Raw genomic sequence first — 107,627 nt, 5'->3', positions numbered from 1 at the left:
GTCACCCGCAACTCCCTGCGCCCCCAAAGCGGAGGCGGAGAGCATGGGGGAAGGGAGGGCCCCATGCGGCTGCACGCTGCATTTCCCACCTCCTGGCGCCCCTTTCCCCCTCCCCCACGCCATCTTTCCTCAAAAGCGCCAAGAGCGAGCGCTTTCGCAGGCTCCGCTTTCGAGCCTCGGGATTCCTGCGCGCTGTAGGCTCTCCTTGGACTTAAGGGGAACGCGGTGCGTTCACTTCCCCTCGCGGGGTTGCGTGCACTCCCCAGGCAGCACTGCAAGTTTCCTTCGGGGCCTTTCCCACGTCTGCAGGCTGAACGCTACAAACTTCATTTTGGAAAAGTTACAGCTGTTCTCCCCTTTGTTTAAAGAGAAGGGCAAAGAAAAAAAGGAAAAGAACAAATACCTTTCCCTCCCCCACTTTATTGTCTTCGGGAAAGAGAGGTAACTGGGAAAATCTCTTGACATGGCCATCCATCCAAAATCCTTTACCTTGCTGTTTAAATAGCTTCCTGAACCAGAAGGAAAAAAAAAAACCCAACCAAAAACTAACATTGGAATCCTGGGTTGTGATATGAACCGTGGGGCCAAGTATTACTGCAGGACAGTCTGTCCACTCTCTCTTTCCACTGGAGATCTGTTTACTGAACAAAGGGGAAAGGGGCTGTTTTGAAATTTTTGCTTTGGGGCCCGGGACTTAAACTGATGTCAGTAATTGGAATCTTTCGGTGTTGAGAGGCAGCCTGGCGGATCAGTGAGAGTGCTGCATTGAAAGGGAAACCTGTCTTCCGATCTAGACTCTGACCCCATCCACCAGAGTAACCTTGGCCTTATGGGCTCACGGGAGGGGGCTGAAAGGTCATTCGGTCCAACTCCATCATTTTAGAGATAAGGAACCTAAGAGCCAGGAGAGATTCATGATCTTTCCACACTGCACCATGTGGTTACTTGTTTATCCTCCTGCTCTTGGTTTCCCCATCTGGGAAACCAGGATAACAGCACCAGTAGTAATTACTTCTCAGGGCTATTAGGAGACTAAAAAGAGAAAACACCTGGAATGCATTCTCTTCCTCACCACCTCTTGGAGGCTCTGGCGCCATTCAGAGCTCATCAGTTGAGTGCCACTTCCTACTGGAGACTCCTGATCCTCCCCTGCCCCCCCAAACCCAGGAAAATGACTTTATATTTTTTGTTTTCACTTATCTTGGTACATGTTCCCCTCACCCTCCAACTCCCAGCAAAACATAAACTCCGTAAGTGCAGAAAGCAGTTTTGGTCTGGCACATTTGTTCAGTTGTTTTGACATCCCCAACTCTTCGTGACTCCATTTGGGGTTTTCTTGGCAAAGATACTAGAATGGTTTGCTATTTCCTTCTCCACCTCATTTTACAGATGAGGAAACTGAGGCAAACAGTGAAATGACTTGCCCAGGGTCACACAGGTACTAAGTGTCTTGAGTCCACATTTGAACTCAGGTCTGCCTTGCTCCAGGCCTGGAGCTCTATGCACTGCCACACTTCCTTACCAATCTGGCACATGGTAGGGCTTAATGCCAACATTTATATGATGCAAATCACCTTCTAGAAACTCCTTTGATCTTGGCAAAACTTAAAGTACTATATAAATAACAGTTATTGTTACCTTAGGAGTAGTAATGCCATGTTAGAAGGAACATAGGATTTGCAGTCAGAGGGCCTAGACTTGAATCCAAACTCTGGAGTTACTCTCTCATCCCCCCAGCCCCAGATCCAATCTGCTGCCAAGGCCTGTCCATATCACTATCTTTCTAATATTTCTAATAGTCCCCTTTCTCTCCTCTGATATGCCACCATTCTGGTACAGGCCCTCATCACCTCACTCCAGGACTATTTCAACCAGTGGGTCTTCCTGCCTCAGATCTCCACTCCAATCCATTCTTCATCCAGACACCCAAGTAATTTTCCTAAAGCACAGGTCTGATAATGTCACCTTCTATCCCCTTCAATAAACTCCAGTGGCTCCCTGTCACCTCCAGGATCAAATATAAAATTCTCTGTTTGGTGTTCAAAACCCTTTATGACCCCTTCTACTTCTACCTTCCAGTCTTCTTACACTTTACTCCCCAAACATGTACTCCTTGATCCACTGACACTGGCCTCCTGGCTGTTCCATGAACAAGATGCTGTATTTTTAGGCTCTCCCCCATACCTGGAACACTCTCCCTCATCTCCACTTACTGACTTTTCTGGCTTCCTTCAAGTCCTAACCAAAATCCCACCATCTACATTAACTAATTAATTCTAGTGCCTTTGCTCTGATAATTATTTCCAATTTACCCTACATGTGACTTTTTTATACATTGGTTGGTTGGTTGGTTGTTGTCCTTCATTCTCGAAGACGACCAAAATGACATCACTATGCTAGAATTTTCAATGTGTCCAGCTGTGGCTGATTAGATCAATATGATCTCAGAATGCTCTACCACAGGTCAGGCACAAATAGTCCATGTGAACATTTTGGGTGGATTCTCTAAATTTGTGCATCCTGCATTTCCTTTGAGTTGTTTCAATCCTGCTTTGCTCATGGAGGACAGCATCTTCTCTGATGTGGGCATGCCATGCTCAGCAGTCCTGTGCCAGTGTCTCCCATGCTATTCCAAAGTTAAGAGAGGTCTTGAGAGTGTCCTTGTATTGCTTCTTCTGACCACTACGTGAACGCTTGCCCTGTGTGAGTACTCCATAAAACAGTCTTTTTGGCAAGTATACGTTTTGCATTCGAACAACATGGCCAGCCCATCAGAGTTACAGAGTTCTGCTTCAGAGCAGAGTTTGAATGCTTGGCAGTTTAATTCGAGTAAGGACCTCATCCTGCCAGGTGATCTTCAGAATCTTCCTAAGACAATTCAAATGGAAGTGATTCAGTTTCCTGGCATGGTGCTGGTAGACTGTCCAGGTTTCACAGACATACAACAATGATGTCAGCACAATGGCTGGTAGACCTTCAGTTTTGGTAGTCAGTCAATACCTCTTCTCTCCTACACTTTCCTTCAGAGCCCCCCAAATACTGAGCTAGCTCTGGCAATGCATGTGTCAACCTCATTATCAGTATGTACATCCCTGGAAAGTACACTAGCAAGGTAAGTGAACTTATCCACAGCATTCAAAACTTTCCCTCTAAGTTAGCAACAAACCGTTCCCGCTCAGAGAAGAGCTCTAATTTGTTGATGTTAATTCTGGTATCATTTTGCCTTGGAGACGATGCTTTTGCTGAATGCGAATGTTTAGCTTAGAAAGGATGTCTGTGATCAGTCCAGCACTCTGTGCCACACATTGCCTTCATCTCTCTCACGTCCTGTCTGTCTCTTCTCCTTACAATCACCTAGTCTATTAAATGCCAATGTTTGGTGCGAGGGTGCCTCCATGAGGTTTTATTGCATTTTAGGTAAATGGAAGATAGTGTTGGTGATGAGAAGGTCATGAGCTGCACAAGTCACAAGTGAACATGTGACTTACATATATACATATATATGTGTGTGTATGTATATGTATACATACATACATATAATTTTTTTTTGCATGTTGTCTTCTCCATTAGATTGTAAGCTCCTTGAGGTCAGGAACTGTCTTTTGCCTCTTTTTCTATCCCCAGGGCTTAGCACAATTCCAGGCATGTTTGTAGTTGTTGCTGTTTATTGAATGTGTAACCTTGGAAAGTCATTTTTGAGCCTCAGTTTCCTCATCTGTAAAATAAGACTGTTGGATTAGACAATCTCTAGGCAGCTAAATGGCTCAGTCACTAGAGTGCTGGGCCTGGAGTCACCTCTTGGAATCCCTAGCTCCCTCCAACTTTACATCATGGACCACCCAGAGCCCTCCAGTTGTTAGGTCTTCTCCCCCTTGCCCCTAGGGCATATTAGTTTATATTTACTTATGCATATGCTGAACAGCTCCTATAGGATGTAAATTCTTCAAGCATAGGAACTGCTTTGATTTGTGACTTAATATCCCCAATATGAAACTCAGTGCCTTGAATATCAGTGAATGCTTACAAAACTCTTGTTGGTGATTGCCCATAGATAACCTACATCAAGCTGCTTACGGTCTTAGGAAGGGGGAGGGGAGGGAGGAAAGGAGAAAATTTGGAACTCGAAATTATAAAAAAAAAAAGAGTGTTAAAAATTGTCTTTACTATGCGATTGGGAAAAAAAAATTTGTTACTTAAGAAAAGCCCACTTGTTGGATTGAGGGTGTTTGAATTTGACAGTGCTACATGTAGGGACTGGAGAACGAGAATGTGAGCAGTGAAAATAAAATGGTTAATTAAAACCTTTCGGTGCTGAAAATCCCTGGAAAACTTGGAAAGATGAGCAGGTGCTGACTCAGGTTCTTAGAATTCATGGAGCTGAAATTTGCCATGGATTTCGAACTTTGGTGAGTGGCACATGAATGAGATCTATTCATACCCACCAGCTTCAAGCCGAGCAAGATGGCAATGAAACATCTGGCCTTTTGGGGGATCTTTGGAACCCTGTGCAGTCTCACATAAAGACAAAAGCCTTCTAAACCCTCTTTTGACATAATAGGATGAAGGGGAGAATGAGGCTTCAAACAGCCGAACCAAAATTAACCCCTCTTACTCTGGCTGATTTCCCACTTGAAAAATATTCCTAGACAGTTTGCCTCACAGCGCCCTAGCAAAGAGATGTTCATTATACCAAAAGAAGCCTCAGAGTTTACACCAGGGGATAAATAAAACACGAACACTGAATAGCGTTCCTAATAAAACAGGAACACTGAAGAGCAGCTGCAGAAGTATACTATTCCCTTCTTCTAAGGAGAAGGCAATAGTGAGGGGCTGGGCTGGTGCTCTCCTTAGCTACCACTACCGCCTCCCTTTTGACCCTATGTACATCCAAAAAAGATTAGGAAAGACAAGGATGTCAAAGTGGGGAGGAAAGCCGGGACTGGAAGAGGTTCCTTGGAGACACTGGTGGCCAAGAGCCATTATCCTTTCATCAGAAAGGTGAAGGACAAAAGAAGGCACAGGTGTTCAGATGTTACGTTGGCCAACTCCCAACGGGAATGATGACAACCACTATTGTGTTACTGCATCCCAGCTACCAAATCCTCAGAGTGGAAGGAACCTCAGAGGTGCCCTTAAGGCTTGGGGGTCTCACCTTAGAGCTTGAGTTTCCTGGGGGATAGATGAAAATTAAAGACCTTCAAGGATGGGGAATTTACTACCTCCCAGAGCAGCCCCATTCCACTTTTCTACTTCAATATTTCAGAGCATGTATGATCTCTTGGGAATGATACTCCCTTCAATGAGGCAGATCATTAACTCATCCATACCTTCTTGTCCTGAGACACTCCAGTCCTCCTGTCCTGATCTTCCTGAAAATCCTACACGTGGAGTTCACTCAAAATGTGGGGGACCTTTCTCTAGATCTTATAGCATTGCATGTCTAGCAATGATAACTAAATTTACCAGCTGCTAACATTGGTAGACATGCAATGCAATCCTTTTGTGTTTGCAAAAGGCCTTATGGGTAACATTTCACTTAATTTTCACAATAACCTTATGAGGGAGGTACAACAGGATCCTGAGAGGGTGAGAGCTTTGCTGAGCTTCAAATGACAAGCAAGTGACTGAGTCAGGAATTTAAATTCAAGTTGTCCCTGTCTCTGAATCTAGCATTCTTTCTATTATATCACACATTGCTTTATTTCAGGAAAGCCCCAGACATGCTTTCTTCATTCAGCTCCTCTGCTGAATGGGCAGGATTTTGCTTCCCTACCTGCTCTAACCCTAGTCTACCGAGCTTCCAGTTCTGGAACCATAAACCTTGATAAAATAAATGCTGCCACTGTTCATGTATGGGTTGTATCAAACTACTCTATGTCCCCACTCACCATCCTTGTAAATTTTCTGTAATAAAGTGCCCCTCCCTGGTGACTATTCCTTTATGAGAATGGTTCCCCTATTAACCGATAAACTCCTTGAGGGAAAGGACTGTGGAATTCATGACTCTCATTCATACAGTGTCACTGAAATACTATAGGTGTTGAAAAGATGGGCCCTTGTTTCAGGGAGAAGTTTAGGGTAATTAAAAGCACTGAGCAATTCCCCACTCCACCCTTCCTACTCAGTTTTGGGCTTGGTTCACTCTCTAGCCACAGTATTTAACAAAGATATACGTACAGATGGACCAGCTCTATGAGATTATTCATCCCAGCTGTATAACATAATATGGACAAAAGGCCTTCTTCACCCACTTGATTATTTCTCCTGTGAGGAGTTAGGCCAAAGAGTTTGGAGTAAATGTAGGCCTCATTGAAGAGATTCTGCATTGTTCCAGGGATGCAATCAGCATGGGTTTCATCTGCAAAGAAGTACATCTGGAAGACTTGCCATCTGGAGGGAATCTGTCTTCCATTCAGACTCATCTTTTATGGGAGCAGCAGAAGCATCTTTGGTGAGTGTATCAATATGAGTGAGATCTAGCATGGAATAATGGATGAGGATCTTGGGTTCGAGTCCTACCTCTGATATATACTGACTATATGACCCTGGCTAACACACTGGACTTCTCAGTGCTCTAGGCCAGTCCTATCAAACTTGGACAGAAACAAGTCCCCACTAAACCATATCAAAGGATCCTCGCAGACTGCATGTTAGCTTGGTTTTCAAATTTAATGTTATCTCTATGACTTATATCAAATTGTATTATCGTCTTAGGGAGTGAGAAAATTTGGAACTCAAAATTTTATTTAAAAAAGAATATTAAAATTGTCTTTATATGTAATTGGAAAAAATACCACTTAAAAGAAAAAAAGTAATGTTATCTATTTTATTGTATTTTCATTTAATTTGTTAAATATAACATCAATTAAATAATTATTTTGCTTATATAGCTATAAATATAACATGTAACACTTTATATCTGCAGCTTTGCTTGGTCTCAATGCCATGGCACAAGCTAACTCCTGCCTCCCCTCCCATGAGCTTGCCGCCTTCCTCTTCTGTATTTTCTTCCCCCATTAGATTGTAAGCTCCTTGAGGGCAGGGACTGTCTTTCACTTATTCATGTCCTCAGTGCTTAACTGAATTAAATATTTTCCAATGGCATTTTTTTGGAGGCAATTGAGGTTAAGTGACTTGCCCAGGGTCATACAGCTAATAAGTGTCTGAGGCCAAATTGGAACTCAGGTCTCACTTCAGGGCTGGTGACATTTCAATCCCATAGGGCATGTTGAGGGGATCCCATGCAGGCAGTGGCTGCCTATTTAATATATCTGGTCTAAGTGACTTTCTAAGACTATACATTGCAGGAATTCCAGCCCCTACTCCCTGATATTCATAATTAAAAGATAATGGAACAAAGATACAGGCAGTTAAGTGATGTAGTAGAGCAAGCACAGGGCCTGGAATCAGAAAGACTCATCTTTGTCAGTTCAAGTGTGGCTTCAGACACTTCCTAGCTGTGTGGCCTTGGACAAGTCACTTCACCCTGCTTGTCTCAGTTTCCTCATCTGTAAAATGAGCTGGTGAAGGAAAAGGCAAACCACTCCAGTACCTTTGGCAAGAAAACCCCAAATGGGGTCACGAAGAGTTGAATACAACTGAAATGACCAAACAATTATTATTAGAATATGACAAAATTTTTGTAGCCTTATTTGGTGCTTCTTGTCTGTGTCTAGCTCCTCCTAAAATTCTTCTTGAAGAATCATGGGATCGATTTAATTATTTAAAAGAAAATGAGGGGCAACTAGGTAGTGCAGTGAGTAAAGCGCCAGCCCTGGAGTCAGGAGGACCTGAGTTCAAATTCGGCCTCAGACACTTGACACACTAGCTGCGTGACCTTGGGCAAGTGACTTAACCCCAATTGCCCTGCCTTCCCCGCTTCAAAAAAAAAAACCAAACAAACAAGAAAATGAACAGAATAGAGGCAAGTCAAAAAGGAAATAGAGACAAGCAGGTCAGCTTTGAAAGTAATGTGTTGAAATTATTATATGCTTAAAAACATCAAGCTATATGTAACAGTCACAGTTTCATATACTATTTTCTACTCTGCTTTGTATATGTAAATGGTCAGGGGTTTTTCTGTGTTTGTTAAGCACAGAATAAAAAAATATTTTAAAGAGTCATAGGATCATAGACTTAAGAGCTGGAAGGGACCTTTAAAGGTTATGTAATCTAATGCCTTCATTTCAGAGATGAAGAAACTCTGGGGTTTAGGGAGTTTAAATGAATTGCCCAAAGGCACTCAGGTAGGAAGTGGCAGAGCTGGGATATTAATCCAGGTCCTCTGACCCCAAACGTAGTGCATCATACTGCTGCACCATACCTGTAACATATTTTTTGATGTGTTGCTATAGTTTCTTTGCTAAAATTTTATTCATATTAATTAATTCATATTAATTAGTGACATTATTCTATATTATCTTTCTTAGCTTTATCCCTTCCTGGTTTGCTTATCAGGAACATATATGTTTCATAAAGGGGTTGGTTGAGGGCTTCTTTTGCTGAGAAGAGTTTTTAGATCATATAAATTAATTGATCTTTAAAAAGTTGATAAAATTTACTTGTAAATCTACCTAGACAAGGTTTTTTTCCCCCTTTTGTTCTTCATTTATGGTTTGATCACTAGAGGAAGTACCCAAGACTAGATTGTTAATGATTTTAATACAGATCTTAGTTTTTGGTCAGGCCTATTATTTCATGGGTGAAGACATTTCCCACCGTGAAACTCCCTCCAGTGATGCAGATTAGCAACCTGTCTCCAAGTTATAGGCCTAGAATACTGACCAGAGCACTGAGAGGTTATATGACTTAACCGGTCATACAACTAGTATGTATCAAGGCAGAACTCAACTCGTGTCTTCTGGATTCCCCTCTGTCAATCAGGCCATGCTGCCTCTCATTAATTTGGTTTTTTAAAAATATTTTTGTAGATAATCATCTATTTCCCTTAAATTCTGAGTTCTGCTAGAATACAGTTGTGCATGGTAGTTTCTAACAATTTTCTTTATTTCTTATTTGTTGTGAAGTGACATGTTTATTTTTTATTCTTTACAATTTGATTTTCATCTTTTTCTTTAAAATTAACCTAGCTAACGGTTATCGATCTCTTAGTCTTTTTTTTAAACCAACTCTTGGTTTTATAAGTTCAATAGCCTTTCTGTTTTTAATTTTATCTATTTTTCTCCTGATTTTAAAAATGTATTCTTTTGTGATTGTTAATTTAATGCTTGTCTAGGGTTTTTGTATTGAATAGCATGGTTTTCAGTTTTCTTGTCTTCCTGGTCATCCTTCTATATGCTCTAACTTGTCAATGTTCTTCCTAAATAAAATATGGCACACCCAGAACTGACCATCATACTCTAAATGAGAGGCTAGCTGGTTTATCTCCTTCATTTTAGACATTATACCACTAAGATCATTTTTGGATTTTTTGGTGTTCACATCACTGTTGATGGCTATGGAACTTAGATTCCAGACACAAGCCTCTTTCTCTCCCAATCTGTGGTAGACTGGTTTTAAAAATATTTCTTCAAGCTTATCTTATAGGGAGTAAGCCAGAGCCCAGCAATTTGCTGTTTATGCCCGTGTCCTATATCTACTTCAGCTGTCTTTGAAGCAGCTGCCTTTGGGAAATGGCTCGCCAGATCCCTTATGAATACAACCAGCCAGGAAATACCAAATGTTCTATCTAGCCCAGCCCTCGCATGAAGGGACAGATCTTTTAAAAGACCTGTCTGCTTCCCCTCCATCACTCTCGGAACACAGCAGATGGTAGCTGCTGTCTTTATGCTCGATGCATAGGGCAGGAAATGAAGGTCCGGCAAAGCTTGTATTGATTGGCTTTTGACAGTTTTAACTCATGCTAGCCCTAAGAACTGCTTAACGGAGGAACATCCCTGAAAGCTCATAGGGCCTATATATCACGAAATGATTCAGGTAGCAAGTAGGTCATGGAATTAATAGAGCTTTCATTCTCTTTTCAAAAAGTCTGTTGGGATAGGTAACCCCAGTCTAGACAGCTGGCAGATACCAAGAAGGCATGACGTTTATTCATCAGCAGAGTCATTCTGAAAAACTGCATCGGCTCGGCAAAGCAAGGTACCACCTCTGTGTTGGGAAGTTTTCGTTAGAGCTCTGGCGCTTGGATAGGGCAGTGTCAATACTCATCAATTTCTGATCGTCACATCTCGGCCCCAGTTTTTAGTAACAGGACAGGCCAACAATCACGGTCTATTTAGAGAAGTGCACCAACATCCAGAAGTAGGGTGGGGTAGGCCTGGGTTCCTTCTGGAACAGCTGCTGTGCAGCATGCCCAAGATGGCTTGAGGCTCCAACTAATAATCCAGTTCCTTGTGATGCGTTGCATCCCCAAAATGACTATTTTTGAACCACTTTTATTTAATTAAAAAAATAGAATGTGATTTTTGATGGCCAGTGGTCCATCTCTAAGTTCTGAAGAGCAAATTAAATTATACATTTTGTGACTTTTTTCCCTCCTTCTCTGCAATAATAAGCCCAACTAACCTTCAGGCAGCACTTAATGCCTATTATCTCATTTATTCTTTATAGGATCACGGCTCTAAAGCTGGATGGAAGGGTCTTCAGAGGCTCCTCCTTTTAGGCATGAAGAAATTAATGCCCGGAGCAAGTTAACATCACCCAGGCAAGTAAACATCCAAAGTAGGATTCGAACCCAGGTCTTCAGATTCCAGAAGCAGGGCTTTCTCTGTTTTCCGTGTTTGCATTATGATGCCCCTCATTTTTAGAAAGGAGGAAGCTGGGAGTCACACAGGTGAAATGATTCGAACTGAAAGGTGGCTTCCTATCTGATAAATGAAGATAGTGAGGCCCTAATGGAGGAAGGTCACACAGATGTTAAGGAAGGGATGCGGCTGGGATTCGAACTCCAGCCTTCTGCATGCAGATACAGTGCTTTAGCCATTAGAGACTTGCTGTGGCCAGTAAGTGGTGAAGCAAGGACTCGGTTCCCTGCCCAGTGCTCTTTGTACCACCGGACACTATGGCTCCATACAGTTCAACCATCTCTGAGCTTTAGGTCACCAAGGGAGAACGCAGCTTCCCTGCAGGGTCGAGGAGGAGAGGCATCCACACGGTCCCCTGAACCTCTCCACTGAGGATCAGCGGTAATGCTAGCGATGTCTCCCCCAGCTGGCAGGCATGTTTCCTTGGTATGAGAGCAGGAAGAAGAGAGCAGCCGGTGGGAAGGTCTTACCAAAGGTCTGAGCTGCCCAATCTTGAACAAGTCAAAGAAATGGAGAGCAGCAGCCAGCTCCCCCAGGGACACCAGCACTTACCACTCCCTTTGCTGGCTTCGGCATTATCCCGATGGCTCTTCTGCCCTCGAATACGCAGCCAACGAGTTGAGAGGCCTTCTGCTGAAGCACCCCACTTACCCGGCATCAGAGAGCTCTGAGAGACCTCTGCAGAAACCATTCTCTGTGCCTGCCTGAAATGCCTCCTCCCTGACCCCCTGCTACTTCTGATGCCAGTGTCTCCTCCCCCTCCTGGAGCCTGGCCACCCTTGGTTCTCCTCCTGCCTGTCTGCCCATTCCTTCTCAGTCTCCTCTACACAATCATTCCTGTCCAGCCCCCTCAGAGAATGGGGCTCTGTTCCAGGACCTCTTCAAGGGGCTCTCCTTGGGATCTCATCACTTCCCAAGGCTCAGTGATCATGTCTATCCAGCTGACTCCCAAGAAGATGGATTTCACAGGAACATCTCTCAGGCCCCAAGTCATTCCACCTCCACATCCTGTCTCAGACTCAACGTGTCCAAACCTAAACTCACTGCCCTTCTGTCACACCCTGAGCATGATCCTTCCCCCTTCCTTCTCCTTCACCCCTCCTCCCACCCCCTCATATCCTTACAGTGGCCAAGCCACATTGAGTCTATCCTCTTCTCTCCAATCACAATGGCCACCATTCCCATCCAGGCCCTCCTCACCTCTCAGGCCTCAGTTCCCCCCTCTTAGATGGCCTTTGTGGTTCCTTTCAGGTCTAGATCTGGGATCCTATGATTCCATACAGATCATATAAAATGAGTAAAATACACTATGCAAACGGTTCTTATCACAGCTATAATAGAAAAGGGAGGAAAAAATTCTTATCATGTACAATTTGGTCTGCAATTCAAAATAGAGGGAAAGACCACTGGCCATTGAAACACACTGACTATTCTTTAAAAACCAAAATCAATATTTTGGGGTGGGATGCTGCTTCGATTAATTTTATTTACTTGTAACCCTACTGTTTCATCCCAATAGAAAGTGAGCTCTTTGTGGGCAGGGACATGTTTCATTTTTGTATTTAGTATTTTGTATCTAGCACAGTGCCTGGTATGTAGTAGGTGCTTAATAAATGTTTACTGAATTGAATTCTCGCAAAAGCCTCTATAACCCTTCCTCTCTTTATATCTCATGGGTAAAAGAGGGGAACATGGCTGCTGCTCTAAACAAAGGGGGATTCCTTTGCCCCGCTGTGTCATGTAAGAGAATCTTGACTCTAACCTTGTAGTATATTTGGAGCATGAGCTAATGTCAGTCCTGATTGTCCTGTTGCTTTTCATCACACAGAGGAGGCATATATTTGCAGATAAAAAAACAACCATGAATGAAAGGAACCACTGAATTGGAGAGGACCTCGGAGGTCTTCCTACTCGGACGTAAATCCCTGTTGGAACACCCCTGCCAAGAAGTCAGTCATCCAGCCTATGCTAAAGTACCAAATACCTCTAAAACATTAGTGTCCAGATTACAGCCAGTGTTGAAGACTGTTTGTTGGAAAGAATTGGTCATCTCCGTATATTCTCTCCAAAGTGCCTCTGAGAACATTCTGCTGATTTGGTAATATCCCCATTAGGCCCTGGGCAGAGGCATAATTGATTCATGGTGTTTTGTGGGTTTTATAAAAGGACATAATCCAGCAAGTGTTTCAGGAATCTTGGCTCCCACCATCTCAGGTCACCGTGACACAGGCTGGTTCGGGGCAGATGGTTCCGTCTGATGTTCCAATGGATTACAAAGGCTCTCGGGGCACCATTTTTCCAATAGGAGCCCAGTGTAGGTGGGAGTGCTTTGTACATAATTGAGGGCTTTGCTATTTCATCTTGCACTCATAACGCCCACCCATGTAGAAGGAAGTTGTTTAATTGGATCAAGAACTCCATCTCCATTGTTGGCCTCTCTAGCAAAGAATAGGACTTCAGCGATCGTGGATGAATGGGCATATGTACAGAGTAAAACTTAGCACATTTCCCCAAGCGAGATATCATTAGTAGACACAGGAGGGAGTAAATGTGTAATTGGCCTGGAAAGAGAAGCCAGAGCCAGATTGGGAGAAAGTTTTAAATGCCAAAAAAAAAGAGGGATTTGTATCTTATTCTAGAGGGAACAGAAAGCTGCTTGAACAGGGGAGTGACGTGATCAGACCTGATGTTTAGAAATATCAATTTGGCATCTGTGCGAAGGCTGGACTGGAGAGAAAAGACCCTAGAGGCAGGGAGACCAATCAGGTGTATTGTCTGAGGGGCTAGTAAGCACTGTTGTAATCAGAGCACTTTGGATCTCTCCTCTGCACTTATCACATTTAGTCAGTGTGGAGCACAATCATTTGGGCGTATCTTATCATCATCACCATCACCACCACCATCATCACCACCACCATCATCACCACCATCATCATCATCATCGCCGCCATCATCATCATCGCTAGCATTTATGCTATCCTACTACGTGCCAGGCACTGGGGTAAGCCCATTAAAATATCTCATTTGATTCTTACAACAATGGCGGGGGGAGTAGGCACAATTATTATTCCTATTTTCCAGATGGAGAACCAAGGCACACAAGGGTTAAGTGATCTGCCCAGGGTCATACGGCTAGTAAGTGTCTGAGGCTGGATTTGAAATCTGGTTTTTCTGACTACGGACCCAGCACTCTATCCATTATGCCACCTAGTTGCCTCATTTCACACCCTGCCATTTGACTGTAAACTCCTTGAAGGCAGGTTGGAATTGTGTCTTCTTGCATCTGTATCCCAAGAGTCCAGTATAGGGAAGGTGTAAAAGCATCAGTTTGGGAGTCAGATGCCGAATCACAGAATTTCAGATCTGGAACCTCAGAGGCCATCAAGTCCGGTCCTACCTGTTTGGGAATGAGAACCCCCACCTGCCACATACCCAACAGCCTTTGCTTGAAGTCCTTCCTTGGGGGAAGGCAGTCTCCTCCCTCTGAGGATGGCCCTCTTTGTTAGGAAGTATTTACTGACACGAAGCTTAAGCCTGCCCCTCTGTGACTTCCCCCAGGACTCCCTAGTGATGCCCAGGGAGCCAACAAGGACAAGCCCAATCCTTCTTCCACACAACGGCCCTTCAAATTCTCCCCCCTCGCGCTCTTCCCCTCCCCCCACCTCAAGCCTTCCTTTCTCCTTGTGGACCATTCCCTAGTTCTTTCAACCAGGTCTTATACATCGTGCTCTCTAGGCCCTTCTTTGTCTAGTTTTTGGGGTCCTCTCTAAAATGGGGTGCCCAGAGTTTAAGCTCTAGTGTTCCTAAGTTGTGTGGCCCTGGGCAAGTCCCTTTACTTCTCTGGTTCTCCATTTCTCCATCTATAAAATTGGAATAATACTTGTACTGCCTACCGGCCAGGTGGCACAGGGGACAGAGTGCTAGACTTGGAATCAGGAAGACCTGGGTTCAAATCCAGCCTTACACACTTCCTAGCTGTGTGACTCTGGGCAAGTCACTTCATCAGTTTCTGCCTCAGTGTCCCCATCTATAAAATGGGGTAATAGCACTTACATTGTTCTAAGGATCAAATGAGAAAATATACATACAGCACTTGGCAAATACCAAGTGCCAACTAATACGTCAGAGGGCTATCTTGATGAGTGTGTTTTGCATACCTTAAGTGCCATGGACACGTGAATTATGGCTTCCCAGAATAAGCCTGCTGAAGTTGTTGAATAGTGGTACAAAACTCCTCCCTGTATCACCAGGTCCAGGGTCATTCATGCAGGGAGACACCAATGAGAGCAAACAAAATGTGCCTCAGGGAGATACAGGCGAAGACCAACCCAGATTCTGTTGGGATGCGTTGGCCCTGACAGGGTGGTTTGTGGTTCTACTTCAGCACATGTGGGCAGTCTGGGTGTGTGTGCCAGTTGCCTTGTTTTTTTAGATTCTCTGTTGAGGTTCCTGTTTGGATTAAGCATGGCCGTTGATGCTCTTGTTAACGGCCATCCCCATCCGCTGTTGCTGGCTTCTGATGAGATAAGCCAATTCTGGAAGGTGCCCAACCCTGAAAGCAAAGAGGACTGAACCATCCCCACCCTGCCTGAATTGCCTAAATCGATGCTGATGACTTACTTGAGCAGTCATGAATGACTCAGAATTAACATTGGGCCACATGTACTCCTCTGGGAATGAAGCTTGTTTTATGTCTTGTGTCTTACAGAGGAAGTCAGTGACATAAGGTGCTTCCTGTGTGCCAACCTTCCACTCCCCGACTCCCACCCTACCCATAGATGAGTTCTCAGAGGCCTCTCTCTCTCTTCTGGAAAAATCACCTCTAGAGAACAAGGACAGACCCAAATAACTATGTGCAATTGTCTTCCTTTAATTTTCATGTTTCATATTTAACCCAGTTCCCCAGTTCATTTGTTTTGTCAACTAGCAGGATACTGGTCTTTCCAACACCTTGAATTTTAAAATCCCTAAAAGAGTCAGTGGGGGTGAGGGATTGTGGGGGGAGTGTGTTAAGTGGAGGGAGAATCTATTGGGAAAGCAGCGTCTCTTGGGCAAAGACCAAGTTCTGCGTTTCCTGCCGTCCTTCCCACATCAGTGGTCTTTTCAGATGTCTTCAGGAATGGGCAAGCCAAGAATGTCAGCAGTGAATATCTCAGCAGTGATTTCTTCCGGGAGCTCTTCTTCCAGGCAAATGCCAGACCCTGGATGAACAAGATGAAACCAAATGGCCCCCAAATGATCAAGTCTCCAGCCTAGGAGGGCTCAGTAAAAGAACCAAAAGGAAGTATCATCCAAACAACCACCACCACCACCACATTGAGAGGGACCTGTTCTAGGTCTTGGCCTTGGTTCCTTGCATGTCATTGTGTGGAAGTTGGTTAATTTCCACTATAGTGATGACCATTAACCAGCCTTCTGCCAACTTCATTGGAGAGTCTTACATGGAGAGGAAGAGTGATTCTGGCTCAAGACGCTTTGGAAGAAAAGCCCAAATGAAGAACAAATGGAACATGGTAACAATAATAACTCCCACTTTTAGAGCACTTTACCAGCTTGCAAAGCACTTTCCTCGCACAAGAAGGGAGACAGCACAAGTATTATTCCCATTTTACAGCTAGGATAAATGAGGCTCAGAGAGGTCACACTGCTAGTATGTTTCTGATCTAGGCCTCGATGAATATGAATTTCTGCACTGGAAGGAACCTCAGAGGCAACTAGCCCAACGACCTTGACCTGAAAAGGAGTTCCCTCTCAAACACTCTAGACAAGGGGTCCTCTGGGTACCACGTGGAGACCTCCAGGTGAAGGGGAAGGCACAGCTTCCCAGGACACCTCTCATTGTTAGGAAGTTTCTTTTAACAAACACCAAACCTAATCCTCCTCCCCACCTTCTTTGTTGTTCCCCATTCTGCCCTCCCAGGCCAAACCAAACAAACCTGATCCCTCTAACCCTAAATGCGCTCCTTCCCTTGATGGCCTTTCAGTGACCTAAAGCCATGGACAACTTCCCTTCAAGCCTCCTCTGCGGGCCAAATACCCCTCCTTCTTGCAGCCACATTCTCTTCCCACCTGCCCAGCTCTCCTTTTTCTACTGTGTTTGAGTCTTTCCAAAAATGTTCCACATGCTGGTTGTCAGCTCCCATTACTACCGACCTGTAAGGTTTTCAAAGCCCTTTCTATCCCTTATCTCACCTAAGACCTGGGAAGGAGGAGCTGCACTTTTTGTGGTGGCTAAGAACTGGGAATCACAGGGATGCCCATCAATTGGGGGAATGGCTAAGCAAGCTGCGACAGATGATTGTTATGGAATATTACTGTGCTATGAGAAATGACAAGAGGATGCTTTCAGAAAAACTGATGCAGAGTGAAATGAGCAGAACCAGGAGAATGTTGTACACAGTAACAGCAACACTGTTTGGTGAAGAATTGGGAATGACTAAGCTATTCTCAGCAATATGATGGTCCAAGAGAATCCCAAAGGACCCATGATGAAAAATGCTATCTGCCTCCAGAGAAAGAACTGATGGCATTTGAATACAGACCAAAGCATACTATCTTTCTTTCTCTTTCTTTCTATTCAAGTCTTCTTGTACAAAATGACTAATGTGGAAATACCTAACATGACTGCACATGTCATGTTATCAATATAAGCAATATCAGATTGCTTACCATTTCAGGGAGTGGGGAAGGGAGGGAGGGATACAATCTAAAACTCAAAACTAAAAAAATGTTTTAAAATTGTTTTAACATGTAATTGGGGAAACTTTTTTTAAAAGGAGGAGCTTGAGATGTTCAGATGTTGCTTCCATCATATGAAGGAGGAAATCAAAGCTCCTCCAGGTTAAGTGGATCAGACGCAGGATTCAAATCCGAGCCTTCATGGGTCCAAGGCCAGCCCTCTGTCCCCATTCCATTCACCAGCCCTTCCCACTGTCCAAGGTTGGAATGCCTCAAATTTAGAGCTGGAAATGACTGACCAGTCTAGACTACTGTGGATTGGTCTGGATTTAGAAACTGTTAATATTGTTGATGTCCTTCTCTCTAATACCTGAACAGGGAGGGGCAGCATCAATGGAGACCAGAGATCTTGGTTACCTTGGGTGATTCCAGGGAGATCCTGACAAAAAGGGCAAGCTGTCCACAAGCTTTCCAGGCACTCTGTGTCCTTACTATCCCTACTTGCCTGGGTCAGAAGAAGGGCAACCAGGAAATTCTACGGTCGCCTCCCTACAAGCTTCAGATTCCTCACTCTCTCCAGCCCCTGATATCCAGTCAATTGCCAAGTCCTGTCCCCGCTTCTCTCCTCCGACACTGAGACCCCAACTCTGGTGCAGGCCCTCATCACCTTGCACCTGGATTATTGCAATGGGTCAGCCTGCCGCAAGTCCCTCCCCACCCATCCATCCTCCACTTGGCTGTCACATGGATTTACCCAGAGTCCAAGTCTGACTATGACATCACTTAGTCAGTGAATGCCAGCAGTTCCCTATCAACTCCAATACCAGACAGAAAATCTTCTGTCTTGCTTCTAAAGCCCTTCACGACCTGGCCTCTTCCTATCTTTCCGGGCTTTCTTATACCTCATTTCTCTTCACATACTCTATAGTCCAATGACATCAGCTGCCTGGCTGTTCCTTGAACAAGATGTATTATCTCCAAATCCTCTCCTTTCTACTCCCTTTTCCTTCTTTCCCTTCCCTTCCCTCTGTCCTTCCTTTCCTTTCGCTCCCCTTCTTCCCTTCCTTTCTTTTCCTTTCTGACTAGGTCTCCTCCCTACCTCAACCAAGTTAAAAGGGCAGTGACTCTCACAGCCAGGTCACAATACTATCAGCACAGAAGCTTTAACCTACTCCATTTTTCTGACCCAGCCAGTTCACCTATCCTGAGGTAGCCTGGCAGCCCTCTGCTCCCAGGGGCACATCATATTGGTGTCACACTTAGCCTGGCCACCTGATCCATTCTCATCCAACTGCAGCTCAAAACTCCTGAACTCAAACTATCCACCATTATCAGTCTCCCTAGCAGCAAGGACTCCAGGTATGCCCCACACTGTCCTATAACTCTGGACATTTTCAATGTATTGCTTGGAATTCTGTTCTACCTCCCGGCTTCCTTCAAATGTCAATGAAGATCTCACCTTCTGTAAGAAGCTCTTCTTTGTCCCCCTTAATGCTCATGCTTTCCCTCTGAGATGATCCCCAGTCTATCCTGTCTATAGCTTATCTATACAGTTATTTGTATGTTTTCTTCCTTATTAGAGAATGAGCTCCTTGACCTTTCTTTGTATCCCTAGGACTTATCATGGTGCCTTGCACATAGTAGGTGATTAATAAATATTTGTTGACTTGACAATCTCAGCCCTCAAGGAGCTTACTTACATTCTTTTTTCCTTAAATTTTTTGTTCCAAATTCTCTCCTTCCTGCTCTCCTCTCCTCACTCATTGAGAGGGCAAGCAATTTGTTAATAGGTTATACATGGGCAATCATGTAAAACACATTTCCATATTAGTCATGTTATGAAAGAAAACACAGACCAAAAAAACCTCATTAAAACACAAAGAAAGAAAAAATAGTCTACTTTGATCTACACTGAGACTCCATCAACTTCTTTCTCTGGAGTAGGATAGCATTTTTCATAAGTTCTTCAGGACTGTCTTGGATCTTTGTATTGCTAAGAATAACTAAGTCATTCACAGCTATTCATTATACAATACTGCCATTACTATGTACAGTGTTCTCCTGGTTCTGCTCACTTCACTCTGAATCAGTTCATGTAAGTGTTTTCAGGTTTTTCTCAAAGCATCCTGTTAATCATTTATTATAACAAAGTAGTACTCCATTACATTCATATGCTACAACTCGTTCAGTCATTCTGCAATTGATGGTCATCCCTTCAATTTCCAATTCTTTGACACCACAAAAAGAGCTGCTATAAATATTTTTGTACATATAGGTCCTTTTCCTTTTTTAAAAAATCTCTTTGGAACACAGACCTAGTAGTGATTATGCTGGATCAAAGGGTGTGTACAGTTTTATAGCCCTCTGGGCACAGTTCCAAATTGCTCTCCCAAATGGTTAGACCAGTTTACAACTCCACCAGCAATGCATTAGTGTTCCAATTTTCCCATATCCCCTTCAACGTCTGTCATTTCCTTTTCTGTCATATTAGCCAATCTGATGGGTGTGAAGGTGGCACCTTGGAATGGTTTTAATTTGCATTTCTGTAATCAATAGTGATTTAGAGCTTATTTTATATGATTATAGACAGCTTTGATTTCTTCATCTGAAAACTGCTTTTCATATTCTTTGGTTTTTATCAACTGACCTCTATCAATTAGACTCATATTCTAATAAATTTGATTCAGTTCTCTATATATTTGAGAAATGAGGCTTTTATCAGAGAAATTTGCTGTAATTTTTCCCCCAGTTTTTACTTTCCTTCTAATCTTGGCTGCATTAGTTTTGTTTGTGCAAAAACTTCAATTTAATGTAATAAAAATTATCTATGCTTACTTACATTCTTCCAAGACAGTGATATGACATGTCCATAGATATGCAATATAAAGCAGGGAATAATGAAGGAAAAACAACTCTGATGAGCAGAATGGTTTCAGAACAAACCTGGGAAGATATGCGTGAACTGGTGCAAAGTGAAGTGAGCAGAACCAGGAGAACAATCTTCATAGTAATAGCAAAATTGTAATGATAATTAACTGTGAATTCTAATCAACACAATGACCAGCCATGAAACCAAAGGACTCATGATGAAACATACTGCTACCTCCAGACAGAGAGTTGATGGGCTCAGAGTGCAGACTGAAGCATTTTTTTTTTCTATTTCTTTCCCTTTTTTGGAACATAGTTAAGGTAGAAACTTGTTTTGCATATCTGTACATATTTGTAATAGGTTTTGTTTTTCTTGACTTCTCAACAGGTAGGAGAGGGGGTAGAAGGATGGAGAGAATTTGGAACTGGAAGAAAAAAAAGATTAAGTCTCTGAGAATAAATTTTTAAAAAGGGAAAAAGAAAAATTTGAAGAGGGAGAGAGCACGTTCAGCTGTGTGCATGTGTGTGTGTATGCATGCGTGTGCGTGTGTGTGTGTGTGTGTGTGTGTGTGTGTGTGGAGGAGGAGGTACCTTAGCTGAGCCTTGAAGGAAGAGATGGATTTTACATCTATTCCTTATCTTTGAAGTAAGAGCTGAGGAGTACATACTTCATACACACACATATTACGTGTGCAAGAATACTGGGACCCAATTCATTAAAAAACAATATACGTATGTATTTAAAAGTTCTGGGAAATGCTAAAGTTTTTCAGTAAACTGAGAGAAGTCCTGTCACTCCCTTCCTAATGGTCTCTTTTTCTGTAAAAACCCTTCATTGTGTCCTCATATCCAGCCATCTGCGCAATGGGAATAGGGTGGTTTGGTATAGGGGGAAGAGCACTAGTCCCAGAGTCCAGGAGCCTGCTGTTGTTCACTCCAGAGTCTCTCTAGATCGTGCCCATTCTCTCCTCCTTTGTCCCAATCTGTTGGGAAGGTGTGATCCTTTTCCTTGTCAAAGCCAAGCCCTCTGTTTATGCCTTGGTGCTCCCTCCTGCTATCTCCTCTGGGTCCTCTCCCCTGCCCCTCTCACCTGCATTTCCTCATCATCCACTGGCTCCTTCCTCACTGCTGACAAACATGTCTATATCTCTCCCATCCTTGAAAAGGCAGTGGGGTATCGCAGTGGTTAGAGCACTGGACCTAGAGTCAGGAAGACTTACTTCAATTCTAGCTTTAGACGCTTACTAGGCATGTGTGACCCTGAATAAGTCATTTAACCTTTGTCTACCTCAGTTTCTTCATCTGTAAAAAGAGGATAATAACAACACCTATCTCCTAAGGCCACTGAGAGGATAAACGGAGACAATATTTGTAAAGTGCTTTGCAAACCTTTGTAAAATTCTACAGTTATTATTATTAATAAAAAAGTTTCATTAGAAGCCACCATCCCCTCAAGCTATTATTCCATTTCTCTCTTCCCTTCCACAACCAAACTTTTAGAAAAATAACCTTTATCTGATCCTCCCCTTCCATTTCTGGCCTACGGTCTCACCATTTATGGGGTCATAGGTTTACAGACAGAGGGTACCTTAAAGACAACTTATTTTTACAAGAGAGGAGACTGAGGTTCAGAGTCTCTGATCCCCTCCCCCAAGCAGAACATATTCTCTCCCCACTTCCACCAATGTCTTTTGAAGCTCTAAGTCACCCTAGTAAGTAGCAGAACCAAGATTTAACCCAGTTATCTCTGATTCTCCTCTCTACTATGGGGCCTTGTATTTCCTGTCAAAGCTCCCGACATTTTCTGGACTCCTTTCCTCATTCCTCACCCTTCTTGACCCCTCTGCAGTTTTTGACCCTAGTGATCCCAAACTCCTCTTAGACACTCCCTTCCCCTTTGGCATCTGTGACACTGCCCTCTCTTCGGGTCCTCCCTTCCTGCTCATCCGACCTCTCTGTGATCTTCTCTACTGGATCACCATCCTTCCACCTCTTGCTCCTCAATGTGGGCATTCTTCAGTGGTCCTCTCTCCCCTACATCTGGGTGATCCCATCAGTTCCCATGGCTCAATTATTACCTCTATGAAGAAGACTCCCCAATGTGTGCATTCAGCTTCATCCAAACTTTAGACTCTTTTCACCAAAGGCCTAATGGACGTCTCTACCTCAACGTCCCCAGAGCATTTCAAATTTACAAAAATCCTCCCTTAGCCTTCCCCTCCTTCCAAAAGTTCCTATTTCTGTGGAAAGTACCACAGTCTAGAGTTGTGAACTGATCCAGCCATTCTGGAGAGCAATTTGGAACTATGCCCAAAGGGTTAAAAAAATGTGCAGACGCTTTGATCCAGCAATACCACTTCTAGGGTTGTATCCCAGAGAGATCATACGAATGGGAAAAGGACCTGTATGTACAAAAATGTTTATAGCAGCTCTTTGTGTGGTGGCAAAGAACTGGAAATCAAGGGGATGCCCATCAATTGGGGAATGGCTGAACAAGTTGTGGTATATGAATATAATGGAATACTATTGTGCTATAAGAAATGATGAACAGGCAGACTTTATAAGAACCTGGAAAGAATTATATGAACTGATGCTGAGTGAGGGGAGCAGAACCAGGAGAACATTATACACGTTTACAGACACACGGTATCTGTGATGACTAACTTGGCTCTTCTCAGCAATGCAAGGTTCAAAGACAGCTCCAAAAGACTCATGATGGAAAATGTGATTCACATCCAGAGAAAGAATTACAGAGTCTGAATGCAGATTGAGGCAAACCATTCGCTCTCTTTTTTTTCTCTTCTTTTTTGGTTTTTTTTCTTCTTTCTCATGATTCACTCCATTGGTTATAATTCTTCTTTACAACTTGACTATGGTGCAAATAAGTTTAATGTGAAGGTATATGTAGAACCTATATCAGATTACATGAGGTCTTGGGGGTGGGGGAGCAGGGAGGAGAGAGAGGGGGAGAAAATTTGGAACCCAAAAACTTGTGGAACTGAGTGTTGTCAACTAAAAATAAAAAATAAAAAAAAAGAAAGTGCCACCATCTTTCCTGTCATCCAGATTCAGAATCTTGGAATCATTCTTGGCTTCTCTCTCTCTCATCCACTTTGATCTATCAGTTGCCAAGTCCTGTTGATTCTGCCTCCATAATATCTTTTTCCTCAGTCCTCATTCTCCATTCATATAGTGCTACCCTAGCTCAGGCTCCTATCAAGCTGCCTCGATTATTGCCAAAGCCTCCTAATTGGTCTCCCCACTTTTGTTTGGAGGTAAGCAGGGTTAAGTGATCTGCCCAGGATCACACAGCTAGTAAGTGTCTGAGGCCAGATTTGAACTCAGGTCTTCCTGACTCCTGGGCTGGTGTTCTATCCACTGAGCCACCCAGCTGCCCCCTCCCCATTTTTTTTTACTCTCCCTTCTCTAATCCATCCTCTGCACAGTTTCCACAACAATCTTCCTAAAGCAGGGGTCTGATTATGTCCTTCCTGCACTCAAAAATCTTTAGTGGCTTGTTCCTTATTGCTTCCATAATAAAATAAAGGGTGTCCCAAAAACTCCAGGGCCGGTGCTCTACTGACTGCGCCACCTAGCTGCCCCTGTCCCAAAAATCTTAGTGCCATTGTACTGCACTAAGACTTTTGGGACACTTTTTTACAACTGACCCTGGCTGACATTCAATTAAAACTCTTTGCCACCAGACTCCAGCCCAGCTCTCTAGCCTGTTTCACATTCCATACACTTGATGTTCCAAACTCCTTGCTATTCTGTCTCCCCTACCCCCTTTATAATTTGCTTTGGGCATGGTCTGAGCCTGGAATTCACCTCTTTTAGGACCTGAGCTTCCTTCAAAGCTCAGCTGAGGTCCCACCTCCCCATGAGGCCTTTCCTGATCCCCCCAATTGTTAATACTCTCTCTTCCAATGACCATTTATTTACTTATTTATGTGCATGTTTTACCCTTCCTTCTCCCAAAGAATGTAACTTCTTTGAAGACAAGGACTTCTTCATTTTTGTCTTTGTAGCCCCAGCACCAGGCATGGTACCAGGTACTGCGCTATATACAGAAAACATTTAATAAATGTTTGTTGAGTTACGCTGACCTGAGCTTGAATTCTGGCTCCAAATCCTAACTAGCTGTGTGACCATAGCCAGATTATTTAACCTCTCTGATCTTCAGTTTCATCTGTAAAATGGGGGTGATAATGCCGGCATTACCTACCCGCCCAGGGCTGTGTTTGAGGAAACTTTTGTTTACCTGGAAGCACTAGGTACAAATGAGTCTGTCAATACTATTTTTTTTGGAGGGGGGAAGGCAAGGCAATTGGGGTTAAGTGACTTGCCCAAGGTCACACAGTATTAACATTATTAAGAGGGAAAAAGAGAGGGAAAAGCAAGGAAGGTAACAATGAAGTCAAAAAGAATCACCACAAACTATTAAAATGCTCTCCTCGAGGATCCGCATTGCTTCCTAACAGGTTGTCTGGTGATTTCCTTGTGCCGAACTTGGTTAAAACTCAACTAGTCAAGAAAATGAATATCTGGTCCTTGCTCAGAGCCCCTTGTGCTCCTCGTGCATGGAGACGGCTGGAGAAAGTTAATCATCACGGCATACCTTTGTAATCTAAGGTTGCAGGTTCTGACTTCCAGCCCTCTGGGTTCAGGCCAAACAGCGTGCTGAAGCAGTCTGACAGCTCTTCCTCGGTCATATGCTCCCCTGTGCCCGGCCAGTAAAGAGACCACTGGTTAGCGCTTGGGGTTGTGGATACGAAGGCACTTTGCTAAGGCGCAGACACTGAACAAATGAGCCCAATACTCTGTGGAGCCATTATTTCATCACTAAATCTGCTAACACAGCTCTTGACCTGCCTGTACCTTGGTAGAGGTGGCTTCACGACTGGCTGTGGCCCAAAAGACAAGGTCATCCCCACTGGTGGCCAACTCCTTTGGTGACATGCTCCTTCCAACTCAGCTGAGCTGATCTTTGGACAGCAAGCTAGATTCATGTTCCAACTTTCCTCCTTTGATGGGGCCTGCCAGAGCTTGTGGACGGTAGGGTCCTTGTGCACTGGCAGGAAGGACTCAGACTCACCTCCATTCCAAGGTAACAATGGCTGGAAAATGAGGGGAGCCAGTTCCTATATTTAAGGTGAGGGGCAAATAAATGAGTGGCCTGAGGGTTATACTTGTATCCAAAAACATTAAAAGACCTCAGGAAAGGCCTCTGGTGTGGGGGCAATCCTCTATGGAGTATTTACAGGAGAATGTGGACAAAAATTGTACAGGAGAGAAGGTGTAGGTGACTTTTGAGCCTTCACTAGTGGGGGGAGGGCCCACATTATTGGGAAGCAGGCTCATCAGCTATTTTAAGATTTCCTTCCTTAACTGGAAAAACAAGCAATTTAAATGGCATATAGCTCAGTTCATCCATGAGCGCCAGCCGACAGGCTTCCTTCTGTGCTTTTAATGACACCTCTTCAATCCTAAAGTTTAAGTTTTGACTTATGTGTAAGGGAGGAAAAAGAGGTTATAATGGGTTAACTAACTAGAATAGCCTATGATCCCTTTATGAGGCACAAACACTTCTCTGATTGAGTTAAGAAGGGAACAAAGCAATTGGCTGAGCAAACAAATTAGCCAGTGCCTCTGGGAGCTTTCAATCGCTAAGCCCTGGACAAATTTCAGCAGTTCAAGAGGGAAAGATCGCAAGCCTTCTGCTGACTGCGAAGACCACCGGGAGGGGGAGGGGAAGGCGGAGGTGGCTGTTTCAAGGCCATGTAGCTTTGGTGGGGAGCTATGGGACCAGTGGAAGACGGTGCGTCCACTGGGGAACAGAGCTATTTACTCTAGACAGACACGAACACTAAGAGATAGTGAGTGAAGGGAGGAAGCATTTTCAAGAACCATGATCCCTGGCAACAGAGAAGGCAATTGGGCTATGGAGATCCGACCCTGGGGACCCAGCTGGGCAACCCAACCTGAAGAGCATTCTCTACAAAAAAAGGTCTTCCAGGGTCTGCAGTACCAGGAGTTGTGAATTGCCTTAGCCACATGTGTACATGACACTGTACAACAGGGGTGGGAAACCTGCGTCCTCAAGGCCACATGTAGCCCTCTAGGTCCTCAAGTGTGGCCAAGCCCTAGAGAGCTACATATGGCCTCCAGGACGCAGATTCCCCACCCCTCTTGTACATAATGCATGATATCCTTAAGTTTGTGCTCACTCTTCTCACAGACATTATGTATTTGTGGGAGAATATGCTCCAAGTTTAGGAGAGGAATATTTCACAACTACTTGCTATGCCATTTGAGTAAATGACTTTGCCAAGAGTTCATTTTATCTCCTGGTTTATTGTTCATAGGAAGCACACCACTAGGGGCTTGTCAGTTGTAGTGTTAGGAGTACAGACTCATAGGGTCACCCCTAGAATCCAAGGAAGCAGCCACTTTCTGAGAACCAGCCTATGAGTATTAGTGCACTCCCCCACCCTCCATCCCCCACCCTCCATCCCCTACCAAGGGTGCTACATGAGTGATGAGAATGACGCACTCATCATACACTGTGCCAGGCTATGCTTCAGCACCCCTCTTCAAAAACATATGGCTTTTCAAAAAGGGAGAGACAGATGACATACTCTGCATGCTCACATAAAGTAACCAGTTACAAGGGGCTTCCCATAGAGCAAAAGCACATTGCCAAACCATTGTCCCAGGGATCTCGTCTTCTTCCCATTTCCATCCCACCTCATTTCCAATGGGAATGCCCATCTTTACCCTGCAAGCCATAAGCTGAGCTTCATATAAAGGTGTGCTGTGGTTTACCGTTCGTGCCTCAGAGAGGTAGCCTGGCACAGTAAACCAAGTGCTAGATACGGAATTGGAAAGATGTGGGTCTAAATTCTCCCTCTGACATTCACTAACTGTGTGATTGTGGGCAAGCTGCTTGACTTCTCTCAGTTTCCTCATCTGTAAAATGAGGATAACATGACCAATAATCGTAATACCTAGCTCGCTGTTGTGATAAAAATATGGAAAGCACCTGGCAAACCTGTCCATGCTGTAGCAATGCCAGCTGTAATTGTGATTCCATGATGGGGGTACACTTTCTACTACTTCTACTGCTACTAAATAAATGCTCACTGGCTGACTGATCACAACCCATGATCTCATTTTGGGAGACTGAGGCCTGGGTTCTTATGTAAGTTCTCCACTGCCCATCAACCCAGTGACCACGTTAAGAATGCCAGTGCCCATGCTGAGGCTGTCCATCTGTTATCGCTCATTCTCCACACCTGACCAGCCCGCCCCATGTTCTGATCGTACATATCTTGGACAATGCCTTTTGTGTTACTCCTTGCTCGAGTAAACGGCGGTTGGTAGGTTAACATAGTCCACCAAAGCTATTTTAGGCATATATACTGACCTTTGGTTAGAAGCAACTCTAGGAAATCTTCTCTCCTAACAGCCATTTCTCCATCCTTATTGAGATAGCCAAGAACTTTGAAAGAATTTCTTATGTCACTCATGGTTTGACCAAAGGGTGGCCTGTGGTTGATGTAAACCTTCACAAAATCTGGCAAGGTGATGGAATCAACAAGCTTCCCTGTATCGACATACTCACTGAATTTAATTTCATTTAGCATATCATCAATCTAAAAAAGATGCAGAAACTTTTAAAAAAATGGATTCTTGGTAAACACTTTTTTAAAAAAAGTTTTTATTAATACATTATTTCTTTGGTTTTTTTTTTTGAAGGGGGAAGGCAGGGCATTGGGGTTAAGTGACTTGCCCAAAGTCACACAGCTAGGGTATCAAGTATCTGAGGTGGGATTTGAACTCGGGTCCTCCTGACTCCAGGGCCAGTGCTCTACTCACTGCACCACCTAGCTGCCCCAATACATTATTTCTTATATCACCATGATTATCCCAGGCATCCCTCTTCCATGCCCTCCCAGAGAGTCATTCCATACGACAATGTATTTTTTAAGAGAGGAAAGAAAAAGCTAGTGCAACTGATTGATAAATAGAAAAAGTCTGAAGATATGTGCACTATGTAACACCTGTGAACCCCTGCCTCCACGAAGGAATGGTCTGGGGGCCTGTCATCATCTCTCTTCATTTGAGTCCTGATGGCTCTTTATAATTTTGTTACATTTACTTTCTATTTGTTGGTGTGTTGTTCACGTACTTTTAAAAAACAAAAAGGAACAGGTACAATGTTGGGCCACTTTTCAGCATGATCATTCAACTCAGGAATATTTATCCATAACAGTAACAATGATGAACATTTCTATAGTGCTTCAAAGATTATGAAATGCTTTACATAGATCATCTCATTGTAACCCCACAATAATGCTGGTAGACAGGGGCTATTATCAGCCCTATTCTACAGAGGAAGAAACAGACTAGGAGAAATTAAGTGACTAGCTTAGCATTACTCACTTAGCGACTGAAGGCAAGATTGAAACAAAGGTCTTCCTAACTCCAGGTCCTGCACTCTGTCAACTACATACCTTGCTGTGTGATTTGTTTCGGTTGTATTCGACTCTCCCTGATCCCATTTGGGGTCTTCTTGGTGAAGATACTGGAATGGTTTGCAATTTCTTTCTCCAGCTCATTTTACAGATGAGAAAACTGAAGCAAACAGGGTTAAGTGACTTGCCCAGGGTCACAATATGGTAAGTGTATGAGGCCATATTTGAACTGAACCTGATGCTCTATCCACTGTGACTCCTAGCTGCCCCTCATTCTCACTACTCCACTGCACAGACCTTATGCTTCAACCAAAAAAGACTCTTAATCATTCAAAAAGACAGAATTTGAAGAGAACTCATAAGGCATCTAGTCTGATCTCTTGATGCTTGTCCAACTTGTTGTTTCTGAATTGAATTGTTCAATTCAAACACGATTACAGTCTTAGAGTTTGTAGCTTAGGGTCGGGTTTTTTTTCTTTTTTCTGGAGGTGATCTGTGAATCCTTTCCACTGAAAATTTCATTTTCTATGTTTAGAAGTTCTGGGCAGTTCTCTTTTATTATTTCCTGCATTGTGGTGTTAAGATTTTTTTTTGTCCTTTCATGTTCTTTTGGCTTCCTATGATCATCAGATTTTCTCTCTACACACTGTCTTCCAAGTTCAGTATGTTTTGCTTGCATAGTTAGCATATTTTCATTTAATATTCTTGTTTCTTGCTTCTCTTCTTCTAGGTTGTCCTTTGCTTTTGTGTATTTGCATTCCTAATCTATTGTTCTCTCTTCTGTTTCTTTGGTAAGGCTTGCCACTGCAGATTTTTCTGTTTTGCTCATTATTTTTTGCTATGCAGGACAGAAACTCTGCTCTCATAATCCTCATTTCTCTTTTAAATCACTCAAGAACAATGTGTTGTGGTTCCATGACCTCCTCAATTTCCACAGGGTCCTTTGTCTCATCAAGTGTTAGATCATTTTCCCTTTTTTGGCAGTATTTATTCATAGACGCCTGAACTCATTTACTAGATCTGAAGGCCATATTGCCTTCTATTGTTAGTTTTTTCCTATTTATCTGTTTATGTTCAAGGTCTTTAGATTTCTTCCTAAAAATTTTGGTATTTTCAGCCTTTTTCCCTCTTATTTTCCTTATCACTCACTTCCTGACTCCCTCCCCTCTAACTGTGGTTTCCTTGGGGGCTGGATTTCAAAGTGTCTCAGCCTTCTCTCTTACTAATTCATGGTTCATCAGCCTAGGTCTCTGCCCCAAGTGACTTTTGGGTGGTCAGAACTGGCCCCAGCTGGATGCTGTGCCCTTCCTTCCAACTTAGTGAGGTGCTATACAACTCCCCACATGCACAGTGGGCTGACCCTTCCCACTGCCTCTGCTCCTCACTTCTCTGGCCAGGTACCAATAGTTGAGAGCCTGCTTTGCCTCATTCCAGTAGAAGTACTTCTGGGTTGCCTGCCAGGGGAGTATTGGCTGTTGATGCCTGAGCAAACTTTCACAGCTTGGTGCCAGGGTCTCTAAGGCACTGGAAAAAGGGAGTGGAGAATGGGATGTAGGGGTGGGTTTTGATGTAAGCCTGTGTTGTGTCCTTGGGTCTGCTAGTATATGGCCTTGCTGCTGATAGTGTCAGAGGTGGGAGAGGGGTGCTGAGTGAGCTTAGGGTCAGGGAATATCATTTCCTGTTTTGGGGGGGAGATTTTTAAACCTTATTTTGGTTTCTGGGTGTTCTAGATCATGGAAATAGCTGAAGTTGCTTTATCTTTGGCAAATAATTTCTGTGTTAGAGAGGGCCGAGAGGTCGTGGGCATTAATGAAAATGTCTTGTCCACCATCTTGTTGCTCACGTGACCTGAAATCCCCATTTAGTCTGATCTGTAGCTGAATGAGTCATTCCTTGAGGGCTGGAATGACTGTTTTTCTGTCTAGTGTCTAGCATAGGTGTTGGCACATATCAGGTGCTTAATGAATATTTGTTGACTTAGACTGACCAAGAAGACCCTCTACCATATGTCCAATCACTGGTTGTTTAGAAAGTTTCTAGTTGCATATTTCTTGAAGATAGTGATAGGGGGCCAAGTGGGGAGGTATGATAGTGATATCACAGAAAAAGAAAAAAGAGAAGTGATATTCCAGAAAAAGAAAAAGACACTAGTGAAACATTAAGAAAAATATACCGAAGGCCAAAAGTAGTTTAGAAGAGGGCACAGATAAACAGGTCAATTTTAGAACTATCATGTTAAATTTATTAGTTTAAAAAAAACTGCATATAATAAGAGATTTCCAATTTTATATGCAATTCTCTTTTTCTGTTTTTTTAAAATAAGGAAAGTTTGTCAATGTTCAAATAATGATGTTTGTCAAGTTCATAATAAAGAAAACAATTTTTTAATGCCCTATTGAAAGCAACTTACTTGGAGCTGTCAATTGGTTCAACCAATCTGGAAAGAAATTTGGAACTATGCACCAAAAGTTACCAAACTGCACATATTCTTTGATCCAGCTATGCTACTAGTATCCCCAAACCCTTCAAAAAATCAAAGAAAGGGGAAATGAACCTTTATGTAGAAAAATATTTGCAGCAGCTCTTTTTGTGGTAGCCAGGAGTTGAGGAATAGCTAAACAAACTGTGGTATGTGAATGTAATGGAATTTTATTGGCTCATAAGCAATGACAAAACAGACAGTTTTGTAGGAAACTGGAAAGACCTCTTAAGAAATGATGGGGACCAAAGTGAGCAGAAACAGGAGAATGATGACAACTCTGGAAGACTTTAGACCTTTCATCTCTGCAGCTACAAACCATGAGTCCAATTCACCTCTGGACAGGGACATGGAAGGAAAGTGCAGAGCCAGGCATTTTCAGATATGTACAGCCAAAGAGGGAATTTGTTTTGCCTGTGAACTATGGAGCAATGTGCCGAGGGCTTTATTTGGGGGGGGGGTATCTCTTTCTTTATTTGCTCAGCTGGAGTAAGGGACAGTGGAAGAGACATTTTTTAAAGAGTGACTCACTCCAAGTCAGGCAGTGCAGGCAGATACTAGACTGACTACAAACCCACCTGCTTCCTACCACTCCATCCATCTCTCCTCTAGCGGTTCAGTTTCATTGGTGATCTTTGAGCTGGAATCACAAGAAAGGAATAGGAGTGTGCATGTCCAAATGGCTACTTAATGTGATGCAGGTCAATAAATACTGATTAATTCTAAAAAAGAAAAAAAACCCTGCTCCCCATCTCCTGCTTTCCTGAAACCTACCCTCTGCTCCACCTTGGTTGGGCACAAAAATTAGTGTAGGAAGCTTGGGAAAGCCTGAGAAAACAGCTGTGTTCAAGTTCCCGGATGCTCTGGTCATTTTCGAGTTGCTGTTAAATCACACAACTGCATCATTGCAAGGCCCTTCCGAGGCCATTAGGTCCAGCCTGAACCGAAGCAACAATCTCCTCTACAACCCACCCTTTAGGTGTCCTTCAGACTCTGCCTGAGAGTCTCCAGTGAGGGACAGACAGCTAACTCACTACCTAACAGTAGTGGGTGGTGTCACTTTGGGATGACTCTGATGGGAAGTATTCCCTGTATCAAACCTTTTTGAGCTTCTGCTCAATGATACTAATTCCACTCTTGGGGTGAGAACAAGCCCAATCACATGCATGGGATCACCCTTAACATAGCTGAATGTACTTTCATGTCCATCCTCCTTTTCTCTAATCTCAACATCCCCAATTCCTCCAACTAATCTTCCTATGGTGTGATCTCAAGGTCCTTCCACATCCTCATTGGCCTTTTCTGGGTGTTCTCCAGCCTAACAATGCCCTCCCTTTAAAGACACACCCAGAACTGAACCTCTGCACTTGGAATATTCTGTCTCTATTTGCTCCATTCCTGTCCTTCTTTCAAAGCCCAGTTCAAATGTCACCTCCTCCAGGTAGCCTTCCCTGATCTCTCTGGCTACAAACAATTTCTCCTTCCTCTGATCTAGCACAGACCTTGTGTGACTCTTGCTACACCTTCCCACTTTATTATCACAGTCTGTGCTCCTGCTTTATCTCCTTCACGATGCCACAAACCTCACTCAGGCCAGGAATCATCTGTGACTCTTTCTTCCTCCCCACAGCAATACAGAGCAGATGACAGAATGCCAGATTTTGAGTCAGAGAACATGGGCCTAAGCCTAGTTTCACCATTCATTACCTGACACTGGGGGGCCTCTTCTTCTGTAAAATGAGGGGAAAGTAGACCAGACAATCTCGAAGGTCCCTTCTGGCTTTAAACCCACAATCTCAGCAGGAACTCAATAAATATTTGTTGAATAAATCTTTCCACTGCTTATTCCTCTACCAAAGTCTTAATCTTAGCTCAGTGATTTTATTTACTGTAGAACTGGGTGGCCCATGGTCAGAGTCAGGAAAGAGTTTTTAGCTGAAGACAGAGCAACCGTAAACAGCCAAATCCAGTTTCAGATCTAAGAACACAGACATTGTTTCTTTAAAGTATTGAAAACAGAGGCAATATCCTCCGTTTCATTGTGCAGCAACCCACTGCTTGTTGGCATGAAATGGCCTTGCCTGAGGGGATAGCTCAGGAGGCTGTACATATCAATTCGGAAATGAAGACCACACTCTTTCCAGCACCAGGCAGAAGAAACCAGTCAGCTCTCTTCCCTTTTGGACTGAAATGTGCTTTGTATTTTTTTTCCGGATGAGGCCTATGATGCTGAGGCCCTCTCTTCTGGGTAGAGCCCTCCAGCTTCCCATGGGATTCTTCCATGAGCAAAAATGTTGCCTGTTGGCCCTTGGCTAAGATTCCCCTTCCTTGCTATGCATGGGGCCAGGCCAGTTGGCTGCAGTCCTTCCTCCCCCACTGGAAGTGAGTCAGTCACAAAGATTAGTGTACCAAGTTTGGGAAGAACCCGAGGAAACAACCATGTTCCAAAGCTCCTGAATGCCCTGGTCTCTTTCCATCGATGTTCATCCCAACCACAGCTCCTGACAATATCAGGGCTTCACTTTCATTACCCCACCTTCTCACAGGGTAGAATAAGCACCTTTTGTGCACATGCAGCACCATATTGTTAGCATGATGGCAAATCAAAGCTTCTCCAAAGAGGTGTCCATTCCCTACACTGCTCCCCCAAACTTGGCACAGTCTGCTAAGTAGCAGCTCTCTGGATGAGCTGGAGAGCTGGGCTTCCACTTATCACATTAACCAATTTAAACTCCCCAACACAGCTCAGATGAGAAGGGGGAAATACATAATACTGCATCAGTCTTGTTATATAGTAAGTGGCTTTCGACTGCTGGGTGTGATATCAGTGTCTGAGCCCTCTGTGTGTCAGAGCTGAGTTTAAAACAATGTGGAAAAGGACAGCAATGTCTCAACAGGGAATGTACCACAGCAGAGGGCTGCTTTCAAGCCAAAAAGCCCTGAGAAAATTTCTATTAAAGTCTCAATAAGTCTGACAGGAAAACAGAAGGGCCAAAAGCTTTCCCCAAGAGCTTAAGATAAAATGTCTCATCAGTTAGCAAGTTTGTGGAAAGCCGTGGGATCCATCTGGGCGAAAGGGCTTGCAGAAACGGTGTCATTGTCTTTACACAGCACAACAAAAGGAATAAATGTGCCCTCTAAAAAGGACTGAAAACGAAGCTGCCCAGTGGGTCTGTAATAACCCTGATTAGAGGCAGATGCCTGCTCTTAAGTAGAAAGGAGCCAGCTGACGCTCCCTACACCTGCTCTGTGCTACCTGCTGGCTCCACTTATAAATAACCATCACATGCCACACACTACGTTGTTACTGTTGTTCAGTTGTTTCAGTCATATCTGACTCTCCGTGTCCTCATTTGGGGTTTTCTTGGCAGAGATACTGGAGTAGTTTGCCATTTCCTTCTCCAGCTCATTTTACAGATGAGGAAACTGAGGCAAACAGGGTGAAGTGATTTGGCCAAGGTCACCCAGCTAGGAAGCGTCTGAGGTCAGATTTGAACACAGGTCTTCCTGACTCTAGGCCCTGTGCTTGCTGCACTATGGCACCACCGAGCTGCTTCCTCACAGACTGCAATCCCAAGGTAGTGCACATGGCCCACTAGCCTTACTAGATTGCTTGTATTCATCTCTTTGTTGCTTACCTCCAACACTCCTTACTCCTTTACCTAATGGTAAGAATGAGTAGTTAGGCTTCCCAGTTCACAGAAAAAGCAGCAAATGGGCACCTCACTGTATATTTCTTTCCTTTATACTGCTGGGTGACAGACAGAGGAGTAAAATGCTGCCTCCTCCAACACGGCTTCCCTGATCTCTCTAGCTCAGGGGTTCTTGAGGTTTTTTGGGTCACAGACCTCTTTGGCATTCTGGGAAAGACTTGGACACTTCGCAGAATAATGTATTTCTCAAAAAATTTGTAATTGAAGAAAATGCTTATTTGTAGTTAAAGATTGATAGCCATCCAAATTCAGAGACTCCCTGAATTCTATCCACAGCCCAAGGGGTCTAGGACCCCCAGGTTATGAAACCCTACTCTAGCTAGAAGCCATTTCCCTCATTTGCTCACACTTCCCATATTACAATATGGATTATTTTTATTTTGTACATGTAAGTACACAGATCTGTCATCACCTCTGTTAGACTGTATGCTCCCTGAGGACAGGGACTATATCCTGCTTCTGCTAGCATCTTCTTCCATTGTCTAATGTTGTGTTAGCAGGTGCTTAATAAATCCTTGTCTGTTAAGTCCAGCGCTGCTGACCTTCATCTTCAGCCTTGGTGTGTTTATATCAGCACCCTCCTCCCTTGACAGCTCAGCAGCCTGGCCTCCCCTTCTCTCTTCAGCTCCAATACTACCTTGTCTGGGAGGTCTTCCCTGATTCCTTCAAGGGTCAGAGTTCCCTCCATCCTCAAATTACCTTGGATTCCCTTGTTTCCACATAGATTGGGAGGGCAGAGTCTGTGGGTTTTGTTTTTTTGCCTTTGTGTCCCTAGCACCTAGGACAGAACCTTGCCCACAGCAGGAGCTGAATAAATATTTGAATAGAATAAACTGAATGTCTATTCAGTGGCCTGGCTCCCTACCTTGATTATGAGCCATCACATGTCCATGGTCCAGTCACTAGGAGGAGATGGGGACTAGCCCCTGATCAAGAGAGGTGAAAAGCACATCCGTATGATGGAAATGATGAAGGAAAACAGCATTCACAACTAATTCTCAGAAGAGACAGACTTCTCAGCAAGAAGCTGATGAAATGACGCTTTGTCTGTGCCTACTCCCCCTCCCCTTCTCAGCAGGGGCTCAGATTTTCTTCTTTTATTTTGCCACGTGCTTCTCAGAGATGAGTGTTTGGGTGGGGTCTGTGGAGGAAATGAAAGGACCCCACCCCCAGCCACAAATGCTTTCATCCAAGAGCCTCAGTGATTTGGGAGCTTCTGTTCTCTGGCTCATGGCCCAGATGCTATTTGGGGGGAACACAAGCTACCTTCTGATCACACAGTGATCAAAACCAGGTGACCCCAACACAGGAGCAGTGGACCCAAAGGAGGAAGTCTCAAATCTAGCGTCCCAGAAAAGTTACCTTCCCAGGGTCTGTCATACGCTCTTGACTGCAAAATAAAGCCTGTGCATCTCAGGACTCCTGCATCTTACAGAAGTCTCTTCTGGGTTGTGACAGCTTGTGTGATCGAGCAGTTTTTTATTAGAGCCTTCCCTCCTCTCCTTCTGGGGGAGTTTTAAAAAGTACCAGCCATCATCCCTCCTGGGAGGAGTCTAAGGGGCCAAATGTTGCACACACTATCAGAGGCACTCTGTCTAACCTAACCCTACCAGACTTTCCCCACTGTTTCACCTGGTGATCTCATCAGCTCCAATTATCATGGCTACACTGATGATACCCAGATCTACTTACCCAGCCCTAACTTCCAGACTTGCGTCTCCAACTGCCAACAAAACATCTCAAACACGATGTGGGCATTTTAAACTCAACATGTTCAAAACTGAACTCATCCTTCCCCCTAAACCAGGGATGGGGAGTCTGCGGCCTCAAGGCCACATGTGGCCTTCTAGGTCCTTTTGACTGAGTCCAAGTTTTACAGAACAAATCCTTTCATGAAGAGGATTTGTTCTATTAAGTTTGGATTCAGTCAAAGGGCCACACTTGAGGACTTGGAGGGCCACATGTGGCCTCCAGGCTGCAGGTTCCCCACCCCACTGGCCTAAACCTTCCACCTTCCCCTTTTCCTAGATTCCCCATGATTGTCCACTATCCTCCCAGGTACCCAGGCCCACAACCTAGATATCACCTCCAGTGCCTCACCCTCTCATCCCCTTCTATCCAATCTCCCTTCCCAGCATCTCTTGTCTACAGTCCCTTCTCTCCCCGGCCACTCTCCTGGCCCAGAAGGTTCTCCTGCCTCATCATCATGTAGCATCTTTCACATTTCAGCTCAAGTCCCACCTTCTGAAAGATTTTCCTGGTCCTCCTTAATCTTAGTGCCTTCCCCCTGAGATTCTCTCCAGTTTATCCTGTGTGTATCTTATCTGTACATAGTTTTATGTTGTCTCCCTATTAGACTGTGAGTTCCTTGAGAACAAAGACTGATGATTTGGTTTGGTTTTTTTTCTCGGTGTCCCCAGAGCTTAGTCAGACAGTGGCACATTAGGCACTTAGTACTTACTGACTTAATTAACAGCTATTTTTCTTTGTTTCAAAGGAGAGGTCAATTTTGGGGTAGAATATACCTGAGAATGACTGTGATATTAAAACAGAAGGCATCAATAAAAATATCTAATAAATAAACTGAGGTAGCTAGGTGGTACCCTGGATAGAGTGCTGGACTTGAAATCGGGAAGACCTGAGTTCAAATGTGACCTCAGACACTTCCTAGCTGTGTGAACTGGGCAAAGCATTTGGCCTCTTCTCTGGAGGCCTGTTTCCTTCTCTGGAAAATGGGGACAACAACTTCCTCCCAGAGTTGCTCTAATGACCAATTGAAATAACACATGTAAAGCACTTTGCAGACTTCCAAGAGCTACATAAATGATGGTGATTATTATTATTAATCAGCTATACAGCATGTTTCCAGGAGACATCTTATAGTCAAAGACAGGGACACACCTCCTGCTTTCACCTGCTTATGCCAATTCCTGCAAGCCTCTCCCTCTCTTTCTCTCTCTCTCTCTCCTCTCTCTCTCTCTCTCTCTCTCTCTCTCTCTCTCTCTCTCCCTCTCCCTCCCTCCCTCTCCCTCTCCCTCTCCCCATCTCTCTCTCACTCTCTGTCTCTGTCTCTATCTCTCTCCTCATCTCTCTGTCTCTCTCTCTCACTCTGTCTCTGTCTCTCTGTTGTCTCTCTCTCTCACACACACACACTCTGTCTTTCTCTCCCCTCACTCTCTCTCTGTCTCTCCTCTCTCCCCTCTTAATACCATGTTTTTGTCATGCTAAGTCCTTTTTCAACAATGCATCTGAAGTATCCACAACTGAATTTCCAAATCTATTTTTACCAGAATAAAAGCAGGATCCACTCTTTGACCCACAAACATTGTTTCTCAGAGAATGCAGGATTGGGTTGTTTGACTCTTCTGGTGTAAATATAATATTCCCTGGTTGCTCTCTCTTTCTTTCTACCTACCTGCTCTTCAGATGGATAGAAGCCAATTGCTCTCATTATAAAAGGAAGTTCGCTCAGGGGAATATTTGTTGACACCTTTCTGGTCTCCATTGTATCAATACCCTGACTACGGAGCTGAGAATAATAAAAATAGTCCTCCAGTTCCTAAGAGGGAATACAAAAGAAACATGACAAATTTAGGCTTCGGGCTGCAATATCCACAAGGCAACACCTCTCCAGCATTTTCTAGAAAGGATATCTTGTAAGTATTAGTATGAAAAGCTTTTAAAAAGGCACTGTGGTTAGTTCTGGGTCTATTCTTTTTAACAATCCAAATGGAGGTTGCCAGGAAGTGTTTACTGTGAAGACAATTACCTTATAGAATTCTCCTTCTCTGCCCCCATCCAGCAGACCATAGAATGGGGTCAGATCTTTACCCCCCAGGTAAACAGCTGCCTCCAGAGCCCTGGAATAATAACAAAACCATCACTATTAGAGAGTACTGATGCAAGAATAGACTTCAGATGGTAGTCTGCCTCAGCGCCAGCAGCTGCTGAGTGATATTAGACAATGAAGCACAATTAAAGTCTTGGTTGGCTTGTTAGGAAAAGTCCCTCGGAGATCAACAGGAAAACGGAAAATTCAGATGCCAGCGCAGCAGCCAACAGTATGACAGCACCAAATCTGAAGACAGAAACCCCAGTTTTGTTATGTCCTAGGTAGGCGATCTCGGACCAATCCCTTCCATACTCAGTTTCTTCATTTGTCAAATGTGGAGAAAAGTACCTGTGCTGCTTAACTCACAGGGCTGTTGTGAGGTTCAAATGAGATAATAACTGTCAAGCTCTTGATAACCCATAGAGAGAGAGGCATGAGTGGCTATTGTTAAGACATAAGCCCAGCATGGGGTTTTGCCCAGAGGAAGTACTTAATACAAATGGTGCTAAATGTGAACTTAATCCCTGCCATGCTCTGGCCCTAACAATGAGGCCAATGCAGCTGGCTCTGCACTTCTGTGCCCTCACCTCCCCCAGTGCTCATGGGGACAGGCAGCCTAGGAAGGTCTATTGAAGCACACAACTTGGCCCTTTTCACTGGGGAGAAATCCCGTCTTCTGAAACCAAAGCCCACAGAATCCAAGCCACTCCTTTTTACAGAGGTAGAAATGGAAGCCCAGAAAGAAGTCACCTGCCCAAGGTCACATAGCTAGGAAGTGGTAGAACCAGGGAGTTGAGACTCAGATCTTTGTAAATCCAGGGCTCCCTGTGCCCCATAGAAGGCCAGCAGGGCTCCCCACTCCCCCCCCAGAAGTCTAGCAGGGCTCCCCACTTCCTACAGCAAGCCAGCAGGGCTCCCCACTGCCCCTATTGAGGGTTGGGAGATGAGGTCCAGGAACCCCAAGACTGGAGTTCCTAAACAGGGTCATTGAGGGGGAGTACCCCTCAAGGACCCTAGTACTGGAGAGGGTCAGGCCCTCTGGAATGAATTTGTGGATTCAAGCATTCTTTAAGTCAAGGTGGCAAAGATTTATTACGCTTTTCAGTGGGGAAGAGTTCTTTGGGAACCTGCAAACTTACAGGGGTGCAGGTAAAGTTTATATAGGATATTTGATGGTAAAACCTGCCAAATATGTTAATTCATTGTTTTGGGGTGGGATTAGAGAGTGGTTAAGGGGTGGTCAGTTCTTAAAGGAACATGCACATTTAGTATCTACTGCGCAATTATCTTACTCAGAGTTCACTGGGAAATAGCCCAAGGGGAAGCTACGTGGAGGTGTGTTTTTAGGCTTGAAACATCACTAAGTCAACTAACAGGGCCGAATGGAGATATCCAGGTTGCTTCCATCAATGTCTTGTTAAGACAAGATGAATGTAAGGGAGTATACATATGTCTGGGTCTAGCATGCACATGATAGGCCAGCAAGGCCCCCTGTTCCCCATAGAAGGTCAGCAGGGCCCCAGCTCCCCACAGAAGGCCAGCAGGGCCCCCCACTCCTCACAGAAGGCCAGCAGGGCTCCCTACTCCCCACAGAAGGCCAGCAGAGCTCCCCACTCCCCCCAGAAGGCCAGCAGGGCTCCCTCTCCTCACAGAAGGCCAGCAGGGCTCCCTGCTCCCCACAGAAGGCCAGCAGGGTTCCCTGCTCCCCAGAGAAGGCCAGCAGGGCTTTCCATCATAGCTAAAACCCGAGTTTCAAGGAGGTTTCCTCTCACACAACCAAAGCTCCCACAAAGCCTTGAGGCAACCATCAAATGACAATCCCAGTCAAAGAGGTATATCCTTGAGCTTTGGAACGCAAAGTCAGACCATTTGAATGGTATGAAGGCCTGCTTCTCTGCAGGCCATGCTGCACAGATAAACAGTGGGACATTTAATAATAGCTGACCACTCTATGGTGCTTTATCATTGTTTCCTGAGTGCTTTGCAGGTGGTCTTTCATTCACTGCTCACAACAGCCCTGGAAGGGAAGGTGACTGGATCTCCAATGTCCCTGATATGGGCATTCCCTCCAACAAGGCAGATCACAACCCTTCCATGCCGGCTCATCTTGACCGTGGCCTCCCATAAGTTTGCCACAGGGAAGTCCACCCAATGTGCTGGTGGCTATTTTTGAATTCCCTTGACATTGCAAGGATACCAAAAGAGTTTGGGGACTTTTAACTGGTTATCTTTCCCTCTTGCCACTTGGCAAGACCATCTTTTTTCCATCATACATTTTTTGATAATATCATTTATGCCACTTCTTCCTAATCCCTTTTTTTAATGTGTCATAGACTGCTCACACCCACCACGTCTCTGGTATGTCTCCAATGCCCTTTGGGCAATCCTCAACTCTAGTTCTTTGGAGTCTGTAGAGTTCCATTACTTACAGCAAGACATCAACACTGGATGATTAACTGATGTTCAAAGATGGACCTTTGTTCATTCATTGTTCATTCAAAGAATGCTTCAATTTCCCAAAAGCAATCTAGTCTGCTTTCCTTCTCTAGTTCAACTCTGGGCTAAATTCACTGTCCATTTTTACTATCTGTCCAAGTGAGATGTACTATTGGAAGGACCCTATAATTGGGCTACCACATTTAGACACTTTTAGGCTTGGTCTAACATCATGGTCTCAGATGTATCTGGGCATTGCCTCAGACAAACTGAGATCTGGGAAAGAACTTAGCTTAAAAAGGCCAGGGTCTCCCACTGCATCGTGGGCCATCTCCAGTCATCCTGATCCATATCTGGCCATTGGACCCAGATGGCTCTGGAGGAGAAAGTGAGGCTGGTGACTTTGTACAGCTCTCCCTCACTTAAATCCAGTTCACTCGCAAGTCACAGCATCACCTTCCCGATGTCATGGTCCTCTTCCAGAATGAAGGACAAACAGCAACAACAATCAGTTGGACTACCACATTTAGACACTAACATCATGATCTCAGATGTATTTATAGAGGAAATGGAAATGGCACAAAAGAAAACTTGACTGGATAAAGCAACAGGACCGGACCATGTATTTGCAGAGGAAACCTGGTCCGGAGGCAGTGTCCTTCCGAGCATGATGAGTGATTGGTCTCAAGGGTAGGGAAGGAAGAGGAGAGGCCAAAGGCATCGGAAAAGCTTGGGTCTTAATAAAAGAGGACCTAGGGAATACCAATAGTTGCCACCAGCCCATAGGAAATACTATGACATGATCTACACACACACACACATACTGAGCTATCTTTGATAGGAGTACTTACAGGAAACAGCCAGGCTTTCACAGGTGATTCTTCACAGCAAAATTCTGTCAATCAAATCCCATCTTTACTGTCCTGCTACTAGCTGAAGGATGTAGGGAATATAAGCTCTCTCTGGGCTTACTGTTTATTGACTATAAAAAAGCACCAGATTCAGTAGGACAAAGTGATGCCTTAAAGGCTCACTTCCAACCAGGTTTTGCCATGCATATGTCAAAATTATACAAGATTACTGAAAGGTACAACAACTGAGATAGCCTTGCTCAGCAAGCTTCTGATCACTGACATCAAGTGAGGTATAAAACAGGGAGATATGTGCATTTGTCACTGACACGGAGATCTATGAGAGTCCAAGTTGAAGAGGAAACTGAGGTTTCCTAACTTTTTTTGTGTCCTAGACCCCTTTGGCTATCTCATAAAGCCTATGGATCCTTTCTCTGAATTATGTTTTTAAGTACATAAAACAAAATACATAGGACTAAAAGGAAACCAATTATATTGAAATGCAGTTATCTAGAAACCTTTCCAATAAGATCAGGGATGAAGCAAGATGTCCATCATCACTACTATTATAAAAAATTGTACTAGACACGCTAGCTATAAGACAAGAAAAAGGAATAGAAGGAATAAGCACAGGCAACAAAGAAATAAAACTATCACTTCTTGCAGATGATATGATAGGTTGCTTAGAGAATCCTAGAGAGTCAACTAAAAACTATGTGGAACAACTAGCAATTTTAGCAAAGTTTCAGGATATCAATCTACCTGCCAAGACACATGCAAGAACTATATAAACAGAATTACAAAATGCTTTTCACACAAATACAGGTCTAAACAAATGGAGGAAAATTAATTGCTCACGGGGCAGGTCAATATGATAAAAATGACAATTCTACCTAAATTAATTTATCCAGTGCCATACCAACCAAACTACCAAAGAATTATTTTATAGAGCTGGAAAAAATAAGAACGAAATTTATATGGAGGAACAAAAGGTCAATAATATCAAGGGAATCAAGGAAAAAAAAGTGAAGGAAGGCAGTCTAGCAGTAGTAGATCTCAACTATACTACATAGCAGTAATCATCAAAACAATCTGGTACTGGATAAGAAATAGAGTGCTTAATGAACGGAATTGATTTGGTACACAATATATGAAACCAAATGACCACAGTAACCTAGTTTTTGATAAAAATAAAAGATCCCTGCTACTGGGGCAAGAGTTCATTATTTGACAAAAACTGTCAGGAAAAATGGAAAGCAGTCTGGCAGAAATTAGGTACAAACCAGCATCTCACCTCATATACCAAGATAAGCAAAAAATGGGTATGTGAATTAGACATAAAGGGTGACATCATAAACAAATTAGCAGATCACAGAAAAAATTACCTGTGAGATTGATATAGAGGAGATCATGGGAGATAAAATGGATAATTTTGATTAAATTAAATTGAAAAGTTTTGCAGAAACAAAATCAATGCAGGCAAAAATAGAAGGAAAGCAAGAAGTTGGAGAAAAACATCTTTATGGGAAGTTTCTTTGAAAAAGGACTCATTTCTCAAATATAGAAGGAACTAAGGCAAATTCGTAAAAATAAGAGCCATTCCCCAACTGATAAACGGTCAAAGGATATAAACAGGCAGTTTTCAAAGAAGTCAAAACTGCCAATAGTCATATGAAAAAAAATGCTCCAAATTACTAATAATTGGAGGAATGCACATTAAAATAACTCTGAGGTACCACCTCCTGCACCTCAGATTGGCTAACACGACAGAAAAAATAAATGACAAATGATGGAAGGGATATGGTAGAATTGTGAGCTGGTCCAACCATTCTGGAAAATAATTTGGAACTAGGCTGAAAGGGCTATAAAACTTTATACCCTTGGACCCAGCAATACTACTACTAGGTCCATATCCCAAAGAGACTAAGAAAAAGGAAAAGGACTCATATGTACAAAAATATTTATAGCAGCTTTTTTTCTGGTATGAAGGAAACTGAGAGGATGCCCATCAGTTGGGAAATGGCTGAATGATAGATGACACGTATGAGGGAATCTATTGTCCTTTAAGGAATAAACAAGCAGAATGGTTTCAGAAAAACCTGAGAAGACTTTTAGGGACTGATGCAAAGTGAAGTGAGCAGAACCAGAACGCTGAACACATAACAGCAATATTGTGAGGATGATCAGCTGTGAAAGACTTAAGTTACTCTGATCAAAACAATGATTCAAGACTCAAAGGATTCATGATGAAAAATGTTATTCAACTCCAGAGAGAGAACTGATGAACTCTCAGTGCAGAATGAAACATACCTTTTTTTTGCTTTCTTTATTTTTCTTGGGGTTTTTTGGTGCATAGTTTCTTTTGCAACATGACTAATATGTAAATATGTTTTACATGACTTCACAAGTACAGCCGACATATTGCTTGCCTTCTCAAGGGGTGGGAAAGGGGAAAGAGGAAGAGAATTTGGAATTCAAAATTTTAAAAGCATATTTTTTCCATTTTAATATACGATTGTAAGGATTGATCTTTCCCTGTGGATTGCTTTATCTGCATCTCAGAAATTTCAGTATGTTGCTTCATTATTATCATTTTCTTTTACATAGTTATCGTTTCCATGATTAGTTGTCCCATTCATTAAGACTTAATTGTTAAGTCTCCATTTGGGTCTGTATCTTCTGTTTGTGGTTTCTGAACCAATTTCTATTCTTATTTAGATTTGAAGATCTTTCCCACCCATTAATGCGCCATGTGACCTGCTTACATCACAAGAAGCCTAAGTCGCATGTGGCGGGAGGAGCTTACTGAGAGGAAAAAGAAGTTATGTCGTAGGAAAATGCTGAGAGAGGGAGAGAGCTGTTACGGCTCTTAATGGCCGTCGTGATAGTTAGAGCTGAGGTAAAGTCGACCTCTGATAGCTGAACAGACTGTGACAGCTGTACTGTTTGTTTTTGGGAAGACCCCAGCAGGGGGTTGGAAAGGTTTTGGGATGGTGAGGCTCCATGTTGTGATATTATGTATTGAATGCTTTGCTGCTGTGATGGATTGGGTAGATGGCTTATGGGAGATGGTTCTCTGGTGTCTGAATAAATTTACCTTCTATGTGGAGAGTCTTGTATACTTTGCGATACAGAACCACACGGGCATTTTGACAATTATCATCTATATTGTTATTATTGCCTTGCTGATACAGGCCTTTAAAAGATATATTGACTATTTCTGCCTTTTTGCATTTGTTTGCAACTACCTCTGAGCCCTATTATATGGTCAATTTTTGTAAAAGCTCCATGTGATGCAGATAAATATATTTATTGTTTTGCTGTCCCACTTAGAACATGCCATAAATCTTTTAATTCTATTTTTCCAGTTTTTTTCTCTATTTACTTTCAATTTCTTATTTTTCCTTTTATTTTTCTGTAGCACTTATCCAAAATTGAAGTTTTCATCACTGTTGTATTACTGTCATTGTCTTCAGATGTTTGCTTTATGAAATTGGATGAGACGGTATTTGGAGCAAATAAGTTTATTGCTGATATTACTTTGCCGTCTATGGTTCCTGTGCTGGATGAAAGATGAAATGACTGAGGAAGCTTAAACCTTTGTTTCCTTAGTCATTTCATCTTTCACCTGCCACATTCCTTTCAGCATAATATAGTTTCCTTGTTTATTCTTTTTTATTTTTTGAATGATTGCTTTTGCTTTGTCTGATAGCATGACAGCAACTCTTGCTTTTTAAAATTCATTTGATGCATAGTATATTTTTTATTTTATATATGTCCTGTTTTTTAAAATATTTCTTGTAAGCAACAGATGGCAGAGTTGGTTTTCTTCCTTACTCTTTTTCATTTTGTTGGATTGCTTAATCCATTCACATCTAAAGTTTTATAAGAGTTAGATTTCTATTTTCCTCCATTTGTCCCTAAAATCAGTTTTTTTCAAGCTATCATTCCCCTCCTTCTGCTGTAAACACAGTACTACATTTCTTCAGTTACTTTATTTCAATCTTTTCTTGAGGTGGCACCACCTCAAAGTTTAAAAGGTATCCATTCTGGGCCCTGCTCTCTAGGTGCTGTCACTGCTTTGTAGGGCTTACCTCCTAGATCCCCCTTTTCCATTATGCCTAACTCTCAGGACAGTGCCAGTTATTAAAAGTGTCAGAGAGGACAATGTCCCATGGTAGGGCATCTCTCCCTACCCCCTGCCCCACCTCTTGTTGACCTTTTTTTATGATCTTTTTTTTCTACTTGGAAATCGTCTTGTGTCCATGCTCTTCCTCTCCTCCAGGTGTGAGTTGTCTCCAGGAGTTCCAACTCCTTCCCTCTGAGGACAAATAGACTTTTCAGGCACCCACCCCCCCAGACCTCATCCAGTATAAGCTCCACATCTCACTTTACCCATAAGAGTATACATCAGTGCAGCCCTCTCCCACTTCCAAAGTAAGGCCTCCTTCTCTCTCTACCCCCTTTGCAATCTTTTCTTCCTTCTCTTTACCCTCTCCCCTGTAGCAGGAGACCTCGGAGGTCACCTCCTCATTGAGAGCCCTTGATTTGCCTCTGGGGTATCACTCCCTCTTCTCTATCCCCCTGCTCCCCTCCCCTCCCTTTCATGTACCCTCCCATGTTGTTCTATAGACCCACAAAAGAAGCATTTACCTATAAGCAGAGTGTTGTCAGGTTCTTTCCATAATGCTTCCTGTCTGCCCCCTCACTGTTACCTCTACCAGATTTCCACCTTTGCCCCTGTCTCCTTGTGTACATTTAGAGAGACATCTTTTCCTGGTCTTTCTGCTCTTGCTCTGTTGCTTGTTATTGCCCATATTTATTCACTCCTCCTGCATTTCTGTAGTTTGGCGTATCTGAGAAACAAATAATCTCGTCAGTCCTAGTTTTCCTTCTAAAAATGTGTTGAATTCTTCTTTATTATTGAATATCCACATCTTTTGTCCACATGGTTAAGCTCGGATTTGCAGGCTGGGTCACCCTGGGCTGTGTCCTGAGGTAAAATGCTGTTAGGAACACATTATTCCATTCCCTCCTCCTTCTTCTAGTGGGTACAGAATAGCCTTGCATTATTCAAATGTCTTTTCCTTTGTATTTGAAGTTTTTTATCCTGATGGTTTTCAGAACTTGCTGTTTCTGAATAACATTGTTAAATTTAACCACTATGTATTTTGGAGTGTACAGCCTTGGGTTTTTTTCTGGAGGCAATCTATGAATTCTTTCCATTGGAATTTCATTTTCTATGTTCAGAAGTTCTGGGCAGTTCTCTTCTATTATGTTCTTCATTATAGTGGTAAGGTTTTTTTTGGTTTGTTTTTTTTTTTGTCCTGTCATATTCTTCTGGGAGACCTATGATTCTTAGGCTGTCTCTATGCATCCTGTCTTCAAGATCCATATGTTTTGCTGGCATAGTGAGTATATGTTCTTTTAATGTTCTTGTTTTTTGCTTCTCTTCTTCTGGATAGTCGTCCATGTCTGTGTGATTCCCAATCTATTGTTCTCTCTTTTGTTTCTTTAGTGTGGCTTGCCAGTACAGACTCAAGTATTTCTATTCTGCTCATTATTTTTGCTGTGCAGGACAGAAATTTTGGTCTCATAATTCTCATTTCTCTTTTAAACCACTCAGGGACAGCATGTTGTAATTCCATGTTCTCCTCAAATTCCACAGGGTGGGTCCTCTGTCTTATCAGATGTTGATCGTTTCCCTTCATTTTGCAGCATTTATTCAGACATGCATGAACTCATTTTCTAGATCTAGAGGCCCTATTTCCTTTTGTTAATAGTGTTTTTCCTGTTGGTTTATCTGTTTTGTGTTCAAAGTCTTCACAATTTCTTCTTCTTGAGATCTTTGGTACTTTGGGTCTCCCCCCACCTTATTTTCTTTATCACTCATTTACTGACTCCCTACCCCTCAGACTAGTTTCCTTAGTTGGATCTCAAAGCATCTTTGCCTTCTCCCACACTGGAAAATTCATGGTTCACCAGCCTAGATCTCTGCCTCAACTGACTTTTGGGTGGTCAGAATTAGCCCCAGCTGGATGCTGTGTTCTTTCCCTCAGGCTTCGTGGAGGGCTGCACAGCAACCTACTCACACAGTGTCCTGTCCTGGTGACCTGTCCCACTCCCTCTGTTCCTTAGTTCTCTGGCCTAATACCAGCAGATCAGAGCCTGCTTTCCCCAGCACCAGAAGTTCAGAGCTTTGTATTATAGCTGGTGCTTTCTGCAGCCCCTAGCAGGCTTTTGCTCTTGAAGGGCTGTCCCCAAGCTGGCTGCTAAGGCCTGAGCAAACTTCCACAGCCTGGAGCCAGATTCTCTACAGCACTAGGGAGGGGGGAAGGGGCTGCAGGGGTGGGTTCTGATGTAAGCAGCTGTTGTATCCTCAGGACTGCTAGTGCAACTTCGATGCTGGTAGTGAGAAGAACACTAAGTGAGCTCAGGGTCAGTGAACTTCAGGTCCTGGGTTTTGGAGTAAGGTTTTTTTTTTTATTTGTAACCTTCTTTTGGATTCTGGGTGTACTAGGTCATGAAATAGCTGAAGTTGTATTATCTTTGGGGCATAATCTCTGTTTTGGAGAGGTGTGCGAATTTATAGGGATTGAAGACGATTTCCAGCCTGCCATCTTATAGCTTATGTGACCCAGAAGTTAGGTAGATTATTTTCATGAATTACTGTGGCCAAAAAAATTATTACCCTAAAACCAAACATGATGAATTTCTCCAAACTTAGATCTTACTGTGTCTCCACTACGGACACATTCTCCATAGCATGTATTAAAAAACCCAATTGCTAGGCCCACACTCGAAACAAGGGTCACTATAGGGATTTATTGGAGTACCACTTTAGTGAAAGACCTTGGAAAATACTGTGAAATTAACTGTTTTGCACCTGGAAACTTGTGAGCTCTTGAGCAGCTTGGTCATCTTACAAATCCTTTCACAAGTCCTACTCCAATTGCTCATTGTGGTAGGGAAGTGTTTCTGGCTTCTCCAAAGCTGTCATTGGAGCATAGTCTCCTGCACATTCTAGCATAGTGCAATGGGCATTTTCTCTGACTGTCCATCAGGCCTGGGACACTCTCCCTCCTCAACCCCACTTACTGACTTCTCTGGCTTCCTTTTAAATCCCAAGTAAAAAGCCACCTTTTACAGGAAGACTTTTCTAACCCCTCTTAATTCTAGTGCCTCCTCTCTGTTAATTATTTCCTATTTATCCTGTACGTAGCTTGTTTGTATGCATTTGTTTGCATGTTATCTCTCCTGTTAGACTGTAAGTTCCTTGAAGGCAGGGACTGTCTTTTGCCTCTTTCTGTATCTCCAATTCTTAGCACAGTGCCTGGCACACAGAAGGTACTAAATAAATGTTTATTGATTGATTGGAATAGCTTTGAGGATGGGCCCAGACCAGCCTAGCTAAGTACAGGCAGAATCATTGCCAGTAGGCTGGCCACTTGGTGATTTCTTGGCCATGGCAACTCATGAAACAAAGAAAAATACAAAATAATCCTCAGTCTTGCATGGCTCCCTTACACTTCTGTAGTGATGGTGGGTGAATAGCAGAAGAAATAGTAGAAGATGAGGCAGAGGGTGCTAATAATCAGAAAGCTTTCAGACCATCGAAAAATATTAACTTAGCTGTTGGTGTACAAAACGTGAGAACCTTGTCAAAAGACTAAAAATGGACATTTAAGAACTAAACTGTACCAGCCTTGATGTTCTCACTATAATGAAATTGGAAGGTATGTACAAGTTGTGGTTAAATGGAAAGTTGGTTCATAGATTTTCCTTAGAGAGGCAAATAAAGGAGTTGAGGAAATTATATCCAAAGGCAACAAGAAACTTATTAAATAAGACATTTGATCATTTCATATTGTGATGCTCAAGATGAGTTTCTGCAATCACACAACCAGGTCACCATGAAAATACAGCTTATGTGCCAACATCTGTTGTAAAGGATGAAGAAATTCTAGGAAGAATTCAATAATCAACACAGATTCAAAGATTATTAAGTAAGATTTCAATGTAAAGGTGGGCATAGGTAAAGACGACAAAAATGTTTGGAAAGTTTTTTGAGTCCAGAATGAGAGAAGCTGAAAACTCACAGACCACTTGTAGGCCATGTCAAATGAGGATGGGTTGAAGGAGCTACATATAATTAACTTTGGATAAGTGAAGACACTATCTTCAAGTATTTGGAGGGCTGTTATGTGGAGGAGGGAGGAGACATGTTCTATTGGGTCCCAGAGGACAGAACCAGGAGCATGGGGGGAAGCTGCCAAGAGGCCAGTTCAGGCCAGATCCCAAGAAGAGCTTCCTAACCATCACAGCTGCCCCAAATTGGAATGGGCTCCTTTGGGATGTGGTGGGACCCCTCCCTGGAGATCTTCAAGCAGACGCCTGATGGCTACTTGTCTGCTATGTTCTAGCAGAAATTCCTTTCAGATGTGGATCAGGACAGATGGTGTGAGATCCCTGCACTCGTCAGACTCTGTGATTCCTCGATGATAAGGAAGAGATGGAAGTACACTGGAGTCTTAGTAACACTATGAAATGCATCAGGCCTAGTAATAGACTTCATATATCTTCTTACATTTCTCTAAATTCTTCATATTTGTCATTCCTACTCCTTTTTCATTATGTCTCTTGATGTTCTTGACCTTTCCATCTTCCAAATGAGTTTTGCCATTATTTTGACGACTTTTATTCCTTTCACAATCTGATTGGTTTAGCACTAAATCAACTCAAACACTGTCATTACTTTTTGTTATATTGGCAAAGCCCAGCTTTCTAGTTATTTTTATATATTAACATATCTATATATTTATACATACTCCCAATCATTGGTATGTTTAATATTTTATATATTTATGTATTATAGATTTTTATAAATAAAATTCCTTTATTCATATAAAATTATTTTGTAGTTGTATTTCTACAAGTTTTATGCATGTCTAGGTAGCTTATTTCAGATATTAAATACATTTTATTTTGACTCCTACATTTTCTATTTGTGAAGCTGACTTTTTTTTAAAAAACTTAAGTATACAACATTACATTTAGCCCTATTTAATTTCATCTGATAAATTTGACCCAATTCTCTAGCCTATCAATATCTTTTTGGATCCTAACTCTGTCATGCAACATGTTAGCTATCCCTCCCAAATCCGTGTCACATGCAAGTCTGGTAATTTCTTCATCTAGATCACTGTTATAAATAGCATACAGGGTCTCTATTGGAGACCTCTTTCTAAGCTGACACTCACCAACTCATGGCTATGCTGGGTCTGGCCCTTCAACCAGACTCCTGCAACCACCTAAGTGTACTCTATTATAGTCCATATTTCTCTGTCTCAGTCACAAGAAGAACATAAGACACCTTATTAATTGTATTACAGAAATCGAGGTGATATCAGATTGGATAACATGACAAAGCAGGAAAATAATAAATGTTGGAGAAGATGTGGGAAAACTGGAACACTAATGCTTTGTTGGTGGAGCTGAACTGATTCAACCATTCTGGAGAGCAATTTGGAACTATGCACAAAGGGCTATAAAACTGTGCATACCCTTTGCCCCAGCAATACCACTTCTAGGGCTGAATCCCAATGACATCATAAAAAAAGGGAAAAGGACCTACATGTACGAAAACATTTAAAGCAGCTCTTTTTGTAGTGGCCAAGAATTGGAAACCAAGGGGATGCCCCATCATTTGGGGAATGGCTGAACAGGTTGTGGTATATGAATGTAATGGAATACTATTGTTCCAAAAGAAATGACAAGCAGGCGGATTTCAGAAAAACCTAGAAAGACTTGCATGAACTGATGCTGAGTGAAGTGAGCAAGATCAGAACACTGCATACAGTAATGGTAATGTTGTGCAATGACCAACTTTGATAGACTTAACTCTTCTCAGCAATGCAATGATTTAAGACCACTCCAAAAGATTCATGATGGAAAATGCCATCCATATCCAGAAAAAGAACTATGGAGTCTGAATGCAGATTGAAGCAGACCATTTTCTCTTTTTTTGTTTTTTCTTTCTTATAGTTTTTCCCTTTTGTTCTGATTCTTCTTTCACAACATGACTAACATGGAAATATATTTAATACGATTGTACCTGTATAGCCTGTAGCAGTTTGCATGCCGTCTTGGGGAGAACTCAAAATCTTATAAAAGTGAATGTTGAAAACTAAAAATTAATTAATTAATAAAAAAAAATCTAGGTGAACTATCATTACACCATTCTTGGATCTGCTTGTCTAGTAACCCTGTCTAAAGAGAAAATGAGGTTAGTCTGGCAGGATTTTTTTCTTGATAAAACTTTGCCAGCACTTTGAGATTGTTTCTTTTTCTAGAGGTTTACAGTGTCCATCCCTTTAATGAAACATTCTAAAATTTTATCAGGAATTGATACTAAAATCATTCATCTATAATTTGAAGATTCCAATTTTTTCCTTTTTTGGAAACTCAGTGCATTTGCCCTTTGGCAGTGCTGTGGCACCTCTCTTGTCTCTATAACCTTTCAAACATCACTGAAGTTGCCCCTTGGCCAGCATGTGGACCAGGTCTTCCAGCAATCTGGGCTAAGGCACATTTGGCCATAGTGATTTGAACTCGTTAAGGATAACTGCATTCTCTCTTACTAGCTCCCTAACTTTCTACTCTCTATTATTTATTTTCATTCTGTCTTTTCCAGTCCAAAGGTCATTCTCAAGTCTCCTCTCCTGGACTATCCACCCAGGAAATGCCTGTTGATTGTGGATATCCCCCAAGACTCTGCCCTCTGCACCATTTCACTTGGTGATCTCATCAGCTCCCATGATTTCAGCTTCTATCTCGATGAAAACGATCCTCAGATCTGTTTGAACCTAACCTCCCTCCTGACCTCTCCTTTCACGTCTCCAACTGCCTGTTGGGCATTTAAAACTGTATTATCTTGTAGAGATCTTAAGCTCAACATTTTCCCAAACTGAACTCCTTATCTTCCCTCTCCCCCTGCCCCTAACCCCTTCCCTCTTCCTGACAGAGAACTCTTTTATTCCTGAAAGGACAGCACCATCCTCTTGGTCACTCAGGCTCAAAGCATGGGGTCAGCCTCATCTCTTAATTCTCTCCTATCCTCTATAAAGAATCCACCTTCATGGGGCAGCTAGGTGGAGCAGTGAGCACCGGTCCTGGAGTCAGGAGGACCTGAGTTCAAATTTGATACTTATTAGCTGTGTGACCTTGGGCGAGTCACTTAACCCCAATTGCCCTGCTTTCCCCCCCTCCAAAAAAAAAATCCACTTTCACAACACCACCCTTTCATGCCCTCTTCTCTGACACTGCCACCACCTTGGTCTAGGACCTCATCACCTCCGCTGTCAAACTGATCTTCCTAAAGCACACAAGTCTGATCGTGCCATCCCTCTATTCAATCAACTCAAACAACTCCCCAACAATTCTGTTTGGCTTTTAAATCCTCTCTAACCTAGCCCCCTCCTAGATTTCCAAGACTTTGTGTAACTTACACCCTCCCATGCACCCTGTGATCCGGTGCCACTGGCCTTCTTGCTGTGCCTCACACTGGACACTCCGTCTCTCAGTTCCAGGTGTCTTCTCTGGCCGTACCCCACCCCTGGAAGGCTCTCCCTCCTCATCTCTGCCTCCTGGCTTCCTTCAAGTTTCAGCTAAAATCTGACTCTCCCAAGCCTCCTTCATGTAAGTGCCTTCCCTCTGTTGATTATTTCCAATTTATCTCACATAGATGCTGTTTTTCATGTTGTCTCTCCCATTGGACTGTGATCTCCTTGAGGGCAGGGACTTCTTTTACCTTTCTTTGTATCCCCAGTGCTTAGCACAGTCCCTGGCACATAGCAGGCACTTAATAAATGCCTGCTGACTTGTCAACTTGACTTGGATTCCCCATAGTCATCTCACATTGGACATGTCCAAAACAGAACTCGTTACTTTTCTTCCCAAACCCTCTCCTCTCTAAACTTCCTGATTAGTGCTAAGGCCACGATCATCCTCCCAGACCCACAGCCTTGGTGTCATCCTCATCTCCTCATCCTTGCTTACCCCTCACATCCAGTCTGTTGATAAATCTTGTTCCTGCCCTCTGGCATCTCTCCCATCCACCCCCTCCTCTCCATCCACAGCCACCACCCTAGTGCAGGCCCCCATGATGGTCTAGTTGACCTCCCTGCCTTCCTTCTCTCTCCACTCCATCCAGCCTTCACTTGGCTGCCACAATTATTGTTCTAAAGCTCAGGTCTGACCACATCCCCCCATCCCCCTCAACGAGCTCTCCTGATTTCCAGGATCAGATATGAGGTTCTCTGTTTGGTATTTCCAGCTCCTCACAGTTTGCCCCTTACTACCTCTCCAGCTACACTGACCTCCTGGTAACTCCTCTAACAGGACAGTTTCTCTCTAGCCTCCACACCTTTGCACTATCTGTCCCCCATGCCTGGAATGCCTCCCTCTTCATCTCTGCCTCTGTTTCCTTCAAGATTCAGCTCAAATCCCATCTTCTATAGGAGGCCACTGCTGATCCCTCCCTTTTCAGATTGCATTTACCTACCCTGTCACTATCTGCGTACAGGTACCTATTCACACATGGTCTCCCCCCTCCAAATGCATGCTCCTTGAGAACAAGGAGGGGTTTTTGTCTTTCTCTATAGCCAGTGTGGTCACACTGTGTGTTCTTAATGACCACTGAGTGACCGGCTGACTTTGTCAAACTCCTCTATCTCCTCTTTATCTCCTGGGGGTTTCTGTTTCCCCGATCACCACTGAGATGCTTTCTGTCCTTCTTCCCCTTGGATGCCCACGCATCCCCACAAGTCCTGCCTTTCCCTAGGCTGCGTCTCTGCAGCTTCATCCTTGCAGAGCGATGACCATGAGGCCTGCTCCATTGAGTCTCCGGGATGTCTATGTGAGGTCAGCCTCCTCTCTCCACTTGGGGTTCCTCTTGATTATTACCCACCCTTTGTACACTGGAGCTCAGAGGAGTTTGATTTCTGGTTCTGTTCTTGGGTTTTGTCACCTGAGTTTCTGGCTGGCCCCACTGCCATCCTTCTGCTCGCTGGGAATCTAGAGGCAGTTGTTTTTTCTTTCCCTTTCCTTTTCAGTTTATAGCCTGTTGATTTTTATCTAGAAGGGTTGATTTGATTATTTGTTTTGGTTTTTTTGCTTCCTTTTTGTGACACAAATGTTGAACATATTAAGAGACCAAAGCTAGCTTCTAAGTGCTAATTAATTAATAAAGAACTTTTGTCACACAAATAAAATTAAACTAAAATTTTATCCTGCTGGGATCCTCTCCAATCACTGTGAAGAGATGTGCATCAAGAGTTTTATTTCTTTAAACTTTGACTCTCTGGCCTTTAGATACTGACGTGGTGGGGGTGGGGGTGGGGAACGACTGTAGTCTCTCCCTAGAGCTTCAAGAGATCCAACTTTAAATAAGCTACATTTCTAGGTAAAGGCAAACTGCTATTACTCAGAGGCTTCTACCACAGTGCCCTGCCATACCACAGGACTTACAGCCAGAAGTGACTGCAGGGATCGACTCAGTCAGAGTTTCTTCACTTTTTTGTTTCCTGGACCTCTTTGGCGATTAGTTGGGTGAAGCCCATGGACCCCTTCTCAGAGTCACATTTTTAAATGCATAAAATAAACTACAGAGGATTGCAAAGGAAACCCATTATATTGAAATACATTTACCAAATATCATCATTGAGAACTGATTAAGCACTATGTGACAGGCACAGGGTTATTTTAAGGTTTCAAAGAAAGGCAAAAACAGGAACCTGCTTTTAAGGTGCTTACAATAGAACTGGGAAGTAAACAGGCAAACAACTATTTACATCTGAGATATTTACAATGTGAATAAACAGGAGGTAATCTCAGAGGGAAGGCACTGGCAGGTGCGAAGATCAGGGAAGGCCTCTCCAAGAAGATGGGGTTTGAGCAGAATCTGGAAGGAAGCCAGTAGGAAGAGGTGATGAAGGCGATGAGTTCAAGCACAGGGGACAGCCAGTGAAAAGGGGGCACAGCAAGAAGGTGAGTGTTGTTGGATGGTGGAGCATGTGTTGGGAGTGAGAAAGGAAGGATGAAAAAGGTAGCAGGGGGCCAGGTTGGGAAGAGCATTAAAAGTCAAGCAGAAGATTTTATATTGGATCCTGGAGGCGACAGGGAGCCAGTGGAGTTTACTGAGGAGGGGGAGTGGTGTGGTCATACCTAAACCTTCAACACCCTTTGAGTGGAAGTTGAGTTAGAGTGGGAAGAGAGCCCACTAAGGAGGTTACTGGTATAGCCCAGGACTGAGGGGACGCGCAGCCTGCACCATGATAGAGACTGTGTGAGAGGAGAGAAGGAGATGTGTGGGAGAGACAGCAGTAGAACCACGAAGACTCACAACAGACTGGGATGGATTGGAGTGAGGAGTCATGGATGATACTGAGGATTCAAGCCTGGGTAACTGGGAGGATGATGGTGCCTTTGACAATAAGGGAGAAAGGAGGGCTTGGAGGTTAAGATGATAATTTTTTTTACATAGAGAATTGCTTTATTGATGCAAAAATTATTATAACTACACTGTAAAATAACAAGACACGTAAAGAATACACTGGTGGCAAGTCAACGTCATCGATGGTTGAAAGAAGATTCAAAGCTGATTCCAACGGTTCAGACTCCCATGTCATGAAAGGCCAGAGTACAGGTAAGGGTAGTGCCTTTGACAATAAGGGAGTAGGGGAGGCTTGAGGCTTAAGATAGTGAGTTCTGTTATGTACGTGTGTACGGGATATCCAGATCAAGATATCAAATCAGACGTTGGTGATGTGACACTAGAGGTTGGGAGAGAGGTTAGGGCCAGATAACCAACGGGAGCATCATTTCCATAGAGATTGTATTGGAATCCAGGAAGCTGATGAGATCATCCAAGGAGATAAATAGGGGAAGAGAAGAGCGCCCAATGCATGGCCTTGGGTGACACTCACGCAGTGAGTGGGTTGTGATGTGGGTAAAGATCTATGTTTAAAAGACCGAGAAGTCAGACAGGAGGGGGAACTGGGAGAGAACAATGTCACAGAAACCTAGAGGGGAGCGAGTACTCGTGAGAAGAAGGCTGCATGAGGCTATTAGATTTGGCCATTGGGAGATCTTTGGTAACTTTGGAGAGGGTGGTTTCAGCTGAAAGATGAGGCTGAAAGCCAGGCTGGGGGGTGGGGGGGTGGGGGTTTGGGTGAGAGGAAGTGGAAACCCAGCTAGTAGATGGCTTTAAACCCAGGCTAAGAACCTCAGATCTAAGCCAATCCAGTCACTTTACACATAAAGAATCTGGGGCCCAAAGAGGGGAAGGGATTTCCCAAAAGAAATAGAGAAAAAAGAATTAGGGTTGGGACTTGAATCTCACCCTTCAGGTTACAATTCCACGCTCTTTCCCTAAAATTGCTTCCATGCATCCATCCCTCCATCATGCATCCAGTTATTAATTAATGAGACCAAATCAGATCATGCCTCTAAGGTGCTCTAAGCACAGTGCCTGGCACACAGTAGGTGCTTAACAGATGCTTGCTCCCTTCCTCTATAGTAAGTGGCTCTGTGCACTCAGTGGGGCGCTGGACCACAGCCTGGTCCCCATCTGGTAGAGGCTGAAGATGTAGTATCCTCCTTCAGGTTCTATGTTTAAATGGACTTATTTGCAAGGTCAAAAATATCATGTCTCTAAGCCACTTGTCTGCTCACCGTTCTTCCCTCTATTCTCATTACAACTCTCAGTACCCCGCAGAGGGAGTTTGGATTAGAAGCCAGGAAGAGTTTCTTGGAAAACAGGGAGGTTTTTGCCTTCTGCACTGTCCCCTGATATAAAGCTGATGGAGAGAGGCCCACCTGACAAATGGGAGCAGAACACAAGGCTGGCTTAAACTCAGGGGCAGACACTTGCTCCTGAGTCTGTTCTTCTTCCCTGTGGCTGTTTACTGGACAAAACCAGTTGATTTAGAGGCTGAGGGGAGAAGTGGCTCCTTTCCCTAACTCCATACTTTGGTGAATTTGGGACCTCATCACCATGGGCACCCTTCCCAAGTACACCTACTGCAACCCATCCGTGGTCATCCTGTACCACAGCCTCCCATAAACGCTACAGAGCAAGAAGGGCCCTACTCCACTCTCTTAGCTTTGCACAAATACAAATGCACACCAATGGACCATGCAGGGTGTCCATTAGTCATCCCTCAGTGCCGTCCCAGGACAGGCAAGCCTCCTTGTCCTGTCTTTCTGACCATGACCTGCATACCACTGGTCCTTCACAACATATTATAGCTTGCTCTCATGCCCAACACACCTCTTTTCATGACTTTTCTGTGTGTGTCAATTTAAATTCTTTACATTTAATTCTTAGAATAAAAGATTTAACACTGCAAGGTCAAAGGGTGTGAACAAACAGTCCCCCCCTCAAATTGCAAGCTGTTAATAAGAAGAATAAAGGGTGCCCCAAATAACTAGCGAAAAGAGAAACACAAATGACACCTCTAAGATTTTGCCTCACATCTAGCAAAGTGGCCAAGATGACAAACAGTGGGAACAGTCGCTTTTGGAAAGGGTGTGGAAAGACAGGCAAACACAAGTGAGTTGGTCCAACAGTTCTGGAAAGCAATTTAGAATTACACCAATGGAGTAAATAAAACATCCTGACACTCGGACCTCGAGATTCCACTCCTAGGCACATACTCCATGGAAGTTATGGACAAAAATAAAGGCTCCACACATGCTGAAATATTTATAGCAGACCTTCTGGGGGTGGCAACAAACTAAGACACAAATTAGATGTTCTTTGATGGGGAATGGTTAGAGATTATGGAACATGAATGTAATGAAATATTATCATGCAGTAAGAAATGACAAGACCAATGCATAAAGAAAAACATGGAAAGACTTACAGGAACTGACACAGGGAAGTCAGCAGAGCCTGGGAAACAGTGCATACAATGATGACCACAATGCGATGTAAAGAATGGCCGCCAGATGACAGAAACTCAACGGTGTGAAATTATCAAGGACAAGCTTGGCCGCAAAGAGAGACATGAGAAGAGACCTCCCTCTGCTGCTCTGCACAGGTCAGGGTCTCTGGGTGCAGAACTAGAGATAATGTGAGGGTTTTTTTAGGCACTTGTTTTTCTTTCCTTTAAAAAAAGGTGGAGCCAAGATGGCGGCTGGAAAGTAGGGACTTGCGTGAGCTCCCCGCCAAGTCCCTCCAAAATCCTATAAAAAATGGCTCTGAACAAATCTAGAACTGCAGAACCCATAAAATAGCAGACGGAAGCAGGGCTCCAGCCCAGGACAGCCTGGACAGTGTCTGGGTGAGATCTATTGCGCACGGAGCTGGGAGCGGAGGGGAGCAGAGCCCAGCGTGGGCGGCGGCAGGACCAACCAGACCAGGAGCCGGGCATAACAGGCCCTAGTGCCCTGAATCAGTGAGCTGTGGCAGTTACCAGACTTCTCAACCCACAAACACCAAAGACAACAGAGAAGGTTAGTGGGAAAAGCTGCAGGGAGTGAAAGGAGTTCACGGTTCGGCCACCACCCCAGGGGCAGTGGAGGTGGTGCACCTCTGAGAACAGAACTACAGCTGCAGTTGCTTCTGGCCCCAGGCCCACCTGGTGGGAAGAATTAAGTGGCGGATCAGAGTGAGAGTGCAGGGCCTGCTTAAGATCTGAGTCAGGTCCGGGTTGGAGCTTCTTGGGGAAGGAGGAGTGCTGGTGTGGCAGAGCTGGCTGTATAGAAATAGCTCTGAAAACAACAGCACATCCCCTCAAGCTTGGAACAAAGTACTCTTTACCCTACAAGCAGTCATACCCCCACAAAAAAACTCAAGGGTCAAGTAAGTTGGCTGGGAACATGGCCAGGCAGAGAAAACGGACTCAGATTCAATCTCAGACTTTGGAATCTTTCTTTGGTGACAAAGAAGACCAAAACATACAGCCAGAAAAAGTCAACAAAGTCAAAGAGCCTACATCAAAACCCTCCAAGAAAAACATGAACTGGTGTCAGGCCATGGAAGAGCTCAAAAAGGATTTGGAAAAGCAAGTTAGAGAAGTAGAGGAAAAATTGGGATGAGAAATGAGAATGATGTGAGAAAACCATGAAAAACAAGTCAATGACTTGCTAAAGAATACCCCAAAAATATGGGAAAAAATACCAAAGAAAACAACACCTTAAAAAATAGACTAACTCAAATGGCAAAAGAGCTCCAAAAAGCCAATGAGGAGAAGAATGCCTTGAAAGGCAGAATTAGCCAAATGGAAAAGGAGGTCCAGAAGACCACTGAAGAAAATACTACCTTAAAAATTAGATTGGACCAAGTGGAAGCTACTGACTTTATGAGAAATCAAGATATTATAAAACAGAACCAAAGGAATGAAAAAGTGGAAGACAATGTGAAATATCTCATTGGAAAAACCACTAACCTGGAAAATAGATCCAGGAGAGATAATTTAAAAATCATTGGACTACCTGAAAGCCATGATCAAAAAAAGAGCCTAGATATCATCTTTCAAGAAATTATCAAGGAGAATTGCCCTGATATTCTGGAGCTAGAGTTAGAAATTGAAAGAATCCACCGATTGCCTCCTCAAATAGATCCCAAAAAGAAAACTCCTAGGAATATTGTTGCCAAATTCCAGAGCTCCCAGATCAAGGAGAAAATACTGCAAGCAGCCAGAAAGAAACAATTTGAGTATTGTGGAAACACAATCAGAATAACATAAGATCTAGCAGCTTCTACATTAAGGGATCGAAGGGCTTGGAATATGATATTCCAGAGGTCAATGGAGCTAGGATTAAAACCAAGAATCACCTACCCAGCAAAACTGAGTATCATGCTCCAAGGCAAAATATGGATTTTCAATAAAATAGAGGACTTTCAAGCTTTCTCAGTGAAAAGACCAGAGCTGAATAGAAAATTTGACTTTCAAACACAAGAATCAAGAGAAGCAGGAAAAGGTAAACAAGAAAAAGAAATCACAAGGGACTTACTAAAGTTGAACTGTTTTGTTTACATTCCTACATGGAAAGATGATGTGCATGATTTATGAGACCTCATTATTAGGGTAGCTGAGCGGAATATGCATATGTGTGTGTGTGTGTATGTATGTGTGTGTGTGTATGTATATATGTATGTGTATATATATAGACAGAGGGCACAGGGTGAGTTGAATATGAAGGGATGATATCTAAAAAAAATAAAATCAAATTAAGGGATTAGAGAGGAATATATTGAGAGAGGGAGAAAGGGAGAGATAGAATGGGGTAAATTATGTTGCATAAAAGTGGCAAGAAAAAGCAGTTCTGTAGGAAGGGAAGAGGGCGCAGGTGAGGGGGTATGAGTGAATCTTGCTCTCATCAGATTCGACCTGAGGAGGGAATACCATACACAACTGGGTATCTTACCCCACAGGAAAGAAGGAGGAAGAAGATAAAAAAGGGTGGATGATAGAAGGGAGGGCAGATGGGGGAGGAGGTAATCAAAAACAAACACTTTTGAAAAGGGACAGGGTCAAGGGAGAAAACTGAATAAAGGGGGATAGTTTAGGAAGGAGAAAAATATAGTTAGTCTTTCACAACATGAGTATTGTGGAAGGGTTTTACATAATGATTCGCATGTGGCCTATGTTGAATTGCTTGCCTTCTTAGGGAGGGTGGGTGGGAAGGGAAGAGGGGAGAGAATTTGGAACTCAAAGTTTGAAAAACAGATGTTCAAAAACAAAAAAAAAAGTTTTTGCATGCAACTAGGAAATAAGATACACAGGCATTGGGGTGTAGAAATTTATCTTGCCCTACAAGAAAGGAAGGGAAAAGGGGATGGGGGGAGTGGGGTGACAGAAGGGAGGGCTGACTGGGGAATGGGGCAACCAGCATATGTGCCATCTTGGAGTGGGTGGGAGGGTAGAAATGGGGAGAAAATTCGTAATTCAAACTCTTGTGAAAATCAATGCTGAAAACTAAATATATTAAATAAATAACTAGAAACTTAAAAAATTAAATAATTTTTAAAATTTAAAAAGTTCTTTGTTATAGGGGCAGCTTGGTGGTGCAGCGGCTACAGTCTAGAACTTGGAGTTAGGAAGACCTGAGCTCAAATCCTTCCTGGGCAAGTCACTTTCACTTAACCTCTCTGTGCTTCAGACTCCCCATCTGTTAAAATGGGGATAATAGTAATACCTCTCTTGTCAAGTTGTGAGAATCAGATGAGTTAATGTGTGTAAAGTGCTTTGCAAACCTTAAAGCATTATATAAACATTAGTTATTATAAGGGGTCAGTCTCCAGGAATGGGTGTGTGTGTGAGAGATTCAGAGAGAAACACTAGCAAGATGGAAATACATCAATAGAAATCTCTTTTAAAAGAATGAACACTTTCCTTAAAGTGATTAAAAATTTGGACTTCATCCAGACAAATACCTGCCCTGTAAAAGACATCCTCTCCTGGCTTGGTCTGGGACTTCAAGTACCCTTGATCACCAAGGCTGAACATTTACTCTCTATTATATTTGATTTCTTTGGTGTGTGCATTGGACTAGATGGCCACACAAGTCCCTACCAACTCTAAAATTCTGTGCCTACACAAATGTCATGGCTGCCACTAAAAAGAAGTTAGTCACCTGCTGGGAGCTGATGGTGGTTGTTGGATCTGTGGTAAGCACCCAGTCGAGGCTACATCATAAGGTCAAACAAGATGTGTCTAAAGCCCTGTGCCCACCTGAAAGCACAAGATAAATGATGGCTGGCATGATAAATAGTGCAAGTGATGTCAGAAAATTATCCCATGTTCCCCCTGGATTCTTGACCCTTATTAGAATTTTATAAGGTTTAATAATCACATTAGGGTACAGTATGGGTTTGTTCACTGTAACAACAATGCTGTTAGCAGCTGCTGTGGAGATGAAAGACCAACAACAAGAGCACACAAGAGGGCTGGCTAGCACAGATTCTTTGATCTGCTTTTCTAAGGAAAGCAACTTTAAGGGGTTAAAATCTCACTTTAATTAAACATACATATATCATTCACTTAGTTCTGTGAAAAAGTCAGCACTTTGAACTTCAGAGAAAACACAAGCGGAAATTACAAGCAGAAATTATATAAACAGAACAAAATAACACACATCAGCAGACAGGCTTCTGGCTGGCTGTCCAAGACATTACATACATAGTTACCAGAGACAGAAGCACCAACATCTGGGTTTTTCAAAGCCGGGGGCTCCAACGGCTTATCCACAGTCTTGTCTGGTCAAATCACATGACACTCTTCCAGTGAGTGAGTCCCCAAAAGCAAAACGCTAACCTCCGAGTATACATGCCCTTCTTCAGTCAGAGGGCATCAGAACCATGCAACTCAAATCCATGTGACCTAGGCTTTCCTGTGATTTAAGCAGGTCATCAAAGACTCCTGATTCAATTAAAGACTCTTGACTGAAACAAAGGCAAGACTCTCCTTAGTGCCAAGAATCACTCAAACAAAAAAACAACAAAAAGTTCCACTTTGCTTGAAAGGCAAGCATTTGAAAGGCAAGACTCATTAAAGGTACTTGACTGCCTTAGTGCTGAGAAGCACTCCTAAACAAAAAACAAAGGCAAATATCCCACCCTGCTTGCCATCACACTCACCAGCAAGATAGTCCTTGTGTTACCATCACTTACCCTAAATTAATTTCCCACTGTAAGACAGTGTGGTCATCACCTCCTGCAGTGAAGACATAGGTGCCATCATAAGAAACAGTCACGCTGGACACCCCATTTGGGTGGCAAATAATAGCAGCTGTCTTGTGGGGATTACCATCAACTGGCAAGATCTGAAGTCCAACCTGGTAGGAGACAAGAACAGGGCTGGTTTTCTCTCTATTCATGCATTATAACATCAGTCTGTTGGCTCCCTTATCACAAGAGCCAAAGTGGTAATCCAGAGCTCAGGGAGTGTCAAGCCCTTTCCCCTTCCCACCTGCTGCACAGACACCCCAAAGTCAATCCCCTGCCCTCCCACCCCAACACTCTCTACTCTGGTGGTGCCCTTTTAGTCTGAAGAGACACTGTTGCCCTGGAAGTTTTCACCAGGTCATTTGACATGATGATGCTACCTGCCATCGCTAAGCATTATTTCAAAAAAAAGTCAGCCAGGGCATGGGGAAGAAGTTCATACAACTCAGCCTCCACTGACAGTAGCATAAATTTAGAACTAGAAAAAAACTTAAGAAGTCACTGCGCTCAATCCCTCATTTTCCTGATGATGTCACAGGGGCCAAGAGAAATGACATCCCTCCACCAGAATCCTCGGCGAAGTAAGTGGCACAGCAAGGATGGGACGGCTGGCCTTCTGCCCGCAAAGCCTGCCCTCTGTCCATCATTCCACAAGAAGCCTTGCCCTCCTGGGTCCCCTTGATACCGCAGACCACATCCCATCCAGGAGGTCCAGGACAATTCCTACCTTGTCTTTGTTTATAAATGCCAAGTATCGTTGGCGTGAGTCATTTGTGGCTTTCTCTGGGAGGACCAGGACTTGCTCAATGGGTGATCCATAAGTTGGCCCAATTAGCGTCTTTCTGGAGAGACAGAAACAAACAAAAACAAGTTTGTCTATTTTTGTCCCAAAGCTCAAAATGTAAACACATATGGGTGATTCTAAATCTTTGGTGGATTTTAGGCACAATGCCTTTAAAAGGTATAAAGTTCTGTCACTTTGGTCTGAATTTCCCACCAAGGCATTGGGGCATGCATGTACGACTCACCCACTGCCATCTACCATTACTAACAACTACTTCAGAGAAAGCGAGCCAGGTGTGCTGAAGCAGTTACAAAGAGCAAACACTTTGGAGAAACCTTTGTGCAAGAAACAAGGTTTTTAAGAAGTCAGTGATTCTAACGTTCCCCTGTGGTAACTAAGAGAGATGGATATAATGCCTTGGGACAAAGAAGCAGCAAGGCACTGTTCTCTGCCAGCAGCATGAAAGAGAAGCCCCTGCCTCTGAGCGCTTGCTGTTATGACAGACTATGATGTTTTCCATTGTTCTGCTCGTTGGATGTTTTACAGGTGTACTTTGGCCTATGGGATCGAGGGGTTCCTCAAAAATGGTGTGTAAATTAAATTGCTTTAGGTCAAATCACACCTTTCCAGGGCAATCAAACTGCTTTCATTTGGATCCCAGGAGGGTACATGGGAACGTGATAACTACAGCCCAAGGTTGGCCTAAAGGTGACTAAAGGTAACAAACTGACCTCAGGAGATATTTTCCTCATAGATATTGACATTACTGAGCTGCACTAAGATTCAGCAGGACATATGAAATGGAAAACTATAGAAGTACTATAGAAATAGCCCATTTGTCTTCAAAAAAAGCACATGCTAATTGTAAATTACCCTGATCTGTTTATTTAAGGAGCTAACTGAGAGAGCCGCCAAGCCACATTTTGCTTTCCTAGTTTGAATTGCTGGAAGTAATAAACCAGCGGGTTTCTAAAAATCTCTACTGTTTCTACATCACTAATTCAGACTAGTCTTCCCTCCAATTATTCTGAAATGGTTTCTTTATCCCTCTCACCTCCAAGCTGGTTCACCTCCATCATCAGCGGGGGTGAGAGACGAACAACCAACTAAGTGACTCTTGTTCCATGATTAGAAGAGCAACAAGAGCACACAGGGCTAGCCACTAGGAACAGAGGCACTGAGACTGAAATCCCCCCCCGAGCTCTCTGGGTAAATCTTCCTTTCCGAGATTCCTTTCACAAGGCTTTCAGAATGCTCCATCTCTGGGTTTGTGGCCAGTGCCCAGAACAGTGCCTGGCCCATAGCGGACTGACTGGGGTGGGTGGGGGGAACATTGCACTATGTTTCCCTCTTGTCCTCACCCCCTAAAGTGGCTTTTCCTCCCCCCTCCTCTTGGCTTCTACCAGCTGCCATTAAAGCATATTTGGATGTGAGTTTTTACAGGCTGTGCCAGAGATGAGCTGGTGCATCCACATCCATCTCCAGGGGCAGCAGGCAGGCATCACTTGCCCCTAGAAGGCTGATGGGAGGTGATCAGTGGAGAGGGAGGGGCTCCCCACAGCCATGAAGTCACAGATCACGTTCTTTTACAGACCATGTCCTGGCCCCAGGAGCCCAGGAAGTCTTCATTCTTGGAAGACTTGTGTCTTGGCTGACACTCTGTGAAAGAAACAGAGAGCGGCTGGAATGCTGGGCTTGGAGCTCAAGGAGCCCGGTGCCATGATCTTCCTGTGGGCACATCTTAGCTAGCTGATGCTAGGCCTTGGCTGTCTCTGTCAAACGAGGGCATCTGGTCCCCCGATGTCCAGTACAGCCCATCAGCTGCTAGAGCCAGGCCCCACCCACTATGGCTGCCTGGTCTTCTGGGGCTGCTGTGGGTCATTCTTCTTTCTTCTCTCTTCCCTAGGGCCTCATCTCTTTCTCATTCCAGCAGCTACCAAAACCAGAGTCCAAGGCTCTCTGTGGGGGTGTAAAGCAAGTGAGGACCACCCCCCAGCAGTCCTGGGAGCCCTGGAAGCATGGGCAACTGACCGCCAGCATCAATATTCAGGCGGCATATTCTGCAGCCTCCTTCTTGGAGGGAGCCCCAAGGGAGCCATTTCCCTCATTCCTATTCTACAGCACTAAAAGGGCCCTAATTCTTCCCAAACTGAGAAGTTTGCTCTGGACTCAGCAGCAGCAGGATGAGGTGCCAACAGCCTCACCTCCCCGAGGTGCTGGGGCTGGGAGTGATCACCTGGGAAGGAAGATCCTGTCTGTGGATGCTCCTGGTTACCTGCACATCTTTGTGGTGGAATTAAACAGCTTCACTTTGTACACGCTGTTGCAAATGAGCAAGAAGGACTCTCGGGTGATGGGCGGGTACCAAACCATACACTTGGGGATGGCTTCCTGGTCCGTGCGATGGATGTCCAGGACCTCCAGGTGGTCCTTGGTGCTGTTGAGGAGATCATACTCTATCTGCAAAGGAAGCCCAGCACCGTCACGAAGTCAAGCAGGGAAGGGTGAACTGGCAAGGGGAGCTCTGGAGCGTTCCCCACAATCTTGGCGCCATTGACTCTGGGGGCCATTCAAGGTGGATGAATTTCTAAATTCCTAAGAAGGGTCACAATAAAAACTATCTTTGGCTGTCACCCCCCAATCTAGGGAGATGGCTACCTTGTCTACATCCCTGGTCCTAGAGGAAAGGGCAGCGAACCAGCATTAATTAGTCACCAGATATGTGCCAGGAACTGCACTAAGTAGTTTTGGTTTGTTTTTAACAAATATTATCTCATTGGATCCTCACAACAACTCTGGGAGGCAGGTGCTACTACTACCCCCTTTAAACAGACGAGGAACTGAAGCAGATGGAGGTTAGGTTTGAACTCCAGGCCCAGGGCGCTAACTACTGTGGCACCTGTAGCTCACATTGAGAGAGCACTTAAAGGTTTACAAAGCCCTTTACACACACAAATCCTGGGAAACAGCTACTGTAGGTAACACACCCATTTTAGAGGTGAAGAAATTGAGGCTCAGAAAGATCCAGTGACTTGCCCATGATCACACTGCTAACAAGAGGTGAGGCTGGAATCCAGATCTCTCTTGACTCAGCCCTTGGTCTTTCTATTATTTTATGTCACTTTTCAAACATCAAGGTCTATAATAAACCACTATGGTGAATAATCCATCCCAACATTATCGTAGAAGAGGTAGCACCAGGACCCCTGAGAAGACAGCCCCACTTCCACATCAGTCAGTAGGCATTTGTTAAGAGCCTACCGCATGCCAGGCCCTGTGCTAAGCGCTGCCGGGGATACAAAAAGAAGCAAAAGACAGTCCCTGCCCTCAAGGAGTTTGTGATCTAACAGGGTAAACAACATGCAGATAAACTGTACGAATAAGCTACAGACACTCGGGATCAATAAGAAATGATTAGGAGAGGGGAGGTCCTGGATTTGAAAGAGTTGTTGACAGAATCCCCTACACTGATGGAACAGGGAGAACAAAATTCACTTTCACGGGCTTTCCAATTTCCTTCTCAGAATTCAGAAGGCCAAGGTCTCTTCACAAACATCTCAGTGGAAAGCTAGAAGCTTTCCATTCTTAGCTCTTCTATTTACTATCCGTGACCTTGAGCAAATCTCTGAAGCTCCCTGGGCCTCAGGCTATCCATCTATAAAATAAGCTGTCAGACTGGATGGTGTCTGAGGTCCTACCAGCCTATAACAGGGGTGAGAAACCCGTGGTCTTACTTGAGGACCCAGAGGGCCACATGTGGCCTTGAAGCCGCAGTTTCCCTACCCCTGCCTTTCTTCCCAAACTTCAGCCCAGCAAAGGCCCCTGTGAGCAGTGTCCCCCTCATTTCAACGAGAAGCTCTAGGAGACTCACCAAAGGAGCAAGCAGATGATCACTTACCAGCAATCTGTCCTTGCCAAGGCTGAGGAGCCTGGGCTCGTGGCTGTCCAGCTGAACTCCAAACAGCAAACTCTGGATTTTTTTGTGGTGAGAATGAAGTCTTGCTAAGTATTCCCAGACCTTTTCTCCATTTTTTACCATTACCTTGTAAACTGCCACAGTAAAATTTACATCCTGAATGAGAATAGAAGAATTCAAATCATTCTCAAAATCTGCGGGTTTTCCTGTCATCATTTATAAGTCCAACGCACATTTTAACAACTCAAGAATTCTCATCATTGCTCTAACCCCAATGTCACCTTTTCAGAATGTTTTATCAGCGAAATGGCCTTCGCCTTCATCAGTCTCAGTACAGTTAACAGAAAACTCTCCTTGGCGATGGACCAAGCACAAGCATTTACTAAGCCCCTACTGTGTGCCGGGCATTGTGCTGAGCACTAAGGACGGAAAGCCAAGACAAAACAAAGTGGCCCCTGCCCTCAAGGAGCTTATATTCTACTGTTGTGTTGTTTGTCCTTCATTCTCAAAGAGGACCATGACATCTGGAAGGTGATGTCATGATGTGCAAGTGAATTGGATTGAAGTGAGGAGGGCTGTGCAAGGTCACCAGCCTCATTTTCACCTCCGGAGCCATCTGGGTCCAGTGGCCAGACATAGATCAGGACGACTGGAGATGGCCCCCTATTCTAGTGAGGGATGGGATGGAGGGGAAGACGCTATATACAGAGACAAACTAAACTGTGTACAAAGTAAAAGAAAGCAATCATTAATAGCTGGAGAGGGAATCAGGCTCTTGAGTTGAGCCTTGAGGAGGGCTTGTGTTTCAACAGCTCTGCTGCCTTAGTAACCATTGCTGGCATGTCTATGATACTTTGATCTCCATCACAATCTTGGAAGGGAGATGCTGCTATCATCCGTATTTTACAGATGAGAAAAGTACCACCAGGAGAGACTGAAGTGACTTCACAAAGCTAGTGAGATCTGAAGACTCCCTGATTCCAAGCCCAACCTCTCCCCACCAGGTCTTGGGCTGCCTTGAAGGGTAAGAGGAAAGCAGGCCAAACTGCCTGAGAAGCAGAGCACGAGCCAAGTCCAGAGCCAGAGTTCGAGCAGCTGTATGAAGGGCTTTGTCCGAGGGTGGTGGGAGAGGCCATAGGGAGCCCCTGTGGCTTCTTGAGCAGCTGTTGTGCTTTAGGAGAAAGGGAAGGCTAAAGTGAATAGGTCACTTGCCATGTGAGGCCTTGATAGAAGCAAGACACAGAAGGACCCAAATACCTGTCTAACAAGGAGGCCCCTCCACCCTCTTTTTCTTTAAACTAGTCTGACTTCAGGAGAATTGCCAAGATGTCCTTGGATTCTTCTTCTCAGTAGAAATACTTACAGCAGTTGCCAGGAATTGGGAGTCATGGGAGAAGCTGATAAGAGTCACATTGCCTCTGGAATATTTGAAAGGCTCCGGAGTCTCGTTTTTTAGTGACACAGCATCCATTATGTAAACCGTCCCTTCGGTGAAGCCAGCCCCCAAAAGAAACCCTGACAACACAGGCCAGAGAACACGGAGTCAGAAAGACTCAGTCATTTCCCATGACGTCTCAGATTTGGCGCCTGGGAAGGCCTGTCAAAGTAGAAAGAATTACCTTCGGAATTGAACGTCAGGCTCTGGACACCAAGTCCGTCTTCAAAGATTCTGCTCACCACGTACAGTTTCTTCCGATAATTCCACATTTTGAGCAGCCCACAGACACTCCCAATAGCAATAAGGGGCTTGTAGGGATGGCAAGTGATGGCGTGAATGGCTTCCTTGGGCTCAATCAAGACTTCCTCTAGTTTGGTCCCATCTGTCGTTAAATGGTACACTCTGGCATCAGATGTGCCAATGATAAAATTTCTGTTTGCCAAGGAGAGACCAAACCATGTCAGCATTTGTGGGGAATTGGGGCACAACAGCTATTCAGTTACTAATTGCATATGAAACCACTCTGTGTCTGTAATTTTGCGACATTATTAACCTTACATCTCCAAAAATACACCATCAATATCCAACAGCATCCATTTGCAAGTGAAAAAGCCTACATTTCAACATGCAAATTGAGTCATTAAGTATGCAGATGGACAGTCAGTTCTACAATTAGCTAATCTGCACATGCAAATTTTCATTTGTGTATGCAAATGTGGAGTTCTGTGCACATATGCAGATGTGCCTGTAAATGTTGTAAGGGTAATTAAACAGCCTCATTTGACAATTTGGTCTTGAAAATTTATGGCTATTAATTATCAAACATCTTTAAATGCAGCAGCTAGGATGAAAAGAGCTCAGAGAAGGAAAGGAGACAGAATCGCACAGGAGGGAAGCCAAAATCCACAGGGATGGGAGCACCAAATGGAGGACTTTCTGCATTTCAGACAAAAACTCTCAATTTCTTTTTTTTTAAAGGTTTATCAAGTTTTTGAAAATTCTTTCAGGTTTATCAAGTATTTGAAACTTTTATTCATTAGCAATAAAGTTATCAGCTAAGTGGGAGTCCTTGGGAATGATGTTTCCTATCCAAGGAGTGGGCATGTCAGTAAGCTGGGTTAAATACGAGGCACCCAGGAAACGAACCTGCCCTCCAGGAGCTTCCTTACATTCTAGGGAGAGGCCACACGTACACCATGTAGGCAAACATATACAGACGCACTGGGCCAGTACTTCGTGAGTGTATAAGTAAATGGTTTATAGTTACTAAATCAACTCAGCAGAGACTGCCAGACTCACCTTACAATGAAAGGGTTGCCAGGAAGGGTGCAGTCTGACGGGAAGCCTGATTTGTCCCCCATAGGAAAGAGGGGATTCTTTGAAAAAGACAGCATTACTATGGGGCTCAGTTTGAACTGGCTATACCAGTTAACCAGCGACAGCTTGCTGTCATAGAACCTAATGTGACCTCTGACATCACCGGTTACAAAGTATCTGGAAAAAACAAGGTCAGTTTGTTAATCGCAGGGCTCGTCCCTCCCATGTTGCACATTTCCCACATGTATGACCCCACTGCAGGAGTGCGGAACCAAGGCAAGCAATCGCTTCAGTGCTAAACCATGCCCCAAGACTCATGAAGACAGCTTAGCCTGCCACCTCATTCCAATAGCTCTATGTTCTCATGGGCAATAGACAGCTGTTCCGCCCCCTCCTCCCCAAAGAGCAGCTTTCTGGCCCAGAAGGGAGAGGAATCCTAAGTGGGCACAGTCAAGTCTGGGGGACAAAGAGCATCTCAGGGGGAAAAGAGTTTTCTGTTTTACTTCCTGGATTCATCTGAAATTCACATCTTTAAAGTAATTTTAATCATGAGGGAAAATGAATTCTCGTGTTCAGAATATATGGGGAGAAAGACCAAATAAAAGCCTGGATTTGGTGAGAAGCATCAGTTTCGTGCCCTGTGTGTCCAACACTGCCCTCTCCTGGAATATGAAAAATCACTCTGCGTGTGTGTGTGTGTGTGTGTGTGTGTGTGTGTGTGTGTGTGTGCGCATAAGCATCAGAAAGTAAGTGGAAGGAGCTAAAATCTGAGGTTGGTACTAAGACGTAGGAACAGCAACAAGGAGGAATGCAGATCCGCTAAAAAGAGGCAGATTGAGGCATAGTATCAGGAAAAAATTCACAAAAATTACTGCTATCTCCAAAAGGGAATGGGGAGCTCAGGGGACATCACTGCTGGGCTGAGGGTGAGGGAGGGGGGCCTTTAAGGGAAGGCTGGAAGACCCCCCGTCAGGGATGTGGTAGAGGGATTCCTGCCAGGACACAGAAGAGGCCTAGCTGGTCTCCAAAGTGCCTTCCAATTCCAACCCTAAATTAATTCAGACTCTACCAAAGGATAAATTGCAAAGCCACTGTTGTTATTTTGTTTTAATATGAAGGATAGTATCACTGTAGGGAAAAAGTAGTATTTTACCTTCTGACTTGGGTGTTTCATCTCAAATCTCCAAACCCTTTAAGACATGAGTAATCATTAGATTACACTTTTCTAGGTATGCTGGGTTCTCTCCATCAACCCTCTCTGACTCCCTCTCTCTTTCAAGGCAAGGACCAGGCCACTCTTTATCTGACATAAAGCAGGTATTTAATAAGCACTGACCTGTGTGTCAAATAAAGATTACAACCCCTTCTTTTATTTCTTTTGTCATCTTCTGTACGGCCATCACCCAGACATTAAAAACAAATATTCTTATTAATGAGGGCCCCAAATAGCCACAGTGGAATTGCTGCAAGGGACAAACCTCGCTCAATTGGAATCTGGATATAACTGCCTTTGTGATCAATCATGGAACTGTATTAAATTACTTACTTGTCCACAGAAGTTAACACAGTAAGGGCATCCTTCTGCAAATGCACCAGTTTACAAGCTTTGATATGAAGCACCTCTAAGGAAGTATAAGATCGAGGTGGGGGGTGGAGGTCCCAGACCACCAGCTTCCCCTCCGATGTGGCAGTCAAAATCCGTCTGGTTGCAAAATGAAAGATGGACTGGCTAAATTTTCCCACAATCTTGTTGAAGGTCTGCATTTCAAAAGAAAAGTTATGGGTTACCACTTGTACATACAAGTCAAAGAATAAGCCCATTAAAAGTCTGCAACAGTTACAGAAAGGTACCAAGTAAATATACAGCTTAACCCCTCAAAAGAAAAGCACAATTACCCTGCAGACACTTCCAAGGCCCACAAAGATCCTAAGCTGTTAAAAGCCTGGCAAGGGCCTTGGATGGGAACTGAGTTTAATTAAACAATCTACTGAAAGCAGATCAAAGGGAGATCAATCACTCAAACCTCTCTCATCTTCAGAGACTGAGAAGGGAATTTCAGGTGGGTGCAATCTGTTAGGAGGAAAATCTTGCTCTAGTTACAGTGTAATATCAACATATTTAAAATTTCCTAATCAGCTTTTTGTCACAGCTATTTCTCCAGGAGAGAATGAGACAGGGTGAGTAGTAATGCCCTTGGAATACGACCTATTGCTCACTTGGAGAATAACGGAGCCATATCTGCACTAAATTACAGGATTTAAGTCTACAAGAAGAGACTGCAGAAACCATCAATTCTAACTTCTGCATTGTGCAGATGAAGAAATTCAGGCCATGAGACGCAGTGGCTTGTTCAAGGAGCCTGCTGCCTAAGAAAGCATCAGAACCGGCCCTCAAATAGGGCATGTGAGACGGCTTCCAGAGCCCATCTAGGCACAGCCTCAGAGGTCCACGGCTGGAAGGGAGCTCAGAAACGGCTTAGTCCAATCCCCTCATTTCACAGATGAGGTGACCGAGGCCCACAGAGGTTTAATGGTTGGGCCAAGGTCACAGAGGTCATAAGCATCAGAGATGGGATCCAAAGCCAGCTCTTTATATGCGTATATATGTTTATACATACACGTGTGTGTATATATGTGCACATATCACACACACACATACACACATACATGCATACATCATGTCCTCCCAGATTACATTAGTGTAGGTACCAGAAGATCTATCTTTAAGTCCTGAAAAAACAAACTCTGAACAAAGCAAAATTCAGTGCTTTGCTATGTGATCTTTCAAACGTGTTACTCAATTTCCCCAAACGTACAATGGGAAGCATCATATTTGCTCTCTGTCTCAGACATACTGTGACAATCAATTAAATGATTACCAATAATCCAGCAGGTTCTCTGAGCTCTTTGAAAGGAAGGAGGTATTGGAAACCACAGTGTTCTGTTCTCTCCAGCACCAAAGGAAACTCAGAGTATGCTTTCGTTTGTCATTGAGGCTCACATTAAAAAAGTTGCTAGAGACCAGGGCTTTTGATACGGTCTTTCCATAAAGGAATTCTCGCAGCCATAACAGGGGATTGCTTTTTGACCTTTCCAACCTTGAAGGCAGGAGTTATTTTTTTTTTTTTGGTCCTTTCAGCCACAAAGCCCAGCCCAGCATCCAGAGCAAGGTAAACAAATGCTTCAGGGATGCTGGCTGAATGAATTAAAATGAAGTGGGAAAGATGGGACTCTTAATGGAAACCAGGACACAAGTGCAAGGTATTTTATGAGCATCTTAGTTTTATACCCTCAGCTAAGAAGGCCAAAGTAGACCTCGAACCTGCCCAAGGAACTGAAGACATCCTGGGAGCTGGAGCAGCTTGAGCCCAGAGTGACACCTGGTGGCTCATTTGGAGACCGCGCTCTGATCAGCTATGCTGGCTCTATCGTTGGGAAGTAAAGATAGACACTGACCAACAATTTCTCTCAGAATCTACTGCCCATGTAGAGACGTGCCAGCTCCTGCAGAGAGGAGAAACTCCTATACCTTATAGACATAAAGGTCAGACAGGTCCTGCCCTGAAGGAGCCAGCATTCCCCCAGTGATGGAGGACTCATGATCTTCAGAGACAGTCCATTCTACTCTGCTGGTCCTGACTGTTAGGAAGTACTTCCCTTAAATCAAGCTCAAGTTGGTTTCCTTCCAATTTTCACCCTACAAAGGGCAGCATTAGTGGTCAGCCTCGGGGTTGGTCCCACATTACTGACTGCCTGCTAGATACCGTTACCAGTAGGCATTACCAAATCAATATATCCAAAATGGAACTTGTATAATCTCTGCTCCCCACACGCAACCTTATTCCTAACACCCCTATTTCTGTCGAAGGCACCACAAGCCTTGTTGGCCTCAGAGCTATCCTTGACTTTTCACTCTCTCTCACCCCGCAAACCTCCATATCCCATCAGCCGCAAATCTTGACTCTTTCTCCGCAACATAAGTCTTACCCAACCCCTTATCTCAACTCACACAGCCCCCCACCTCGTTCCAGGCTCCATTCTTCCCTGGACTATTGAGATAACCCCCCAACTGGATTCTCTGCATCCACTTTCTCCCCTTTCCGACCTATCTTCTATACAGCTGCCACATTGATATTTCTAAAGCATAAAAATGAACATGTCACTGCTTTGCTCAAGTTCAATGACTCCCTATTGCTTCTGGAACCATACAAACTCTACCGTTTAGGCAGCAGTGGGGTACAGCGCTGGGCCTGGAGTCAGGAAGACCCAAGTTCAAACCTGGCCTCCGACACTTATTAGTTTTGTGACCCAACCTCAGTTTCCTAATCTCTAAAATGGGGTAATAATAGCTGTGTGCTTAGCACAACGACTGGCACGTAGTAAGTGCTACGTAAATATTGTTAGAGCTGTTCACAGTTCGAGTCCAGCCTACCTTTCCACGTTTACTGCACAAGCATTCTGCTTTCTAGATAAAAGAAAACCTTTTTCCATTTCCCCTCCCTCACACTCCATGTCCTACCTGTCTCTGACTTTGCACAGGTTGGGTGCCCCAAGCTTGGAATCTTCTCTCTCCTTGCCCCCATCTCTTGGAATCCCTGTCTCTATTCAAGGTTCGGCTCAAGTATTACTGCCTAAATTATTTCGTGTTTGCTAATCTGTTCTCCCTTGTCCTCTGTGCCTTCAGTTAAGGCCGGGTGACCACCCCAATCGATCAATCCACAAGCATTCACTAACTCCCTCCTGTGTGCCAGGCACTAAGGATACCAGGACAAGACAGTCCCTACCCTCAAGGAGATGACATTCTACTTGTCAGGGATATTATGGAGAAGATTCTTGGTCAGTCAGGGGTTAGACTCAATGGCCTTTGAGGGCCCTTCCAACTTTGAGATTCTGAGTCAAAGACCTGAGGTCAAGTCCCAGCTCTTTTCCTTATTACTTGTGTGACAATTCATCTTACTTCTGTGGCCTCAAGGTCTTCATAGGGAAAGTGTGGGTGCTAAACCTGTAAACATCTAACCTCCTCCATAGTTAACAATTAAATATTCTCTCTGAAAATCTGACGTGTGAAAATACAATAAACATACTTACTTTTTCCGTTAAAACTGGCACACTAAACCCAAGAATGTCATTTGCTTCATCCTGGTAAGTAGAGGTAGAGATTAATATTTCTGTTCCAAAAGAGTAATTTTATAATATCAGGACAGTCCCAACAAAAGCATATAAAAGGACTAACGGTGTTTGGAGGGTTTGATTTTATGGAGTTAAAATAACCAATTGCCTCTTTCACACTCGTCCCAGAACCGAAGCCCAGACAAAAACAGAGAAAAGGAAAGATTTTTGGATACTATAAATGACTGGGTTAAAACCAAACCTGTAAACCTCCCCCACCCTCCCCACCCCCCACAGAAGCAGCCTTCTGCTGCTCTTTCCTTCCTACTTCCTTTCCCATCTGACATTTTTGGGATCTCTAGGCACCAGAACAGAGGGTGGAATGGACCCTGAATGGCCATTTGGAGGGGGAGGGGGAGGGGTTGGGGAGCTGTCCAAGGTGATAATCCAGCACAACTTTCCAAAGGGCCAGTCAGATCTCTGCCTTCTCTTCCTCAGGGTGTTTGTGCACTATCACGATACAATCATCACAAACACAAAGAGAGGGGTCAGGCCAGGTGGGCACCTGGGATTTCTCCAGTGCCCACAGGCAGCCAGAATTCAGGCTAAAGGCTCTAGGGTATGGGAACCATGAGTTTGGAGTCAGAACCACCACTGGACAGAGACAGTGTGACTGACTAACTATGTTTCTTCTCAGCAGGTAAAAGTTCTGGAGGTCAACTCAATATAAAGAACGTATTCACAACGAGAGCATCCCAAGAATAGAACGGGCTGCTTTGGAAGCAGCAAGCCTTTAAGGCTGTGATCACAAGCTGGGGCTGGTGTAGTGGAGATAGATGCTTCTTGTGGGGGGACCTGGATTAGCAGCCCCTCTGGGTCTAAGATTCTGTGACTGACCAGCTTCCCCTCTGAGCTTCCAGGAGAGTAAGTCAGTTCTCCCTTTAGCATGCTGGTTTGAGTCAGCTTGGTATTCATGAATTTCATTTTTGAATATTTCTGACTACATATGAAAACAGTGAAGTGTATTTAAGAACAAACCCTCAAATTCAACCACTTCCTCCACAGGCATTTTATTGTGAAGAAATGTCTACTGAGGGGGAAAAGTTTCTAGCTGTGTGGGAAGGAGACTTTCCTCAAATATGACTTTTTTATGATCCTAGGGAAAGATTCTCAGAATCTGGAATTTCAGATCAAGGGTTGAAAAGGCAAGGTATGCTTTGTAATAGGACTAGAAGAGCACAATTTTAAGAAAACATTCTGAAATATAACACCTTTTTTAACTTAATAACAATCTATATTGATAAGGGCATGACCAGTGTCACACACCAAAGAATGACCATGTTTCTGCCCTGCCCCAAACGCTCCCTACATCGTCACTCACCCATTCATAATACACTAGGTGGCTTTTGCTGTTGCTCACCAATTCTCTGTGATTAACAGGATTGAAAATAATGTATTCCTGAAATGTAAAAAGAAAAAACGATTGGTGAAAAACTCTGTATTAGCATCAAATTTATATTTACAGTCATCAGTGTCGACAACCAGAGTCCCAGAACGTGCTTCACACCCTACTTCAACAGCAGGGCACCATGGCTCTTCCTCTGAAGAGTATCAAGCTTGGCCCTACCTACCATGTGGCCTCTGTGAATTATTTATTGTCTTATCTCCTATACACAACTGTAAACTTCATGAGGACAAGAACTTAAGCAGCTGATTTCTGCACTCCCTCCAGATTCTCGATAAATATTTGTTGAATGAGTAATACAGTAACCAAACAGGAGAATAAAACAGACTAGACAAATCATTTTCCTTCCATTCAATTCAGCAGGCATTTACTGAGCATCTACTACACATTGGGGTGCAAAAACAAAACTCACACAGTCCCTGACAGTCCCTTGGGTGGCTTATTGGAGGATGGACTGAAGCGGGGAGGCTGGAGGCAGGCTGCTGTCCACTCTCCCCGCTCTGGAGCAGGCCCTCATCAGCCCACATCTGGACTATCCCAATAGCTGCTGGGGGGCGGGATCTGACTGCCTCCAGTCTCTCTGCACTTCAGTCCATCCTCAGCCACTGAAGCAGTTTTCCCAAAGTGCAGGTCTGACTCTGTTACCCCCCAACCGCTCACTACGCTCCAGTGGCTCCCTATGGCTTCCAGGATCAAACGCAAAATGCTGCTCAGCATTCAAGGCCCTTCATAACCTGCCCCTTCCATCTTTCCAGTCTTCTTACACCTTACTCCCCAACATGTACTCTCTGACCCAGCGACACTGGCCTCCTGTATGTTCCATGAACAAGATGCTTCATCTCTCATCTCCAGGCATTTTCTCCGTGTCCCCCATGCTTGACAGACTCTCCCTCCTTATCTCTGCCTCCTGGCTTCCTTTAAGACCCAACTAAAATCCCATCTTTTACTTTCTCAGCCTTTTTAATTCTAGTGCCTTCTCTCTGTTAATTATTTCCTGTTTACCCTGTACATAGCTTGTACATACATAGTTGTTTGTCTTGTTGTCTCCCCTATCAGACTGTAAGCTCCTTGAGGGCAGGGAGTCTTTTTCCTTTCTTTGTCTCCCTGGTGTTCGGCACAGTGCCTGGCATCCAGCCAGCACTTAATACATGCTTACTGACTGACAAAGGGGGAATACCATTTGGGCCACTTGCTTCACCGGATTGCTCTGGGAATAAAAGGATGTCATGGATGTCATTCCATATCTGATTTCCACTGTGACAAAAAGCAGGTGCCCAGAGAATTTTCTTTAATGAGACATGCCAAGGGTTCAATGTTAATCTTTAAGTTAATCTTTCTTCTCTTCAGCTGCAAACGGCGAAACTCACGTGCACACCCATATCTGGTTCCAGGGTGACAGAACATGCCGGGGTCTCGGTGTCCACGGTCCACCTCCAGATGCAGACTTTCTTTAAGGGAAGGTAACAAAGAGATGCGTGAGAGAAGTTTTCTGAAGTAGGGTGTGAGCTCAGTCCCGGTGTGGCTCTCCCACCAAGCCAGTGGAGGAGACCCGGGGCATCAGAACGGGCACACTTCTTCTGAACGTCTGACAGACAGATTCAGGGCTGCCGGTCTGGAGGAGTGGTGATGAGAGAGATCCTTGATAACAGACCCAGAGTGTCCTTTACCTGGAATGTCGCATCATCGATGGTCACTAAAAACTTCGCATCCTTTGTCATTGCCATGGCCTTAATGCCATTTTCATCTGGACAGCTGTCGAATATCGTGTGCACAGGAATCCTGCAAAGCAATAGAGACAGGGTGCTCACAAAGACACGACGGTCACCATTCAGGTTCGATCCCCCCACGCCATTCAACTTCAGGAAAATTCATTTTTTTCACAAAGGAAGGGTCTGAACTTGGCTCTTCCCCTCCCTATGACCTCTACCATCATACTCCCCAAAACCTCCTGTCACGCCGACTGCCAAGCCTGGGTCCACCCCCCTCCCTTCCAACGAATGCTTCCCCTGGTCTGTGGCTGGCTGATGAACATTGCTGGAGAAAGTCTGCTTAACTGGGCTGACTGTGTCCATTACCAATTTATGCTCATTTCCTCTGGGCCCTCACTACACCCTGACAATCATTTCATCCATCCCTCCAACATTCCCCATCCCATGAACATAGAAGCGCTTATCCTAAATCATCTTGATACTTGCCAGGCTTCAAGTGTTCCCCTTATTTCCCTAAATCTCAGCAAATGGCCATACCTCCTCCATGAATTCAGTCCCTTTAGCACAAACATCCCCCCTCCCCCTTCCCAGAAATGATAAGTTGCACTACCTCAGAATCTCTCTGGGCCCACACGCCATCTTCCCTCTCAGGCTAAGCACACTGGACGTCTTCCTTTGGCCTCCGCCACCCTTTTTCCATCTCCCGTGTCTCTTACTGTGCTCAGTGCGCTGGCACGTTCCTCTGTCTCCCCAGCTGCCCTGCTTGTCTCTTTGCTCCTCCAACACGCCTGGAATTCCCTCCCTTTCCTGAGGCCCAGCTCAGTTCTGCCCCTCTGCAGACCCTTCCTCACCTGCCCTAGCCCTCCATCCCTGGGACCTGCAGCACTGTCTACACCTCTGTTTGGTACGGAGCCTATGCTGCTATGGAATGCTGGTTCTCTCCTTACATGAAAGTTCCATTTCTCAATAAGACCTTGAGGGCAGCGCCTCTTTGTATCGACAAGGCTAAGCTTCACAAATACTTCTGGTGGTGGTGTAATACCTTTTATTTATGTATGTCATGGGGGGAAACGGGGGAATCTCCCTGATCTGCTGGACTGGGGCACTCCTACGAAGCCTGCCCCCTGGCCTCCTGTTGGGCCCCATGCTTGGGCCTCCTGCTAAAGGACATGCACAATCAGAGCCTTCTGGCTGGTCCCTGTTTGTCCCTGTCATTGAAGGCTGTGTCCAAGATGACTGATAACTAAGCAAGAACCACCCACTTGGTGGGCTTTAAAAAGAGAAACAACATCCACTCCTGTCCTCCTCTTTTTTGAATATGGGGCTTGGGACTCTCACACAACAGCCCTCTCAATCCCTCCCACTCCATTAGGGAACTGGGAGTGGGGGTGGGGAGGGGGTGCTGAATTGAGGGATGGCCAGGACCAGAGTGACTGAGCTGGCAGTTCAGGGTGGGACCCGCTGGGTTTACTTGTGCATGTTCAATGGAAGAGATGTGGTACAGTTCAAAGGGAAGGTACTTGCTCAGTGATGAAGACGGCGCCATTTTAATAAGGTGTTTCAGAGACTCTTCTAACACTTCAACACACAGAGAAAATTCTCTTTTTTTTTTGCCGGGGGGGAAGGCAGGGCAATTGGGGTTAAGTGACTTGCCCAAGGTCACACAGCTAGTAAGTGTGTCAAGTGTCTGAGGCCATATATGAACTCAGGTCCTTCTGACTTCAGGACCAGTGCCCTACTCACTGCACCACCTAGCTGCCCCAGGAATTTTCAGTCTCCTGGTTCCAGACATCCAGCCCAAAGCAAGGGAGGAGTTTCTCTCCCCTTTTCCTCCCTGGCTATAGTGATATGTGCTATACACATGTATGTACACACAGACACATGTGCACACACATGTGTATGCACACACGCAGATGCAACATGACAGAGAGTGTATGTGCTTGTCTATGCGTGTGCCTGAGGCTGGGCTGGGTTGCTGCTTCAGCTTTGTTTCTTTCCCTGAGAAGGTGTGACAGAAGAGTGATCCTGACATGGATGTTTCTAGCTGGGATGGCTATCTTACTCAGGTCAGGAGTTCTGGGGTACTAAGTGGCAGCAGGTGGGGCTTCCTGTGACCACACCCTTTTCAGAAGAGGAAAATGACCACTCCCAAGAAGATCAGAGAAGCCCTCGCTAGCCACGAGAGATGGATCTCAAGTTACTGCTTAGACAGTAGAGATCAAAGGTGAAGGCGAAACCTAGTTAGAAGTCCCACAAATCTTCTGTCTTTGCCTCCCTAGACAGTAAAATAGTAATTAAGAGTTGTTTGTGTAAACTACTACTGTGCTGTAAGAAATGATGAAGGGGATGGTTTTAGAAAAAACTGGGAAGATTTATAATAACTGATGCAAAATGAAGTAAGCAGAACCAAGAGAACTATGTACACAGTAACAACAAAATTGTAACAGTAATCAATTGTGAAAGACTTACTAACTCTGATCAAAGAAATGATCCACCACAATTCCAAAATGAATCATGAAAAATGCTATTCCATCTCCAGATGTAGAGCTGATGGACTCAAAATGCAGACCGAAGCATGTTTTTTCTCTTCCTTTTGCTTGTTTTTATTTTTATTTATTTTTTGGAACATGGCTAATGTAAAAATACATTTTGCATGATTTCCTATATATAATGGGTATTGTATTTTTTGACTTTTCAAGGGGGCAAAGGGTAAAGAAAGGGAAAATCGAAAATAAAATGAATTTTTTTAAAGTTATCGTTCATGTTTTAATTTTTTGTCAGTGTCTGCTTATGAGGTTTTTTGGTGTTCAATGAGTTTCTTTTGTGGTGGAAGAAATAAATAACTGCCCTATCCTTGGTATTTACTACTTTCTATAACGAGTAAAGGGACCTAGTTTCTTTTTGGGGAGACCCTGGACATGAAAAAACTTAAGCTTTAAAAGATTATCCCCAAGAGTCCAGGGTTGGGGCACAATGAGCCAGAGTGTGAGGAAAAACTCTGAGCCATCTCTCTCTCTCTCTCTTCGGAACCAGGCTCCAAAGACTGAACCTGGACCCTTTGTCTTAAGACCTGCTGTGGTCAGTTTAGTAAAGAACCTGGTTCTTGGATTACAGACTCAGACTTGTAGCCTTTCCAGCCCAGTCAGACCTGCTTAAACTACTGTTTGAATGGCACGGCCATAGCAAATTCAGGGTTACCTCCCCACCATGAAAAGGCATCAGGGGAGGGCGTTAGTGGCATTCCTTTCATTATCCAAGGGAAAAGTACATAGAATCTCAGGAATTTTTCTGATGCTTCAAAAAAGATGAGTTGAGAAATAAACTGTCTATGGAAAAAGGAATTTGAGGAACTTGCTGCTTATTATTAAAGCTCTCATGTGAAATAACTCAAGTAACTATACAAACATTTGAATAAAAATAACTTTGGATAACAGTTCTGAGAATTTAGAAGTGGGGGGCAATGAAGTTAAAAAAATAAGATATGAAAGAAGAATATCTTATACTGAAAATGTCTTCATATCAAAACTATTCTACAAACTTGCTTTTAAAAGCAGGAGACAAAATAGAAGCAAAATAAGATACACGGAAAAAGAAATTTCTAAAGAGAGAAAAATTTAGTTTTAAGGGTTGGCAATTGAAACCTGATCATTATCCAGCATTTCTTCTTTGTTTTCTCCAAAAGTATCCTTAGAATTTAATTCTTTTGCTGCCTCCTTAGATAGCATTCAGGTAACGGGATTATTTTTAAACAGAAAAAAAGTTTGACCATGTTCTAATGGTCACCTCAAAGGATTTGCTGATTTAAAGATTTAAAAAATCTCTTTTAAATGGAAAAACTGAGCACAGGTTACTCCTCTGGTCCTCACAGGGTGATCAGCTAGGATTCTCTTGGCAATATGAAAATGGAATGTGCAAAAAGTCTGCTGTTTGGTATTGCACACACCAGTGAAGACAATAGGAAAGAAGATAAAAATATTAAGTTCCAAGCCTACCCTGAGAAGCCATCCCATATAATCACCAGGCATCGTGGGCCTTTGTCAGCTGTTGCAATCCACCTTCTGTTTTCACTCACGCAGATACAAGTGATCACGTTACTGTGGCCCTACGGAGATAGAGAAAAACATCCCTTGAAACGCAAAGGCACCTGGACAGTGCAGGGACCTGCTCGTGGGGCAAAGCTGGAAGGGGAGCACAGGGCCAGACTGGGTTCAAAGCATCTTCCTTATTACCTTTCCTTTATTTTGCATTTCTATGGGTACCCACTGCCTCTCCCAATAGAATGGAAGTTCCTTAAGGGTAGGGACTGTTCCATTTTTATCTCTGAATCCCCAATACCTAACACAGTGCCTGGTAGACATGAAGAGCTTAAAAAATGCTTCTTGACTGACTGATTGACAAACACTACCAATGAGTTGGGCCTAGAATTGAACAAGAGGAGAGCAGTATAGCTTGTCTTAGGGAAGTCAAAAAGTTCTTTAAATTACTCTAAGCTTCTCCCCGAGACAAAGTCTCATCATTTTAATACTGATATTCAATTTATTAGTAATAATAATAATGATAATGAATAGTAATAATAATTAGTAGTTGATTAGAGAGTTGCAAATTAAAACAACCCTGAGGTACCACCTCACACCTACCAGATAGGCTAACAAGACAGAAAAGGAAAATGACAAATGCTGGAAGGGATGGGGAAAAATTGGGACACTAATGCATTGTTGGTGGAGCTGCAAACTAGTCTAACCATTCTGGAGAACTTGGAACCAGCTCCAAAGGGCTATATATACCCTTTGATACAGTAATACCACTACTAGGTCTATATTCCAAAGAGATCAAAGAAAAAGGGAAAGGTCCTATTTCTACCAAAATATTTATAGCAGCTATTTTTGTAGCAACAAAGAATTAAAAATTGAGGGGATGCTCATCAATTGAGGAATGGCTGAACAAGTTGTGGTATATAATTGCAATGGAATACTATGGTGCTATAAGAAATTATGAACAGAATGGTTTCAGAAAAACCTGGGAAGATTTATATGAACTGATGCAAAGTGAAGTGAGCAGAACCAGGAGAGCATTGTATACAGTAACAGCAACACTGTAATGAAGATCAACTGTGATAGACTTAACTACTCGATCCATGACAATTCCAAAGGACCCATGATGAAAAATGCTAACCACCTCCAGAGAGAAAGAACTGATGAACTCTGAATGCAAATTGAAGCATACTTTCTCTCTCTCTCTCTCTCTCTCTCTCTCTCTCTCTCTTTCTTTTGTAACATGGCTAATGTGAAAATAGGTTTTGGATGACTTCATATGTATAATAGATATCAAATTGCTTGACTTCTTGAGGGGAGGGCTGGAGGAAATCTGGAACTCAAAATTTTTAAAATTTAATATTTAAAAAGTGTTTACATGTAATTGGGAAATATTTAATGAAAAACATACTAAAAAAATAATAATTAGTAGTGACTCATGTTTGTGCTCTCGGTAAAGCTCAACCACCTTAGGAAGGTAGTGTATTACCCCCATTTGATAGATGAGAAAATTGAGGCACAAAGAGGTTAAGTAACTTGTGGGGGGGGGGAGAGGGGTGTCACAAAGCTAGTAAGTATCTCAAGAGGAATTAGAATCAAGGTATTTTGACTCCATGTCAGCAGCTTCATCTTGCATTCCTATTGCCAGACTTATCTTTTAAGCACTAAATCCAATCTAGTGAGATGTCTGTACAGCACTTTGCCAACATTAAAGTCATATATAAATGTCAAATTGGCAACGGCAGTGGCAGCAGCATTATCCTACAGCCTACACAACCACTTTCATCTTGAACCTAAAATGCCTCCTTCCCACCTCCCTCCAAAGTCCATCCCACCCCACTGAGCTCATTTTCTCTCCCTGCTACTTCCAGCTCTCCCCATGCTTGATTCATGCTAGGCCTTTGCTCACACTCTCTCCTCCCATTAGAGAAATAGTGGTCCTTTCTCTTTTCAGAGAACTTCAAAGGCTGATCTTCCAGGACCCATCCCCACTATTCAGCTCACATTCACTTTCTCTCAGGTCCTTCCTTTTGTGGTTTAGAATCAACAGTAGAAACTTTTTACACATAATTTGAGGATGGGGGCAAATTTGATCAAGGGACCCCATCAACTGTGTGACCCCCCCCCAATCCATCGAGGGGTTAGTAACAGAGACAAGGAGATGTAAAGCAGAATGAGGAGGTTCCTGCTGATCCCAGGGGAAAGGTTTTAGCAAGTGGCGATGCCTACCTACTGAGAAGGCATGAAACAGCATCATGTGGAGACTGCAAAACTAAGGTCATTGGGAGGTATGAAACACTCTCAGGGCTCTTGCTCACAAGCCCCCACCAGTGTGTCTGCCTTGTCTCCAGTCAGCTAGAGAACATAATAAGCTCAGAACAAAGACATTTATTGAAGTAGCATAGTAACGAAACATTGCCCTCACATACCCAGGGCACAGTCTCACACCACATCAGTGGGAAGAGGGGATGTCCATTGGGGTTCATGAGCAGAGAGGTACCTATATAAGGAAACTATGTGTCCAAGGCACATTCTAGGTGTAGCAGCTCACACTTCTGGGGCCAGACTGCTAATGTCACTCACTACACGGCTTCCTCTGACCTTGTTCTTACACTTTCCGCTGCATAACACTAGACAGCTTGGCTACAATGACCACGGCCTCCAGCTTCTGGCTCGGCTAAAACCTTGGCATAGGAATTGCTATGACCTTTTCCCAGAAGGAGTATAAACCTTTACCTGAGGATCAGCAGAAGCATCTCTCTAGTGCTCCTTGGGGCACACTGTCTCCTGAGTATCATGGCACTGGTCCCAGGCTCTCTTTCCTCTGGACAACAACTTGACTCAGCTCTCCAGTCAGATTCTGCCCCACCAGACGTTGCCATGTGCTTTGGCTACAAAAAGCCATTGCCAGGAGAGGGAAGGAGGGAGGGTAAGGGAGGAGAGAGAAATCTCCCCTCTCCCTTGCTACACTAAGATGTGTCAGGAGGGGAAACATGGGGAGCAACTCTCAACAGCTGAGCTCTTCTTCCAGAGCTGGATTTCTTCCCAACTCTCCTCTGCAGCTCGAATGCCAGCACAGGCTAGGAATGGCTTCTCACTTTTAAACTCTTAGTCTCCCCCTATTCACCCAAGTCACTGAGCAGGCAGAGAAAAGAGCTCTAGGCAACTCCAACATCTTTGCCAAATTCAACCTTTTCTCCCAATATTTACATAAGCTAATGACCCACTCAAGGTCTGAAATGTGTGGGCCCTCATATTTCTCTGTCTTTATTAACTGTCCCATATACCCAGATATTTCAGCAAGTGAGTTAGAGGAACTCAGTGGATCGGGGTCCTCCAGTCAATCCCCTACTATGTCTATTTGCCACATAGTCCTATTCTGTCAGGGCAGCTGGGTGGTGCAGGGGATAGAATGCCAGGCCTGGAGTCAGGAAGACTCATCTTTTGGAGTTCAAATCTGGCCTCAGACACTTCCCAGCTGTGTGACCCTGGGCAAGTCACTTCACCCTGTTGGCCTCAGACCAAGGGCTGAGTGAAAGGGATCCAGGCCTCATCTCTTCCCTACCTGGAGATGGTGCTGGGAGTTCTTTATGGCATCGAAGAGCACGATGGTGTGAGAGCAGGCATAGAGCACAACCCTCTGGTCTTCATCCCGCATGTTGTAGATGGGGAGGGAGCTGTTCCAGCCATAGCACCAGGCCAGATTCTGTAACAGAAAAGGAGACCTCCAAGCACCTCAACATACCACAAGATCTTCAGCCCCCCTGCCCCGACCCAGACACCAATTTTGTGACCCCTTTCTGGGGGATGGGAGAGAGCCACCTGTGCATCAGAAAACGCTGGAGAAGCCCAGGAGCTGGGAGCCCTCAGCCAAGTCACTCAAGCCCACCCTCTGGGCTTCCACATCCCCATGTGATCTCAGAGTAAAGGTGAGAATGACAGCAAGAATGAGTGATGTGGAGACAAGGCTTTAAAAGTGCCAGGGACTTCATAGACATCTCATGGAAGCCTCACTACAACCTTGTGCAGCAGGAAATATAGGTAATTTACGGATGAGGAAACTGAGGTTTAAAGACGGGCCCTTGATCCCAAAGCTAGTAAGTAGTGGAGACAGGATTCAAACCCAGATCTTTCTGACTCCTATTCCAACCCTCTATTTATTACAAGTGATCATATGAGATAAACACTTTGCTAGAACAAGCCTAGAATTGTGTTATTAAACACTTTGTTGAGAGATATCCCAGTGGGGGAAAATTTCAAATCAGAAATAGAAACAGAAAACAAAGAAAAATAACATTAGTAAAAACCTTGAGCTAATGCTAACATGCTTCATCAAAGTACCTACAGGTATTGGAAATACAAAGTAACCTCTCATGATAAAGTAATTTTACAATAAAAAGCACAGTTGGACCTTATTAAATACAGAGACATCATTGAAAATAGGAGTTTGAATCAAATGCTTTAGAAAGACTCAAAATATGTCTTTAAAGAAAGAGTGTGGGGCAGCTAGGTGGCTCAGTGAGTAGAGCACCGGCCCTGGAGTCAGGAGGACCTGAGTTCAAATCCGGCCTCAGATACTTGACACATGTACTAGCTGTGTGACCTTGGGCAAGTCACTTAACCCCAACTGCCCTGCCAAAAAGCAAAAAAAAAAAAAAACAACAACAATAAAGAAAGTGTGTTTTGTGCTATAAGATAGAAATTCAGAGAAACACGAACACTTATGTGAACTGATACAAAGCAAAGAAAGCAGAACCATGAGAATAATATACTCTAAGATCACGATAATAGAAATGGGGGGAAAAAACTAAAAAAATCAGAATCCGTATTATAGGAAAGGACCAGCCTTGGTTCTAGAGGAACAGACACCCAGGCCCCTGCCCCAAGTTTGGTAAAAGGCGATAGAGATACACAAGTTTACATTACATTACAGACTCTGTCAGATGAGGCTGTTTAGATGGTTGACTTCTTTGATCTTTACAAACGAGGGCTCTATTGGTGAGAGAGGAATAAGAAGAAGTGATGGTGTTAAAAAAAAATAAAATGACTCAAGAAATGTTGAAAAAAGGAAATAATATGCTTCCTATTTTGGAGTTGATCTGTCTACTGTTTAAGTTGGCCTAAAGAGCAGGACTAGTCACTAGGGAAGGAGCTGCATCTCTTAAGGCCCCTTGTCTTCACATATGCTTTGGGAGATGAAAGAGGAGCCCCACTGTATCCTCTCAAGGCTAATGACTTTTTGTAACCAATAAACACAGTGGGAGCAAGCTTCCTTCTCCTACATCTTTCAATCAGTTGTCTGCCTATGACAATGAGGTCTGCTGCAGAAAATCACCTGTAAAAGTCACCTCTTCCGCTTGCATGTTTCCATCAGAGAGAGCCTGGATAAATGAAAGGGCCGGTCTCCAAGATTTCAGGGGACAAAAGAGAATATTTACTTTTATGAGTATGGACTGTTTCTTCTTGATAAAATGTACATCTCCTAATAGCGATGACAGTTTCATTACCATCTCCAGAGCTTAGCACAGTGCCTGGTACAGTATAAGCATTTAAAAAATGCTTGTTTGCTTGCTGTTTAATCAATCTATTAATCAACCAATAAACGTTAAGCATCTACTGTGAGCCAGGCATTGTGCCAAGAGCTAGGGATACAAAAAGAGGTAAAAGACAGACCCTACCCTCGAGGAGCTTATGTTTTAATGGGGGAGACAACATGCAAACAAATATAGACAAAGTAAGCTACAGACAGGAAAAATAGGAAATAATTAAACAGAGGGAAGGCAAGAGAATTAAGAGGGGCTGGGGGAGCCTTCTTGTAGAAGGTGGGATTTTAGTGGGGACCTGAAGGAAGTCAGAGAGAGAGGTCAGTAATGGAAAAGAGGAGGAAGAGCCTCCCAGGGATGGCAGACAGCCAGAGAAAATGCTGGGAGCCAAGAGATGGAGGATCTTGTTTGTGGAGGAGCCAGGAAGTCAGTGTCACTAGCAAAGACTATGTGTCGGAGAGTAAGGAGTAAGAAGCCTAGAAAGGTAGGAGCAGGGCAGGTTATGAAGGAGTCTATGCTTTTGGAAAATCGAGTTAGCAGCTGAATCCAGGATGGAATGAAGTGGGGAGAGATTCGAGGCAAGTAGACCCACCAGCAGTTACTGCAATAGTCCAGGTGAAGAGGGGCCTGTGCCAGGTGGGTGACAGTATCAGAGGAGAGAACGAGGTGCATGAAGATGTTGCAGTGGAGAAATAGACAGGTCTTGGCAACAACTTGGGTGCGGGGGGTGAGAGACAGTGAGGAACCTAGGATGACACCTACATTGTGAGCCTGAGGGACTAGGGGGATGGTGTTGCCCTCTACAATAACAAGGAAGAAGTGATGAGAGTTTAGGGGCAAAGACAATGAGAATCATCTGTAAAGGGTTGATTCTTAAATCCATGAGAGCTGATGAGGTCACCAAGTGAGATCAGGTAGACGGAGGAGAGAGGAGGGCGCAAACCCAAACCCTGTCCTATAAGGACTATCCTATAGGAATGCCCTATAAAACCCTGTTCTGTAAAGAAGGATGAAGATTTTAAATACAGAAAGACATAAAATGATACAGAGTGAATAGTTGCCAAAACAAAAGGACAATATATAAAATCACTGAACTATGAAAATGGACATGGGGCAACAAAAGTCGGATAAAAATTATAATTTTCTATTTGTTAAAAGAAAGAATGGGTATATGCTTTACAGGTTGGTGCTAAAACTATACGATATTTTTATCTGAGTTTTCGTTTTTCAAGATTTTAAAGAAAAAGAGAAAGACTAGAAACACTTTTGTTTTTCTAGATTTATTTACCTGTTGTTTTTTTTTTTTTCACAGATTGCACAATGTGCAGGATTCAACTGGAAATAAGATGTGTTAAAACATGCTGAATAAAAGAAATTTAATTAAAAAAAAAAACTAAAAAAAGTAGAGACATGTTGAAGAAGAAGAAAAAAACCCAAACCAGTTGCTGTCCAAGATGGAGACATACTCTTCATTAAGGATTACTGGTTTACTGGGCAGCTAGCTGGCACAGTAGATGGGGTTCCTTTTCCTCTGACCTCCTACTGCACTAATAATTGGTATCAGGTAATTTAGTACTGAAATACCAGCTGTCTTGTATTGTTTTTCCAACTGTTTCATGTAAGGTAGACTTGTTCCCTCTATTAGGATATAAACTCTATGGGGAGAGGGAGGAGGATCATGACTTCTAATTTAATGGCCAGCATTGGGTTAGCTACATAAATCAGTGCTCCACAAAGTATTTATATTCGGTATAGAACCAATTCACTGAACTTTTGCTAATGTTTGACAAATCACCTTTCCTAGGTGTGAATGTTACTATTCAGAGATTAAATAAGGGTACTCACAGCACATCTCATGTTTATAACATTTTTTTTATTTGAGATCTGCTCTGTGACCCCCATAGAAGCCACTGCACGGATGGAGACTAATTTCTCTCTCCTCCCTTCTTAGCTCCAGGTTCCATCTGTTTATTTCCTCTCCTTTCCATTTAGACCTTCTCTTGCGTAGGTGTGAGTGATAGACTCATAGGATCATAATTGTCTCAAGCGGCAACTTCCAGGAACAGAATCATTTAACATCTGATTTCCCTTTTGAAAACCCTTTCTACATATCTTAAAATTTGACTGTTCTTTTTGGAACTTGCTAATCTTTTAAAGAATTTTTAAAGCTTCAAACTTCAGACTTATGCTGGCTTCTGGAAAACTGGCTGTGCCAACATCAAAGCTCCCTAAACAGTTGGCTGCCATCGGTTATCCACACTTGCTGTTACAAATTCAAAGTAAAGATAAAGAGATGTGTCATGTAGCTGTGACAAAAGTTGCTTATGCAAATTGAATGCCTTTCACTGACATCCAACAGCTTAATTTATATATTAATAATCCTCTTCTATTATGGTCTAATGGGGTGGGGAGCCTGCAACCCTGAGGCCACATATGGCTTTCTAGATTCTTATATGCAGCCTTTTTACTGAATCTAAAGTCAAAAGGCCACACTTAAGGATCTAGAAGGCCACATGCAGCCTCAAGTTTCCCACCCCTGGTCTAATATTTGCTACAAATACCGGAGATATATATGCATTTCTTCCATCAATATTTCTCAACTAAAGATTCCAGATCTTTAAATATATTTCTTGTTGAAAACATTTTTTCAGCCAAATCCATAATAAAAACAGATTTTACTATATTTGACCCTCATAAGCCTCCTCCTCACCAATTTGGAATTTCCTTTTTTGTCACATCAAATAACTATGGGAATCATGAGTTTACTTCTTATATAAGAAGTGACAGTTACATTCTTTGAGAATGTGGCATGGCAGTCCAAAGGATAAAAATAAAAATGTTGAGACTAGAGAGAGCTTAAGGGAACTTGGCAAATGGGACACTGGAAATTTTTAGCTATTCTAGGAAACCAAGAGTCCTGGCCATCTGGTGGATGACTGGTGAAATTACTGGTATGCCCATTAGAAGATTACATGCGACCCTGTCGGTGACATGAAACCACTTCTTACGAAATGAGACAAAAGATTTCTGGAGGCCTAAAAACCCAATGATCTGCCCTTTTCGTCAGACTTATAAGCAAATCAGCAGAAACTTGAAACTCCACTCCGTGTTGTTCTGTCAATGCCACAGGAAGATTGAGGATGCCATTCTTTTAAGTTTTCAATTAGGGGTCTTTTATTGGCATCAAACTGATGCTAAAACCTTCCAAAGTGTAGGAATCTCCGGTCATGGTCTTCTACAGGTGAAACAGCCCTGATCCATAAAATAAACAATTTCATTTTTCAGGATTTTCAGAACTGTTAGCAGATGGAGGAAAGAAAAACCCAAACTCTGTTTCCTTCTCTGGGTGAATGAGAATATTTTTATGCCCAACAGATGGCTCCTCCCTGGAATATTTTCAGGCTTGGCACTGGCAGTTGCTTTTCAAAAAAGCTTGACGCATTTCAACAGTTTTCAGTATGGTTTGATTTTTTTGCTTTCCATTAGACCAGCTCCTTTCAAACCACAACAAGGGTAATAGAAATGACAGAAGAAAAGAAGGGAGAGGAAGTGGATAGGAAGGAGGCTGTCAAATGCGGGAGAAGTGCCACAATTCACGAGGAACAGAAAATCAGAATGAAGAGCCCATATAAAATAGCGTACCCATGGAAAAGACAAACTCTGCTGGGAATTTCCTGTTCGTTGAAATTGTTGCAATATTGACACATTTCACAATCTGTCACACCATCCCCATGCCCAACACTTTAAATGGGCTTTAAACATGGAAACAAAACAATATAATAAAGTATAAGATGAAAATTATTGTTCTGTTACGAAAACTTTGGCCTTAAAAATATGCATATGATTCTTATAAAAATGCTGAAAAATCTCCATTACTTACCAGGGGATAAATTTTTTCCTCCTCTGACTTTTCTCTAAATAGATCATCTTCCTTGGTGAAGTACACTAATGATTCTTGGGGTGTGGGTTTTATGGAGGAAGAAGGCTCCTCTTCTTCTACCTGCTCATCTTTCTCTTCATCAGGAATATTCCCATTCTCATAAACTCGGATTGAGGATTTCCTTACAGAAGGTGGGTCCGCAGTGTCATTAGGAATCTGATGAGCCAATTCAGGAGGCTCTTGAGGACCCTGTCCACTCGATTCTCCAAAAACTTTACCTACTCCTCCACTTTTCTCTGTTTCTTCAGACTTTCCACTTGAAATTTCCTTTTTAACACAAAAAATAGTAACTCAAACTATAATCCCCACTTTGAAGAGGGTAAATACCTCATTGTCTCCCATACTATAATTCTATCCCCTTCACAATCATAGCCAACACCAATCAGATTTCTTTGACATTGTACCAATTGGGTTAACTATTAAACTGTTAGAAATGCCATGAGGATTTCGATCCCCAGCACAGAGTTGGAGTGCACTTGGCCCATCTTATAAGAGAGGGTTCTCCAAGGCTTAGCCTAATTGCCCATAGATAGGAAGTACGAGATTGGTTGGTTGCCAGTCAGTTGCTCCAGAGTTGAGGAAGCTGTCCTAACTGCACCAAGTACCTGACTTCCTCCCTTACTTTGGCCCAGTGTTCTCTAGCCTCAGTTTAGGGCTTAAAAGGCATACTCATTCACATATGGTATTTTGTAAACATTAGAAATTAACTCATTACTTTGCCCTTTTTAGGGGCAGCTAGGTAGCACAACGGATGCAGTATGAGGCCTGGAGTCAGGAAGACCTGCCTCATGCACTTCCTAGCTGTGGGAACCCAAGCAAATCACTTAACCGCCGTTTGCCTTGGTTTCTTCATCTGTAAGATGAGGATGATAACAACAGTGCTTCCCCTTCGCCTCCCCCCCTGCCCCCGGCAGTTTTGAGACTCAAATGAGATAATAATACTTGTAAAGTACTTAGCACAGTACCTGGCATGTAGGATGTGCTACGCAGACGTTAACTATTAGTATTATTAACCTTATCCAGAATTCCAGGACATTAAGAGCCCACGCTCAATTTCCCATTAAGACTCTTGTTTCCTCCATCTCTCTGAATAACTCAAAAGGAAACAAACTCATTTTGTAGTCTGCAATACCTTTATTTCAAAAATGACGTAATTAAAGACAGTAACTCTTAGCTGTGCTGGCTAGGTACTGAGGTGGATCTGACTCACAAACGATTGAAATCAGCCCTCAGGCTATGTATTGGCTCAGTGGGCTCAGTCATATCCAACTCTTCCTGACCCCATTTGGAGTTTTCTTGGCAAAGATACTGGAGTGGTCTGCCATTTCCTTCTCCAGATTATTTTCCAGATGAGGAACTGAGGCAACCAGGGTAAAGCGACTTGCCCAGGGTCACACAGCTAGGAAATGTTGGAGGCTGGATCTCAGAAGAGCTATAAAAGAACCCCTTCATGAAGAGGTGACCCATCGGGAATCCCATGGAGAAGCTTATCAGATGGATGTGACTGTTCAGTAGAGGCCTAAGAGCACTTCCACAGAGAAAGGGAAGAGGGCACCCACAACTCGGCACAGAGAGCGGCCCAACAGGTGATACTGGTAGCTTCAAAGGCAAAAGGAAGGGAGGGGGGAGGGTCCTACCTGGGGCAGGACCCTTAGAATGTTTCTTGTCTAGTTATAAAAGCTTCCTTTGCCACTGGTAGCATAAGAATTGGTTGAAGGTTGAGCCCTGGATATACGGAAAGATTTTTCCTTTTTATTTACTTTGATATTCTGTGTAATTAGATATCTTTGTTTTGAGTTAATGTGTTCTCTGGTTTGGTGTGTAAGTGGAGCATAGGACCACAGGCATTTACCATCTGCCCTGCAGGCCAGGCCTTGCCATCTGCCCCGTAACTAGACCCTCCCATAATCCATGTTGTTTCCTGCTATGAGAACGTGAGCTTGCTGAGGGCAGGGACTGCCTCATTTAGTATCATGCTTGGCGCAGAGTAAGTTAGCACTCAGTAAGTGCCTTTCATCCATTCATAAATAAGTCAGAGGCTCACAAGCTGCAGCTATGAAGAGATGCTCTTCAGGTGGCTTTGGATATAGCAAGAAGGCACTTTTCCCCTCCTCAGCCTTTTTTTTTTCCTGAAGCCCTTACCTTTCCAGGCCTACCCTGTGACCCCAGAGAAAGGTACTGCAGAGGGTGAATGAGCTGTGGCTCCCTCCTTTCTCTGCAGTGGTAGGAAGAGTGTGGAGCACTGAACCCATGGTTTGACAGAGTTCATGTGTTAATTAGTTTTTCCTCTTCCTTATTTTATTATTTTTTTTACATGAGATGGCAGACAGGAGAGATACAATGGAAATTGCAGGTGATGTAAAAACAAAAGCCAGTGATAATTTTTTTAAGAAATAAAACAAAACAAAGCTCAGTAAGGGATGCTGGACCATCAGGAAGCACCCCAGCTGGGGCCTAGGAGAGAGGCGCAATGGGAACATTCACTAGATGGGAGAAAAAGTTAATGTACTAAATGTTGATCAGGATCTGAAAAAAATATATATTTTTGGAGGGGGGAAGGGAGGGCAATTGGGGTTAAGTGACTTGCCCAAGGTCACACAGCAAGTTAGAGCAGGGTGGGCCTGGGTGTGGTGGGATAAGCCTGCCATCCCTCCCTGCTCCTGATGGAGGCTAGAGGAGCCTGGGAGTTGTGAGCAGCGGTCAATCTTTCAACAACATGGTGGCCCTCCCTTGAGATCAGGGGCCACCAGTCTGCCTAGGGAGGGTCGAACCAGCCTAGATTAGAAACCGAGCAGGTTAGAGCATCTGTGCTGAGCAGCAGGGGTGCAGCTCATAAGTGGCCACTACGTTTCCAGCCTAGGCAAGCCAGGGAGAGACCCAGTGTCAAAGAAAGAGGAAAAAAAGAAAATTCAAATGACAAGGGAACAACGGTTACTGAAACGCCCTAAGAAGCTCTTGACACGATGGGACGATGGGACCCACAGTCACTTTGACCCCCTCGGCATCCCCTCCCCAGCTCAACTGCTGGCACCCTGCTGCCATCTCCGAGGGAGCAGTCGGGCGAGGGCCAGGAGGTAAAGGACAGGAGACAGAGCCACGAGGGGCCAGGGGACCGTCCTAGGGAGCCCATTCTGGTCTTTCTTCTCTCCTCTCCTGTCTCAGCTAGAGCTGCGCCCACAATGAAGTGCCAAGTCACAGGAAAGGAGGAAGATGCTCTTGAGTTTACAAAGGAAAGCTGCTCTCTTGAGGTCTCCTGGGCTTCAATGCTGGTAAGGAGACTGATGGCCACCCCCTGGGAAATGCCACACACTAACATCTGCAGGTGTCACCTAAACGAGAACAGATAAATCAGAGAGGTGACAGGGCCCCAGAGTGACCAGGTCCGACACCAAGTGGGTTTGATCATAATTTAACATAAACTGTGATCCATGCAAAGAAGCGCTATCAGGATGCAGAGCTGGAAGAGTTTACTTGCAGGTGGGGAATCAGGGAAGGCTTCATGGAGGAGGAGTTCCACCTGACAGTGACACAGAGGGGGTCTGAGCCAAACCCAGGGAGGCAGGTGAGGCTTCAAAAGGCAGAAATGGGGGGACCGGACGGGGGGGGGACCGAGGGGGCTGGAAGTTCATCCCAGGAAAGGACATTAGCAAAGGCAGAGCCCCAAGAAAGGTCAGGGTGTTTGGGAGGAAATGGGAAGGACAATTTGGCTGAAGAACGAGGATACAAAACTGGAAAGGGAAGGTGGTGGCAGACCATGGAGAACCTGAACTCCCACTCTGCACTCAGGGAGCTACTGAAGGTTTGGGGGTCAGAGGGAGGTGACAAAGCTGGGCTTTGGGAAGATTCCCCTGATCAAGAGTAGAGGCGGCAGAGGTGGAGAGACATCCTGCCTACCCAGAACTCACATCATTGCCAAGTTCTTCCATGTCCCCCCTGAGCCCCATGGTTAATGGTGAGGATGCTCAGGTCCCTGTGAGAGAGCAGGTGGCACTCGTGCCTATCAACGCTGGGCCATCGCAGCACTTCCCTCTGCTCCTACTCACTAGGGAACTCTGTGGGGAGGTGGCAGTCAGGGCCTCCAAGTAGATGAGCTCATTCTCCTCCGAGACAAAGGGCATCTGTGCTTTCAGGGCTTGGCTGGTGCGGTCCGCTATGCTCCTCATTGACTCCTCGGGGGCTTCTCCTGAAGTGCCCTCTGACTCTTCTGCATCGTTCGGCATCTCAACTATTCTCTCCATGCTTCCTTTCCTCTGGGACGCTTGGCCATCCCGAGAGACGCTTTCTTTTAATGGCTTATCTTCGCCAATCGGCATCCTTCCCCAACTTGAGTTTCCTTTAAAAAAAAAATCACAATGTCATCAGAACCAGCACAGGATACTCTCTCCAGGATGAGTTCTTCACAGCAGTCTAAGGAACAGAACAAGAGCTCTTTTCCCCAGGAACAGTGACCACAGAACAAGTGTTAGCATCCTTCCAAGGGGTCAGTCCTGATGCCCCAAAGAGTGATTTCTGAAACTCTCTCTGGATTTCCAAGCCTAAATCAGGAAGGAGCTCGGAGCCCCTTTTCTAGGTCTGGTGCAGAACTACACAGAAGGTCCTTATGCTAGGAGAGTGCTCTGAAAGAGCACACTGCAAAGCAGACCTTCGGCAAGGCCCGCCAGAGAGGAAGGTCGGGGCCTAGGGGTAAGAAGAATCAGAAAGCACCAAACGGCAAGCAGTTCTCCAAGCTTATCAGCTACTTCCAAATGGAAATAAGTCTCTCATCCCAGGACATTAACCCAGTGCTCAATGAATGGGATCGTCCTTGGGAATTCCAGAGCTGAGAAGGCTGGAGGTGTGCGAGGAGAGGAGGAAGTTGAGGTCCTGGGTACGCGCTGGGTCTCCCCCTTCCTCTCTTTCCTTCCCTGGCACAACAGAAATTTAGCAGTTGGGTGAGGGACCTAAAGAATCATCAGAATAGGATGAAATTCAATCCAACACATGTTTGTGTGCAAGGCTCTGTGCCAGAAGATGAGAACAACCAACCAACCAAGCAGCACCTTCCCTCAAGGAGCTTATATTCCACTGGGAGGAAAAACCAAGCACCTCCCTAAGCAAATGCAACATGGATACAAAGTTATTGTTGGGGGTGGGGCGCTCCAACTCCCAGGGTGTAATATCAGTTAAGTTGGGACTTTTTTATTGTTTTTGAATGATAAATTAATTGTCTTTGATTGAGCCATACTAGGTGCAAAGCCCCAGGCCCAAACCCCTATCTACTAGGTGCTAAGCCTATGTGGGCGTGAAGCCCCCAGGGTCCTAAGGGGAGTTGCTAAGACCAGAGCCAATAGTAGAAGTCTAAGTTCTGGTCGCTCAGAGGACGTTTGATGACCGCCAAAGACTGTATAAAAAGAGAGAACAGAGCTATGTGTGGGGGCTCTCACTCCTGGAGGAGTGCTGAAGTGGATGCTCTGGGCAGCTGTAGTTAAGAGCCCTCCAGCTTGTGAACCCAGATGCTGGTTTCTTGGTAACTATGAATTGTATTTGGTCTGTTTACAACGTATCTTTGTAATTTGTATTGGCTCTGAAGTTCAGGGTGCCGGCTTTTTCCCCTGAATTAAGTGAATGATATTTGTATGTTGGATTGAAATAAGATTGTTAACTCCTTAACATTGCTTTCCTTAGTAAAGCAGATCAAAAGGACCTGTGCTGGCAGCATTCTTGTTGTTGGGCTTGCGTTGGTCTTTCACCCCCACAGCAGCTGCTAGCTGAACTGTTGCAACACAGGGGTGATCCTAGGAGGGGGAGGTGGCACTTGGGCTGAGGAGAAGGGTCCTAAGAGGCAGAGGTGAGAAGGGAGGGCATTCCAAGCATGAGAGACAGCCTGGACAAAGGCTCGAAGGTGGGAAGAATAAGGCGGCCAGTATGGCTGGAATGTAGGGAGTTTGAGAGGTGAGCTCTTGTGAATTCAGTCTGAAAAGGGTCTGGAGCCAAATGGTGACAGGAAGGGCTCTCAATGCCAGAGTAGAGGCAAGAGGAGGCCCCTGGAAGTTCTTGCAGGGGGTGACATGGTCAGACCTATGCCTGAGGAATAGCAAATGGCAGCTGAGTGGAGGAAATCACACAGAGGAGAGAGCTAAGGGAGGGGAACCACTTAGGAGGCTGCTGCCATAGGTGAGGCAGAGACACTACGGGGCGGGGGAAGCAAATGCCTCATTTGATACTCACAATAACCCTGTAAGCTAATACAACTATCTCCACTTCAGAGTTGAGGAGACCGAATTAGACAGAAGTGACTTGCCCAGGGTTTCACTTGCCCAGGAAGTGTCTGGGGCCAGATTCAAATTCGAGTCTTCCCGACTCTTTCCACTTCACCACCCAGGGGCTTCCACGAGAATGAGGAAGACTGGCAAACTGCCTAAACACTGAGGAGGCAGGAGAAGAACGGGGCGAGGTTATACACGGAGCCTCGGGGATGAATGAGGAAGGAGCAGGAGAAACATGGGATGTTTTGTGGCTCCTTCAGGGAAGTAAAAAGCAGGCTCTTGTAAAAGGAAGGGACAGTCTCCCGGCCAAGCATTCAGCCTCTGCCAGATGAGGGGCATGGGCTACGAAAGAGTCTAACGTCCTCTTACCTCTGAAATTATTTGATCCTAAAACTTGCAACATACACACACATACACACGCGCATGCATACAAGCATGCATGCACGCATGCCCACACACATACATGTGCATACACACATAGAACTGGATTTCTCATCAGATGACCTGGTACTCAAATCTCAGCGTAGCCATTTTATGCTCTGTATCATCCTAGGCGAGCCACAAACTCCACTTGGGCCTCAGTTCCCTAGTCTGTAAAATGAAGTGCTAGATGGTTTCTAAGGCCCGGCCAGCTTTAAATCTTCGATGCCTGCAAAGACACAAACATCCACTGCAGTCCACTCACCAACCTTCCTGCAGACACACAATCCATATAGACCACCACACAAAAGACACACATGACCCAGCAACTTCCACAGATCTGCAAAACACAACCCTCCCAAAGCTATCCCCGACCCAAACATTCACACACCTCCTGCATAGGCCCATAACCACCCACATTTCCTACACACATAAATCCCACCTCCCCCCCATACTCCCCGCAGCAGCACAGAGATGGTGGACACCATTTGGTCCTACCCAAGCTCGAATAAGGATCCCCTCTAGGCCGTGCCTGACAAGTGGCTCAAAGAGCCCAGCATGAGAAGAGAAGCTGCTACCTCCTGAGGACACCCATTTGACTTCTTCACAACTCATAGCTGTTAGGAAGTTTTTGGTTGTTCGTGGTTTTTCAGTTGTGCCCCGCTGTGACCCCATTTGGGGTTTTGTTGGCAGAGACACTGGGGTAGTTTGCCATCTCCGTCTCATTTGACAGATGAGGAAACTGAGGCCAACGGGGTGAAATGACTTGCCCAGGGTCACCCAGCCAGGAAGTGTCTGAGGTTGGATTTGAACTCAGCCAAAGGAATCTTCTTGACTCCAGGCCAGGGCTCTGTGCACTATGGCGCCACCTGGCTTGCCCTAGGAAGTTTTCATCTGTATCCTAAATTCCCTTCTTTGTAATTTCTCCCCACTGTTCCAAGTTCTAGCCTATGGGACCAGACAGAACAAATCCCTTTGTTCTTACATGGGAGAGCCCTCTACTCAGACACAAGGCTGTCCCCCTAAGCCTTCTCTTCTCCAAGCTAAACAACCTTGTGCCTTTAACCAATGCTCACACCTGGAGGACTTGAAGCCCTTCCCCCTCCTGGCTTCGCTCCTTAGGCAGCTTTCTTGGTTTGCCAATGTCCTTCCCAAAACAAGGTTCAGACTCGTGCCCCTCCCACTGTTGGCCTCCTCCATTAACATGAACTGTCCAGATTTGTAGGGGCCTCCATTTAATACCAAAGCCCCTGCCCCAGAACCCTCTGCTCCTTTCTGGTCATCCATCACCGGTCCAGGAGCATAGGGTTCTTACACCAGACCCTTTAAGGAGCAGAATTTGGAAGCCTCTTCCTGCCATGTATGGAAGTACTATCCTTCATGGACTTATCTGGGAATTTGCCTCAGCCTTTCATAACCACAAAGCACCAGGGGATGCAAAGAACCAGGTCCCTGTCCAGAACCAGAGACTCAGACAGCATTGCCAGGAAGTTGGCCAGGGCTGGGGCCTTGGGCACCACATCTGACCAAGGCTACCTTGGCAGAGTGAGCCCCACCCTCCCAGCCTCTTGGTATGAGACAAAGGAACGCTCTGAGCGTGAGTTGGTCAGGCCCTGGAGACTCAATTACCAAGTATCTATTACCTGGCTGATCTCCCTGCTGGCCCAAGCCCTTCCCTGGTGTCTAAGAGATAACAAACAAGGGCCTCATGGGATCCTTGTGGGGGGAGCCTGAATCAAGTGAGATAAAGCACTTTGCAAACCTTAAAGTCTCTGTCGATGCTAGCTAACTGGCCACCATTAAATGGCCAACTCTCAGAAGGCCTAAGCTTCAGTCTCTCTCTGCTAGCTGAAAACCCCTCCCTTAGCTCCCATTCCCACCCAGCTGTGGAGTCCCTGGCCTGCTCTGCCCTCCCCTCTCACAAGATGCCCTCCTTCACACTGAGCCTCCTTCCAGCTCTTCTGTAGGTAATGATACTTGTCCCGAATGTAAGCTCCTGGTGAGCAGGGAATGTTTCCAGGCTTGTCTTTTGGAGCCCCAGCTCTTAGCCCAGTGCCTGGTACACAGCAAGTGCTTAATAAATGCTTGCTGAAGGACTGAACAAACTTTCTTTGGTCCTAGATCTGCTCTTCTTCCTAAAATCGGTTCATCTTCTACTCACAGAGACCCAGCTCCCTGAGAAGACCTAACATGCCAGGCTACCCTTCTCCACACCAGGCTCACCCTGGGCCAGGAGGAAGACAAGGCTGGTTGCCCTTGCTCAGCTCTGTCCCTTCCAAACCCTCCTCCCTCTGCCAGAATAATTCAGGACCTCTGTGCCTCTGAAGCTCACTCTATGGACACACAGCCCTGCCTGGACCCTTGTGGCAGGCACCTGGGGGTCTCCAAGTCACGAGCCTGCCTTTCTCCTTCAGAAGCCCCTGCCTTCACACCGGCCTGTCCCTCCAAACAGCTCCCATCAGCCCCCATGACCCACTCCTTTACTCCTCCCTCAGATGCCCATGCAGGTGTTCCCAGCATCGCTCCCATCACCACCTTCATTCTGAAATTCCTCTCTGACCACAATCTCTCGTCCTTCTACCTCTCCCTCCAGCTCACTCTGTAAACTTGTTCTTTGTCCTCCACTCCGTCTCTAGTCTCTCCATCCTTCCCACTCTCTCAGTCCATTCTATGGAACTTCAACAAGCATGCATCAGTCAGTCACCTACGGTGTGTGAGGGTTTATGTCAGGCTCCTGGGACGACAAGAAGTCAAACCGATAATGCGCTGAGGGGGAAAACAACACAGGCACAGATAAATAAATACAACAAATAAATACAAAGTAATTTGGAGTGGGAAGAAAACTACCAAGTGCGGCGGTCAGACAGGAAGGACCCAATATAGACAGAGGCACTTGGGATGAGCCTTGAAGGGAGCTTGGAATTCTAAGAGGCACCTACCATAGGCACCGTGCTAAGTGCTTTACGATCACTATCTCACTTGTTCCTCACAACGACCCTAGAAGGTAGCTGGTATTATTATCTCCATGTTACATATGAGGAAACTGAGGCAAACAGCGTGAAGTGACTTGCCCAGAGTCACACAGCTAGTAAGTGTCTAAGGCTAGATTTGAACTGAGGTCTTCCTGACTTCAGGCCTGGCCTCTACCCTCCGCACCATCCAGCAAAGAAAAGGAGGTGGGAGACAGAATATACGTACAGGAAACAGGAAGTTGGCCAGTTTGTTTAGAAGTGTGAGGAGAATAATATGAGATGAATTTGGAAAGACAGGTTGGAGCCACATTGTGAAGTTTTAAATACCAAACAGTGGAATTTGTATTTTATCTTATCGGCAATAGGGAGCCACCAAAGCTTCTTGAAGAGGGGAGCACCGGAGGTAGACCTGTGCTTTAGGAATCTCAATTTGGTGGCTTTGTTTCAGAAGAAGAAATCAAAGCTATCTAGAGTCCTGTGAAAAAATGCTCTAACTCACTATTAAGTAGAGAAATGCACCTTATAACCACTCTGAGGTACCTCCTCACACCCAACAGATAAGACAGAAAAGGGAAATGACAAATGCTGGAGGACACAGGGGAAAATTGGGGCACTAACGCACTGTTGGTGGAGTTGCGAACTGATCCAACCATTCTGGAGGACAATTTGGAACTAAGCCCAAAGGGCTATAAGACTGTACGTACCCTCTGAAACAGCGATATCACTGTATTCCAAAGAGATCAAAGAAAAGGGAAAAGGACCCCTTTATATAAAAATATTTGTAGCAGCTATTTTCATGGTGGCAAAGAATTGGAAATTGAGGGGATGTCCATCAATTGGGGAATAGCTGAACAAGTACATGATTTTAATTGCATATTATTGTGCTCTAAGAAATGGGGGGCAGGGTGCTTTCAGAAAAACCTGCAAAGACCTATATGAACTGATACAAAGTCAAATGAGCAGAGCCCAGAGAACGTTGTACACATTAATAGCAACATTGTAATGATGATCAACTGTGAACGACTTAGCCATTTCAGGAATCCAAAACAATCCTGAAGGGCTGAGGAAAAACGCTATCCATCTCCAGGGAAAGAACTGATGAACTCTGGGTGCACTTTGAAGCAAAATGTTTTTGGCTTTTTTAAGGTAATACGGCTAATACGGAAATATAGTTTGCATGATTTCCCACGTATTGCTTGTCTTTTCAGTGGGTGGGGGAAGGAATGGAGGGAAGGGGAGAATTTGGAACTAAAAAAATTTTTAATGAATATTACAAATAAAAATAATAAATTTATTTTTAAAAATTTGTCAGCTTTTCTGGAGACAGACTGGAGAAGGGAAAAACTAGAGACCAATTAGGATGGAATTGTAATCAATAGTCTAGAAGCAATGAGGGGCTGAACTAGTGAGGTGGCTATGTAACTAGAAGCAAATAGACATGAGAGAAACGATGTGGTAACAGACACAGACAGAGATACACACGCACACAGCCCTCTCCCGCACAGACTCCAGAGGAGCACACCTTCCACAAAGACTGTCTATACAAGAGAGAGCAAGACTGGATGGCAAAAGCCTCACATTGTCTGCCCAGAGGTGATACATCTCCTGAATACCTCTTTGTCAGGGAGGGAAGCCCAGAAGGTGAAGGAGCCCTGTCTCTTCTGAAATAGACTTCTGGGGCTCCCAAGGTGACTCCAGGTTCCTGATTTCTGTAAGTGCCTCACCTCTGTGGGATTCATGTCCGCAATATTAGCCCCTGTTTGTTATAGTGGGGTTCAGGGGATACCCAGAGCCTTCCCACAACTCTACCAGGACAATAACAGGTTCTCTTGATTGTGGGTCAGTACTGTCGTTAGAGGCTCGCACCTGGGGCTAGAATCCTGCATCTCCCAACCTGTGTGAGTTTGTGAGCAGGTCCGGCACTCAGTTTCCTCACCTATACAATGAAGGAGTTGGATTGGACCGCTCCAAGGTGCCTTCCAGCTCTATACCTATCCTCTGACCTTCCCAGACGCGAAAGCCTCAAACACCTCCCCCCAAGAGTCCTCCCACATCTTTCTTTCCCAGGTATGAAACCCAAGCAGATATGCGCCCCCCCTCCCCAGACACACACATTCACCTCCCACACAGGCACCCCTGGATGTACACAAACAGCGCACCTCCCCCAAAAGGCTTTCTCCCATCCAAAGTGAAAACGCCCCTTCCCCAAAGAGCCGCGATCCCAGACACAAACACGCAAGCACACAGCCGCTTCACCAGCCTCACACGCGGCAGGCAGACGCAGGGCTTTCTACCCTGACGTCCCACGGAGCATAAACACGTCTACAAGCCCAGCACACAGACCCACGCCATGCCCACGGACCTCGTGCACAGCACGCGCACACACGCACACGCACGCACACCGGGCGGACGGAGCCCTACAAGACTTGGGGTCAGAGACATTTGAGTTGGCCCCAGACACTCACGGGCCGGGTGATCTCACTCAAGCTGCTTCCTCTCCCTGGGCCTCAGTTTCCCCATCCGTAAAGTGAAAGCTTCGTTTCCACAGCCTCTGAGAACGCCTCGGAAGCTCCAAGTCCGGGACCCCGGAACCCCGTGACCCGTCCCCACCCCCAACCCCCCCTCCGACTCCCCGATACAACACACACGCCTCCCCCACTGGCGCTCCCATCCCCCACTCTCACACCCCTCAAGGGCCCTCCGGCGCCCTCACCTCCTCGTTGCCTCCTCCTCCTCCTCCTCCTCCTCCTCCGGCTCCTTGGTTACAGTTTACAATCCAGCCGCGTCTCCATGGTAACCGCCGCCGCCGCGCCTTCTAACGACAAGCCGTAAAGCCAGCGAGAGAGCTCGGGGCGGGGGGAGGAGGAGGGAGCCGAGTGTCCCACGTGCTTCCGGGGGCCCCGCGGGAGCGCGCGCGGGGGGCTGTCTGTGGCCCGCGTGGAGGCGCCGAGCGCGTTCGCGCACGTCTTTCTTTTTTCTTCGCACCGTCGGAGACCTGAGATCTCGTTCCGCTGCTCGTCTCCCGCCCCCGGGCTTTTGCCTCGTCCGAGCAGGCCCCTCTGCCCAGACTGCACGCCCTCATTTCCCAGATCGCCCACGGCTTCCTCCTCCTGGAGGCCTCCCTTGATGCCCTCCCGGAGGAAAGCGTTCCTTCCGTCCTTGTATCACTGCTAAAGCGCCGGCCGGATCATGGCACCCCCTACTCAGTAAACTGCAGTGGCTCCTTTGCTCGGCGTTCAAAGCCCCTCCTAAACAGACTCCCAGGTCCAGCCGCACCGGCCTCTTGGCGACTCCACAGACATCACTCCCCTCCCTGGGCTCTGGGTGTTCCCCCTGGCTGCCCCCCATGCTCTCCGCCCTCTGCTCTCGCCACTGACCCCCTGGCTTCCTTGAAGTCCCAACTAATATCCTGGCCTCTCTTAAGCCCAGTGCTTTTCCCTCTTCTTCCTGTATACATAGCGCGATGCGACCCCATTTGGGGTTTCTTGGCCATTTCCTTCTCCGGCTCATTTTACAGAAAGCATACTAAGAAGGGTCCGAGGCTGTATTTGAACTCTGCGTATCTGATCTTCTGACTGCAAGCCCAGCATTCTATCCGCTACAGCGGCCCCTAGCTGTCCTTGCCATGGCTCACCCCATATGTATTTGCAAGTTAACTTCCCCATTAGAGCATAAGCTCCTTGAGGGTGGGGACTGTCTTGCCTTTTTTTTGTTGTGTGTTTTTGTTGTTTTTTGGCAGGGCAATTGGGGTTAAGTGACTTGCCCGAGGTCACGCAGCTAGTACAAGTGTCAAGTGTCTGAGGCTGGATTTGCACTCAGGTCCTCCAGACTCCAGGGCCAGTGCTCTATTCGCTGCGCCACCTAGCTGTCCCATCTTGCTTTTTTGCATCACCAGTTCTTGGCACAGTGCCTGGTGCATCATTGACAGCTGTGTATGTGTGCCCTGGACCTCTGTTAGACTAAATTCCTCAGGATAGTTTCTTAATAAACATCTATTAATTGAATTTATTAATTGATCTATTAATTGAATTAATTTATCTTGGAAGCCCCAGTACTCACCTACCCTGATAAGCACTTAATAAATGCTTGATTGATGGATTTTTCTTGAGTACAGCTGCCCATGGCAGTGGGGCAGGCCACACTCCACTGGGGGTCTGACCTGGCCTCTACAGAAAACTACCCACCATCCAAAGCTGTCTCCTTGTAGCGCATCAGGGGTTGACAAATGACAGTCAGAAACAGATAAATGTTGCTTTTTCATTTCTTTATTTTTTATTGTATTTAAAAATGTAAAAAAAATCATTCTTAGTTGGAGCGAGTAGAACAAAAAAAAAGGCAGATTTGGGCCTTCGTTGCAGTTTGCCCACTGGACTCCTGACTCAGTCCACAAGTATTTATTAAGAGCCTGCTACATGCCTGGCACCATGCTAAACCCTGGGGATGCTAGGGAGCTAGCTAGGGGATACTAGCCTTGGGGGGCTATGGAGAAAAGATGACCAATTCAGTTTAGGACATAGTGAGTTTAAGATGTCTGTGAGACATCCAGTTTGAGATGGTCAGTGGACAGCTGGAGATAGGAGTCTAGAGGTTAGGGCCAGATAAGAAGAATTGGGAATCCTCAGGATAGAGATGTCAGGATGTTTGATGGGGGCCTCCCTGCCCTTCTCTGGCAATGAAAGGGGCCTATTCAAAAAACCAGGATGGCATAGGCTGTGTTTATTAAACTGTCTGGGATATCAGGAAAAGAGATCCAAAAACACATGGAGTAGTGAGAATGCTTGCCATTCAAACAGTGAGCGCTGGTAAACACAACAATTCTGCAGTTACGATAGAAGATTGGCCATAGAGGGAACACAGTTGGGGCCCAATTTCTCCATATGGGGAAAGATGCTGAACAGAAAGGCTTCT

General features: G+C 44.4%; 1 protein-coding gene across 1 annotated transcript; it reads right to left on the bottom strand.

The window, feature by feature from the left end:
* Positions 1 to 15,644: 15,644 nt before the first annotated feature.
* On the bottom strand, positions 15,645 to 97,405 carry CFAP251 (cilia and flagella associated protein 251). The gene is made up of 21 exons (XM_036768313.1): positions 97,126 to 97,405; positions 93,023 to 93,349; positions 87,165 to 87,305; positions 83,561 to 83,670; positions 79,527 to 79,638; positions 79,227 to 79,307; positions 77,776 to 77,853; positions 76,374 to 76,424; positions 72,832 to 73,043; positions 71,268 to 71,462; positions 70,150 to 70,400; positions 69,894 to 70,045; positions 68,513 to 68,686; positions 66,890 to 67,074; positions 64,558 to 64,672; positions 63,777 to 63,940; positions 38,748 to 38,838; positions 38,394 to 38,537; positions 27,736 to 27,964; positions 24,928 to 25,029; positions 15,645 to 15,964 (listed from the first exon to the last, which is right to left on the bottom strand). Exons 1-21 carry the CDS (start codon positions 97,393 to 97,395, stop codon positions 15,867 to 15,869), a joined length of 3,282 nt encoding a protein of 1,093 aa, XP_036624208.1. The 5' UTR covers positions 97,396 to 97,405; the 3' UTR covers positions 15,645 to 15,866.
* Between the last annotated feature and the right edge of the window lie 10,222 nt (positions 97,406 to 107,627).

Source organism: Trichosurus vulpecula, chromosome 1, assembly GCF_011100635.1.
Source record: "Trichosurus vulpecula isolate mTriVul1 chromosome 1, mTriVul1.pri, whole genome shotgun sequence".
Lineage (NCBI taxonomy): Eukaryota > Metazoa > Chordata > Mammalia > Diprotodontia > Phalangeridae > Trichosurus > Trichosurus vulpecula.
This window is presented reverse-complemented; position numbering and strand designations above follow the sequence as displayed.

Coding starts and splice junctions, on each gene's coding strand:
- CFAP251 (XM_036768313.1), bottom strand. CDS start 97,395: ATGCCGATTGGCGAAGATAAGCCATTAAAAGAAAGCGTCTCTCGGGAT. Junction 77,854..79,226: donor AACCAGATATGGGTGTGCAC/GTGAGTTTCGCC, acceptor TTTACATTTCAG/GAATACATTATTTTCAATCC. Junction 64,673..66,889: donor TCCACCACAAAGATGTGCAG/GTAACCAGGAGC, acceptor CTGTCTCTCCAG/AAAGACGCTAATTGGGCCAA.